Source organism: Microtus pennsylvanicus, chromosome 2 (genome assembly GCF_037038515.1).
Source record: "Microtus pennsylvanicus isolate mMicPen1 chromosome 2, mMicPen1.hap1, whole genome shotgun sequence".
NCBI classification, from domain to species: domain Eukaryota; kingdom Metazoa; phylum Chordata; class Mammalia; order Rodentia; family Cricetidae; genus Microtus; species Microtus pennsylvanicus.
Genome location: NC_134580.1, coordinates 26,525,811 through 26,656,759, shown reverse-complemented (window position 1 = coordinate 26,656,759; position 130,949 = coordinate 26,525,811). Strand labels below are relative to the sequence as shown.

General features: G+C 41.8%; 3 protein-coding genes, 1 long non-coding RNA gene and 1 other non-coding gene across 19 annotated transcripts; 3 read left to right on the top strand and 2 right to left on the bottom strand.

Moving 5' to 3' along the window:
• Nucleotides 1-12,919: 12,919 nt before the first annotated feature.
• On the top strand, nt 12,920-26,362 carry Asb8 (ankyrin repeat and SOCS box containing 8). 6 transcript variants are annotated; one of them, XM_075960540.1, is made up of 4 exons: nt 12,920-12,982; nt 20,868-21,924; nt 22,092-22,844; nt 24,556-26,362. In XM_075960540.1, exons 3-4 carry the CDS (start codon nt 22,794-22,796, stop codon nt 25,186-25,188), a joined length of 684 nt encoding a protein of 227 aa, XP_075816655.1. In that variant the 5' UTR covers nt 12,920-12,982; nt 20,868-21,924; nt 22,092-22,793; the 3' UTR covers nt 25,189-26,362. The 6 variants fall into 6 exon arrangements, with proteins under 6 accessions (XP_075816655.1, XP_075816652.1, XP_075816651.1 ...); XM_075960537.1 differs by having other exon boundaries at nt 12,924-12,982; nt 20,868-21,031; nt 22,740-22,844; XM_075960536.1 differs by lacking the exon at nt 12,920-12,982 and adding an exon at nt 18,940-19,080 and having other exon boundaries at nt 20,868-21,031; nt 22,740-22,844.
• A 2,877-nt stretch (nt 26,363-29,239) lies between these two features.
• On the bottom strand, nt 29,240-54,928 carry Pfkm (phosphofructokinase, muscle). Of its 2 annotated transcripts, none has more exons than XM_075960524.1 (23): nt 54,505-54,928; nt 49,911-50,003; nt 42,858-42,931; nt 41,886-41,963; nt 40,364-40,553; nt 39,981-40,146; nt 39,096-39,140; nt 38,619-38,727; nt 38,401-38,496; nt 38,196-38,288; nt 37,514-37,639; nt 36,497-36,561; nt 35,966-36,029; nt 35,122-35,271; nt 34,698-34,768; nt 34,119-34,206; nt 33,888-34,040; nt 33,292-33,456; nt 32,256-32,317; nt 31,960-32,071; nt 30,164-30,263; nt 29,980-30,085; nt 29,240-29,757 (listed from the first exon to the last, which is right to left on the bottom strand). In XM_075960524.1, the coding sequence occupies exons 1-23, from the start codon at nt 54,767-54,769 to the stop codon at nt 29,613-29,615; spliced, it is 2,616 nt and encodes an 871-aa protein (XP_075816639.1). In that variant the 5' UTR covers nt 54,770-54,928; the 3' UTR covers nt 29,240-29,612. The 2 variants fall into 2 exon arrangements, with proteins under 2 accessions (XP_075816639.1, XP_075816640.1); XM_075960525.1 differs by having other exon boundaries at nt 54,456-54,553.
• Nucleotides 54,929-68,259: 13,331 nt separating this feature from the next.
• Nucleotides 68,260-70,155, bottom strand: LOC142843326 (uncharacterized). The gene is made up of 3 exons (XR_012909618.1): nt 70,043-70,155; nt 68,936-69,026; nt 68,260-68,370 (listed from the first exon to the last, which is right to left on the bottom strand). It is a non-coding gene; the product is annotated as an uncharacterized LOC142843326 (long non-coding RNA).
• Nucleotides 70,008-129,968, top strand: Senp1 (SUMO specific peptidase 1). Of its 9 annotated transcripts, none has more exons than XM_075960526.1 (20): nt 70,358-70,962; nt 75,538-75,585; nt 76,757-76,792; nt 77,833-77,963; nt 79,126-79,210; nt 80,125-80,166; nt 84,773-84,932; nt 89,259-89,430; nt 102,996-103,099; nt 103,180-103,463; nt 105,117-105,171; nt 108,917-108,955; nt 110,120-110,204; nt 110,604-110,759; nt 112,269-112,400; nt 120,440-120,643; nt 121,332-121,411; nt 122,307-122,391; nt 122,860-122,955; nt 125,754-127,482. In XM_075960526.1, exons 1-20 carry the CDS (start codon nt 70,911-70,913, stop codon nt 125,814-125,816), a joined length of 2,109 nt encoding a protein of 702 aa, XP_075816641.1. In that variant the 5' UTR covers nt 70,358-70,910; the 3' UTR covers nt 125,817-127,482. The 9 variants fall into 9 exon arrangements, with proteins under 9 accessions (XP_075816648.1, XP_075816647.1, XP_075816644.1 ...); XM_075960530.1 differs by having other exon boundaries at nt 70,783-70,907; nt 125,754-125,946; XM_075960532.1 differs by lacking the exons at nt 70,358-70,962; nt 80,125-80,166 and adding an exon at nt 70,046-70,326 and having other exon boundaries at nt 125,754-129,968.
• On the top strand, nt 92,423-92,529 carry LOC142845363 (U6 spliceosomal RNA). The gene has a single exon (XR_012909909.1). It is a non-coding gene; the product is annotated as a U6 spliceosomal RNA (small nuclear RNA).
• Nucleotides 129,969-130,949: the final 981 nt, after the last annotated feature.

Below are 130,949 nucleotides of genomic sequence, written 5' to 3'. Positions count from 1 at the left end.
TACATCAAAACACTTAAACACATAAAGTAAAATAAATAAACCTAAATGTTTAAGATAGAATTACAGATTTAATAGAAAAGCACAATAGTCACCACTGACATTTTTTAAGTCTGATACTAACAAAGTCATTTCAGTACTTTTTAATATTTATTGTTTTCATGAAACATCTTTCTCCTTTTTCCATTTGTCATATCTTTCATATTTAAAGTGAGTTTTGAGGTTAATCCCAGCACTTAGAAAGCAGAGGCAGACAAATATCTGTAAATTCAAGGCCATCTAGGGCTACATTTTGAGACACTGTCTCCAAAATAAATAAATAAATAAATAAATAAATAAATAAATAAATAAATAAAAATTTAAAAAGCTAGTTTCCTACATGTAGTTTATATTTGCCTCTTTTATCTACCCTCACCGTCTCTACCCTCTAATTATAATTTATTGATAATGACTTTTATTCAATTACTGATAAGATTAAACTCTATTCTATCATATTGTTACTTGTTTTCTATTTATTCTGTCTGTTCATTGTTGACTTTTACTTATTTTCATCCCTATGCTTAGGTTAAATACATTTTTAAATGATTCCTTTCTACCTCCACTATTGGCTTATTATCTGCAACATGAATAATAAAAACCCAGAATCAGAAATTGGGGTTCAACCCAAAAAACAGAAAAGCAAAGTAGCCAAGCCACTAGAGAAGTCTTATCTCTACCAAGGTCGGGCAGCCACAAACTAAGCAGACTAAGCCTCTCTCTCTTTCCATTTTATATTCCCTCGAGTGCTTGACTCCCTAGGACTGGAATTAAAGGTGTGAGCCACCACCACCTGGATTTGTTTCTGCATTGACCTTGTGTAGCCCAGGGTAGCCTTGAACTTACAGAGATCCATCTGCCTCTGGCTCCCAAATTCTGGGATTAAAGGTGTGTGTCATCATTACCTGACTTCTAGTGACTAGCTTTGCCTCTGGTCTTCAGGCAAGATGTATTTATTAAATACAAATAAAATATCACTATATTTCCCCTTTTTGTCTAAAATAAAAAAGAAGGCTATAAATAATATAATAAAAACTATATACAATAAGTACAGTGACTATATACAATATATACAGGCAATAAATAAATCTAATCTATTTGCATTTGACAAATTTAGAGAAAATACTCAATATCTATCCTATCTTGTTGAGTCCAAATTTTTTTACCTAATTTACTTCCTGCATAAATTGCTTTCTGCATCTGATAAACAAAGAAAACTATAACTTCAACTCTCTCAGAGACCCCAGAAGGAAATAATGCTGTCTGAGTAAGAAGGAAGTGCTGAAGCGGCGTAAACGAACGGCGAACAGAATTAACCAGGCTAGCTTAATAAAATACATTCAGCTTTAATAAGGGGAGAGCCTATAAAACCAGGGTTCCAGCGAAGAGCAGGAAACAAAAGGGGGTGCAGGGAGCACACCTGCCAGATTTATAGGTAAACATTCACCTAAGGGGTACCCACCCTACAAAGAAGGCGATTGGCTGGGGCTTCCCCTACCAAGTGCAAGCAACGACTTCCAAGAAATGTGAGAAATGACAGAAACAGCTGGCTGTCAGTTCTTCTGCAACATTGGGGCATCCACCTTAGGCCTACAGACCCAGCGTATCCAATAGACTTTTCCTTGTTTTTACACTGTTTGGCAGTCACTTTCTTTTGTGTCTTGCTTGTCCAATTAGGACAGCATACTGTCAGCAGTCAGGTTAAGAGCATTTTCTTGCCCAGCTGCTTTTTTTTCCACAAAGAAAGTAAACTCCATGTGGACTTTCTTCAATGCCCATTATCTTCTCTGAATTAGATTGGCACTGCCAGGACCAGACATGTGCATTGTCATAATAAAAGAACCTAGGTTATTAAAACATCTTAAATGCCATATTCTGTAGATCTCTGAAGTGTTTGAAGATGACCTGTCTATCTCTAAACTATATCTTTGCTTGACCTGGAAACATACCTAATGTGACTATAAGTTCAATTATACTAGGTTATTAACTACTAACCTGCATTTCCTTATTAACCTAAAAAGTTGGTAATAATAATTTTCAAGCACTAGATATTTGCATCACATTGTTAGATGAGTTATATAGATACAATACCTTGAACAAGAGTAGAAATGTAAGTACAGTATGTTCTAACAAAATTAATCTCAATATACAAAATTTGTATACAATATATAAAAGTCTAATCCAATGTGAAACATTTAAAACTAGTAGTTGCTTTTTAAAAGTAGATTCAATACATATCACGATAACTAATCCTTTGTTTCTTGTTGGCTTGTCATTGTTATTAACCACAGAATTTCCTATGATTATGAACTTTTTCATCTGTATTTTTCTACTGTGGTGACACTAGCCAGATGTGGCTACTGGGTGACTGAAATGTGACTGCCATGATTAAGGAACTGAATATTTTGTTTTCTTTGCCCTGAATTTGTAGCAGGTCTTTCTTTGGACCACCAGATTCCAAATAATGACACAGAGACTTATTATTAAGTATGAAACCTTGGCCTTAGTTTAGGCTTGTTCCCAACTAGCTCTTATATCTTAAATTGATCCATTTATATGAATCTATGTTTTGCCACCTGGTTTGTTACCCCTCCTCCATACTGTATGTCCAATCTACTCTGTATCTCACTGTTGAATACCCACCTCAGATTCTTCCCAGAGTTCCTATCTCTGCCTGGAAGTTCCACCTATCCTCTCCTGCCTAGTTATTGGCTGTTCAGCTCTTTATTAAACCAATCAAAAGGTGGTTTATGCAGGTGAGGTACAGCAGAGACACATCTTCACAGTGTAATCAAATATCCCACAACATGAATTAGTCTTGCTCTAAATAATAAGCAGCCATGTGTGGGCCCTGAGTACCAAAAATTGTAAGTCCGATGATTGACAGCCACCATTAGGAACTCACACAATGCAACTGAGCTTCAGTAAGACCAGGAGTGGGTGACTCCAGTCTAGCTCCATTTGTTTTAGTCACTAGCACTAAAGTGTTAAATGGGTACGAGTTTGCAAATGTACTTTCAATAAAAGCATCCAGTCCTTAGCTAAGAAGCCATGCCCGTCGAGTAGCTAGCACAGTGGATGAACAGCTACCCAGTTTGTAAGTAAACCTTCAGTGTATTCTGTGCACTTCCTTGTGGTGTAAGAATCTGTGATAGCGTGCCTGCAATGCCTCTCACAGCCTTTGAGGATTTGTCATCATACGCATCTCATTTACATGTCATAACACCCTAAGTGCTTTATTATTTCTATTTCTTCCACGCTGTCTCACTCTGTAGCCCTGACGTTCCTAGGACTCACTACACACACCAGGCTTGCCTCAAACTCCCAGATATCTATCTGCCTCTGCCTCTTGAATGCTGAGTTTATAGGCGTGTACCACTATGTTGTTTATATTTATTTTAAATAGCTGTTATCTTTTCAAGAGGTTAAAAAGCAAGGAAAAATATTTTATAGTTCATCTAAATGTATCACCTTTATCCCTTTATATTGATTCAAATTTCTACCGACTTTAATTTCTCTCTTGCCTGAAGAACTCCAGTGGGTCTCCTTTTTTGACTCCAAGTATCCCACCTTCATTTGAAAAATTATCATTTGCTCTGGGTGGCATCATCCAGCACTAGGGAGGCAGAGGCAGGAGGATCTCTGGATTTGAGGCCAATCAGGTCTACAAAACGAGTTCCAGGACAGCCAGGGCTACACAGAGAAACTCTGTCTTGAAAAAAAAAAGAAGAAAAGAAAAAGGAGGAGGAGTGAGGGAGGGGTAGATGGATTGATAGATATCGTTTCTGGGGAAAGAAAAACAACAAAAAACTCTGGGCTGGCCTTTTCTTTTGCCTTGCATAGACTCTGCAGGAAACAAGTCTGAACTGTTTTCTTCTTCTATATCAAGACTTCAGGCTTTGCAAGCCATGTGGTCTTTGTGGCAACTACTCAGCTTAGTCATTATGTCATAGCTTAGCACATACAGAAATAGCTGTGCGTGTGGCTGCGTCTCAACAAAGCCTCATTGGGAGAATGGGCGACAGCGCAGGTTTGACCCATCTGCCCCAGCTGGTCGGTGCTGCTCTGGTCCTGTAATGTGTACTTACCTGGCTGCTTCTGCGTGTTCTTCTTTACTTTGGTTTTTGTATTTGTTTGATTATAATGTGCTTTGACATAGTTTTCTTTATTCAATCTACATTTAACTGAGCTTCAAATTTGGGGAATTTTTAGTTATTATTTCTTTAAATATTTCTTATCCATAGTTCTTCTGAAACTTTAGTTTCATGTATATTAAATTATTTATTATATGCAAAAATAATTTTTGCTCTAATTCCTTTTTCATCTTTCCATCTTTAGGTTTTCTGATCTTGTTTTTCTGTCTTCTATAACTTGCTCTCATTTCTACCTATAAAATGTTAAATTTTTATTCATTTTAAAATGGCATCTTCGGGACTCTGACAATTTGAAGATTCCCCTTGAACATTAGACCTTTATAGTTATTTGGTTGTACATTTGTATTACAACACATGTTAAAATTATCTGCTTTCTGCAGTAAATTCTAAACAGGTTTCACAATATCAATCTTCAGTATCAGCAACACAGTAACAGAATACAGTTTCTGAGGTTTTGTACTTAAAATACTTTCCACTAAAGAAATGTGGGGGTCTCTGGTGTAAGGGCAAGAAGGAAATCCGGTTCAACATGACTCAGTAGCCAGAGTTGGGTCAAACTTCTAGTCTGACCCCAAGCAGTTTATGAAAAGCATGTTTAAGTACAGTACAATTTGGAAAAACTTTCCTGGTGTAACACAAGCCCTTATGCACAAGAGGCGCAATTGCACCACACACGTCATTTCTTGCATGAAGATCTTCTAGAGATAGGATGCATGAGTTATCTTAAGAGCCTAAGGGAGGATCTGGTGTGGTCTTCGTCATACAGGTAGTGCAGAGGTCATCTGGGATATTAGCCACCTCTGGTCCTGGTTGCGGGAGCGTGGAGGAGCCCTGGGCCAAACGCAAAGGTCATCTAGACTATTTGGTATCTCCCATCCTGCTTATGGGAGCTGGGTATGGCCTGGCCCCACAGATGGACTAGGATAGTCCATTCCCAGGTTTCTGGGTGGAAGGTGATATTTTTCTCTTGTTGAAAAGACAGTTCTGGTCTCCTTGAAGCTTATCTGTGAGGGCAAGGATCTTTGTGCTCCCAACAAAGAAAGGCAAAGTTCTGTGTTCAAACTACACTTGAAATAAATCTAGTTATGTTGCCAATTTCATACACAGTTAGGTTTATTTATCTCATTGATTTTTAGTTTCTGATTATTCTTTGTTCTTTTTGGTTTAGTTTACTTGCTGAATATATAAAATGATTATAGAGTAAAAAATACACTGGGATGTTTGTTCAGAACTATCTCCCTTCCGTTCCTCATTCTTTGTCCGCATCTCTCCCTCCCCTATCCCCAATATCTAACCCGTTTGTTAGTTTTACACAAAAGCAGCTTCCATGTATACCCTCTCATGCACTCAGATTCACACAATCTATTCTGGCAATCTTCCTCTTAGCAGCATAGCTCCACAGTATCCCGATACATGCCAGACTTTGTTTACCTACTCGGCTCCTCCATGGTTGATAGTTATCTGAGCTCTTTAGAAACTTTGCCCTTAAAAAAGGCCACAAGAACTGTCTGCATGTACACTTTTTCAATTTTGTACAGATATGTTTTCAGTATAGACTTTCAGCAGAGATCTCTGGAATATGCGATTGCTGGGTTAAGGGATGAGGCCATTCACTAGTAATTCTGTGGAACAGTACCAGAAGCCCCTGCTTGGGAGCTGTATCATTTGTAATTTTCACCAGTAACCATATATATATATATATAGTTATATAGTTATATATAGCTATAACTATGTTACTGGCAACACTAGTTTTGGCAACACTAAAAGAAACGATATGTCAAAGCAATATAATTCTACTTTCTGTTTTGAATGAATTGAGTATGTTTTAATACTTTAAAATCAAATTGCATGAATTTTTGACTATTTTAAAGGTCAATTACATGACTTTTAAAATTACTTGTGTCTTAGTTAATTTTTCAACTGCATTTGTTTGTTTCCAGGAGCTCCCTGGGCATTAGAGAAATTACTTTTTCCCTGTGGCGTTTGGTGCAAATACTACGCTCAATGGACCATTTACCCTTTGGCCTTGTTAACATTACTCAGGTCATACACATTGCAAAATTATGTCATAGAACTTAGCCGTCTTCTATTGATTTTGGACTTAAAGTTGTGGAATTGCTTTACTCACTACCCCTGTGGATCAATTACAGAGATCTAGTCCCATTTTCTTGTAAGAATGGAGGACTTGCATTCTTGCGACACTGTTTTAACTGGCTGAGGTGGGTTTTAGTTTGCAGCATAATAACAGATTCTACTTTACCTTCCCCCACTCCCCAGGAAAATTGTTGGGAGCACAGAGGTCCACGGGCTCACAGATAGTCCTAGGGAACCCAGGACTGGAGACATGGTTGGTTGCTTTTAAAGAAAAAGATGTATAACCTGTTTTCCCACCCAGATGGCTAGGAATGGAGGTGGCTAAGAGCCTGGTGATCTGTGCCATCTGTAGGGCCAGGCCATATCAAGCCCCCAAAAAACAGGGACCAGGGGTTTCCCCACATGCCCACAGTCAGGACCAGAGATACCCAATAGTCTGAGTGACCTTTTACATTATCTATACGGCCAGGGGCTCCCCCAAGCTTCCACAACCAGGACCAAAGCCCAGGTGATCACTCACTTACCTGTGTGACTTGGGGGACACCAGATCCTCCCCCAGGCTCTTAAGATAACACAGGCCTCCTACTCCATCATCAGGCAAGAAGTGACCTGTACTCTCAGAAGAATTTTAGTGTAATTATCCCCCTGTGCACAGGGGATTGTTGCACCAGGAAAGTTTTTCCAAATTGTACTGTACTTAAACATGCTCACAATAATCTGCTTGGGGTCAGACTCTAGAATTTTTTGAACCAACACTGGCTACTGAGTCATGTTGAACCAGATTTCCTCCTTGCCTCTCACGGATCATGGATCTTTACTCTGATGTCCCCAATGTACTGAGACATCCCCAAAGGATTTAATTTTAAAGTTTTCCATGTTCTATATCTTTATTGAATAGTAAATTTGTACATATTTTTTATTGATATCTGAACCTTTTATTTTACTCTGCCAGTGTATCTGTCTGTATGAACCAATTCTATACTTGTATCCGGAGACTGCTCTTTTGTTTTCTGGCTGCTCAGACCCAGATAATCCCGGAGAAACTACATAACTACAACACTGTTTCACCAATGACTCTAGCGTATTCCTAGCTAGCTCTTACATCTTATATTAACCCATTTATATCAGTCTGTGTATCACCACGAAGCTGTGGCCTATTGGTAAGGTTCTGAGTCCTTTTTTGGCAGCTACACGGCATCTCCTTGACTCTGCCTACTTTCTCTCTATATCTCTGTTCAAATTTCCCACTTGGTTTTGCTCTGCTAAGCCATTGGCTAGAACAACTTTATTTATTAACCAATGGTAATAAAACATATTCATAGTTTACAGAGGGGAATCCCACATCATATACCAGCTTAATTATGATGACTTAGCATATTTTTGGCAAGACAGGCCCCTTCTCATTGCTCCTTTTCCCCCAGTGTTTTTCTGGATATTCTCATTTATTTAATTTCTTATGTGACCTTAAGAGTTAATTTATGTAACTAAAAATCAAGGTGAAAATCAAATACAATTTCCAGAAATCTTATTGGAGTTAGAATTTATTTTTATTAACATCATGTGTGTGCTTTATTTATTTATGTCCACCGTGATATCTGCAGAGAATATTAAAAACATTTATTCATAGATTTTACACATTTTTTTAACATTGTGTCTAGGGATTTTTTTTTAATTGTAGCTTCTTTGGAAAATTGTATTCTGATGCCCACTTCCACATTATCTTCTAACTGGATCTTCCTTGTACAAGAAGCCTGTTGACCTGTTTATGGCTTTCATAATTACTTCTGCTCTGGACCATTTTGTCTTTTGCAGCACTTTTTCACTGTTTTGGGGGGGTTGTTTTGTTTTTGTTCCTTTCTAGATATATCATCTAATCAAATTCTTACAAGTCCAATTGATTTCTTCTGTAAAAACACAGTTTTGAGCAAGTGTGGTGGTATGCACTTGTAATCCTAGTAAAAGCAAGTGGGCTGACCCGAGTTTGAGGTCAGCATGTTCCAGGCCAGCCAGAAGTACACAGCAAGGACCTTGTCTCCAAAAAGCAAACAAATACACAGCAAGCTCCTCCAAAGTGTGTGAAGTGCCACACAGAAGGTTGGCACATTTGTCTTCCTTTAGAGGTTAGAAGAGCCTCCTGCATTTCCGCATGGTTACAGTAAGATACAGCAAGCAAGAAAAATTGTGATGTTATGAGCAAATGCCTTTAATCTTCTTTTGAAGATCATCTTAGTAAAACACATTCTGAAGTTTTCAAATGCCTATTCATCTGTGGAGATAAATAGCAAGGCTTTTTATATATAATAATTATATTAATGAATTTCCTAATATTGACCTATCTTTTCATTCCTGAAACGATTATGGTATTTTGTGCTTTGATTTTATTTCCTAATATTTAGTTTTTTTGCTTTCTCTGTAGTTTTCTCTCTTGAATTATTTTGTATTTTAGTGGCAATGTAATATTTATATTTAATTGAAAATGTTAAAATTTTCCTTTTCTTTGCTTTGAAATGGGTTTGGGATCGAAGGTTCTGCAGCTCCATTTTCAACCACTTTGGTAACTTTTAAGAAAATTTTTTATACCATGTATACTATACAGTGTTTTCAATCACTTCATTAGGGTGACAGAACTCAACTGGACATAGTAGCACCTGCTTTTAGTCCTAGCAATTGAGAAGCAGAGGCAGGCAGATCTGTGTGAGTTACAGACCAGCCTGGTCTACATATTATTTGTTGCAGGGAGGGCTGCTTGTTCATCCTGGCCACCCAGAACTGAAATAATCACACAGAAACTGTATTAATTAAATCACTGCTTGGCCCATTAGCTCTAGCTTTCTATTAGCTAACTCTTACATATTAATTTAACCCATTTCTATTAATCTGTGTATTGCCACGAGGCTGTGGCTTACCAGGTAAAATTCCCAGCATTTGTCTCCAGAGGCTCCATGGCTTCTTTCCCTCCACCTTCCTTCTCCCAGCATTCAGTCCAGTTTTCCCCACCTACCTAAGTTCTGCCCTATCAATAGGCCAAGGCAGTTTCTTTATTCATTAACCAGCAAAAGTAACACAGAGACAGAAGGACCTTCCACACCACATATTGAGTTCCAGGACAGCCACAGATGCATAGTGAGACCCTGTTTTGAAAACACACACACACACACACACACACACACACACCATGACACAACTCTATTTAGCTCTTAAAGGATTTTGATTTTGCTTTTTCCTGGGGGAGGAGAAAAATCTCCCACTTTTCTTAATTGGTTTTTGTAATTTTTCAAAACTTTTCTCATTTATTATCCCCTCAAAAGGTCTTCACTGAACACCCAAGTGGTGCCATGCCCTTCCCTGCGTGTCAAACAGTGTTTGTTCTCACGCAACTCTGTCTCATTAAATAAGACATTAACGGCACAACAGCCTCCAGTGGGCATGTATCTTGATAAGACTCCTAGACCACCTTTGTTTCAGAATTGTTGGTATCTAGTGCCAAGGATTGTGTTTGACATGTAGTAGGAACCTCAATACGTAGTTAATAAGTCTACCTTGAAACAGATTGTTTTGGCCTATCAAGATGGTCTCAACTCATCTTTTTCCTGTCATAGCTTTGTAAGTGGCTCCTTAATTCATGCGTGAGCACCCAGGGGTCTAGGAGTCGGGGGAAGAAAGAGCCATGTTGGGCTCTTACCTGATGTGGGATGTCCTTCTGTATATGTGTTGCTTTTATTGGTTGATGAGTAAAGCTGTTTTGGCCAATAGCTTAGCACATTCCTACCTAGCTCTTATATCTTAAATTAACCCATTTCTTTTTCTTTTCTTTTTTTTTTTTTAAATTAACCCATTTCTATTCATCTATGTATCACCACTAGGCTGTGGCCTACCGGTAAGGTTCCAGTGTCTGTCTCCTTGGCAGCTACATAGCGTCTCTCTGGCTGCCTACTCTATATATTTCTGTTCAGATTTCCTACTTGGCTTTACTCTGCTAAGTCATTGGCCAAAACCGCTTTATTCATAAACCAATAAAACAGCACATATACAGAAGGACATCCCACATCATCATCCACCTTAAGCTTACAACCCCTACTAATTCTGACATTAAATTATATCAAATTTTCCCACATCTCTGTGGCAGCCACCTTCCGCTCCCATCATTTTTGCCTAGATCACTTAGACTCCTGTTTTCAATTCTTTGATCCTTACCCTGCCCCTGTGTAAAATTATTTCTCAGGAAGACAGAGTGACCCTTTAAAAATGCAGGCATAGTGATTTACTTGTGTAAAATGTAGTAGTGGGCTCTGTTGTGGAATATTATTTTAACTGGGCAAAGATTTGTTACATTTGCTTTTGCTGCATAATTATGAAAAGATGTGTTGCTGTTTCACCTTGCCTGATTGATTTATAAAAAGCAGAACAGCCACTAGGCAGACAAAATAAAGTCGGGGCTGGCAGACAGAAAAAAATAAACAGGAGGAGAAAAAGGAGAAGAGAGAATGAGAAGAGAGGGAGATGCCCAGGGCCAGCCAGGCAGTCAGCCAACTAGACACAAGAAGCAGTGAAAGCAAGTTATACAGAAGGAGGAAAGGTAAAAAGCCCCGAAGCTAAGAGTAGATAAAGAGAGACAGGTTAATTTAAGATAAAAGAGCTAGCCAGAAAAGAGCCAAGCTAGGCTGAGCATTCAAAACTATTAAGAAGTCTCCCGTGTCATGATATGGGAGCTGGTTGGTTGCCCAAAAGAAAAAGTGTGGTACAGGGCCCCCGTTTTCTAGAGACACAATTTAGAAACCCTAACATGTCACCCAACACTCCACTTGTTCTGGAGTCCCCCCATTGTTCTTAGCCTCAGTTTGTGTCCTCAGCTTCCTATTCTAACCTCGTTCTCTCCTGCTAGCTTCCTAGGCTCCTTGCCTCTCCAAGGCTTGGCACTCTCTGATGCTTCATTTGCTTCAGCATCTCTCCTTCACCTTTCTCACCTTTAACCTGTTTTTCCTGCCCCTCTTCTAGATCTGCACTAGGGAAACGGGCTTGACCTCCCATTCTTCATTGAATGATCCTATTACTCTTCAATTTTCTGTCTTAATCCACCATGCAGTGTAACAAAATACAATGTGCTGGGTCATTTTGTTGTTGTTTTGATTTTTGAGACAGGGTTTCTCAGTAGCTATGGAGCCTATTTTGTTCTGTAGATCAGGCTGGCCTCGAACTCACAGAGATCCAGTGCTGGGAACTAAAGGCATGTGCCACAACTGCCTGGCAAGTGCTGGGACATTGATAAATAACCAGTTTACTCCTCACACTCATGGACATCTGAAGTTCAAGATCAAGATGCTGATTCATGTGTGGTGAGAGCACCTTTCTCGTACATCATCATTTCTTCACTTTAATCTTACCGAAGGAAGAAGGATCTCTCTGGCTCTCTTTTGTAAGGACATTAGCCACATTCGTGAGCAATCACTTTCCAGAGGTCTCATCCCCTCATATCATCATCCTAGAGGCTAAAATCTCAGTACATGCATCTTGAAAAGATGCATTTAGTTATTGCACCTTTTCTTTATGGAGAATATCACTATCGTGATTATTTAGGTATTCGAATGATTTTGGTAATATTTATTTTTCACATGGAACTGTAATGTCCCTGGAGTCAGGGGTTGTGTTTATCTTGTTCTTGGTGGTATCTTCAGTATCTCTCTAGTTAACAGTCATAGTAATAGCATTTAATACGTATCAGTTGAATGGATGGAAGGACAAACAAATGAATCCATCAAAAAACCAAGTAGTCAGCAAGTCAAGGAATGCACTAATTACTGAACTCTGGGAAAGCAGCCTGAAAGGACAAATGCTCTCTTTGCCCTGCAGGGGGAGACTTATTTCTATCAGAATCAGCATGAACTGCACTGAACAGAAAACTGAGACAGAACCTCATTTACTTCTCAAGCCCCTAGAACCGATTCCAGACAATCTGTTTGCTTCCTTTCTAAGACACCCCGTGCCAGAGGTTCTCAACCTGTGGGCCACGACCCCTTCCCAGGGCTTGCCTAAAGCCATCAGAAAACACAGGTATTTGCATTACAATTCATAATAGCAAAATTAGAGTTATGAACTAGCAAGAAAATAACTTTATGGTGGGGAGGGGTCCATCACAACATGAGCAACCACACTAAAGGGTTGCAGCATCAGGAAGGTTGAGAATCATTGGTCTAGACCGTTCAGTGGTACCAGGCAAGTGGGCATTTCAAGTCTCTGCTGTTTCCCTCCCATAAGCAATTTAAACAAAAAGCAAAACTTCCCTGCAAGAATTCATCCATTTCAGTGTTTGTTTGCAATGCTTATGTACATCTATATGTTATTTCAGTATTATCATTAATGTTAATTGTGCTTTACTGTAATTCTCTTTCAAAATCCTTCAAGCATTCTTTTTCTAGGAGATCTAAACATTTTAAAATTATTTCTGGTAGTGAAAAATAGTGGGATTCTATAGAACAAAAAAATATGAAAATATAGACGTGAGGCAGTTTTCACTTAAAAACCCAAATGATGCATTAATTTCCCTGAGCCCTGGAGAAAATGAAAAGGAAAGCCAAAGGGGTGGAGCAGCATTTGAATGCTGAGAGGGCGCCTGTCTCAGGCTGTTTCTGAAAGACGCCCTTGTTTAATCGCAAGGCGTCCTGGGAACTACTCAAGCCACACACGAACTGCTCTGCTCCTGCCGAGTAAGTTACTCACCCCAAAGCTGCCCTCTGTCTTCTCCGAACTTTCCTTCTCTTTATTCTAGTTCCCAAACCTCCCTCTCGGTTTTTCTCTGAGCTCATCCCTGAGCCTCTTTCTTTCTCAGATCAGAGAAGACTTCCTTCTGTCCCTGCCTTTGTGGGGTCACTTTTCAGGAGTACACTTTACCTTGCGTCTGACGCACACCTATGACCTTAGGGCTACTGTGGCTGTGAAGAAACACCACTGCCAGAAGCAGCCTGCGAAAGGAAAAGGTTTGTTTGACTTACATATCCTGAGTCACAGTCCAGAGAGGGAAGCCAGGGCAGGAACTCAAACCAGGCAGGAACCTGGAGGCAGAACCAGATATAGAGGCCATAAAGGAATGTTGCTTACTGGCTTACTGTACCTCATGGCTTCCAAAGTCTGTGTGTGTGTGTGTGTGTGTGTGTGTGTGTGTGTGTGTGTGTGTGTGCGCGCGCGCGCGCGCGCATGCGCGTGCATGTGCGTGTCTATATGGTAAACACGTGCTTAACTTTTTTCTTGAAAATACATTTTTTTCATACCATATATTCTGATTAAGGTTTTCCCTCCCCCAACTCCTCCCAGATCCTCCCCCATTTACCCAAATCCTCATCCTTTCTCTCTCTTAGAATACAAACTAAGATATATAATAATAAATAATAACAGTAAATAAATAAAGATAAACACCAAAAAGAAACTTGAATAGAACAAAAAAAGGGGAAAAAATGATGCCAAAGAAAAGGTATAAGAAACACATACAGGGAGCTGGAGAGATGGCTCAGTAGTTAAGAGCATTGTCTACTCTTCCAAAGGTCCTGAATTCAATTCCTGGCAACCACATGGTGGCTCACAACCATCTGTAATGAGGTCTGGTGCCCTCTTCTGGCCTGCAGACATATACACAGACAGAATATTGTATACATAATAAATAAATAAATATTAAAAAAAGGAAACACATACAGATGCTAACACACACACACAAAGAAAACTCATAAAAACAAGATTGGAAATCATAATGTAAAGCAAAATATTTATAAGGTTAAAAAATAAATGCCTAGACAAAACATTGTGTGACCAAAAAACCTCCTAAAATAACATTGAGATTTGTTAGTGTTGACCATCTGCCACTGGACATGGGGCCTACCCTAAGCATTATTTACAGACCCAATGAGACCCCAATTTATCATTTGCAAGTGATTTATAAACTTGAGATGTCTGTCTCCCCTGGGAGCCCATCCGGCTTAGAGATGTGTAGGATCTGTGCATGCTGCCAGTCTCTGTGAGTTCGTAGCCGCATCCAACATATTGTGTGCAGATGGCCTTGATTCCTTAGTGTGTTCCATCTCTCTTGGCTCTTACAGCCTTTCTGCCTTCTCTTTCAGAGTTCTCTGAGCCCTGAGGGGAGGGATTTGATGGAGGCATCCCAGTTAGGACTGAGTGTCTCTCCTTGTCCAGTTGTGGGTCTCTGCATTTGTTCCCCTCTACCGCAGGAGGAAGATTCTCTGATAAAGGCAGCAACAGTGATCTGTGGATGGCAGAATGCCCTTAGGAGTCGTTTTATTGCTTTGTTGCTTTAACAGAACAATAGTATTTGTTTTTCCCCCCTAGGTCCATGTTGTATCTAGCCTCAGGTTCTTAGCCATCTGGACACATGGGACATCGGTTCCATCTCATGGAATGGGGCCTTAAATCCAATCAGATAGTCATTGGTCACCCCCACAAACTGTTCTACTCCACAGCATGTCTTGCAGGCAGGTTCACCATTGGAGAGCAAGGGTTTGTAGCTGGGTTGGTGTTTGCCTTTCTCCTTTGGTAGCAGACAGAGCACCATGAATTACTCAGCAGGGGTGAAGGCCCTAGGTAGGCACCAGCTGGCTTCTCCATGTTCACTGAGTTATGTGGGTGTGTTGTCTTCAGCAATATGGAGTTGCCATCAGTTTGTAGAGAACAACCAATAGCCTCGGCTATAGCCTGGGTTATCTGGGGGTTTCCATGGAGCCCCTTAGGCCAACAACTCAATTAGATGTAACCCGTTTCCAGCATTGGAAGTTTTATTTGGGGGTTTGCTTTCTTATAGCACCCAGGACCCCCAGCCCAGGCATGAAACCACACCTCAATGCCCTACAGGCTTGTCTATAGCCTGATCTTGTAGAGGTATTTTCTTAGCTGAGGTTTCTTCCTCTCAGACGAAGCTTATACAAAGTCGATATAAAAACTAGCCAGCATACCTACTGTGTCCTGGGACTCTGCTATGCAAAAGGAATAAACATAGAAAATTTGTCTCATCCTTAGTGCAGCCAAAAGGACAAAGCATTTTGGTAATCTCTCTAAACAAAAGCAAGCTAATATCAAGATGGCACAGATAATAGCTCACAATGCTTCATGTAGCATAGAAAATTGCTCTTCACAAATACGGTCTAGGTTTTGTGAACTGAGGCTGAGATACAGATTGTAGCTTGCTCAGAATTAGAATGTTGGTTCCTACTGTGCTCACACAGTGTTATATTGTTTCTAAATATAAAGAATTACATTAAATCATAACCCTAAACACTATATAAGTTCAGAGAAAGGTAAAATATACTCTTGTGTTAGTGGGGGAAAGTTATTTTTCCCCCAACTAGATAGTGAATTACATGGTGGATTCTAATTTTTCACTGTCTCCTTCTGCTTTTGACCCTTCTCTTCTCTCCTTCAAGTTTAAGAGTATCTCAAATTTCCCTTTGGCTTTTACTCTTCTGGTGATAGAATATTTAGGAAAGTCCCTCCCTGCGTTTGAGACACCTTTATCTAGGAAGAACACTCCATCAGCGTTAGACATGTGGGCCTGAAGAAAGAGGTCTGAGGTAGGAGTCAGAGCCCAGAGAGCTGCCGTGAAAGGTGTCCTGCTACCACTTAGGAGCTAGCAAGGCAGAACTCCTCTTCTCTCCTCCAGCTTCCTGTCACTCCACAGGATTTGCTTAAAGCCAGGAAAATATTTGGAGCCAATAAGAGAAGAGAGACAGTTGACTCCTAACAGGAATTGCTCACATGGCTTAAAGGTAGGACATCAGATCTGAAACCTGGTTCACCCCTGTGGCCTCTACTACTTGGTCTGGACACTAATCCATGTTGATGGCTGCTAGCAGCAGTGGCTGCAACCATAACAGCCTCATCAAATTTCCAGCTCAAGTTTACACTCAGCTCTGAAAATAGAAACACTGGTTAGACTGTCTGCCAATTAACACCACCTACTGGGCCCTTCCTAAGGGCAGAACTGGAAGGAACAGAGGGGGAAATGACCTGTGGTCTTATGGGAAACACAGAACACACACACACACACACCAAAAACCCATGAATTTCTTCTATTCATCTACCAAGAACAGAAATAACTACATGCGATAAGTAGCTAGGATGAAATTCAGATGTGGAATACACAAATCATGGGTATGGTCAAATCACAACTTTGTTCTTCAGGCTCTTACCATCTTTTCAAACGTTTTACCTAGGTGTTAGATTGTTATCTTCCTTGGTTCCTGAGTGGAAATTTTACTTTTTGGTTCATTCTTTACTAATTGATAGTCTTTTGCAAAACAGTCCCTTAAAATTAAAAAACACAGTCTAGATGAGTTTACTCAGCAATTAGAATGTTTCCAGTACAAAATGTTAGATTCTAAAATCTTCATCCTAAGATATTGTCAGTCCAAGACTGCTCTCTCCTTTCCCCCAAGTAGGGCCCATGGCTGGTAGCTGCCAGCTTTCTCCTCACACACCACCAAAGCTCCCCTCCCCATTAGCCCACTGCTATTCTACCAGCTTGTGTAAAAGTGGGAGGAGGCAAGACACCTGAATCCAGGAGCTGCTCTTTGGAAGGCCAGCACTGTATTAAACATTGTAGAAGCTGATTTTTTTTCCCCTATAGGAGGCATTTGACAGTTCTTTGGAGATTCCCATCATCAGAGCCCTCTTAAGCAAAAGCTTTGGCCTAGAGAGACATGGAAGTGGTGGCCTACAACAAACCATGGATTTTAGGATTCCTTTGTTTGTCTCTCACTTCAGACCGTCTTGGTCCTCCATGCCTCTAGAAAACCCTTTAGGCAGTAGGCAACTCTGTGTTGTCTGTCTTCTATGTGGCCCACATTTGGTGTAAGGACATACCAATAAATCCATTCTTTACAGCCACAGCCTTCTTTCACTGTCAGGAGCTGCCTTTGTGTGAGCCGTGCCCACGTTGGGCGCCTATATGACTTATATGGTGCCCAACATGGGACAGCTCGCAATATTTCACTTACAGGCAAAACTGTTGATATAGTTCTTGACATTACATCAACAGGGAACACTTTTCAAACTCCCCAGTGCCAAAAAAGTTCATTTTTATGCTTGCGGAGAAAGAAGTATTTAGGTGTGCAGATAAAGGAGACTCAACAGCACAATTTTTTTCCCTATAAAATTCTTCACAGGTCTCTCTCCTTCCTATAGTCCCTTGGGTTTCCTTTGGAACAGAATGTTTCTTCAACATTGACTCTTGTAGATGTGATGGTTCTTAACTGCAATCAACAATGATCACGTTTGTCTTACACACCTTCATCAAAAGGAACCGTACTTCATCTCTGCCCCCTGAAAAGCTGAGCCTGTAAGAAGTAAGAGCTCAGTAAGCATTCTGGGAACGGGAGAATCTAAAACTTACCTTTGTTGTACTGTCAGTCTCCAAGACACTTCAAAATAACGGATGGGTAGACATTAACACCTAGTGGCAAAATGCTGGCTTTTTTTCCTCGTAATTTATAGTCTTTAGTATTTACCAGTCAATAAATTTAGGGAATGAGTCGGGGGGGGGGGGTACCATCAAGACAAATAATCCAATCTTCTCAGAAAAAAAAAATTCTCCAAAGCAGCAGGAATTACAGACATTTTTAAGTAGTTTGTCTGGAAAAAGAAAAGAAAATCAAAACCAACCTAAATCTTGAAAAATGAACAAGAGAAAAACAAAATTAGATTTTTAAATGTGACATACTATTAATGTTTACAAATGGGTGGTGGCTATAATGATTTCATGTTACTATTCTTTCTAGTTTTTCCTGTGTGTTTGAATAGTTTATAACAAAAGTCATATTAAAATTTGAAAATGAGAATCGTTGATGTCCTTACCTTCCTTTAGAAGGAGGCACCAGCAGAAGCAAAAATGGAACTTAAGGCTGGGTGCTAGCACTCTGGAGCCGGACCGGGTGGAGCCCAGTGGGAATACGCCCACAGAAACCGACACTGTGGACTTGGCAATTTTGTAACAAAATGCTCCCAGGTTCTGTTTTGTAGCCATATAGCTGCTTGAATTTGGGCAACAGAGCAATCATTTTGGAAGCAAGACTTTTTTGCTTTGGAATCACGTAAAAACGAAATTTCTAGAAATAGGATTTTTTTTTAAGTGCCATTACAGCCAACATTGAGAAAGTTAACACTCAGAGAAACAGTGAAATAACAGATCACATTCAGAACCAATGTCTTAGCCTTCAGTCATCCACAACTCTGCTTGGTGCATGGCATTGAACCAGAGCTGTCGGCGCCCAGGACCTCCGAAGGGAGGTGGACACCCCCCTCCAGGTTATAGTACTTTGTCTTGCTAGATCCTTTGACCCTATCCTCTCTGCTGGGTACAGATGGAAACCTGCTTTTGCTGTGGAGTGAGTTCTCAGAGAGAGCAGTGGTTCAAACAACCTGGCTTAATCAAGAGTCGAGAGGCAGTCACCAGCCCCTCACTAGGTCAGTTATGTGAAGCTTGCACGCCAGTTTGGAGTGGATGGTGCTAAGGAAAGAATATTGTGGGGGTGAGGTGTACAGGACGGTTTTCGGCTGGGGACGAGCTAGAAATTGCGCCCACGTCCATTGCTTTTAGACAGCAACAGGAGAAAAGCAACCGGCTCCCTTGGAAAACCTCTGGCTTCGAGAGTCTGCGCAGGCGCGCTCCGCTTTCTCACATTGGCCAGCGCGCAGGCACCTTCGCAACGCGGTGGTCAGCTCTGAAAACCCTGGGCAGCTGCGGGCAGCTTCTGCTTCCGGGTCACGCCTTGACAGCGGCCTCCCGGACCGAGCTCTGCCCCGCGGTTCGGTGAGTGCGGCTGTGGGTGTGGGACGGCGTGAAGCCAGGTCCCCAGCCGGGAGCTCCGCAGCCAGTAACGTCCCTAGCCGCCTACCCGGCCTGCGGGCCTCCGGACTGCACCGCCGTCCCCTGCCTTTTGCGGGTGGTGGGGGCGGGGATAGGTCGGTGTCCGCCCCGCGGGGCTGCAGGCTGTGGCTCTCAGGACTCGCTCCAGGGGGTCCGCGCCGCCAGGGACGCCGCAGTCCTGGCATTTCGTGCCCTTGTTCCGGTCCCTGAGCTCCGCCAGGCCCGGCGTCCGCTAGCCTCCAGCAGCAGGTGGCAGGTGTCGTGGGGTTGGGTGCCCCCGTCCAGACCCACGGTCCCCGCAGCCAGGCCCAGGCCTGACCAGAGCAGGAGCTCTTGGGTCTGTTATCTTTCCAAAAAAAAAAAAAAAAAAGACGAAAGAAAGAAATGGTGTTTACTGTGCATTCTATAGGGAAAAAAAAACAAACAAACAGGGCATGGGGCGCGTGAGCCCCAGCTGAGGAAAGAACCCTCCAGGGATCAAACTGCAGGGTTTGCTGCCTGCAAGGGGCGGCGGCAACATTGATTATCTTGCCCCTTCCTGTCTGCGAATGCTGTCCAAACTCGAAGTCACTGTTTCACCTGGAGCTTCACTGTAGCAGGAGGTGAACACCTGCCATGCTCTAGATTAGAGTTCTTACCCTGGAATCCAGGAACACCCGTAAAAATGAGCGCCGGGTTTCGTGTCATCTGCTTAACCTTGTCCCAGAAATGTAACAGAACCACTTCAGTCCAGGCTTCCGCTTTAGCCTGGGTTTTGTCCCCTCCGTCCACACCAGTTTTGGAACACGGACTCAAGCCCGCCTTTGTGGCAGCTCCCCTCCATGCTTACAAAGTGCAAGATACAGATAGTTGATGGTCTGAAGACGGGAGGGAGGCCCTAGTGTTTGAGTGCTAGGACTTGAAAAAAAGGATTTGCCAAATTCTAAGGAGAAGCCACTTTACTACCAAGCCATACCCACAGCCGTGTACACCCAGAAACAAATATAAGTGGCTACTGATTAGTAGAAAGAAACTAGTAAAGTTTATACTATATTATACAATGTATAAAGGGATATCCTACCACAAAAGAAAATGTGTATTACAAAATTGCCGAAAACATTTTTCATATTCATGCTATCAGTAATTGCATATGTAATTACAAAAATTATTAGGTTCCAAAGTCAAAGCTTTTGCTTCTGGGTCACACCTTGACAGCAACGTTCCTGACCCAGAGGTTTAGTGAGTGGATCCTGAGTGCTAGACCGACCCGATGTGAAGTCAAGTCAAATATTGGTTTAACAAATGTATGTTGAAGACTTTGATGTGCCAGACACTAATTTAAAAGCCTTCCATTACCTTAACTCTTGAGGGGTTAATAGTCAATAAAAACACAGCTAGTCATCAGAGAGTATCCAGGTTTATTTAACATCCTAGCAACTATTATAATCTGCCTTAGTATTGCAGGAGGAGGTATTGATTGGTCACTGAGCTCCTTGACATCTGTTTTTATAGTGGGAAAGCCCTCAGAAAATGCTTAGCCCTGAGGACAGGTATACTCAGCAATATCGCGTATGCCTAAAACGTGTTTGTTTCAGGTAGTCTGGAGCATGTGGGCGCACTCTGAGCCTTGATGAGTTCCAGTATGTGGTATATTATAAACGCGTCTGTTTCAGGCAGTCTGGAGCATGTGGACGCACTCTGAGCCTTCATGAGTTCCAGCGTGTGGTATATTATAAACATGTTTGTTTCAGGCAGTCCGGAGCATGTGGACGCACTCTGAGCCCTGATGAGTTCCAGTATGTGGTATATTATGCAGAGCATTCAGAGCAAATACTCCCTCTCAGAACGCCTGATCCGAACAATCGCTGCCATCCGCTCCTTCCCACATGACAACGTAGAGGACCTCATTAGAGGGGTGAGTGGGCCATTCTTGATAGAGCGGACCTTTGAATGGGGAAGTGTTAGAATTCCTGCTAAATCCTCATAGGTTTTCCAGTTGCAACCTTGATTTGAGCACATACTCCATGTTCATCAGTGTTTAGCATGATCATTAAAATATGTTCTCCCTAACTCTTGCTTCATCCTCCTTTATGTCCCTGATGGCTTTCTTCATAAAATAATTCTAGATAACTCCAACTCACATGTTTTTGGTTTCGTTTTTTAACCTGCCAGGGTGTGGTACACGCACATATGTGAAAGCCGTGAGGTCAGTCTTCTGTCCATGTTTTATGGGGGTGGGCAGTTTCCTTGGAGGTTTGCTTCAAAATTGGCTGATGGTGATTTCAGGAGAGATTTCACTTTCCTGCTTGGTACGACAGCTTTCAGTTTTAGCGCCACAGCAGACACTGCCCCCTGAAGAGGATAGTAATTGCAGATTAAGAAAATGAGAGACCAGAGAGGTGGCCCAGTGATGGAGAGAGTGCACCTGCCAGGCAGCTCACAACCACCTGTAACCATTCTGATGCCCTCTTCTGACCTCTTGGACACATGCACATGTAGAAACTCACACAAGGACACACACACACACACACACACACACACACACACACACACACACACACGGCATAATTAACAGTACGTCTTACTTTTTTAAAAGAAAGGAAGTACTTTCTCTGATCTCTAAGCTCTGCTGTCAGTGATTCTGCTAAAGGACTAGTACCCTAGAGGACTTTGGTACCCTTCCCCCTTTGAAGAGAAGCTACCAAGTAATGTTTTAGAAAATGTAACCATGTTTTAGAAAGTATAACCATGTGGGTTCCAGTCAGTTTTAGAAAGTGGAACCATGTGGGTTCCAGTCAGTTTTAGAAAGTGTAACCATGTGGGATCCAGTCAGTTTTAGAAAGTGTTACCATGTGGGATCCAGTCAGTTTTAGAAAGTGTAACCATGTGGGTTCCAGTCAGTTTTAGAAAGTGTAACCATGTGGGATCCAGTCAGTTTTAGAAAGTGTAACCATGTGGGATCCAGTCAGTTTTAGAAAGTGTAACCATGTGGGTTCCAGTCAGTTTTAGAAAGTGTAACCATGTGGGATCCAGTCAGTTTTAGAAAGTGGAACCATGTGGGTTCGGGTCAAAGGTGCGCACCTGAGGGAGGGAGGAGTGGCACAGCTTGTTCTCAGCACAGTGCGGTGGGAGTCTGTTTTCATTCCAGCTCTGCTGCTGAGTCCCTCCTGCTTCAGTGAGCCTTCTTTAGCAGATCAGGAGTAATGCTGAGGCTCAGGCCACCGTGAAGAGTTTATAAACACAACATTAAGATGGCCTGTAGTTAGTGAGGGGCATTTGTTGAATCGCAAAAAGAGCCTGATAGTTCTGGCCTCAGTCTGAGACTCATTCTCATAACTTGTAGAGCACAGTGACCATAGAATGTGGGTAGCTGGGCCAGCTTTCCCACAGGTTTTACACGTAAAGCCCTGTCCTCAGAAGTGTGCGGAAGCCATTTTGGCAGACTGTGTTATGGAGAAACTTGATCTGGGGAAATGGTTTCCTTTTCTTCCTCTTTAATATTCCCTTGGTTTGAGTACGGAATTCATTACGAGAACTAATAGGTACTTGTAGTTAAAGTGTATTCAGGCTAGGAGTCCCCTCTCCATCAGTCCCTTCTGCGGCTTCTGAATTCCTTCCCATAGGGAGCAGACGTGAACTGCACCCATGGCACACTGAAGCCCCTGCACTGTGCCTGCATGGTGTCGGATGCTGACTGTGTGGAGTTACTCCTGGAAAAGGGAGCAGAGGTGAGTGACATTGTCAATACTTTCAGTTTGATGAGTTTTGAAAAATTGACCTTCATCTTTTTTAGAATTTCCTTTTGCACCTTCCAGCTTACTTTGTAATTCGTGGTGACATTGGCATATCTGTTACTAAGGCAAGGTATGATCATAAGTCACAGAATTATAAGATGGTTCTAAGAGTTTTATCCCTTTGCCTTTCTTTTTTCCTTCCCTTAAACTATCCATGGTTCCAAGGAGTTTTGTTTCTCTTTCCTTCCCTGCCTACCTCCTGGGGTTGTTCATATTTCCATTGACTCTTCTCCTGTGGACTGTCCAGTTACCATAAGTACAGTGGCTTCTCAACTCCACCTAATCCTAAGCCATGTAAGATACTCTTGGACTTGTGAAATTCTGGATATTATTTTCTTTGTAATGTATTTTAATATAAAAATAAAAAATTAATTTTTGAAAGTAGACTCTTGGTATTGGCATTAAGCAATATAATATAAAAAATGACTTAAAAGAATAGACTCTGAGCCAGGCACGATGGTATGTGTTCACCTGTATCCCAGCACTGGGAGGGATGAGTCAGAGGACTGAGTTGGAGGCCAGCTTGAATGTATAACAAGACTCTGAAGCTGACTACCTCTCCTCCCTGAAAGGACTTTGGAACCAATTTCCTGGGTTCCACTTCCAGCACAAGTGCTTCCAGTTGTATGACCTTGAACAGATTCCTTAATCCCTCCCTTTGCTTCAATTTCCCCATCTATAAAAAAGGTATGTTGTAAAATTGCAAAGTGTATGGATTGCTGGCTTGTAGCAGTTGCTGAGTAAGTACATGACAAATTAATCTAGCAGCTTTGTCTGTTGGTGAGCAGTCTTGACGGTGGTGTATGCTGAGTGCTAATTTGAATCAAACAAGCCATCATCAAGTAAGTGTGCCATTCCAAACACGCTGGACAGTAAGCAGAAAAAGCAAGTCCCACCGTAACATCTCCATAGGGCCATGCTATTCTCTGCAGCACTAGTTAGTCTGTAATCTTGTGGTTAAATCTTTTTGTAATGTAAATGACCCTGAGGTGAAAAGCCGGTTATACCCTGAGTAATTAATACCAGTGACCAGAGGGAAAGCGAGGCTTAACAAACAAAACTGTCAGCTCCATTAAATGGTTTGCTTTGGCTATAGTGCACAGTATCGTGTGGAAGAGATCTTAAGTCATCTGTAGATTAGGAATTTGAGGGAATGGTTGACCCAGTGAGGCACCTGCCATTTCAGCACTGGAAGTTTGTGTTCTTCCTCCACACAAGGGTTAAAAGAACAAACAAAGAGGACAGAGTTTTGACTTCATTATTTTTCTTTCTGGTTTCCATTAATCACAGGATAGAGAAAGTATTAGTATTAAATAATCCAGAATTTCTCTCAAATTAAAGACTTGGACTTCATCTTTTCCCTCTTCCTTCCCTAGTATGACAGAGACTAATAAAGAAGTGAACACTGCAGTCCTGCCGGCCAGTTAGTATGATAGTTGGCTGTACTTTGACAGTTCCTATTGTTCCCCATATATGTGTTCTAATCTTGATCACCAAGACTACTGGAGAATTGCATATTCTCTTATTGGTGAGAGCATTGCATGACAAAGGTAGTGGGCAAATCCATGCAGGATTCTTTGCCAGACTCATTTTTTATTCTTCCCAGTAACCAGTCCACTGTAAAATACTTCCTTCCTTTCTGTAGGTCAATGCCTTGGATGGTTACAACCGAACAGCCCTCCACTATGCTGCAGAGAAAGATGAGGCTTGTGTGGAGGTCCTCTTGGAATATGGTGCAAACCCCAATGCACTGGATGGCAACAGAGACACCCCGCTTCACTGGGCAGCCTTTAAGAACAATGCTGACTGTGTGCGGGCTCTCCTAGAGAGTGGGGCCTCTGTCAATGCCTTGGATTACAACAATGACACACCACTCAGCTGGGCTGCCATGAAGGGAAATCTTGAGAGTGTCAGCATCCTTCTTGATTATGGCGCTGAGGTCAGAGTCATCAACTTAAAAGGCCAGACACCCATCTCCCGCTTGGTGGCTCTGCTGGTTAGAGGACTTGGAGCAGAGAAAGAAGACTCCTGCTTCGAGCTCCTTCATAGAGCTGTTGGACACTTCGAGTTAAGGAAAAATGGCACCATGCCAAGAGAAGTGACCAAAGACCAGCAGCTGTGTGAAAAACTGACTCTGTTGTGCTCAGCACCAGGAACTCTTAAGACTCTTGCCCGCTATGCTGTACGCCATAGCCTGGGTTTCCAGTACCTGCCCAATGCGGTGAAGGGTCTTCCACTGCCAGCTTCTTTGAAGGAATACTTGTTACTCTTAGAATAGCCTGGAGGAGACATGTCTGCCATCGTGCAGACAACTCTGGGTGAGGTTTTCTTTACACTACTATCCTTTGTCATGGAACACAGAACAGAACTTGTTCCTGCTGTGTGGTTTATAGATTTTTGAGGCAGCACATCACAGCAGTAATGTGTGCATCATCTCCCCTCCCCAAACCAAACCAAAAATGAGAAACTCCCTGCACTTCTGTTGACTGTTTTATTGCTTACTTGCCTTTTGATAGTGAATCCTGCAAAAGGTCTTCCCCAGTCCCTGTAGAACACTTCGGAGTCAACAGTATAACTACATTTGCCTAGGAAGATATAAAGTACTCAGAGTATATGGATTTCCTTTAGAGCCATGGATAAGCATTGTGAATGAATTTCTCCTAAACATTTTTAGTTGATCTAAAGTTCAAGTAAAATCACAATTCCAGTGAACAAAAATTATGTTCACAGGATGAATACTTGAACTTCAGACAGGGGGTAGAATCAGAATTGGGCATTCAGAGGGGACTGGCTCCTTTCTCCTCACCAAAAGAAATAACCTTTTTCACCTTTTTCTATAGTTCGCCCAAGGGCTAGTCATCCAGCAGTGTAATTTCACAGAAGTATCTTGCTGCTCCCCACAAGAAGACATACAGTCTCAGCAGTCCTAAGCTTGCCAGACCATTGTCTATCGTGGCTCTCCCTGAAACTCCTCTACACTAAGGGGCCGAGCATGAGTTTTCCTGCACCTTAGATGAACATGGTTCTTTAGCAAGGCAAGGTGGGGCACGGCCTTCTCGATGGAGCTTCATTCCCTAAGAGTTTGAAGATGGTTTCTTTCTACCCTCGTGGAACTTTTGCTTTTTATTGAGCTATAGAAAATGGTAGGGAAAGTGGAGCTGGGAACAGAATGTGAAAGGGCTTCTTTGGAGTTGGACTGCCTACCCAAACAGGACCTGTTTCAGTGAACACTATTTTTCCTTTTCATGTTCTTAAGCTAGATGAAGTTGATACTGACCTTAAGTTATCTGTATGCAAGTTTGGAAAGCACCTTTTAAAAAGCTGGCTGTCACTACACCCAAATGAATAGGGCCATCTGGCACAGCTAACTCTAAAAAGTATGCCTGCTTTTGTCCTTCACGGTTGCCGGGGTTTGCCCATTTGAAAAAAGAATAAATAAATCCAAAAGCAAATTTGGCAGCTTCCACTGTTTCTTCTTTTCTCTGCTTCCTCTTCGGCCCATTTATAAGAAATTGTGTCACTCTTCTGTGTACCTTTCCATCTCCCCGCAGCAAGGGATTCTGGGTTTGGGCATGCAGGAAAGCGAGGCAGTTTTAAAGCTCCTGCTTCTGTAATGCATCCCTTTACCCCCAAATTTGATATTTCTGCTTTTATTCTTTTTTTTTTTTTTTTTTGGTTTTTCGAGATAAGAGTTTTTCTGTGTAACAGCCCTAGTTGTCCTGGAACTAGCTCTTGTAGACTAGGCTGGCCTTGAACTCACAGAGAGTTGCCTCTGCCTCTCTAGTGCTGGGATTGAAGGTGTGTGCCACCACCTCCTGGCTGAAATTTCTGCTTTTATTCTTAACCTTAGCTGCAGGGAGTAACTCAGTGATAACACAGGTGATGAGCATGCTCAAGGCCCTAGGTTCAGTGACCAGCACCACTAAAAAGAGATTAGCCAGATGGCTCAGCTGTGGAAGACTGGGCGTCAGCTCCTACATGGTGGCTCACAACCATCTGTAACTCCACTTCTGCGGGATGGGGTGGGGCAGGATCTGATCTCTATAGGATCCTACATGCAAATGGTGCACTTAAGACTCATGTAGGCAAACACATTAATACAAAACATCTTATAAAAAGGAAAATGCTACACATTAAGGTTCCAAAAAAGCTTTAAAAACACTAAGGCCAAGATTTTACTCCGTGCTGCTTAGGATTTCTCGAGGAAGGGCTATGTTCTTAGAGGCTGTAGATGTAACCAGGAATGAGATGATCCACTACTGTACACAGGAGGCCTGGAGGCCTCAAACCTCACAATTATTAAAGGTCGTACAGGGCAATGAAAGGCTAAAGCCCAGACTCCACCCACCAAGACTGGTTAGTTCAGTACGGAACTAGGCATCAGTGTCCTTAAAGGCAGCCAGGCTTATTCTGTTCAGCTAGGCCTGCCATTCCATTTCTCATCGTTGACACCTGTGATATTTGGGAAAGGGAAAGCATTTTGTCAAGTGTGTTACCTGTTTCTCCGTCACTCCATAATCACAGTTGGTGACTAGTGATGCATCCATCCCATTCAACACAGTTTTGCCTGTCTAACTTCGGGAAGATGGAGTGTAGGCTGTTTTTCTTTGTAAGTGGTCTCTGCTTACTACATTTGTTTTCAGATCTTCCTATGATCCTAAAATACTGTTCTCTATGGAGTGCCATTTTTCTTCTGTGATTAATTTCCCACCTGTCTTTTTCTCTTTTCATCGTTTTCTCAAAGAACAAGTCCTAGCATTAACAGTGGTGAAGGGAGCCTCTAAATGAGTGGCGGCTGGCACTTGTGCCCCAGTGTGCCTGCGCTCGCTCTCCATCCACTTCCTTTTCATGGTCTCAACGGTTGTTTGGATTTGATTAGCACAGTGAGGAGCAGACAGGCTTTGAGATCTGTATAACAGGGGCTGGGAAGATGGCTCAGCAGTTGAACAGCACTTGTTGCAGAGGATCGGGTTCAGTTCCCAGCACCCACACAGTTCAGAACCATCTGTAATTCCAGTTCCAGGGGATCTGACACCCTCATCTGACCTCTGTGGATGTCAGGCATGTATGTGGTGCACACACAGACAAAACACTCATACACATTACAAATAAATTAAAAATAAATCTAAACTATTTTATTTTGAAACAGGGTCTAATTATGTAGCTCTGGCTATCCTGGAACTCTCTAAGTAGACTAAGCTGACCTCAAACTCAGATCCACCTGCCTCTGCCCCCTGAGTGCTGGGATTAAAAGCACGTGCCACCACACCCAGCTAAAAAAAAAATTTTAAAGATCAGTTTGACTCCCAGTTTTGTTAGGCTCTGAAACCTAAGAGACATTACTTAATCACTCTGTCCTCATCTCTGGAGAGGGTTGTCAGCACTCCCCCCATAACGTGCTATTTTGGGGATCCCACGGTAACATGTAGAATGCCTAACACAGCACTTGGTGTTTAATGTTATTTCTCTGGCCTTTCAAGAATGTCAAAGAGCATTTGGCTGCTTCAACTTAAGACTCTGGCGATAGCTATTTAGAACTGTTTTAAAGATGTAAAGTAGCAGACAGCCAGACACCTACTGCAATACTGTGAATGTCTTCCCTACTTCCGCAGGTAAGGATGAAAGCTGTATGCACTGGGAGGAATAGGCATATGTGTAACTGAGAGTCCCAGGCTGGTGTATGGAGGCCAATTTCACATTAAAAATAGGTCACTCTCCTGTCAACCTGGGGTACAGTTTATAGTCCCAGTCCTGAGGCCCAACTGCAGGGGACTCTTCAATAATAAGACACAGTATCTGCCGTGGACAGAACAAACGGCATCTGAGTAAGATTTGACATCTGTCTCAGTGTTTGTATCCCAACCAGCTCAACACAGGTCCAGAACCATATGTCTCTCTTGTCCGGACTTTTGAGCATGCACGTGTCTTTCCCACAAAGGACCTGTCAAATAGAGTCTGGCTTTCATCCAAGGAAGGGTTGAAAAGGAAGAACACTGAGTTGAGGAGCAAAGATTGTGGGGTGGCAAGAAAAAAAGTGAGCCTGGGTAATGAATATATGATCGAGAACTAAACCATAACTTCCTGTTTGGAGACGGGCTCATCATCTTGGCTGTAGAGGGACTAGTGGGAGATAGGGCTGAGGGGCAGTACCGTGTGGTCTGGGACACTATCCACCAAGAGATGCTCAAAACAAAACACAAAACCCTCCACCAAGCAGAAGTGCACAGGACAGCACCCGTGCTGCTCTCCGAGGAGTTCCGTCTGGGACGGTCTGGGACATGGGGGACACAGTACACTCCCGTGTGACGGCAGTAACAAGGGCACCAAAGCACAGTGACCAGCTGGCATTTATTAGTGTAGTTATACTTCATCACTGTGGTAAAAGTAAAGGAACCTAAGACTCTTTGTTATCACAAAGAAATAAATAAAGCTTAGTTTTAGGAATCCTCTGGGTGGCTGAAATCTAGCAGGAGCACTAGAGAAATCCAGCCTACATAAGAGATGAAGCTGGGTGGAAGGAAAGACAGCTACCTAGAAGGAGAGTCACTCGCTGCCCCTCCCCCAACTCCTGGCCACAGCTGATCAAGGTTGTAGGTACAAGGAAACCTAATAGGGTAAGGGGATAGGGCTAACACACTGAGAAATCATGGACTTAGATCTACCAGGAAATGAGCTGACCATGATCAGACACTCCAAAGAGGTCTAGACAGCAGCTTCTCCAGACCGCTTCCTAGAAATGTGCTCCAGGTGGGCGTGGTCAGAGGTATCCAAATCAATCTCATACTTGGCTAGGATTTTGAGGATTGGCCTCAGCTTCAGCCACCACTGTTCTTTGGGGATTCGGTGCCTACAGAGAAATGAAATAATGGTGCTGTGATATCATATGCCAATAAGCTTCTACCAAAGGCTTCTGGGAAGAAGCTGGGCACAAAAAGGCTGGATTTCGGGCACAAGTACCTACAGTTGTTACTACAAAAAGCAAAGCATTAGAGACAGTTAACAGGCTGTGAGAAGTTGGGCTTGGTAGCTAGTAGCAGCCAGAAAGCCGTTCTAGAATGTCATGACTTACTCAAAATCTGTCTGGTCCTTCAGCTCGGTCACTGGCTGAAAGACCAGGGCCCTCTTACGCATCCCCAGGACACAACCTGAGTCTGGAGTATTGGCAAAGATCCGTCCTGGAATAAAGGATAGTCAGTTAGTCTCTACTGTGGAATGAGCTTCTGGAGAGGGGCGCACCCTCCCGCCCCACATACCATTACGGTAGCTCTCCTTGATTTTCCCAGACATCCAGTTCATAGCCTTGGCACCCATCTTAGTGGCAAAATTCCTGTCGAAGGGAGTCGGGCTTCCACCCTAAGGGGAAAATCAGAAAACTTGGAGAAAAGGATCCTAATGGCTCCTGGATTAACACGACATTTTGAGGGATCCAAAGTAGCTGGTCCGTTATCAAGCACAGGGCAATTAGAACACGGTAATCACACAGCTCCCTCCACTCCGCGGTAGTCAGGTCCCACTTCAGTGTCACTGTCTACCGTTTAGCCTGGCAGCCTGGCGGCCGCCACAATCACCACTGTGGAGATGTCCTTGTCCTCTGTAGCCCAACCCAGCTGTCCCAGGTAGAACCTCAGAATACTGTATCAGGCCCGGCGGTGGTGGCGCACGCCTTTAATCCCAGCACTCGGGAGGCAGAGGCAGGCGGATCTCTGTGAGTTTGAGGCCAGCCTGGTCTACAAGAGCTAGTTCCAGGACAGGAACCAAAAAGCTACGGAGAAACCCTGTCTCGAAAAACTAAAAAGAATACTGTATCAGTTTTTCTATGAACTAAGAGAAAAGGGGTAGAAAAGGGAAGGGAAAGAAAGGACACAGGGCTTCACACACACACAGAGTAATGCTCCATTCCTGTATAGGCTGCACCTTCCCTGATATTGGGAATTCTTTGTAGGTAGAAAAACATTGGTACTAAGAGGCATCGGCTAGGACCATCTGGAACTAGTTAGTAGTAACCATGAAAGAGGCCTTTCTCCTAAAGCCCAGTTAGTAGACATGGAAGCCTACACTCATTCATCGGGCTCAAGAAAGGCGAAGGTGTCATGGAAAATCAACGAGGCTCATTCAGGTGTGTGACCCTGAAAGCATTTTCTCTCTAAATCCCATTTTCCTCATTAGAATCACTGGTTCTCAACTAGAGATCCCTGGTGGGGACGTCTGGCCATGTTTGGGGGTGTCTTTGTTCGAATTGAGGGTGAAGGGAGGTGTGACTGGCTTATAGTAGGTAGAGGCCAGGGGTGCTGTGAAAGCCCCCACAGTGCACACAACAGCCGCCACAGCAAAGAACGAATCATCTCCCAGTGAACTACATCCTAAGCAAAGAGGATGGATCACATCTCTGGAACCGGGTTTGTGGTTTGAATAAGAATGGGCTCCATAGGCTCAGGGAGTGGCACTATTTGAAATTAGAAGAAATAAAAAGGTGTGGCCTAATCGGAGGAAGTGTGTCACTGGGGGTGAGCTTTGAGGTTTCCAAAGCCCAGGCCAAGCCTAGTCAGTGCGCTCTCTCTCTCTCTCTCTCTCTCTCTCTCTCTCTCTCTCTCTCTCTCTCTCTCCCCCCCCTGCAGCTCTCAGCTATTGCTGCAGCACATGCATACCTGCTACTGTATGTGCAGCCATGCTCCTGCCATGATAACGGACTAACCCTCTGAAACTGCAAGCCAGCCCCCAATTAAAAGCTTTCTTTCTTTCTTTCTTTCTTTCTTTCTTTCTTTCTTTCTTTCTTTCTTTCTTTCTTTCTTTCATAAGAGTTGTCTTGGGCATGGTGTCTCTTCACTACAACAGAACATTGACTAAGACAGGTTGTGTCTACGATTAAAGACGTTTTCATGTGTGACCTGACCTTGTTCCATGGTGACAGGGAGGCCCCAGCAGACACTGATGGGGAGGCCGTTGGGGGCTCTGGGTAACTAGTGAAGGCACTCCTGGGGTGTCTCGCTACCTCTATGGCCATCAGGGGCTCTGAGTAACTAGTGAAGGCATGCCTGGGGTGTCTCGCTACCTGCTGCATGTGGCCAAGCACGTTCTTCCTGCTGTCGAAGATGCCTTTGCCCTCCTCAGAGTACAGGTTGAAAATGAAGTCAGTGGTGTAGTTCTCATTGCACTTCTCATTCCTGCCAGGGAAGCCAGAAGCCTGAGTCTCCTTCATCCCTGCCTTCTGCTTCCCTAGGCTCTTGTACCTCCTCCCAAGGCTCCTCCACCCCCACGCTCTTCTGTATCGATTCCTCAGGAGTCCCAACCATAGATCTACACTCAAGAGTTCCTTCTGCACTTAGGAACAAACTGCTGATGCGGTACCTTAACACGAGGCCTCTCTTCACCGTTGTCTTCATCTTCTGCACCAGATGCTCCACATTCGCCTGCAAGTGAAACAGTGAATCCTAAGCTCAGCTAAGACAGGCACCCTTGTCCTTCCTCTACATCAAGCCCTTCTAAGAGGGGAGAGGACATGGGGGAGAGTTGTTCACAAGCCTGGTTTGGACTAGGTCTATGTCCCTTAAGAAGTTTAGTGCCCGTAGCACTTAGACCCAAACCGAGACATGCAGAACTGAGAGAGGGGGGGCATTAGAGAAGCTTCCATGACTCGCCCTCCCCCACCTCTGTCCTCATAGAAGTGACTTCACACAGCCTGTGTTTTCACACTGTTAACATGTGCTGCTTGCATGTAAAGCAGTGGTTCGGTGTTGGGAATGTGCACCCTCATCTGAGCTCTGAGATGAGCATGCAAACAAGACTTCCACTCTCCGCTCTTGGCAGGGATTAGCTGGGATCCTGAGCTGGGAGTTCCCCCAACCTGCTGCTAAATCTCCACTTGAAGCATTCTTCTCCACCACTGAACTTAAAACTGGGAAAAATAAATATCATTTGAACTCTCTGTGAAATATGAGTACTGTCCAGAGGTAAAGGAAGATTTCCCTCAGAACTGGAATGGCAGCAAGAGAACTCTGGGGGGAAGAGATCATAGATTTCTCAAGCATTCAGACTACCCGCTCTCTTAAGAGGTTTGAGGTTTTGAAACCCTCTACACCTTTCTCACCTATAACATGAAAGCAATAATAATAATTACATGCCTGTTATGAAGATGAAATACAAACAGCACTAAAGGGCATAGCAGCAGGCTACCTGAGAAAATGCAATCCCCAAATAGTAGCTATGGCCATGTATGTGAGACAGTACTGGAGAACACTTTCAAGGAGCCCTTCTAGTCTTTATGGGGCTAGGCCCATCAGCTCCATCCTCCCCCTAAACTCCCATAGCGCTGGTTACTATAGGAACACTCGGGAAGATAGAATGGAACAGGAGAGACACCTAGAAGGCTCTGAGAGCCATCTACCTGGAGATCTCGGATGGTGAAGGGCTCCTCAAAAATGTAGGCAGCATCAGCCCCAGCTGCTAGTCCTGCCATGGTGGCCAGATAGCCACAGTAGCCACCCATAGTCTCGATGATAAATACCCGACGCTTGGTGCCTGCTGCGGACTGCTTGATCCGGTCACAAGTCTATAAATAGACAACAGGCCGCAGAAAGAGAGGGTCATAAGTTGGATCTTTATTCTTACTCAGCTTCTTTTATTAATTCAGCTCCAGAGCTATAGTTTTCTAGGCCAGTGAGACCCCTGGACCTCATCAAGGTCCTGTGTTCAAAGAGGGAACTACATTGTAGAACTTCTCCCCTGGGAAGAAGGCCAAAGCTATCTTTAATGTTGTTCAGAATAGGGATATTATACTGTATAACTTCAGAGGATATAACAAAACAGGCCCTTTGGTAACAATGATGTGTTTTTAGGCGAGGAAAATGAATTCCAGCACAGATGCCTGGCTGCACAGAGGATTTCTCAAACACCGCTATTAATTTCAGAAAAAGAGACTCACTTTCCAAGACCAGAACAATAGTAGGGCTAACTGGGATAGGGGTGGTGGTAGGTGCTCACCGTGCAGATGGTATTTAGTGCTGTGTCAGCCCCGATGCTGAAGTCTGACCCAGGGACGTTATTGGAAACCGTGGCAGGAATGACCACAAATGGGATGCAGAGCTCATCAAACAGCTTCCTGCCCTCCATCAGCTCCAAGCCCCCTGTGTAAGCCTAAAAATAGCAGCAGGAGCAGACATGAGAAAGAAAGGGCAGGCGGAGGGGGAGGAGAGGGGACAATGGGACACTCACCTCAAAGCCCCCAATGATGACAAGGCCCTGAATGTTAAACTTAGTTATGTTGGCACTGATCTGTTCCAAGTTCTTCTTGGGCAGGGTCCTGGTTGACCAGTGTCAAGGAGCAGAGAGTAGGAAATTGGAGATGAGATAGCAAGATAGAAGGGAGAGAAAAGTTAAGACTTAGAAGGTGAGCCGGGTGCTGTGGGCGCATACTTTTAATCTGAGTACTTGGGAGGCAGAGGCAGGCAGATCTCTGAGTTCGAGGCCAGCCTTTTCTACTGAGTGAGTTCCAGGACAGGCAGAGCTATGCAGAGAAACCCTTTCCCAAAAACAAAACAAGCAAACAAACAAGAACTAGAAAGTGCTTTCTTTAGTGTCTGAACCTGCAGCCCATTCTTCCCCACAGTCTCACACCGTTCTAGAGTACACAGTGGATCTCTTGTGGTCAGACCTGCTACATGATGTCCTCACTGAAGACAGGCTGAGTTTTCAGCGCAGTTGATGTAGGCCCTAACATGATTGACTGATGCCGACATTCTAAAGAATCTTAGAAGGGTAACTGGGAGAGGGTGCTCCCAAAATATCATTTACCTTTTAGTACCAAGTTTGGAACCACCTTGACCAGTCCAGCCTCCGACATAGCTCCAGCCAGCTTCTTCAATCTGCAGGGAAGAGCACACCGTTCTACATCGTAGCCAGCGTGCCAGGAAGTCCATGTGTGACCTAGGCCATGGCCTGAGTTCTGACCCTACAGAGTTCCCTCCACTGAAATCCCTCTGCCCTTCTGACTCACCTAGGAATAACAAGCACCTATGATGGTAGACACTGTACTGAGCTCTGGGACAGAGACATAAATAAGACATGATGTTTGGAAAGGGCTGTCCCAGGGTTCCTATCCTTATTTCCCTAAATTAACCCTGGAGAGAGGCAAAGCTGATGGACTGGCCACCCCTACACTGACCCTCCCTGGCCCCATACAGCACGTGTATGTCCTCCCTCCTTTGTGTTTCCGTACCTGACCTTTGGCCAGCCCCTCAAAGCCATCATGTACAACCAGTACTCGGTTGCCCTGGATAAGGCCGATCCTCACAGTGGAGCGGACCGCGGCATTCATGCCTGCAGCTGGGGCCCCCACGTTCATCACAGCCACTGTGTGCAACCCTCCCTGTTCAGAAGGAAGCAGGGGGAAAATGAAGAGAGAAACACCCCAGAGGGGAGATCACAAAGAGAAGCCGAACTCTGAGACCCTAAAACATGTGTGACAATATACATCAGTCCCCCAGGGAATGCCACCGTACGGCCTTCCACCTTATCCTATAGGAGCAAAGTTCTACATGTAAAGCCTTAGTCATCATTACACAACAGACAAAAAGCCTCAGAGGACAATGCGTCCCAAAGTGTGGTCTGTGGGCCCCTTGGATCCTGATCCACCTGAGGAGCATTGCTGTCTGCTGCTCTGCGTCTCTGTGCTGAGGGAAGGGCCCAGGAATCTGCATCCTTCATAAGCAACCCAGACAACTCTGATAGATAGTTACACTGTGAACTGCTCTTTTAAGGGAGCAGGCGCTGAGGTAGATCTGGGTGTGATTACACCCACAGGATCAAAGCCCTCATTCCTGCTTCTTCAGTGTGCTTTTGCCCACCCTGAACTGGGTATGAGTCTTGGGTTCTCTAGCCAGGACAAGGTAAAAACCCAGGATTAGTATCTGGGGCGGCTAACAGAGAGTCATCACATGGGATCGGGGTTCCAGCACTGAAGAACAGTGGGGGCAAGGATATGGCAAGGCTAAGGTTGTGTGGACTGTGGGTAGCACTTCGTGAAGAGAAACTGAGGGGGCGGGGCAGCAAGCTGCCAGTACCTTAGAGACTGGGGGTCTGACGTGAGCTAGAAGCTTGTACACCTCCCAGTTGTTCATGAAGCTCCTAAAACAGTGCAAAGAGAACAGGATGTCTTCAGGCCACTCCTTATGGCAGGCAGCCACAGGAATCCGGGTCAGGAGTTGCTGAGTTTTCCACAGGGTAAACCTCTAAGGAACTAACCAGGCAGAGGAGGGACCAGGAAGAGGATTGCTGTCACTTATCAAACACTCCCTGAGGGGTTTTGTCCCAGGTGCTGTGCTCAGCCTATGACACTTTCCTTGCTTAGAGACATCCAGAGCCTAGCTGAGAGCCATTTCTAGAAATAGCAGACTAGAGTGAAAAGTTCTTTCCAAGGAGAGCACCCCTAGGTGAACTCTTGGGCACCTCACAACTGATTTCCTTGGGGAAGAGACTATTGCAGATATAACTAGAAAAGGCAGCTCATGTTTGGGGCCTAGAGTGATACAGACTTTTGGCTTCATTCTGGTTTCTGGTTGCTAGAGTTAGTGAATTTCTGGCCACTTTCTCACCGGCCTCTCAGCTTCATGGCTTCATCGAATCTCTTCTCATCCATAGCCTTGGTCACGTCTTTGGTCTAAGGGAGGACACAGCAGCAGTCACGACTCTGAGGCATGATTCTGCATGACCAAACCTCCTCTGATGGGATCCTGCTCATCTACACCCCACCTTTTCCGTGTCCCCCAAACTATCATAGAAGCATCTTTATTTTCCCTTAATTTTTCTGAGTAATAAGCAGCAAAAGGGGACTAAGTTCTAATTCTGAGCAGAGTAGAGGAGTGCTCACAGGCGAGAGAGCCTTCCCCTGTGCACGCAGGTCCCCAACAGTCTTGGGACTACTGAACAATGAGGAGAGTCTACCAGGTGGGAAGTTCCCACAATGTGCTGCTCAATGGCTACCTTCTACCCAGAGCCTGGCTGGGCTTCTGGACTCTGGGGATGCAGTCTCAAATATGGCTGCAGGTTATTGGGTTTCTGAAGTCTCAGAGAGAAGCAGGCCCCAGAGTGGGGAAAATTCAGGCATCTTCAACAATCAGGATCAATACTCTAGTTCAGCAACCAGCCACTGTATTCATATCGTGGCATCAAAGGAGTGGCTACCCTAGAGAACCCAACGTTTTCCAGGTACTGTGTCAGGTGCAGCACAGCGTCTCCCAGTCTTTATCACCCTGGAGGTGAGCAGTGGTCACCCTGGGTTGATTAGAGAAACTCATTTAAGGTAGATGTCACATAGAGATAGGAGGTAACCAGCTAGAAGTTACTAATTAGCATTCCCCAAGTCTCAGTACTGTTAGGAGGGACGCAGCATTCGTGTCCCTCCCGCATAACTGCGTGATTGGTGATTATAAAACATGAGAGAGTATGTGGACCTCCATCTTCTGTAGGAGCACAAGAGCCGAGGGAACCGATGGCAGTCCACTCTTACTCTGCCATCCTGCCTTTCCATCTTTTCCTCTAGTGGGACCACAGAAGTTGATCTCATTACCCCCCGAGCTCCCAGGAAGACACAGAAGGGGGTCAGCACTTACCACCTGGACACACTCCATGAGGGGCAGACGCACGGCCTGGTTACCAGAGAGGCTCACCACACAGGCTGGGGTGTCTGGGGTCCCCTCCAAAAGTGCCATCACTGCTTCTACACCCATTCTGCTCCCCTGAAGGAGTCCATGGAACAAAGAGTTTTCTTAGACCTCCCTGTTTGGCTTAGCTAAGAGCCAGGATGTCCAGGGTCCTTTCCAAATCCTAGAACTGAGCTCCAATTGAAAGGCTGCATGCATCTAGGAGCTTGCTGTGCTTTACCTCCCTACCCAGATGTCACCAAAGTGTGATGGCTGTCTGCCCTCTTGTCATCAGAACCCTAAAGACTGTACTTGGTTCCAGAGAAGCATGCCCATGACACATGGTGATCAACAGAATATGGGAGGTTAGCAACACTCTCTTCTTCCTGAGTAGATTGCCTTCCTTCCGAGTGAAACAGGGTAAGAATAATAAACTGAGTATCTGAGGTTAGATCCCAGTAGCTCCAAGAGTGATCCTCACAACTAGGGGTGCTCTTGCCTGTCATCATCTTTGTGTATGGGAACAGATGAGAACCACTGTGGCCTAGAGGCTAGTGGAGGGACAGCATGGCTAAGGATGTAAGCCCCACAGAAGCAAGGCAGCAAGGCTGGGGGTTCTAAGGTACAGGAGCCGCAGAATCCTGTGACTTACCAGAATCCGGTCAAAGGCTGATGGCGTCCCACCCCGCTGCACGTGTCCCAAAACAGTGACCCTAGTGTCATATCCAAGACGCTTTACCACCAGCTAAAAGGACCAAGAAGGGGAAACACAAAGGACCAGGAAGAGATGCAGTGTCAAGACTCGGAAGCCAACAAGGGAATGGCCAAGCATGCTGGGCACAGGGTTTCACACTAACATTCTTGATGTCTTCTGAGGTGATTGGTTTTCCATTCTTGTCAATTGCACCCTCGGCAACAATGATGATGTTGAGCCGAGAACCACGGGTCCTCGTCTGGTCAAGAACACGAGAGACAGCAGTTAATGGAATTAAACTGATGGGTAGAAAATGTATCACCCATGAAATAGGGTGAGGGTTTTTTTTTCCCTCAAGGGTAAAAGAGAAAAGGTCGATACCTCACTGAGTCGACGACAAAGGTGTTCTTCCCAATCATCATCTGGTGGACATTCAGGAATAAACACCCAATCGGCCCCACAGGAGAGAGAGGTGACAAGGGCCAGGTATCTGAGATGAGAGCCAGAAGCAAGGACTAGGAATCTTTATAGTCCACAAACAGTCTCATCACACCATCAAGATCTCTTAGTCCCCTTAGTTGATGGATGATACGGAGTCCCTGCATTTCATTCTTGAGGCAAATGAGCACTAGGCCTGTCAATGAGATGCTGTCCCTGAAGAACAGCGTCACCTTACTGGCTTCCCAGCTCAGAGACTGCCCATCCTTCCGTGTGTGCCTGAGCATGGCCCACATGTACATATAAGAGGGGAGATAGTGCAGAGGCAGGGAAAGACAGTCATGTTGTGTGGACTTTCTGGGAAGAGGGAAGGGCCATCTCTAGATCTATGGAGTGCATGGGTCAGGATAGGGATCTTACCCACAGTGGCGGCCCATCACTTCTAACACAAATGTCCTCTGATGGCTGCAAGAAAAAGACAGGATTTACAGTCTGCATGCACCAGGGGCCAGGACCAAGACACCATCCCCTTGGTCTCTGGGAGATGTTTATGCTGCTAGCTATCCGGTAGGTTTCCTGGAAGACTACGGAGACATGGGAGAAGCAGTTTAGCTTCCTAGGACAGTATGGAGACTCCATTCCAGGAAAGGAGGAGTCTCAAAAGCAGAGAGAAATAGAAAAGATGAGGAAATGGGACTAGGCTAAATTGAAGTTCTGCAAGATTACCCAGGGTAGATTGGCAGCCAACAGTCTTGCAGTTTCCTCCACTGATCCTCTACCTGACCTGTTTACTTCTGAACAGTGGTGCTAATGGCATCCACACAGTTGGAGAGGGCCGGTCAGATTGTGAGCTCCCCAGATCTGCCTTACACTGAACCACAATCCCGTAAGACAGTGATTCTCAACCTGTGGGTCATGACCCCCTTAGGGTCGCGTATAAAATACCCTGCTTATCAGATATTTACATTATGGTTCATAACAGTAGCAAAGTTACAGTTATGAAGTAGCAACAAAGTAATTTTATGGTTGAGGGTCACCACATGAGAACTGCATTACAGGGCCACAGTGTTAGGAATGCTGAGAACCACTGACATAAGAGATTGTAGGTGCTCAAGACCCCAGAGCAACACGCCTGAAAGACAGCACGGAGAGCGGCAGAAAGGCGTTTAGGGGTCAGAGCAACTTCAGATCTCTAGGGGTGAGTCTCAAACCCCCGAAAAGCACTCACAGGGGCTTTTTGTCCTCATTCGTTCTTGCCCGTCCTCTCATCTGCTTCTTTACTGCCTCCCTCCTGGGTGCTCTTACCTCTGAGCAGTGGTGGTGATGGCGTCTACGATCTCCACTATCCGGTGCAGGGCAGAGTCAGTACCAATGGTCATATCAGTGCCACAGAAGTCATTGTCGATTGAGCCAACCAGGCCCACAATGTTCAGGAAGCTAGACTTCTTAGCCTCCTCAGCTGTGATCTTCCCTGTAAGGGGAAGCAAACCAGAGGCCACCAGCTGAGGAATCTTCCACACCCACACAACAGATTACTAGAGAGACTGTAAGCAATGGTAGAAAGGAGGACAAAGATTGTTCGTTTGCATGTGGTTAACATTTTTCTCGAACAGGAGTTAAGAATACATACCTAACACGTGCATGCACACACAGTCACATGAAAAGCAATACTGATGCAAATGTCTTACCGTTTTTCTGGAGGTCATTCAACAAGTCACTCCACTCCGAACGGAAAGTGTCAGCCCCGGTGAGGCTGCCATCACCTCCGATAACACACAGATTGGTGATTCCCCGCTTCACCAAGTTGTGGGCAGCCCGGAGTCGTCCCTCTCGCTCCCGAAAGTCTTTGCATCGGGCACTGCCAATCACTGTGCCTCCCTTTATGGGAGAGGGGTAGAATTCAGGTCTTCAGATGGCATAGCCAATTTTGAGTTCAACCCAGTGAGAGACCGGCATAACCACACCACTCCCTAACGTTTCCTGGCATCCCTAAGTCACTTGTCCCTTACAAAGGGAAAGAAAATGATGCTGGATGTCATAGTGTCATCCCCATATTCTGCCACACTTAGGAGACTACTAAGATAACGCCTTCACTGGAGATTTTATCATCAAAATTACTGTTTTCAAGAATAAGAGAATTTGTATACGCATTAGCTTTTATTCTAGCTTTATCTCTTTACCTTCATCTTTCACTCTGACTTCTGTCTGGATTTTTCTTAGTGTCTGGCATTACTGGATTACATCCAGACTATTTTAAGGAATTCAAACCCAGTATGCTTGTAGTATCTCTCTAACACACTGAAATTCTATCCAAGATCACTCTGACAATTGGTCAATTGGTTCCTTGGGGTCTATGGTGTTAGTAACAGGAGCCACAGTATCCAGGTGTTCACAGGGGAGAAAACTACTCTGTATGTAGCAAGTCTTGATTTCCCGGGAACTTATAGATACTCCCAGAGGTAAGTAGATTCAAGAGTTTTCATAATCAATAGATGCTCCTGGCACCCATGGCTCTGGGGTATTAGTAGAGGATACTTATTTATTCTTAGGCCACTCTGTGGTGGGCACTATTACCTGGATGGAAACTTCACTAGATCACTACATATTAAGTGGCTTCCTGTCGAATTTTTAGAGGATTTAGGTAAAGAATGGGATACAGCTGTGATTTGTAAATTTCTTAGTAGATCAGTTATAGCTCTAAGCTAGCGCCAAGTGGACACATCTTAAAGAACTTGAACAACATTGGATAATCATAGAGGGCTGTAGATAGGGAAAACCAATTTCCCTAGGATTCTTTGAGATGCTGCAAGACGGTCTCAATTCCCTTTCTTCTTTAAATAGTCCAGTTTCAGGCCGTCACATCTCTATCACGAGGACTGGCTGAGTTCAAGTTTGTTGGCCTCGGTCCTCCAAGGTTATTTTCAGGGCCAGACTTTCCCCGTGACCCCAGAGTGCTTATGATGTGCCAGTTGCAAAAGTCTTGCTATGACCTTTCGATAAAGGGCAAGCCATCCTGGAACCACCTTCTCACCCCCTCAATCACTGCAAGAAGCCAGGATGGTGTTTTCAAATGCAAAGGGTAAAGGGTAAATATAAGCCTCTTCTGTCACTGAAACGCTTCACACTGAACCAAGTGGCAGGGAATCTGGGACACCAGAGTGGGATGAGACAAGGGCAGTACAAACAGAACATGAGTTCTCTGGGACATACCAGTTGAAGCATCATGGAAACGCTCTCCCAGGTGGCCTCCCTGATGTGCTCGCCACCATCCACCAGGCCTTGGTAACCCTGAAGGGAGCAATATATCCAGTAAGTCTCCCTTAAGCTCCCTCTAGATAACAGCTCCCCTAGAAAGAGGTCCAAGCTACACCATCCCAATAGTGACCCCTGGATGCTCGTGAGAATGTTATATTTAGTGGATCAGTCCCAGAAGGGACATGTCAACTTTTTTGGATATTCTAGTTTCTCTCATTCTTTTCTTTCCTTTGAGACAGGGTCTTACTGTATGGCTCTAGACAACCTAGAACTCACTACACAGGCTGGCCTCCAGCTCACAGACATCCACCTGCCTCTGACTCCAGAGTACTGGGATCAAAGGCATATGCCACCATGCTTGGCCACCGCCCACTCTTGAAGTATCAAAATACTCTTCCATCTTAATTCCTTTTTACCCCCTCATGCTATTTCCTCCAAGATGTTTCCCGGGAGAACTAGAAGGTAGCTGGTTTTGATAACCTAAAGGGAAAGGAGGATGGAGGAAGGGAGGAAAGAAACAGGACTTATTATAAAACTACCGAAGTTGGCAGTAGGGCACACAGACTATAAGGGAAGGATGGACGAAGCATGAGAGGAACTGAGCACGGGAGCCAAGGAGGAGTCAGAACCTCAGAAAGCTGGGAAATTTCAGAAACACAGCCACATCCTGCCTCTCTGGGACTCTACCCTTAGTTACAGTAAACTTGCTGGGAAAGACATCCCATCTCAGTTCTATCTCGGTGAGTTTCTTCTTTTAAATTCAGTAGGCAATGTGAGGACCCAGTTTGCAAAAATCAGAAGTGGGAAGGAATGACTCAGGGAGACAGAGCCAAGGAAAAGAAAACAGCATTGCAACAAGGGGGTGAGGAAGAGAAAGTGGGAAGAGGGTGGGAGGCAGATTAGGCAGAGAACAAAGTAAGAACCAACCTCATGGACAAAGAAGACACGGGCCCCCGTAAAGATACCAACTCGAACCACAGCCCTGACAGCAGCGTTCATACCTGTGAGGAGGGGAGGAGAGATCAGGGACAGGTCACTCGGAAGAAGCGCAGTCCTGGAACGCATAGCAGTTACATCTGGCGACAGACTGGAGTTAGTCCTGTGAGTCTAGACTTCTCTCACCCAAGTCTTCTCTCCAGCAGTTTCAATGGCTGCATCCAATGCTAATGGAGCTCCAGATACCCCATCCACTTCCCCTCCAGTCACTCAACCTTGACCTTCCCGACCTTGGCCTGCAAGGGTATCCTGAGAATAATGACAGCGCTAAAGCAAGCACTTTCTCAAATGTATTTTGTGGGTTAGATACCACTAGGCTTGGTCGGAGATTGTCTCTCTCTCTCTCTCTCTTTTTTGAGATTGTCTCTTTAATCCCTCCCTCCCATAACCTGGACATTCCTCCATTTCACAGATTTCAAAATGGAAGGTCAAAGGTGTCAAGGTCACAAAGGCAACACCCTACAAAGTTCAGATTTGAACCCAAGTCCTCTGTGTCCAGATTAGCACTCTAGACTGGACTCCGTGCCCATGAGCCTTCGCGGTGTCCCTTACTTTCTGCACTGAATAGACATCCAGCTTTAGGACACTGTTCACAGGGAAACATGACTTTTTTATGGATAAGTGATCTGACAGAATACAGTTTGTTTCTAAATATGTTTATTACTGGATGGCGGATTCTCTCGGGACACACACAGAGCCACCATTTGAGCTGTCTACATCGCTACGTGTGCCCCGCAGTTGTGATTCTCCAGCTTCCTCGGTGCCAGGAACTGTGTGTGCAGAACTGGTGAGGCGTGCACTACCCTCCCCACCATCCTACCACGTAACCTCACCATCCTGCCGCGTAACCTCACCGTCCTACACTGTAACCTCACCGTCCTACCGTGTAACCTCACTGTCCTACCGCGTAACCTCACTGTCCTACCGCGTAACCTCACTGTCCTACCGCGTAACCTCACTGTCCTGCCGCGTAACCGTGTAACCTCACCGTCCTGCCGCGTAACCTCACCGTCCTACCGCGTAACCTCACTGTCCTGCCGCTAACCGTGTAACCTCACGTCCTACCGTGTAACCTCACTGTCCTACCGCGTAACCTCACCGTCCTGCCGCTAACCGTGTAACCTCACCAGGAGTCATGGTGGTGCTTGGACACCTCCGAGACAGAATAACCAGCTTCTAAAACTGCTGTAGCCACCCTCTCTCAGATATTTTAGTTTCAATACAAAATGTATCATATGATTCTTAAATACTGAGCCCGCAAACACTCGGGAAACCATAACTCTTGGAGCCTGTGAAGCATCAAACTGAAAACCATCGCAAACTATTGAACAATCCAGAGCACTTAGAATAAAATAAGAATAAGTTTTTCTTTTCTTTCTTTTCCTCTCTTCCGCTCCACTACTTGCAGGTCGACATAATATCTATTATATAGTTATTAGGTCTAAATCGGATTGCAGGTCCATTCAGCCTTGAACAAAGATTAACAGAACGCACACCATGGTCCTGATATGGTGCCATGTGCTGAGGGTACAGCAATAAACACAGTCTAAGAACCACTGTCTCACGACGTAAAAGCTTACAGTGTGGTAAAATGATCCCTGAGGAAAGGGAATGTAAAAGCACAAATGAACAGGACAGGACCATCTCAGCTTGTCAGGAGTGCTCAAAAATACAGCATTTGTCCTGAAACCGAGAACGTGATTTCCAGTCCTTTCTGTCAGACAGACGATTGAGGAAGACCCTTCTAGGCAGGGAAAATTGCAGAAAGGTGAGGGCCAAGAAATAACTTCAGGTAATTCAGTATTATAAAGAGTGAAAAGCAGAATGGGAAGTGATGAGAGATAGTGCTACAGGTGTGTGGGAGGGTGCCCGTATGCCATCTGAAGAAGTCTGAATTTTATTCCATAGGATTTAACTGGGGACCCATGGATGTGTGATCAGTTTCAGCAAATCCATAAACCCCATAAAACTACATGGGAGTTTTGTGATCTTAACATTCCTTCTAGGAGAAGGTCCATATCATTCATGATCCTTAAAGGGGTTTTTAACTCCTCTTATGCAAAAAATAGTTACAGAGAATCAAGAATCTCTAGGAATTTTGAGAGTTGAGGGACATGATAAGATTTGCATTGCGTATCAGAAGGGCTCTGGCAGCAGGGTGACAAGCAGCTGGTTAGCAGGGTCACTGGGAAAGGGGACCTTCTGGCACCCTAGATAAGACATGAGGAGGCCTCGTTGTAGAGGGGCATGTGGGACAAAAGAGATAGTGGACAGAAGACACTCAGAGAACAAAGAAAGGGACTTGGATCCAATAGGCAAGGTGATTAGATTTCACACCCTGTAGAGAGAGGTGCCCCCTTCAGATGTAGTAAAGGTTTAAACTGAAATGCCATTAACTGCGCATTTAACTGGCATGCTTCATTTGGGAGGGTAGGGTAGAGGACAATGTGTTCACAATAGGATGGGTTGAATTTAAAGTCCTTGTGGGACATGCACACCAACTTGGAAGAGAAAACATATATGATTAGAGAGGGAAAAAGCAAGGAGCTGAACTCCGAGAAGTGACTGTGGTTACTAATAAACTAGGAAGAGAGATACAAGAAGAAACAGGGCTTAGCAATGTCTTAGAAGCCAAAGGAACCATTTCAAAAAGTAGGAGCCGTTTCAAATGCATCTAACAACGTGTCTAAGATAATGATCAAAAGGTTGGGCTTGTCAGCAGAGGCACCTATGAGCACAGCTTACTCATGACATCACTTAGGCACAGTCCCGAGAGGTCTAAAAGTCTACGTTCATATATTTAGCTGGAATGATCTGGAACAACAAACTTCTGCACAGGGAAGGCCTGAGGAGACCCAGTGTGTGTGAAGGGAGGAGCATCAGAGTCAGGGCAAAACCCCAGGACAGATGAATAAAGCCCGCTCAAAACAATCATTGCAGATGGGAAACTTGTTGCTTATTTCCCAGGCCGTTGCACAGCTTACGGGATTCTTTCCTGGATCTGGAGCTCTGGACTATACACTGAGAATCTGAGGAAATGAGGAGCTGTCGTTCTGAAATGTCACAGCAGAGGTTTCTTTCTGACCCCAAGCTGAGAAAGGCATGAGCGGCACAAATAAAGAAAAATAAATGACCCAAAAGGTCTTCCCTGTTAAGCAAGCACTAGTTGGTAGGAATATCCAAATCTTTGGGAAGAAGAAAAACCCCACAGTAAGGAAAGCCAGCTTTCTCCTCTCCCTCCTGCTTTCTGACCTCAGCCCTGCCGATCTGCAGAGACCACCCATCCCACTTCTACATGGACTGAGTGTTTCCTCTTCATTTTTGGATCCCTTTGTCCTCCTGCGCTCTAACCCTAGCTGCCTAAAAACACTGGACTGGGAAACACAGTTTAAACGCAGAGTCCCCAGCCTTCGGTCTCTTCTACCCAGCCTCACTGCCTTAGCCTAGTCTGGCCGTAGGCCAATCCTGGCCCGACTTTTCTTAGCTGTTCCATGTTTCCCTAAATAACCCTCTATGAGCAGCTGCATGACTTATTAGAAGCACGATGAAGGATAAGATTACAGGGAGCATGTAAGAGATATTCGGGGACAAGCAGGAGGGGATCTGAAGAACGTAGGCTTGCAATCTGAAGCAGCCAATGCTGTCTCTGGAGAAGATCCTTAAGGAGGAAGAGCTGGGTCTTGTGTCTCTACAAGACTAGGTAGAAAATAGAAGCTAATAAAAAAAAAACTTGCTATATTGAGGATGACCTTGCATTTCTGATCTTCTTGCCTCCACCTCCCAGCTGGGCTTCCAGATGTACACCACCATGAACAGTAGATGCAGTATCTCATGCACCTAGACAGGCTCTCTACCAACTGAGCTACGTCTTCAACCTGATCACAAGGCTTTGGGAAGGTGGTACTGACAGGTTTCTTCCTGAGCTTTGGAAACGGTAAAAATTATGACAAATGGTGTTATATGTGAATTATACTCTCTAGTGGATGGATACTAAAAAAAATTATAAACCCTATGATAAGTATCCGGAGAGGTAATAGAATCCCAGTCCTGTACTCCTTTAAAAATAGGATATGTACGCATTTGGAGCCACGGCCTGGAGACAGCTGGCTAGAACAGATGGCCGAGGTCCTTTCCAAGACAGGATATGCCAATGTCAGGAGGCTCAATGAAGTATGGATCAGTGGGGCTGTGGCCTTTTGGGGTAAGAAAAGGAGTACGATTTAGTATTTATTCCATTCATCCCAACATTCCAGATTCTTGACTTTTGAGCTTGAGACATCTAATTCACGGTCATAATTTCTACTTCAAGATACTGACTTTGCTGAGCTCAAAGAATGGCAGCTGTGGCCTCCGTGGGTTTTACAGAGTTCAGTCTTGCGACCATGATGCCTGTGGCCCCTTGGGAAAGCAGCATTCCTATTCTTTCCTCCCGGGAGGCCAGCATGCTGTCTCTGGGAAAGCTACCACTGTACTAGGACTTCATCAGCTAGGATCTCTCAGCAGTATTTCAGACTTCTGTTCTGGTTTCTTGTCTCCCTAAAAGGTCATTTTCTATCTCTCTTGATCCCTTCTGACACGCACCTATCAGATTATAGATTCACATTGTAACTACCAGAAAGTCCCAGAGGCTTGGGCTCTTTTTTCCTTCTCCCCATTCCCTTCTCTCAACCCTCTCTTTCCCTCTTCTTTTAAGAGAAGGTCCTTTTCTCTTATTCTTTTCATATGGTCTCGTGGGTTTTTTCAGCTTTTCTAAAAACTTTTCCTAACCTACCCATCTAAGTACATAGGCCACAGGATCACCACTGAAAAGTGTGTCGAAGATCACAGTACTGACATGGAATTCTATCAATAGAGGAGCAACAGAAGTTGGGCTAGCGGCATTTCCAGCCACCACCAGGGTTCTGTATTCCTAGTCTGATCATTCAGGCCTCTGTGCCATGTCCTCCTCCCTCAGGCTCTTCATGATTAATTCTGATTTGTTACATAATTATAGTCAATAAATGTGTTTAAATTTTGAAAGTCTGATCTTCAACATACACTTTTCAGTGCTGATCCTGTATCCTCCGTACTTAGATGGGTGGGTTAGGAAAAGAGACAAGCTGAAAAAAACCCACAAGACCATATGAAATTTTGAAATATGCTAATGAAAAAATACCATGACCCAGGGTTTGGGGAGATAACTCAGCCAGTCAGCTCAGATCCCAGCACCCATGTAAAGCTGGACGCAATAGCAGGCATCTATAAAACCAGTACTGGAAGTGGAAAGACAGGTGGGTCCGCAGAGCTGGCTGGCCAGTGTGCACCAGCACGCGGGGCATGCTTATATAATCAATAAGAAACCCTGTCTCCAAAATCAATCAATCAATAAGTAAGTAAATAAATAAGGTGGAGAGACTGAGGAAGATATCCAGCATTGACCTCTAGCTTCCACACACACAGAAAGAGAGAGAGAAATACCATGAGAGCAAATATCATTGTTTTCATAGATGCATCGTCAGCACCCACCACTCTGTTTGATCATAAAAGGTGCTCAATAATTTGTTTTCTTTATTAGCCATCCACCTCCTGAGTGTGTGCTATGGCCAGCCACTCTTCTAGGCACCATAATTGAATAAAAGGATCCGTTTAGCCGGGCAGTGATGGCACACGCCTTTAATCCCAGCACTCGGGAAGTAGAGGCAGGTGGATCTCTGTGAGTTCGAGACCAGCCTGGTCTACAAGAGCTAGTTCCAGGACAGGCTCCAAAGCCACAGAGAAACCCTGTCTCAAAAAACAAAAACAAAAAAAAAAAGGATCCGTTTATTGTTTTGTTGTTTTTTTTTATTTTATTTTTTTTTAATTTATTTATTTATTAAAGATTTCTGTCTCTTCCCCGCCACCGCCTCCCATTTCCCTCCCCCTCCCCCAATTAAGTCTCCCCCCAGCCCGAAAAGCAATCAGGGTTCCCTGTCCTGTGGGAAGTCCAAGGAACCCCCACCTCCATCCAGGTCTAGTAAGTTGAGCATCCAGACTGCCTAGGCTCCCACAAAGCCAGTGCGTGCAGTAGGATCAGAAACCCATTGCCATTGTTCTTGAGTTCTCAGTAGTCGCATTTTTCTTGTGAAGCATTTCCCAATTACTCTCACCAGGATTTACCATATCCAACATGGCCAGTGCACACTGGCTTTCTTGTGTTCATGTGCCTGAATAAGAACCCAGCGACACAAAGAATCTCTCTCAAGATTCTTTGTTCAGCTTCTGCAACAATAGGGCTCTGCACAAAGTGAGTGCTTAGTCCTTGGTACTAAGTCACCGAGTACCTTAGGGCCAGAAGCACCAGAGGAAACCTGTTAACTCTTCAAAGAGATTATTCTCTACAGCGTACTATCAGCTCAAATATATGAAAAAATGAAAGTGGGAATTGTTTTGTTCTTGAAACATGTTCCATCTCTCCCACCTAATCTTTTCCGCATACTTTATTTGTACGGCCTCTTAGACTCTATTCAGAGAAAGGTTCTCTCTGTTTCCTACCCCTCCAGCCCCACTGGGTCTGTAGTGATTAACTAATGTTCTTCTCACTTGTTAAAGGACCAGAAGGGCGACAGAGCACTGGCTGAAGCTGGTGAGTGCAGACACTCCCCAGGAGAAAAACCTGAGGATCCAGCTGGGTTACCCAATACCAACTCCAAGTCTCTTCCCTTTCCCAGTCTCCCAAGTTCTTGAAATTTATTGCTTTCTCAAAAATCTTATCTCAAATTCTCTCCAATGCTGCTCAAGGACCAACAGTATTAATTTCCAGAGAAGTTGGATAGAAATTCTATGAAAGTTTGGGTCAACAGTAGTAGAGTAAACAATACCTAAATTCACTTAGAGGTCCGTGTTAGAACTTCTAGGAAAACTCAAGATCCAGTGTGAACCTACATGAGAATAGTTCTAGTCTACAGACTGAGGGAGTCAAGAAACTCAAGAATCATAACAACCATGTTTCTGTCCCCTTTCACTTACCTTGGGCATCTCCGCCAGAGGTTAACACGGCGATGGCCTTGCCGATCCCCAGCGTTTTGGCTGCATGATGCTCTTCATGGGTCATGATCCACTCTACAAGTCAAAACAATGGTCAGTTAAGATGCGACGGATCAAGGTGCCGCTTGCTCAAGAAGTGTTTGTCTTAGACTGGCTAGAGCCACCCAGTTAGACTCTCCCACTAAAGCTGGGCTCTGCAGCCACAGAGCTTTGGAAGTCTTCCAGAGCAAAGCTGCACCCTCTCAGAGTGACAAGCTAAAGTGTCAGAGTAATCTAGACCACAGCTACATAAGTCCTGGCCTATCCTTCCCTGCCCCCTCCCACCCCAATTGGAACCTGTCTTCAAAACAGGCTAAGGTCGAGAGGAAAGGACACTTAACCAGAAAGACAGGAGGAAGCAAGAGGAAATCTGAGTGCATCCTTTTAATGAAGGAAGGAGGTGTTGCAGAGGGCATAAATCAGGTGAGGTTTGGGTACTGTCAGAGAACCAGCAATGAGGAAGCAAACAGTCAGGTGCAGGCTGGCTTCTGGCTCAGAGTAGAGTGAGCAAGGCTGGATGACAAGGAACTAGAACTAAAGTTTGAAGTTACAAAGGAAGGCACATGAGAGCCAGACAAACTAATGACGTCAATCTTAGGAATGGTTAGGGTCTTTCTACAGTTCTACCCATTCCTCTCAGGTTTTCTAAGGAGCAGCTGAATCTTTTTGTCTTTGGGCTTTGCCCCTCACATTATATGCTATCAAATGGAAGGGTAACAAAAGTTCTTCTACACACAGATACACATGCACACACACACACACACACACACACACCAATATTGTGAGACCTTTATATAGCCATTTATAGAAGATTGTGTGTGTGTGTGTGTGTGTGTGTGTGTGTGTGTACATCTTTAAATATAAAATACAAAGCATACTTTGTTGGGTTTTTTGAGACAGGGTTTCTATGTAGCTTTGGAGCCTGTCCTGGAACTAGCTCTTGTAGACCAGGCTGGCCTCAAACTCAGAGACCTGCCTGCCTCTGCCTCCCGAGTGCTGGGATTAAAGGTACACACTACCACCACCCGGCAAGGCATACTTTTATATCCATAAAACACCAATAGGTTCATCACTTCCCATTACCCAGGCTAACACTGTTACTTTAAAATGTGTCACCTGCCTCTCAGAGTCAACACTGCCTCTAAACCCTACTATCCTTCCTCTTTCTCTTCCGGCCCATACCCTCTTTTCTATCCTTGTTGCCTCCTTCTACCTGAGTTGTTGTGGCAATAGCTGAGCTTATCTCCCTTAGCACATTAACACATTAGCTTGTACTGCCCTTCTTCACGTTAGAAACACAAAATGAACTTTCATGGGAAGGCTGCAGGCCCCTGAGGCTTTGGTAGAGGGAGGATTCATGAAGAGGAACAAGGACTTTAAGGGTAGTTTGCTTCTGTCTAGCATCTGGGGAAATTGGGATAGTTGCTTATAGAGACTAAGTCACAGAAACATACAATCCCATTGATACCAATAAAATATATGTGGTGAGACAAACATGAAGATAGACATATATGGTTAGAGACAAAGATTAACAAACGCAGTAGAAAATCAGCATTGACCGGTCGAGTCAAAACTTCGTGATTTCCATTCCAAGCTCCCACGACTGAGCCCTGCCTACTCTTCAGCCCTCTTACTACCCACTACCCATGGATCCTCTGGCTCACGGCCAGCTGAGCATTACTTTGCTAGTCCAAACTTTGGTGTCCGAATACACTGCATCCTTTGGCAGGCTAACCTGTCTCTTTCCATCCACCCACCCATCCATCCATCCATCCACCCTCCATCCACCCATCCACCCACCCACCCACCCATCCATCCATCCACCCTCCATCCACCCATCCATCCACCCATCCATCCATCCACCCACCCATCCATCCATCCACCCATTCAACCAACCAACCATACACACATACATACCTCACTCTATCATTTAAAGCCGCACCTCCTTATCCTTATTAACCTACTAAATCTTTACTAGATATCAAAGGTCCAAAAAGCCTTCTTTTCGAATCTTCTACAAGTCACATATTATTTGGAAATAATTATTTATTTAGCATTCAAATACAACTTTATTGACATTTTAATTGCTTTTTATACACTAATAAGAGGGCTAGACTAAGCCGGGTGGTGGTGGTGCACGCCTTTAATCCCAGCACTCGGGAGGCAGAGGCAGGCGGATCTCTGTGAGTTCGAGACCAGCCTGGTCTACAAGAGCTAGTTCCAGGACAGGCTCCAAAACCACAGAGAAACCCTGTCTCGAAACACACACACACACACACACACACACACACACACAAAAGAGGGCTAGACTAGATGAAGGGTTAGCAAACTACAGCCTATAGGACAAATCCAGCCATTTTCACTTATTTCTATGAAGGGTCCTTACATTTTAAGTGGTTACAAAAATATTTTATGACAGGAAAAAGAATTAAAATTCAACTCCCCATACAGCTGGGTACTTGCCTGTAGTTGCAGCTATTCCAATCTGATAGAACTCAAGAGTTCAAGACCAGCCTGGCAACCTATCACAACCCTGTCTCAGAGAGGGAAAAAGCAAAAGCAAAAGTGTGTCCACGCTCTCCGTGCTCATCTTGTGATCTAACACTGTGCAGGGTCTATAGCAGACCTGATGGTGTGCGAAGCCTAAAATACCCTGTGTCCTTCTAGTAAAGCTTCCTGACTGCAAACCACTAGATTGTGTTATTGTTAAATGTACTTTCTCTAACTAGGCTGAAAATTCTTCCAAGGCATAGAGTATGTTTACTTCTAAAATTACTTCCGGTGCTGGAAAGATGACCCAGAAGTTCAGAGCACTGACTGCTCTTCCAAAGCTGGCTCTGGGTTCAATTCCCAGCACCCACATGCAGCTCACAACTGTCTGTAACTCCTCCCCACTGGACACCGTCTTCCAGCCTTCACAAAGCATGAGGCACACATGTGGTGCACAGACATACATTCAGACAAAACGCTTATATAAAAAAAAAAGAACAAAAACCCAGTTCCAATCCTGCCCATTGAAGTGTGTGCACACAGGGAGGATCAGTGACACTTGCTGAGAAGCATCAGTGAACCGATAGACCACAAATACATGAAGAGTGGGCTTGGGAATGGATATACCTCCAAATTCCACTTCTAAAGCCTCAGGGCTGGGAATATAACACAGTGTGCAATATTGGCAAGACCCTGGATTGCAGGCATCACAAGTTAGGAGGAAAGAAAGAAAGAAGGAAACAAAGAAGAAAACAGGAAATGGAATCAATCTAGACGGCCATCAGCAGATGCAAGGGTAATAGAAATGTGGTACATATACATAATGAATTTTACTCAGCTGTAAAAAAAACTAAATTAAATTATTAAATTTTCAGGAAAATAGATGGATCTGCAAAGACTAATATTAAGTGAGGTGACCCAAGCTCAGAAAGACAAAATCTGCATGTTCTCCCTCATATGAAGATCCTGTCTTGTAAGGTGTATATCCAAGAACAGGAGTAGGACTTAGTAAAGCCTAGAACTTAGGAAGGAGACCAAGAGAGTGAGAAAACAGGTAATGAAGGATGGGAGACCATGGAACATGAAACGAGAGATCAGGGTACAGGGTGGTGGGGAGATAAAGGGGAAGAGAATCTACTAAAACACATTTTGTTGTTATAAAATGTCATAGTGATAGCTAATAGCTTGTGTGCTACTATAATTAAAAAAAAAAAAACCCTCAGACACACCTAGGACTTAGAAAGTGACAAACTGGGAAAGCAACATATACCTAGAATGTGACCGTCTCAATTTCTGTTGTTCTTGAGAAAGACTACATGATTGGAGGAAATAGAAACCCAAAAATTTGGGAAAGAAAGAAATAGACATCTGACTATGCTGATCTTTAAAACCTCGAGTTTTCTCTTCTCTTTCCCTCCTGGAGTTCATCACCTGTAGAAGCCCCTGGATGCCTTGATGTCATAGTTTCAGTGGGAGGGGAGAGAGTTCACCCTACCATGGCTGGGGTGCTGACCTGGAAACAGCAGCTCACCTCCTAATCTGTATGTCAAGGGGCATAGGAGATAAAAATGCATGCAATTCGTACACCAGCAACCTTTAAGGGTTCACAGTGACACGCATGTGGACAGAGTCACAGATACTAAATATAAATATACAGAATCGTGTGTGTGTGTGTGTGTGTGTGTGTGTGTGTGTGTGTGTGTGTGTGTGTGTGTAAGCACGCAGGAGACAGGAACGCAGCATCATAGGTGCACCAATTTGAACTGGATGTGTGCCAGGGGAGGGGTCGGGCAGCCAAGTGCAACACAGCCGTGCACCCCCGCCATGCATCTGGGACCTGAGTCTACAAATGCTGGGAGGGTAACCGAGGGGCTCGGCTTCTTCACGCGACCCAGCTCCCATCCCCCTCTCGCCTGCGATTTCGGATGCCTTGTCACGTCTGGCCCTCCGTTCCTTTCTATCCTCCCCACCGACTGTTCCCAGCACGTTCGCTCCCACCTCACTCTTGGCTTCGCCCCTCGCTCTCCACCCAAGGCCTCCCTCTTGCCTGGTAGTTTTAGCTCTCCTCCGCCGCCGCTTTCTTGCAGATTGTCCTTGGGGAAAGGAGGAGGGGAGTTAGGCGAACACTGGGAGGAGCCAGGTGGAGGCAGCCGCGGGAGGAGGGGAGGCTTCCAAACCTCCACTGGCCAAAACTGGCAAGGAGGCTCCGCCTCCCCCTGCTCGCCTCCCCTCCTCTTCCCCCTTCCTTTAAGAACTCTGCTGCTTTTGCAGACTTGCTTCCCAAAGACCGCATCTTTATCTTGGGAGCTCATGAACGTGGTGAGAGATAGAAATTACGTAGTTGCTAATCTTGTTTCCAACTGAGCCAACTTTTCCCTTTCTTGGACTGCATGAGATTCCTGGAATTCAACTATCTCTTGCCACTGTTCAAATCCTCCCCTCCACGCTTGACCACCTCCATCAATCTTAACAAACATTTTATGCAGAGTCTGTGGGACAGATCCCCGCCTTTAAGAAACACCCAACGCTGGCATCTCTTATCCAGTCACCTCAAAACTCCTTCCACATTTGCATCACCTCTCTCAGAGATCATAGGAAGAACCCAGCCTGCGTGGTACCAAGAAGAAAGGGCCCCTTCTCAAGTCCACCACATCAGAATTGCAGGGTTTTTGGAAGTAAGCTAGCACCTCCTTGAGACTTCATAGTAAGCAGCATGCACTCCGGGAACAATGGCTTGGTGCTCATCCCAAGCTCAGATCCCCCCTTGCCTTTGCTTCAGTGCTGCCCACCATCGGCTCCACTTTTGTTTCTCTACTGCCCTTTCTCTTGCTGACTCTCGCCTCTGCCCCGCACATTCTGGCTGCCAACAACAGGAATGCGAGTGAACAAGCAATGAAAACTTGACTGAAAATTTATACACGTTTATGTTTCAAATGACACCATCAAGAAAGTAAAAAAGACAGCCTATAACACGGAAGAAAGTATTTGCAAATTATGTATCTGATAAATGCCCAAAATGTAGAGGCCAAGCCCTGAGACCTGCCTGGTGACTCACCTCCTGCCTGCCTTTCTGTATTACACACACACACACACACACACACACACACACACACACGATCAATGCATCTCTCAATCTGCATCTGAGATGTTTCTCTCTGTAGTAGATGGAGATTAACACAGAGGCCCACAACTGCACAAAGCACAACGAGTAAGAGATCACGCCTCCAGCCCAGAGGCTCAGGAATCCTTTTTGAAGAAGCGTAAGAAAGAAAGAGCCAGAGGTGGTGGGGGACTACAAGGAAAATTATCTTCTGGACGCATCAGGGTACTGCAGATATGAATCCACAGCAACTTCAAAAGCATGCACAAAACCTGTGTGAGCCAAGGCTAGAGATGGGAAAATGGAGCCAATGGCAATCGTTAGCTGCTGGGAGAGAGACAGTATTTTAGGAGTGTGGTCCCTGATAAGCTGACTCCAGCGAAAGACCACTTCCAAGAATGTTTGGGTAGCACAGATTGGTCTTGAAGGGTTAAAAGGGGAGGGGGAGGTGGTGGGGAAGAGACAGAAATCTCTAATAAATAAATAAATAAATAATAAAATCACAAAAAAAAGGAAAAACAAACAAACACAAAGTTGGGTCATTAGGGAAGGTGGGCTAGATCTGGGAAGAGTTGGGGGAGGGGTGAATATCTCATTGAATTTGTACACATTGTAGGAAACAAACCTCTCAGAAAGAACTAATTTTAAAAATATTTATACATGAAAAACTCTCTTATAGGTCGGCAATAAAAAGACAATAACTCAATTAAAAATAGGTAAAGGATCTGAACAGACCTTTCATCAAAGAAGACACAGAGGTGGCAAAAAAAAAAACATGTGGGAGGAAAAAAAACCTTATTTGTTCTATCACCAGGAACTGTGAGAAAAACGGCTTTCAAATGACTCGGATAAGAAAAGATAATACCAAATAATGGCAAGACTGAGATGTTACAGGAGATTTGTTTGTATTGTTGCTCTGAGACCCTCAATAGAGTTAAATCTTGATTCAGAGGACAAAGTTCATGTTCAGCTGGCTGAAATAGACCATAGAGTTTTCTGCTGGACCCAGATGAAGATAGAGAGACACAGGGAGGAATAAAGAGGGGCTTGGAAAGATCAGGCCTTTTCAGTCTGGGAAGGTGAAGAGGACAGTCAGCTGATCATTCCTCCTTCACTTTCTGAATCTATCAGATTTAAAGCCTAATATCTGCCTCCCAAGTTTTATTTGTTAATAGAACAATAAAAATAGCCACAGTATTTGGCACCCAAAGTGGGGCCTAAGATGGCGCCAAGTAGCAGAGCTACTACCAGTGGCTTCAGCTCATACTTCTAACTCTCCCAGAAAGTTGTGGATCTTTCTCTTAAGACCTAATTGCACTTTAAAAGATATGCTTATAATGGGCTGGAGAGATGGCTCAGAGGTTAAGAGCACTGATCCTGAGTTCAATTACCAGCAACCACATGGTGGCTCACAACCACCTGTAATGAGATCTGGTTCCTTCTTCTGGCTCACAGGCAGGCAAACCACTGTATAGTTAATAAATAAATAAATCTTTTTTTTAAAGATATGCTTAATAATAAAGAGATAGATTACACAATGCTCTATTAACTTAAAATGTTTTGAATGCGGCTGGGCAATGATGGCACACACCTTTAATCCCAGCACTCAGGAGGCACAGGCAGGTGGATCTCTGTGAATCTGAGGCCAGTTGGTTTACAGAGTACATTCCAGGACAGGTTCCAAAGCTACACAGAGAAACCCTGTCTCAAAAAATAATTTTTTGAATGCTAATGAAAAAGGAATAACAGCTGTTTTAGAGACATTAGATAGTAGGAAAAAAACTGCTGAATTAAATCAGCCTATATGCTTCACAGATGTGTTAACTTCAGAATGGAAACCAGGAAATGTGTTACATTGAGAAGAGGTTTTGCTTTTGTTTTCACAGGAGAAGAAAAGCTATGGCTGTCATCAAGATTGATAAGGTTAGATTCAAACAGGAGAGAACTCTTGATTAGGAGAGGTTATAGTTCATCAAACAGCATGGCAAATCCATCTAAATTAACTTATAAGACTAACAAATATCTTTCATTTGTCTTTCATCTGATAAGACATAACCTGCCAAAAAGGAAACTCCCCAAAATTAGGGTTTGAGAAGGGTTTTGGTTTTGTCTTTCCAGGAGAATAGATCCATCCAACTAAAGAATATGAAGACCACTGGGCAAAGAAGATATCTGAAGAAGAAGGACAAATCATCCAGAGAAAATTTCCCAAGAAAAAAGTAAATTAGTTTAATGGCATAACACATTTCCAACTGGATAAAATTTCATAAATCTTCCCAAATGTTTTCTTCTGATGTTCTCTATAGATTTATAATGCAAATGACCTTTTGTAGTCATAGATCAATTAAAAATTAAAGCTGGCTTTGGAGTTGGAGCGTGGCTCTTTCCTTCCCTAAACCCAAGCATGCATGTTAAAGGAAAATCCAAAATCTCTGTTTCATGTAAGAACAGCTACCTGATATGGGACAAAAGACAAAATTAAGTGACTATTCTATTGTCATTTTTTTTTTTTTGGTTTTTCGAGACAGGGTTTCTCTGTGGCTTTGGAGCCTGTCCTGGAACTAGCTCTTGTAGACCAGGCTGGTCTCGAACTCACAGAGATCCGCCTGCCTCTGCCTCCCAAGGGCTGGGATTAAAGGCGTGTGCCACCATCGCCCGGCTTTGTCATTGATTTCATATTCCTTTGGTTTTATTTTGACTCTTTAAAAGTCTTTTCTCTTTTTTCATAATTTTTGAAAAGATTTATTTACGATGTATACAGTGTTTTGCCTGTATTTATGCCTACACACCAGAAGAGGGCACCATGTCTCATTATAGATAGTTGTAAGACACCATGTGGTTGCTGAGAATTGAACTCAGGACCTCTGGAAGAGCAGCCAGTGCACTTAACCTCTGAACCATCTCTCCAGCCTAAAACTTTTCTTTTCTTTTTTTGGTTTTTCGAGACAGAGTTTCTCTGTAGTTTTGGAGCCTCTCCTGGAACTAGCTCTTGTTGAACAGGCTGGCCTCGAACTCACAGCAATCTGCCTGCCTCTGCCTCTCAAGTGCTGGGATTAAAGATGTGCACCACTGTCACCCAGCTATAAAGCTTTTCTTAAAATACAAATATTATCTAAAAATTTATAAGGTTAACATACATACATATATATATATATATATATGTATATATATATATATATATATCTGCTGTGATACTAATGGTCATATAAAATACTAACTAATTCTAGAAACAGGCTTCATCTAGCTCCCTCTACATTATTTTGGGCTTGAATCTGAAACGGGTAATTAGGAACTAAGTTTATGTACCCCAGATGTATTTAGTAGATTGTGGTCCTTTAACCTCTCTGAGATCTGTTGCATATGACTTTTAAATGTTCAGGTTTTCTGCAGTGACAATGACCATTCTTAACAACAGCCTTTGAAGTCTCCAAAAGGATGATGGGGCCCACAACGACAATTCCACCTGGATTGTGATAACACCACTAAACTGACAAATGCTACCCAAAGATCAGCTTTTGATTACAGTCTGTTCAAACAATTTCAAGGAAGTTAGCTAAGATGGTCCAGACATAGACTACCCCAGCCAGGACTTCAGATAAGTCTAGAACTTTCCCATCACACCAAAACAGAACAACAGCTAGTTCTCCCAGGACATCATCTTTATCTCAATTTTTCAGGGTCCCCTAAAGATGCCATTACCCTCAGACAGGAGAAAGTAATTTTAAGAACATGATGCCCACATTCTCAAAAGATGGGGTGGGTGTTTTTTGATCATTGTTTTGGGGGGTTGGTTACAAGTTGTTATTGGTCACAGTCAAGGAGGAAACAAAGCAAAGATTAGATTCAGGGATCTTGTTCTGAAAAGAAAAAGGGGGTATAGGAATGATAGGATAAAAGGGTAGATTATTGAGTGTACTTTTAAACTATCAAAGCAACTTCTAGTCTCAAATATTTTACATTGGTATGAATATTTGTATATCAATACAAATTTAAGGTTATTTTTATTATAGTGTATATATGTTTCTATTTTTATTTACAATATTGTACCTATGCAGCTCATTTTAAAATGTAAAGTTTTAGTCTTTGAAAGATATTTAGGATAATAAAGAAAGACAGGTTAGTAGTTAGTTATCTATAATAGTCAAACTTATATTAGGTGTGTTTTCAATGTCAGAGATATTTTAAATAGATATATGATCATCAAACATTTCAGAGACCTACAGAATATGACATTTAAATTTTTAATTTTTATGACAGTGAGACACATCTGCTCCTGGCAGCACCAATTTATTTCAAAAAAGGATGATGGGCATCAAAGAACCTCTATATGGAGTTTGTTTTTATTGTGGCAAAGTTAGCCACTGGTCAAAAACCTGCCCTTGCCTCAACTGCTGATAGTATGCTGTCCAAATTGGACAAGTTGGACACAAAAGAAGAAAACGGCTGAACTTTGCCAAGACAAGGTAGAATAGTCCTTCAAAATTTCCTGCTTCAAAGAAAGGTCTGTCAGATATACTAGACCTGTATGCTGAAGATAGATGCCCCAATATTGCAGAGGAACTCTGGGGTGATTGTCCAGATAGCCAGACGTCCCTATTGTTTCTATAGTGTTGGAAGTTGTTTGCTCTGAACTTCCTATTTACTCAGGTAATAGTATATCATTCTGGGATCTCTGATGGGGTTGAAGACTAGATGGTTATGGTTACAGTTTCCCTTAGTTATGATGGAAAGTAGATTAGGTACAAAACTTTGGACTCACAAAGAGAGGATAAATAATGGAGTATTATCTCTGAATTTGTCAAATACACTTTACTTAGCTATTCTTGATTTACTTAGTGAATCAAAGTTTGAATTCATAAATTGTTGGTGGACTGGTGATGGAGACAATGTTTGGATCTAAGTAGTTCTAGAAATTATGGTGTATGTTCTGGCTCCATCTGACTGGAGCCGAGAAACATCCCTGAGAGCAGAACATTGGTGAATGGAACCCACAGGCTGAAATGTGGAGAAACCCTGCCTTAAAAAACAAAACAAAAAAAACACCCCCTCAAACTCAAGTATCTGAGAAGAGGGTATCACAAGTAAGAAAATATCAGACAGGACTGTAGGCAAGCCTGTGGGGCATTCTCTTACTGAGGTGGGAGGGCCGGGCCCATCCGAGGTGGTGCCGCCCCCTGGTGGTTCACAAAAGCAAGCTGAGGAAACTGAGCAAGCCAGTAAACAGCATTCCTCCGTGGTTTTTGCTTCAGTCCCTGCCTGGGTTCCTTCCCTGACGGACTGGGATTGGGAAGTATAAAATGAAATGAACCCTTTCCTCCCCAAGTTGCTTTAGGTCATGGTGTTTTACCACAGCAATAGTAATCCTGACTAGGTCAAGTCCTAAGAATTTTAGAGCCATGAAATTCAAGTTCTGTGAAACTGATTCTGGAATGTTCTATCTTGACTTGTTGAGATTAAGGCAGTCTTCAGAGAGTCAGAATCCCCACTAAGTTTTCTTTAATAGAGTCTGGGTTTGTGGATTTTGTGTGTGTGTGTGGGGGGGGTATTTCAAGACAGGTTTTCTCTGTTTAGCTCTGAAGCCTGTCCTGGAACTCGTTCTGTATATCAGGCTGGCCTCGAACTCACAGAGATCGGCCTGCCTCTGCCTCCCAAGTGCTAGAATTAAAAGCATGCACCGGCACCGCCCGGCTGGTTTTTGGATTCTTAGAACAGCATATAGATGGAAGCTCTTGTCTCTGATGAAGAAAGCAAGAGTACTTTCTTAAAGAGAAGTAGAGCCACAGGCAATATTAATCCTCTACACATTGACTACACCTACAATGTTTGCATCTTGGTCAATACAAGCTACCTGTATGTGAGTTCACTTGTCAAAAGACCAGGAGGGCAGTAGTGGCATGAATAATGCTGTGTCAGATGATGGGGAGGGCATGAGAGTGAGGGCTTCTCTTCCACAGAGAAGCTGTAACAGGAAGTAGCAGGGAGAGCATCATCCTTTGGACCCTCTTCCGTTTCCCACTCAGCCATGAGTAGTCATAAGAGTCGCTGGTCATCTAGGCAAGGTGCTTACCAGTGAAGTCTTAGGCACAGATGAGGATTTACATGCAGTGGGCAGCGGGGTGGTCTGTCAGACTAGAGCCTGACCCACAAAGCTCTCTTGATTTCTGCTTTTGTGTTTCTTGCAGCTTAAATGAATAATCGCCAGGCAGTGGTGGCACACGCTTTTAATTCCAGCACTCAGAAGGCAGAGGCAGGCAGATCTCTGTGAGTTCAAGGCCAGCCTGGTCTACAGAGCTAGTTCTAGGACAGCTAGGCTGTTACACAGATAAACACTGTCTCGGGGGAAAAAAAGAAAAAATAATCACATTTTCCCTCATGTAACAGGAAGCCTGAAGATAAAAACAAATAATCTAGGACGCAAAAAATAAAGGCCACAGGGGAGTCAACTCAATGGAGATTTCTCGGCACTGCCCTCTGTGGAGCGGAGTTTAATTTTCATGGTCACAAGACGGACCTTTTCACACAAGATTCTGGGCTCTTGCAAGGCAAGAAGTAAGAAGAGGACAAAGAACACAGCACATAGGTAGACACCACTGAGGATACTTCCAGATTCCCTGTTTGTCAAAGGCTGGAGTTTTGGGAAATCTACCATAATTGTAAGACAACTTGTATGAGACTTTTAAAATACAACACACTTTACTAATCTAATAGAACCTGGATGCTTTTGATTTAGGCAAGGGTAAGAGTGGAAGCTGGGGGAGCAACTAGACAGATATAGAAGTCTTGGTGAGACAGCAGGCACAAGCATACCAAAAGATGTCAGGAGCCATTTCCCCCAAAAATCATTATGGGAACCATCATCCTGAGGAGTTTGCAGAGGGCTCCACGCCCTAACAATTGTTTTATTGGCAGAGCCTACCCTACACCCAATTATCTGTTAATAGAGAGCTATCGGTTAGCGGAACCTGCCTCACACTCCAATTACCTAGAGAACTAGGAGTGTCAACTTGTGACTTCCTGACTGAGGAATCGTGACCTGACCGATCGTAACCTCCTGGCCGGCAACCTCGTGACCGGCTTGGACCACAAGATCCCCTCCTGCTCTGGTCATGCCCTGCCCCCCAAATTCCTCATCCTATATAAGCTGCAACCATGACGTAATAAACGGAGGCTCTGACAAACCTAGCATGGCCTCCTTCCTCTCTCCCGCCCATATCTTTCAGATAGCGCCTCTCCGGGACCCTAGAATTACTGACCTGCCAGGCGGGTTACAACCCTAGACTGAGTAACCCGCCAAGGCGGCCCACAAAAAGATAGGTATGATGAACACATACAATGGCTGGGCATGCTAGTGCACGCCTTTAATACCAGCACTCAGGAGACAGAGACAAGCAAATCTCTATGAGTCTAAGATCAGCCTGATCTTCACAGTGAGTTCCCAAACAGCCAGAGCTATCTTGAGAGACCCTATCTCAAAGCAAACAAGCAAACAAAAACAAAAAAAGAAAAAGAAAAAAAGACATCACAGTGCATTTGAACTAGATACCAGATACCATCCAGTACATCACACAATTCTAAATATTCTACTGGGTAAGTTGTCCAGAAAGAAACTGAGATACAATCAGAATTAAGCTATGATAAAAAATACTATGTATACTTTTATGATGAAGAACATTGGTTATTTATAGAAACACCATCGTAAGAATACAGACTAAAAACTAATGAACTGGGATCAGTTTTTATAGTAGAATGCACTTTTGTGTTCTTTGGAGCTTCTCTTCCAGTGAGAAGTCTCACATGCGTGAGTGGGACAACTGTGGTGGGGTCCTGACACACAGAAAGGAGCAGTGGTGTCACTCACACCTCCTGAAAGAACTTCAACAACTTCTAAACATTCAAAAAGAAACTTCTAGTGTGACTTCTCCTAACAATCAGAAAAACTGTAGGAAATAACTGAGAGATGGCCAAGATTATTCAGTCTCAGCACAGGGCACATGGCTCTTCGCTGTGGGGGACTCTTATGCATGTGGGATGTCTAGTGGCATCTTGGGTATTTGGGAATATTACCTGCCATTCTTTACAAAAGCTAAAGAGAGGCCTATGTGACCCATGGGTCATGTTCCTTGAGGTGCCTCAGTGCAGGACCACGTATCTTGTGTTGGTTGGTAGTTGAGTTCTGTATTTCAGAAACATACACACACACACACACCAGCCTCATCACTACACAGGACACAGTATTTATACTGATGGGCAAAGAGCTGGAGAAACAACAGCTATGGCTGCTCCTCTACCAAGTATGAAGCAAGCAGATGCTGTTTTCCTGGAGACTAGAGAGCATCATCTCCCTATGGGGCTGCACTCAGAACAAGGACTAGAGCACTTTGCGAGCAGTGTCTATCACTTTTTCTTTTCATCAGGAAAGCAGAGGCAGCAGTAGGACTGTAGGTCATGGTCTGCACACATCTGTGTGTTCATAGTTCTGGGTTCACTTATGTTATGTCATTTGATGACATAACTCCTTTATCAATACCCTGTATGCAAAGAACAGAGCAAGGGTGTGGCAGCCACCTAAGCAGGATCCTGCTTTTGTTTCCCTTTAAACCATCATCTACCAAGAGATTGAAGATCTGATGGAGGAAGGTCATTGGTTAAATAAAAAGAAACTGCCTGGCCCTCATTGGTTAGAAGATAGGTGGGAGGAGTAAACAGAACAGAACGCTGGGAGGAAGAGGAAGTGAGCTCAGACTCCACAGCTCTCCTATCCGGAGCAGACGCCTCAGAGAGACGCCATGCTCCCAGCTCCCAGGCAGACGCACGCGATGAAGCTCCGACCCAAGATGGACATAGGCTAGAATTTTCCGGGTAAGCGCACCTAGGGGCGCTACACAGATGATTAGAAATGGGCTAAATTAATATGTGAGAATTAGCCTAGAAGAGGCTAGATAGAAATGGGCCAATCAGTGATTAAATGAATACAGTTTGTGTGTTGTTATTTCGGGCATAAGCTAGCCAGGCAGCCGGGGTGCTGGGGACGCAGCCCCGCCGCCCTTATTACTACAAAGATCATTTTAAGAAGCAAATATGAGGGCTGGGGATGTAGCTCAATGGTAGAGTGCTTGCCTAGCACGCATGAGCCTCTGGGTTTACTTATCCAGCACCATAAAACAAAACAGAACAGAGCACCCCACTAACCTGTATCTGTTAACGAAATGAATTTATGGTGAAATGTTTTGTTGTTGTTGTTGTTCGGTTGTTTTCCCATAGTGCAAAAGCGTTAACAGGATCTAGAAGGCACCATGGGATCTTGTTCTTGTTCTCCCCGGCACTCAGGTCTTACTGGACCACACTACCTTTCCACTGAGCCAATCTCCTCCCAGATTCAACTGTGCTTTCTGGAAAATGCTTCTCTGCTTTAGCTGGCTAATGCAGTCATTCCTCTGACCATTCTGAGTTAGTCCCTGCTTTACACGCTGAATTTGTGTATTGCTTTCCTTCCCTGAATCCACACTGCTCTGATTCTGTAACCATGAAGGACATGCACGTTTTGTTTACCAGTGCCTGACATAGTGTGTGTTCAACAAACTTTCTTAGTAGGTAAAGAAATAAAAAAGGTATGTAGGTAGATAGGAAGAAGAGATAATAAAATGGAAGGAAAGATGGAAGAAATCAAGAGAGGATGCAGAGAGGCCCCACTCAGGCTGGAAGATAATCAATTTCCTTTCTCTTGGAAGAAAGCTGAAAAGATTATGAGTGGCTCTTACTTGAGGCTTCAGTGTTCAAATGTAGAAGCTGAACATCATAATTTTGTCCACAAGATAATGGTTAGTGGAAACCGGAGAAGCAAGTCCAAATTAGTCATCAGGGCAAAGGAGATCTGAGGTGAGTATTCGGTACAGAGCAAACGAGAATGGCAAACGTGGGAAAGCTAGGGCGACTAGGAAACAACCTGCACATACTCACTGGTAGAAAGCAGCTGCCGACTGTATGGGCTGAGCAAATCAGATTAAAGGAACACCCACAGTTGCCAAACAGGTATCCCAAGTACTTGAATAAGTAAATATTCTTGAATATAAGGCATTTTTCATGAGTCTTGCTATGCTAGATATACTAAGAAGACAGCATAGGTTTGAGATCATATAAGATAATGGCCCCTGCATCCATGCTAGACCTATCCAGACAGCCTAAGTGCTCACCTGGCACCACTCATATCTACATCTCTATGAGCTCTTTAGAAATTTGCTGGTGGTGCACGCCTTTAATCTCCCTGCACTTGGGAGGCAGAGGCAGGCGTATCTCTGTAAATTCAAGGCCAGCCTGGTCTACAAGAGCTAGTTCCAGGACAGGCTCCAAAGCAACAGAGAAACCCTATTTCAAAAAACAAAAAAGAAGAAGAAATAGAAGAAGAAGAAGAAGAAGAAGAAGAAGAAGAAGAAGAAGAAGAAGAAGAAGAAGAAGAAGAAGAAGAAGAAGAAGAAGAGAGATAGAAATTGAACATTTTGAACCAGCATCACCAACTTTTAATTCTTATGCAATCTCATATATTGCCTTTCCTGGAACATCAGCTCCCGAGGAATAGGGAAAACATCTAGTTAATTTTCTCATCTCCTATTGAGTCAATAAAATGAGCTCACTAGCACATACTCAAAAAGTATGAACAAATATATTGTTATCTATTGCCCAGTCCTGGAATAGTTAATTCAATTGTCAACTTCTATTTTAAATTTTATTTCACTTTTATGTGTTTTGTCTTCATGTATGTGTGCACCATGTGCATGCAGTGTCCATGGAGGCCAGAAGAGAGCATCAGATCTCCAGGGACTGTAGTTACAGATTGCTGTGCGCTACCATGTGGACTCTGGGAATCAAACCAGGATCTTCTGGAAGAGTAGCCCGGCTCTTAACTGATGAACCATCTCTCTAGATCCCAATTTTTAATTTCCTAAGAAAAACTTTTTATCCCTGAATTCCTTCTGGAAATATATGAAAGTTATTTAGCTAAATAATTTTAAAAAACATTTCTGAATTGTAACTATTAGGATAATGATAAGTCATTATGTATCTCTCTCCTTCCACCTACAACTTTACACATATAGATGGGTGGAGTCAGTCTTGATTAGCACAAATGCCACAATGAAATGCATTATTTTATACTCTAACTTTACAAACTAATTTAAAAACTCTTTTTAATTAAAAACTCTGTTAATTAAACAGGTTTAATTAACCTGTTTGGCAGGTTAATTGGATTAGGTACACATACAGGTAATTAGTAAACACACCTCTGGTCATGTCTGTGAGGGGACTTGCAGAGAGTATTAGCTAAGAAGGGAAAGCTGGTCCTGTGTGCGGCTGGCACCATCAAATAGGCTGGAATCCCGGGAATAGTAAGAGAGAGGAGAGACGGAGGGTGCAGAAGCATAGGCTCCACTCTCAATGTCCAGGCACTCTGACGTGAACTCTCCCGACATGCCCCCCACCCAGTAAAATGGACGGAACCTCTGAAACTGTGAGTAGAAGCATCTTTCCTTCCTTAAGCTATTGGGCGAGCGCATTTTGTCACAGCAATGGAACAACAGAGCACATTTTACAAATTATTATTTCTAGTATGTCCCTGGCACACAGTGGAAACTAAAGAAGTATTTTCAGTGAACTGGCTCCAATATAGATATATTAGGAGGAGAGACATATAGATGTGTTTCTAAAATTTAATATGAAGTATTGGTGAGCTGAATCTTTATTAAAATATACAAGAGGAACCTGTTATTCAAGTTTTCCCAGGGTAAAATTTACAAGTCTTTGGAATCATTTTGTAACATAATAATAACTCCTTAATTTAATCCATTAGTTGAAGTTTCACTTTTTTTTTTTGAGACAGTGTTTCCCCGTGTATCCCTGGCTGTCCTGAAACTCACTCTGTAGACCAGGCTGGCCTTGAACTCATAGAGATCCGCTTGCCTTTGCCCTTCACTGCTGGGATTAAAGGCATACACCACCATTGCCTGAAGACATTCCATGTTTTTTATATATCAAGTTTACTCAATAAGGAAGTCAGATTAAATAGTTTATAGTAACGTGGGAGCCAAATGACTTATCTTGGAAATAGTTTGAGTGTATCTCTCAAGGTTTCATGTGTTGAAAATGTGGTATTCCACGCGGTAATGTTAGGAACAGGTGAAACTTTGAGAATGGGGTCTGGTGGTAGGTAATCAGGTTATTGGAGGTGCTGAGCTGGGAAGGAATCGATGAGGTTCTTGTGGAAAGAAGCTGTTATAAAATAGACAAACTGGCCCCTCCCCCACTGTTTGGCTTTCTGTTTCAATGTGTGATCTCTCCTTGCTTATGTTCCTGCTATGATGTGGTTTATCCAAGGGAATCTTAAGACAGAGGCCAAGCAAAAGGGGTTGCCCACTTGTGGGCTTCCAGTTTCCTCTGCCGTGAATAAAATCTTTGTTTTATACATTATTCAGCATTGGGTGTTTTGTTACAGCAACAGCAAACAAACCACATATAAATATTGTGGAAATGAACTAAGGATTGCTCATACAAGTAACTATTCTTCCGACAGCCTTTTTTCTTCATCCCCTCTCTCCAAACACTTTCTCCCTGTGTCTTACATTTAAATGGTGACTCATAATGCTATAAGTAACCTTTTTGCTTTCCAATACTTATTTTCACACCCATTCCCCATTGCTTACACGCATGCCTCACCAGTTTTAAGAATAGGTATATGTCCCACGGTGTTTGGATCATCCATCTTCAAAAGATCTGTCTCTGATTGTGGCTTTGGTATGATCATGTTGGAAGTTGAAGCTTCTCCAGCTGAGAAGCAAAAGCTGTAGGTCACCCTCAGGGTGGGACTCAGAGAGGGGCTGCACCCTACACTTACATTTTGCCTAAAAGACTTAACTATTGAAAACTTCCTTTCCATAAATACAGTGGAAAAGATTAAAAGAAGTGATGGTTGTTCTCAATAACTAGTTTACCTTTCAAAGATTCTATTCCTTTGATAATAACAGAGGCAAAGTGGAACTCATTACTGAAGATTAGAATAGAAAATCACTTTTCTTTGGGCCTTGACTTACATATTTGGGGGTGCCTATAAGAGTAACAATAAGAACTCCCACAAATAAGCCTAGACACATTACAATAATCCATAAATTAAATAGAAATTAATGCCCATCCCATGTTCCATAAATCTTGTTCTCGCTCAACGCCCAAGTCTTCCTCATTTGCCTGGGGCAAGTATAACATCTAAAGATGTAACAGTGACAAATGGTTTTCAAACAAGGACTAGAAATAGAAATAGTTGACCCCTTAGGCCTGTAATTATACAGGAAGCTCAGAGAAAGCCCATCTCTTGCCAATGCAGCATAATTAATGGTACCTGTGCTCTGAGCAGTCGTGACTACTCGGCGAGACTGAATCACGCACATGAAAAATTGCAGTTGAAATTCGTCTTTATGCATGGCTATTTCCTAGAAATAAAGAGTTTAATCCAGATAAACAGATCTCTTGGATAACTAAAGTGTCCAAGATTGACATGGTCTAGGTGGATTTAATACTGCCAAGCTTTAGGACTTGGCCACATAAAAATATCAGTATATAAGGTGATATAAATAATCTACTTTTATATATACACCAAGTCGGGGTCCCTGGACAAGTTCACCTCCTTCCCTTTCCCAGTTGCTCAGAGTATGGAAAAGGCTGGAGCTTCCAGAGGTTTTCCCTACTTTAAAACTCAATTCAGCCGGGCCTTGGAGGCGCATGCCTTTAATCCCAGCACTCGGGAGGCAGAGAAGGGCAGAACTCTGTGAGTTCGAGACCAGCCTAGTCTACAAGAGCTAGTTCCAGGACATGCTCCAAAGCTACAGAGAAATCCTGTCTCGAAAAACCAGAAGAAAAAAAAAAGACTCAATTCAGACAGGCAGTCAACTGGGTCTAGAATACTTATTCTGAAGCACCTCTCCAAGGCTTCTAGATAGGGTCTGAGCCAGAGGCTTACTAAACTAAGGGAGCCTGGTAAACAATTTGAATGAACAAACTTATTTCTTTTCCATTATTCTCGCTTAAAAAGTCTGGCCTGAATTACATGTCTAAGACCTCTGGCGAGCCTCACTAGAAATCAGTGTCTTAAATTCCTCCTGTTATGGAAGGTTCTGCAAGTTGTCAGTCTTAAGCTAAGGTGTTCTCAAAGTTTCTCTTCCCAGTCTCTGGTCCCCGTCCCCTGTCCCCCACGCCCCACTTCCTGTGATCCCTCAAGCATGACAAGAAGCACATTAATTTCCAGAAGATACAGTTTGAAATCGACTTAAGATATCAAATTCTCATTTAACAAGGAAGGCACAACAATGTAAGGCCACAGTGAAAGACGGCCACGGAAACCTGAGCGTAAGCCAAAAAAAAAAAAAAAAAAATCAATGAACGGAACCAGAAGACAGCGGGTAAGGGAGCCGAGGGACAGAGAAAAGCAAAGGACGGCGGGCGCACTAACACTATTCCAAGTGTGAGAAAGAGGAAAAGCCCGGTCTGAGGGCCACCGGAGATTAAGACTACACTCAAACGCTCCTTTGGCTTCTCAGGCTTCGCCACCTCGCGCAGGCGTCCCACGAGCCTGTAACTCTGCTCTTTGACCTCTTGCCCCACCCCCTTTCCTCCTCGGCAGCTGCCCAGCCGTCTTCCGGTGCTGTAAAGACGGTTCCGGTTCACGGAGGTTCCCGGGCTTTGCGTTTCGCGCCCGGCCGGAAACTCCTTTGCCTAGCAGCCGGTTCCGGTTCGGTGAGTGGCGGCGGGAAACTGGGGGAGGGGTGAGGATGGAGGGAGACTGGGCCGGGAGGCTCTGTCGGACCTGGCCCGCCGGCCTCCGCGGGGCTGAGCGGAAGCGAGGACCGCGGTGGGGACAGTGCTTTTTCGTCCGCCCCGCCCCCTGGGACCACCTCCACTCCCCCCTGCTGTCCGGTGGCGGCTGTCTGGCCCGGGGCTGGTAGCCGGGCTTCCCGAGGCCGCCCTTTGAGGCCTCTATCGCCTGACCCGCGGAAGAGGCTGTCTCTCCGCGGTCACAGCAGGCCCATCTCAGCGCCCAGCTCTACTTTTCCACTGAGAAAAGACCGCTTGGGATTCCTGGAGTTTCCCGCCAGAGCAGGGTCCTCTCCAAGGGAGAGCTGTTTTCACCAAGGAAGTTCAGCTTTCAATCCCACCTGCTTCACCTCTCTTCTTCCTGGAGACCTGAATGATACTTCTCGACTCCTTCTGTGTCCCACGTAAACAATTCTCCAACTCTTGTACCCTGTGGTATTTCCCCGAGATGTGATATCGCTAGTGCCATCACCAGAGAGAAACGTCTGGACCCTTCTGCACAGGTTATGAAACCCCCCTTAACTGCCACAGCTTTCTTACCTGGCACATCGCCTCTTGGTAATTGGCTTGAACCTTTTCTTCGTATACCCTAATGTGATCTTTCTGGCTGTGGGCTAGGTTTCCCTGGTCTTGAGCTTGGTGATTTCTGTTTTATCAGTACCTCTACAGTTTTTCTGTTATCTTGTTGGCAATAACTCGCTCCTTTATCACTTTGAACTCACACTTGTTAAAATTACTTAGTTCATGTGGCACACTTACTGTACTGGAGTGGTGGTGATTCTTGTAAAAATTAGGTCGTCTGTTGTAGGCTGCCAACTGTTTGACTTAAGGTTTTCGTTGTAATCGGAAATTCTGGATGAAGTAGATACATGCCTACGTGTTCTTCATAAAGAGCATTTGTATTCAGGACTTTGGCTGATACGTGGATTACACCGCCTTTTAGGTGGCAGTGACACCTTCATGATTGACTTTAACCTTCCTGCTCCCCCTCCCCGTCCCTTTTAGACTGCTTCATTCATTTTACCTGATTTCAGTTCATTACCCCAACTGCAGAAGTGGCGATCCTGTCGCTCGCTGTTGTTGAGTCTAGAGAGGGAGTGGATGAGAATACAAACAGGTTCTGCCACTTGTGGCTAACGTGATGTAATTTTTTTTCTTTCACTGACTTATATTTCTCCTACCAGTTGCACCATCTTTGCTGTGTCTGTGAACACACCTGCCTCTGCCTTCTGAGTGCTGGGATTAAAGGTGTGCACCACCACGCCTGACTTCCTATGAACTTCCAAGTGGCAAAGACCATCTTATTTGTGTTTGTATCCCAGCACCCGACACAGTGTAGTTAGTGTCCGTATGGAAGAAGGTAAAAATTGCTTACAACTGTAGAATATGAAGGTGTTTACGGCACCAGTTTAATTGGGGAGAGATTGCACATAGAAATACTCTAGTGGGGACCGGAGCAGAGGATGATGGGTGTAAACTGTATCATGTGCTTGGCTGTATCCCAGAACTCCAGAGTAGGGTTACTCACACCGTTTTCACAGCCTGGCTCTGGATACAGCTAGTTGTACAGTGCTATATGTTTGCTGGTAACTTCATCATTAAATTTTTTAGTCATCTCTTCCAAACAGTACAGCCTTACAAATGATTTGTCAATTTCTATTCTGTTGCAGTCAAGACCTTTTCTTTTCCCACAGATTTCCCTGTCACTGGTGCCCTGCTACTAATTTAATTCACATTGATAACTAGCTGCTTCTTAATATTCTTAATTAAATGACGGATGCACACTAGCAATGAATTATTAGAATGATTTTCTTTTGTTGTTGTTTTTCTGAGATAGGGTTTCTCTGTGTAGTCTTGGTTATCCTGGAATTCACTCTGTAGACCACGCTGGCCTCATAGACATTGGCCTGCCTCTGCCTATGTTGCACACACCTTTGATCTTAGCTCTCGGGAGGCAGAGGCAGGCGGATCTACAGAGCAAGTACAGGACAGCCAAGGCTATACAGAGAAACCCTGTCTCAAAAAAAAAAAACAAGAAGAAAGGAAGGAAGGAAGAAAAAAAATGTCATCCTTGTTAGAATTTGAAGACATCTAAGGCTTGTTATCTGTTTTTTAAGTCTCTTCTTGCAACACATTACTAATGAAGGTACTAAAAGGACACACAGAAACAAGATATGTCTGTGCTAAGGTGTGGATGTGGGGCTTGCTTTAGTCATCTGAACGTGTAAGTCAGGGTGGATTACCCAAAGCTAGCTGGAGGTTCTGTTTCAATTTTCTAGGCCAATCTGAATGAAGATGTTTGAGAGATGTGAAGCTGTGCTATGCTTGAGACGTGCACTTGCTGAGGGATTCATTGGGTCTTCCTTTTGCCCCATCTATGTGATTTCATGCAAGTCATTTAACTTGTCTGAATTAGTGACTTTCTAGCTTGTTTTCTCCTTCCCTTCCCATTATGAAAAAGAAATTAACTAGGCTTGTTCTACTGGATCCCAGATTCTTTCTTCTTTCCTTTTGAGAGAGCATTTTGCTGTATTATAATCCAGAGTGGCCTCAAACTTGGAATCTTTCTACCTTCCAAGTTCTGGAATTAAGTTAGTTATCATCATCTTCCTCTTCATCATCCCTCCCTCTCCCCTTTTCCCCTCCTCTTCTTCTTTCCCACCTTAATCTGGATCCTAAAAAATTCTACCCTAGGGCAAGAGGAATATCTCAGTGGTTAAGAGCTCTGGCTTCCAGGGGAACCAGGTTCCAAACAGGTTCACAACCATCAGTAACTCCAGTTCCAGGGCTCTGACACCCTCTTCTGATCTCCACAGGCACTAGGCACACACATGGTACACAGACACACATTCAGGCAAAATACTCATACAAATAAAATAAAATAATCTTTAAAAAAAGAAAGAATTCTACCCTCTTAAAAAAAGAAAGGGGAGAATAGCTTGGAGAAATTATGATTAGAAGCTTTATGCTGCATTAAGCATTTAGAGATAGTTGAAAACTAAATCTAAGGTTTAAGCCGTCTGGGGAATCCTGGCAGGCCTAGGTGCTCTGCTCACTGAAGCAGCCTTCCTTGTATGTTCTTTGTTGTGACCATCAAGAAAGCCTGTTGACATCACACAGTCTCTTGACTACTGTGAGGATTCAGGATGACTGTGGACTTGCTAATCTAGTGCTCAGTTTTTTTTGTTTTTGTGGTGGTTTTTTTTTTGTTTTTTTTTTTTTTTTTTGCATTTTTTTCGAGACAGGGTTTCTCTATAGCTTTGGGGCCTATCCTGGAACTAGCTCTGTAGACCAGGCTGGCTTTGAACTCACAGAGATCTGCCTGCCCCTGCCTCCCGAGTGCTGGGATTAAAGGCACATGCCACTACCGCCCAGCTAATGCTCAATCTTTTTAACCACGGTCCTAAAAGTGGGTGTGCATGTGTGGTTATGTTAATTAAGTAGCTCCAAGCTGTTAGACTCTTAACTACCCCAACCCTTTTCTGGGAAAATTCATTATCTGTAACTTCTCTTTCTGCAGTTTCAGTTATAGTCAACTGTATTTAGAAAATAAATGGAAAATTCTATATTTCGAGACAAACGATATTCATAGGAACACATAAAACACAGTGTGTGTTTTACTATGTAACTCTAGCTGGCCTAGAACTCACCATTTAGACCAGGATGGCCTCAAACTCACTGAAATAGATCTACCTGCCTCTGCTTCCCAGATTGTTCTGTTTTTATTACTGTTGTTCTAATTTAAATTAAACTTTCTTAGATAATTATGTAAGGAAGCGTGTGTGTGTGTGTGTGTGTGTGTGTGTGTGTGTGTGTGTGTGTAATTCAGTCCCACTTGTAGTTTTAGACTGTTGTGATCCAAGGCTCTGAATCAACTCAAGCAGACACAAGAAATTACGAGAAGGCAGGGGAGCACAAAAGAAGTGGGAAAGGGGAGGAGACTGATAGATCTGGGCACAGAACAGACCCAGGAACTGAACTACAGCCCTGAATGCCAGTTGAAGCAAGTATTTAAGAATAAAAATCATAAACATTTGTTGCCAAGTTACAGTTTTTCACCAATCAGAATTCAAAGATTAGGGGCTTCTTTGAATGTTCCATCATTATCAACCGATATACAATGTAAGCCTTTCAGTCCAACCAATCAGATTCATTTGTTTTATCTGTTCTTGGGAACAGTCACATGTTTCTAGAGAACTAAAGATGCATAATGACACTGTCTATGGTTTAGGGAGGGGGTAGGTCAACTATTGGAAGGTTCCCAGCTCCCCTAGGGCTTGGGAACCCGAATTGTATTTCACCTTACAGGTAAAATGGTATCTGAAGTCAAATTGGCAACACTTAAGACAAGGTGCTTTTTGCCTGTTCCCAACAAGACATATACTAGATGCTTTGCAACATATCTCCTTCTTGAGGGGAGCTTCTATGCAGATAAAAGAGCTTTGGTTTAAGCATGTTTGATTTGGTTTGGTTGGTTAGTTTGGCACTAAGGATTGAATAAAAGGCCTTGTCCATGCTATGTAAGGATTTACCACTGAACCTGTTCCAACTTTTACCACTGAACCCGTTCCAACTCTGGTTCTTGGGCTTTTTTTTTTTTTTTTAGCAGTTTGGTGGATAATGTTGGAGGGAGAGGTAGAGAAAGTGCTTTGTACAGCTGAAAGTATTCCTTGATTGTACTCAGTAAATTTTTGTCATTTTGTTTGTCTGCTAATAAGATTTATAAAAATCTTAAGAGAAATTTTAGGATCACAAAGACTCACTTGCTTAGAAAAATGTCTTAGTATGAAGTAATAGAAAAAGCAGTGGATTAGGAAGAATTGCTAGTTGTAATTTCATTGCAGTTGCTAGCTGTATGATTTTTATACATGAGATTCAGTCTCCTGGGGGGGGCTGGCTCACTCCATTTCTGCTTTGAAGATCTGTGACTCTCTGGGTTACCTATAATTGCTGTTTAATGCCGTGTAGTTTGCGGCAATGTTTGGAATTTATTTTTCACTTTTCTCTCAACAAATCAATAGCCTTTGCTATTTTTCTCCAGTAATGACATCAATGCCACTTCTGTGTAAGCTCCTGTTACATAATATTTAAACTAGATGCTTTATGGTTTATTTATATTTTTGTCTTTTATAGGTTTTTGTATCTTTGCTAAAGTCAGTGATGTGAAAAGACCTGAAATGGGTAAGACTAACTAAAGCAGTCCTTTCGTTCTCTTAGTTACTGACTAGTTAGGCTGGGGAGAAAGAGCGAGTTTCCCAGTATTTGCTATGTTTGTGTCTTTGTGCATAGTAATAATATTACAAGATCTTAGTCCTAACTAAATGCTGATTGATAGATAGGTAGATACATAGATAGATAGACACACTCAGCATTATTTTCCTTTGGTTAATACATTGCTTACAGAGTCATTTAAGATCATTTTCGTATTCATTGTTTTGAAAAAATAAATGCACACTAGCAGTATTTGTTATGCTTACTATGTATCTACTTTAAGTATTTAATATACGTTAATTCATTTCTATTGTTTCAGTCATCTTAGAAAGATATCTAATAGTGTATACAAAATATACAGGATTGTATCAATAATGTATTTTATCAACAAGGAAAGTGAGATACAGGTTAAGAAACTCCATCTAGCAGAGTTCAATCCCTGTTCTTTAGTACTGTGTTACACTGCCTCCTGTAGGATAAATAATTTGAGGAAGGTAAATATTGTGTTTCCTGTTGCTAGTGATATTGAAACTTTGTACTCAGAACATGTCTCCTATTTTGTTCATTGCATTCTCTCTGTAAAGGAGCTCAGTGTTCAGACAGGAATAGCAGTCAGATTAGGAATAAGTTGGAATGGCTACATCCATGTTTCTTTTAAATTCACCTTAAACCTTTCTTTACTTCCTACATTTTTTAAAATACTTATTTATTTATTATGTGTACAATATTCTGTCTGCATGTATGCCCCCAGGCCAGAAGAGAGCACCAGATCTCATTACAGATGGTTGTGAGCCACCATGTGGTTGCTGGGAATTGAACTCAGGACCTTTGGAAGAGCTGGCAATGCTCTTAACTGCTGAGCCATCTCTCCAGCCCTACTTCCTATATTTTCGTTTCCACCTTCACCACCACCACCACCCTCACCCTGCACTCTTCTTTCTCATAGTTTACTCCCTCCTTATTTGTTTCTATTTTCTCATTGCTGTTATCAGTGTAAGTCAGAGTTCTCATAGCTCTCATTTGTTCCTGTGTCAGCCCTTTTATGGTAAAAATGTCTCTAAAGTAAGATTCTGCCATAGTACTGTAGCCGTTGAGATGATACTTACTAAGAGTCATACAAATAAATTCTACTTTTTTACAGAAAAAATCAAGTGGATTAAGAAGTTTTTAATGGCTGGTATGTTGTGGGAGGGCACATGCACATGTTTGTGTAGGTATGCTTGTCCATGGGAATGCATGTACAGGCCCAAAGAGGATTTTGAGTATCCTGTCTGCCTTATTCCTTTAAGACAGGGACTTTCGCTGAACTGGAAGCTTACTGTTTTTGTTAGGTTAGCTGCTGGTCAGTAAGCTTTTAGAACCTGCCTGTTTCTACCACACATTGCTGGGGTCACAGGTAAACACCGCCTTGCTTGGTTTTTTACATGAGTGCTGGAGATTCAGTGTGAGGTTCTCACACTTGTACAGCAAACATTTCTGCCTGCCTACTGAGCCATCTTCCCAGCTCCTGGCTTCAATTTTAAAGCACCTTTTTGAGTTAAGACAACAAATGAACCGCTGTGAACGGAGGTTTTGAATGGTGATGTACACTCACTTCTTCCCTTTCTAAGTGGTAGGGCTTGCTATGCCATCCATGCTGATCCCAAACTCAGGGTCTGCTGGTCTGTCTTTGCTTTGCAAGTACCTACAACTTGTAGAGCATGGCTCTTTGCCCAGTATCCTATTTTTTTAAATTTTAAATTTATTTATTTGTTTTTTAAGAGTTATTTATTGTGTATACAATGTTCCTACTGCCTGTATACCTCCATGCCAGAGAGGGCACCAGATCTTATTACAGGTGGTTGAGAGCCACCATGTGGTTGCTGGGAATTGAACTCAGGACCTCAGGAAGAGCAGTCAGTGCTCCTAACTTCTGAACCATCTCTCCAGCCCAATATTAAATCTATTATACTTAAAACATTAGAAGTTTTCTTTGGGAGAAATTTCATTATTTTAAGAACTATTAATCAGACTGTTTTTAGTCTTGTGTAGGTTTTGAGCTACTTGTTAGATGGTATCAGTCAATTCTAAACTGGCCAGTGTCTTCACATGTTAAAGAGGGTTTTATTTGACTATATAATTCTTTGAGAATCATTTTTATTAGGTGAAAAGATTGACTCATAGGAAAGTATGTTTGAAGGATTGTTTTACTTGATCTAATCTGAACTCTTTCCCTAGACGACACTGCCGACGGGGTGAAGATGGATGCTGGAGAAGTAACTTTAGTGAACCACAACTCCACCTTCAAAACCCATCTCCTGCCACAGTCACATTTTCCCAAGGACCAGCTTTCACTTTCTGACCAGCAGGTTAGGAATCATTTTTTCCTTTACTAAACTAATAGTTTTGTTCATTATAAGTAGTCATCTGATACAGTGTGAATACCACACTAAAAAAATCCAAGCATGTGAGCTTTTTAGAATAATTTTAGTGTTTGGATTTCTGCTTGGTTTAAGATTAAAAAAAAAGTTAAGACAAAACAGATGACATATGAATTAAGAACAGTATTTTTAGAAAGCTCTTCATTGTTCCTCAGGATATTAAACTATTGACACATAGATCTTTCTTCTTTTAAACTAAGTCTTAAAATTACTAAGCATTAGCTAAGGGGTGATACACAGCCATTCTGAGGAGCTTTGGCTGTGATATAATTCACAGTGTTTCAAGGTCTGGCCCAGAACACAGCATGTGCATTGCCAGGGACCTGGTGAAAATACAGAATCTGAACATCTCCCACTGGAACAGAAGCTGTATTGTAAAAGCATCCCTAGCTGACTTATATGCATACTAAAATAACAGGAACACTGTTGAAACAGTAGTTTTAGGCCAGGGATGGCTCAGCAGATAGAGAAACTTTCTGCCAAGCCCGATTACCCTAGTTTGATTCCTTCAAGTTATCCTCTGACCTTGTCACTTATGCCATGGGATGTGTAATAAATAACTGTAATTTTTTAAATTAAAACAAAGAAAATAGTCTTGCTCAGTAGGAAAGCCTGTGGAAATTTGAATGAGATGATTTGTTGCTGTGTGAATCTGCTTATGTGTAGTAGATTAGGCACTGGTCCCCCATAGTCATGTGAGTGTTGCATATATTCTTACATCTTGTACTTGAAGAGGTGGTCTGTAAAGTGTCCAAAAGAATCAAAACCAAGTTGATACTCTCAGCTTCTGTGACTCGTTATAACTTAGTTTCTGATAGAATACAGTAAATGCAGATATACCATCCAGTGAACATCCTTTAAGCTGTAGAGCAGGTAGTTACGTCCCATCTTCTCCTGAAATCTGAGTAATTTCACCAAATTGTCTTCTTCTTGTTAGTATACAGCTTATTTATAATATAATAAATATATACATAGTATATTGAGTTGCAAAGTATATCATAGTTCTGTTTAATGATGTTTTCCTTAGTATAGACTTTTATTCTCTTTTATTGTCAAAATTATGATTTGAGAAAGCAATCTTGTGTTTTAGATCCTGCCTTCTAGGCAGGGGACTTTGGACCGACCTTCCTCATGTTCTACAAGAAGTGCAGCTTATAATCCAGATTACTATTCAGGTATGGCCCATTGCTTGTATTCAGCTCACTGCACACCCTTCACGTTTCTTCATAGAAATATCTGTGTTTACCATCTCTAAAGGTGAAGGCATGATCAGGTATAATTGGGATGTGACTTGGTGGTAGAGCACTTACCTATTGTGCTCAGAGCCCTGAGTTTCCTTCCCAACACTGTCAAAAATAAGAAGTGAAAGCATTTTCCAAAGCAACATGGCATTTTTCCATTACAGCATCATTTTAGTTATAGTTATTTATGTGTATGGTTTTGGTTGCTATAATAGTTTGAATTTAATGTCAACCAAATACTAATTTTTGAGTGGGAAAGTTTTTTGAATTTTCTCCTCTTTGTCTCTTTCATTATAGAAAGTAAAATGGCTTTGTTTTTTGTTTTGTTTTATTTTATTTTTTACTATGTATATGTGATACAAAGGGTATTTGTTTCATATTGATTTAAGCCACATGGCTAACTTATTTCTATTCTTGAAACAATTAAACCTGAAAATTGATTTCTGTCCAGGTTTGTTCCTCCGTCAGGGCAGGACATGTTAGCTACATGTCTGCCTAGCGCCTGCCACAGCCATGTGCTTGTGTATTCAAGGACTTTCTTTCTGCTCAACCTGGGATTCAGAGTAGAAGCTAGCATCCGCTAAGTGACTCCTATCCCTGGCCGGCGGCCTTGTCTGCCTCTGACCTGATAACTAAGACTGCCCGTCCGTTTCTGGGCACTGTGACTCTGCAACATTACAGTGGTCTTCCCAGGTCTTTTCGCTCTGTCACTTCAAATCCCATTAGACCACAAGTATGGGAATAGTAGGAATACCGTAGAGCCTGCCTACATGAGAGGGTTTTTTTTTTGTAAAGATAAGCTTATAAATTTGCACATAATAATAATTATTATTATTTGGCTTCCTCAGGATTCTTTGTCAGCAAGATGAGATCTCCTCCCCTAAAAAGACGTTAGTATGATGTTCTTTTAGACTTATATTATATTTAAGTGTGTGTTATTTAGGTGGGTGGTACTATACGTTGGGCATTAGCTTTCTTTTTGGGATGGGCAGTGGCCTTTACATAGTATGTGTGAATAATTTCAATTGTAAAAAGACTCTGAAAATAACTCCTTTGCCATTATTAAAAAGGGCTTTTTTTGTGAAGAAAAATGTGGTGTGATAAATAGTTCATTATTGATCCTACAGAAAAAAACATTTGAGTAGTTACTAAAATCAGATCATTAATATTTCCATTTGAATCATGCTGTGTTTGCTTGTAATTTCATATGCCAGTTTTCCTTTAGATAGAAGCTTTCCATTGGGTTGAAAATAATAAATAGTTGTATAGAAAATTAGACTTAAATCCCTTGACTAAAACCAAATTTTATTTAACTCTACTCTCTTTGGCCTCTTTTGATTTATCTCTGCATATATTCGTGGTACACATTATATGATTTGACACATAAAAATCTTTATAACACAAAGTTTGTATTTTTTTGTTCTCTATATGTTCACATATTCTTGCCCATACTTATTGTTTTTATTAATTTTTAATCTGAGCATTGCTATGCACAATCATAATCGCCTATGTGTAGTTTCAAACTCCAAAAACTCTAAAAAACATTTTTTTTAGATTTGACATTAAAACCTACATGAATTAGTATGAATTCTCTGTTTTGACTTCACTGATTCCTATTAAAAAGTACATACCCATTTTTGCTGCCTGTACCAATATTTGTTTATAGAGGGCTGCTCCAACTTGCACTGACAAGTGTTATGTAGAATAACAGGTTATTTTGCCAAAATTCCAAGTCTATAATTCTGAAGTACAATTGTCCCTCAAGGCTTTATGATTTGGGATGAATGCCCAGTGCCTTCATCATTTGTGTCATTATTTTTCCTGCATCTTAAGTCCACTACACCTCTGCTATTGTTAATTATTATTAATAACATCACTTAAAAGCATTCATATAGTGATATATTATTTGTGTTTTTATAAATAAAGCTTGCCTGAAGGTCAGTGCAAAGCAGCCACACTAGTCAGCCATACAGGCCAGGCAGTGGTGGTGATGCACACCTTTAATTCCAGCACTAGAGAGACATAAGGCAGGATGAGACAGGAACTTGTTTTTTCAGTCTGAAAATTTCATAGAGGTAAGAGCTCTCTCTAGTGGTTTGGCTGCTTTGCTTTTCTGAACTTCAGGTAGAACCTTAATATCTGCCTCTGGATTTTTATTATTTGTGCTATATATAGTTTATTTCTTAAATTTTAGATGTACCTTAATACTGACAAAGATATACCAGAGATTACCCCAGATCCTCTTTTTCTTGACTGTGGCAATATTTGACCAGATTCCTGGCTTTCCACTTAGCAGGCACAAATTGTTGAGAATTATTACATTTTTCCTGTGTTTATCATCATTCTACAAGTTGATCCCTATACCAAAAATCTTTCAATAACATTTATTTCTCATTTGAATTTATGACCTTTTTAAGAAAATAAGAGTATTTTTAAAATACTCTTTTGTATTTGTACATGAGAGAAAAATAACTGAATAATTAAGTCGTACTGAGCTTTCTGTTATGCTCATTCTCCATGTGCTATCTACAGCCTGAAACGATCTGTTCGGCTATCAGGTTTCACTTAGTTCACAATCTTCTGGCATGCCACAGACCTTACAATCGGAATTTTACATCTAACACACATAGCCAAGGCCCTAGGTAGCAAACAGAAACAAAGCTCTTTTTTTACCAGGTACTTTAAAACCTTTTTTCTTTGCCATGCCCATTCTGATTCATTACAAACCCTGCACACCTTTTTCTGTTCTATCTGCCTTTGAATCCACCTTGCTGATGGGATGAAGTGTGGGTCCAGGTACCTGCTGTAGCCTTCTCATCTAGTGCTGCTGTGTTGGTCTGTTCTGCCATGCTCTGTCTTCTACCAAGGTGAAAATACAAATGGGAAAGCCCACGTTGTAGAATCTGAAGCTGACTATTTATTGTTCTGTCGGACCTGTCTCTGGATAAAGCCTTTCAGAAAGTCTACTCAGACTATTAACAGGAGTGACTTTCCTGAGTTGTTTAGAAAACATAAATGCACACTTTGACTTTTTTAATAGCCAGTCTTATGAAGAGCACACTGGAAAAATTTTAAAGTATTTTTAATCCAAAAGAGCATCAACAACAACCAAAAAATAGGTTGAGACAAAAAGAATTTCCTATTGTTTTAAATTTATCAGTATCTTCAGAAAATGTTCATTAGGTAACTAAGGTAACATGTAGTAGTAGTTTTGTTTTTTTTTTTTGTATCCCATTACTACAGTAACTAATACACCCCAATGTTAGCAGGAAAAATAAAGGGTTACTTTCACAATGAACGATTATCTGACAGGTTCTTTCTTTGTCTTTTCTTTTTTTGTTTTTCTTTTTTCATTTTTTGAGTTATAGAGAGACGTTTATTATAGATTTCATAAGTAAGAGCTTGAGGAGAGGTCAGCAATGAACCTCTGAGCAGTGGGACACTCTTGTGTTTTTATTTTTTATTTTTTTAGTTTTTCTTAGCTTTGGAGCCTGTCCCGGCACTAGCTCTTGTAGACCAGGCTGGCCTCGAACTCACAGAGATCCGCCTGCCTCTGCCTCCCGAGTGCTGGGATTAAAGGCGTGTTCACCACTGCCCGGCCACTCTTGTGTTTTTAATTCAACTTGTTATGTTCATAAACATAGTGCCCATTTCTGCAGAAAACTTGCAGAGAAAAACACTCAATCGTTTTATTAGAACATAACCACAATTACATTTTCATTGTACTCTGGTTTTGTATGTATATATGAGCACATGATAAATTTTCTTGTCTCTGGCTTTATAGCTCTAATTTCTTAGTGATGACAAAATAAATGCAGGTTAAATGTTTCTTTAAAAAAAAAAAGATTTGCAGTCTGTTTTCAGTCCCTTGTCCTCACCAGTGATTAGAGGATTCTTTAGTGATGCCATTAGCTGGGGCTAGACCCCTGCCTGAGCCCATGCTTTCCCCTTCCAGTGAGTACTCTAGGGAAGGCTATTCTGACTTATCCTAGATCTCAAATTTCATGTCTATCAAGAAGATTTATATTTTTTAACAGATTTCTTCCTCAAGACATCTTTGGTTAGATCATTTAGCAAGAAGTGTGAAAGATGATTATTCTTACTGTTACTGTTTTGCGTTTAGCAAGCATTGTTTCTGGGTTTCTTGCTACAACTCAAATCTGTCCTTAGAGTAACAGTAGTCATATGTTAAGTCCACTTGTTTATTACGGAGGAGGAAAGTTCTGATTCATTTTGAAAATCAATTTACTTACTTTAATTGTAAGCCTAAGTGACTGCATTGACTGGTGAATCATTTGATACTAATAGCACCATGAATTGCTTTTTCTCCTCCTTGCCCTGTTTGCCCCAAATCCTGTTTTCATAGTTTCCTTAAGTAGCCTCTTTTTTAAGGCTGCTTTATTGGGCTAGAGTATTAAAAGCAGACAAACGTGTGTGTGCTTGTGCACATGTGTTGAGGCAGTCTCACTGTAGCTAAAGCTGGCCTTAAATTCGTGATTGTCCTGCCTCAGCTTCTCACATCCTGGGATTACAGGTGTGTATCACCATACTCGCCCTAAATACTTTAAATAATGTAAGTGCGTACTATTGTACAGAGTTCTCTGTTAATGTCCTTTCAGAATGTCATTAGTATAAGACAAGAATTCTGATGAAAGAGAATTATTGTTAGTTTTCTACTGATGCTCCTTAGAATTCCGTAGCATAATGTCTGGAGTTATTTTGTCAGAACTGTTTTAATTTATCTGGTTCTCCTGACAGAGAGAGGAAGGCATAGATGTTATTCTGCTTCTAACTAAAACTTCAAGAGGTTTTTATCATTCTAGTTTATAATCCAAAATTCATAAAGTTAAAATAATAAATTTTTAGTCTGATTGCAGTAGCAAGGATTGGAGTATTGATGATATATATGATAACTGTGGCTTTAGAAAAGCCACTAAAGATTGTACTGGAACCAGAGGTATAAATAGTAGTCATTCCTGCCATAAGCCAACCAGTATAAGCAGCATTTAGATCTGTACTCTGTGAGATCCCCTGAGTCTGGGACATGATAACCATACAGAAGAAGTGACACCGGCTGCTTAGTAAGCGATAACTGTTGTTCATTTGAATTACGATCTCCTCGGCCCTCCACTTGCTTTCTTACTGGTCTGGCCTACCTTCTTTCAGGCCCAGGCCTGGGAGTGCTTGCAAGATATAGTTGGGGTAAAATGTTGACTTTTGGTGGACACCACGGAGTCACATTGATGCAGATAAGGCACATGGCTGTGGCAGGATTCAGCTCCTCATCAATTTTCAGGTTAGTATGGCTGAATCAATTATAGTTTGTAGAAGTTCCCTTACTGCAGATTATTGGCAGTTGAGACTGGGATCTTTGTCCATGAGAGACATGGTGATCTGCTGCGTTAATGTGGAATGCAATGATGGAACATGGTTGCAATCATGAAAGACCTAGATCTAGTTATTTGTTCAACTTATTCAGATTTTATTTTATTTTAGATAACCCCTCCTCAGACAGTTTCCTTGGCTCAGATGACACAGGAACCTTTGGTCAAAGTGCAAACGGACAGTGGAGAAACTCCACTCCGGCATCAGTCTCAACATTACAAAAATCCAGAAACAGCCGGAGTCTTTACCTCGAAACCCGGAAGACCTCAAGGTTAGTTTTTTTTGTTTACCTACTTCTCAAACCTTTCTTCAGATATAAGGGAAAGGCTATAAGATAGATGTGCATTGGAATTCTCAATGAGCAATACCATTTTAGGGCTTTACACCATAATGAGATACACAAATCTATATCTCCTTCGTGTTGCATTTGGACAATAATCAACTATTGTAAATCTTTAAAAGGGACACCATTGAAGGAAGTCCTGGTGGGTGTAAATGTTTCAGACTCTTTAGGATAGTGTTCAAATAGTCTGCTAAATTTTAAAATGGAAATTAAATGAATCTCTGAAATTTGAGTGGCAGAGTCTACAGCATTTCACGTGAGCTGACTTGAATCTGCTCCACGTCTGAACTAGTTAGAGCCAAGTATCTTGTAACTCTTAGGAAGGAGAGGTCATAGAGAACCTTACACCTTTTCCCTTTCCAAGGTTATACTGGTCATTAAAGACAGGTACTTCAGATATTTTATCATTATTATTTGGTTTTGTTTTTCAAGACAAGGTTTCTCTGTGTAGCCCAGGTTGTCCTGGAACTCGCTCTGTAGACCATGCTGGGCTCAAACTCACAGAGATCTGCCTGCCTCTGCCTCCTGAGTGCTGGCTGGGATTAAAAGCATGTGCCGTCACGCCCGGCTTATTTTTAAATTTTGACAGTATTGGGAAATCATACCCAGGGAATTGTGTACACTAGCAAGTTCTCTACCACTGAGCTATATTCCCAGCCCATCAGTATATTTATTTTGTTTGTTGGAGATGAAATCTGATGTAGCCCAATCTGGACTCAAAACTCAGTATGTGGGCAAGCATGACATTGAGTTTCTGATCCTTCTGCCTCTAACACCTAGGTCCAGAGATTACAGATTTTCCAGGCTCCCAGCCCATGCATTAATAAAGTTTTTCTTCTTCTAACTTTTTAACTTCTCTGTATATATCTGAGGAATGTGAAGTCATTTAGCTTCCTGGTTAACCAAGCTTCATGATTGATTGAAACCAACAGAATGGCTTTTATTTTCCTGGAGATTATCAGCACATGGATTCTGGGAATATATGTTATGACTCTTAGGGGTAATTTTCACCAGTTTTTAATTTTTTAATCATATACAATTTAGTACATTTATACTGTAAAAATTAAAGTGTTGACAAAAAAGGGAAAACTTGAGCTCCCCACAAGCTCCTCCTCCCATTGATCTTTCCTCCTAAGCCTCTTCCTGTCTCTGCCTGTCCCGTAGGTACACATAGTGCACTTATGTACACTATGCAATGCATGGTCTTAGTCCTCAATAAAAGTTCATGTATTATTTAACAAGTTGCTTTTTAAAAATTGATAACACTGTATTGTTATTTTTAATGATGTTATAGAAAAAATACATATGCTTTTTAAAAAATTTAAAAATACAAATCAGCAAAAATAAAACATCACATTTCTACCAGAGGACAACACTTGTAAAAATCTTTTCTTTCAGATATCTTTGTTATCTTTAGATCTTTTCTCAAAGATTAGTTCATGTTGTGCATACTCTTTTTTTTAAAGTATTAATTTATTGTTAGTATGTGATATGTATATGAGTTTGGCATCCATGTGGAGATTAGAGGACAATTTGGTGAAGCTGATACTTCCACTTATACTTGGGTTCCAGGGTCCTTAGGTTGTCAGGCTCACACAACAAGTACCTTTACTGTTTAAACCGCTCCATCAGCCCCATGCTGTGCATACTCTTCTGTCCCCGCTTTTTTAGTATCATTTATGTCTCGTTTATCCGAACCAGTGTCCTGTGCAGTATCACACTTACCTGCTGTCTCCCTTAATTCTCTTGTAGTCTAGAATGGCTGGGGTCAGGAGCCAAGGGATTGGTTGTTGGTGTTTTAATAATGGCATGACTTTTTCCTGTGTAGCTGCCCTTGGGTTTTGATAGGTCTTCATGGTATCACAGTTTTATTGTCCATTCCCTGTGCTTTTTGTAAGTTAATTTTTCTGACTCAAAGAAATAATGATACTGCGTTATCCCACACTAGAAAACAGATGCTGTCTTGTGCCAGTTTTTCTGTCGTTAGTGATGGTAAATTGACAATCTGGTCCCTGCTTATACACTTAGAATTTGTATGATTTGAATATAACCTGAATGTGGTTACTTGGCATTATGTAAGCGAACAATTTCATTTTATCTAATCCTTTAGTAATTATTAATATCAATCGGAAATTCTTACCTAATGATATTTAGAATTAATGAAACTTTTTATTGTTGTTTCTTCTTATTAGTTGGCACTGTTTTTTTTCATAAGTTAAGGTTTGATTTCTCTGAAATACATTGTCTATTATGGGAAAGGTAGTATAAATGAATAGTTCTTTTTTAAATTCCAGTTTTCAAAGTAAGTTTAAAAAATGACTACTTCATATAGTTTAAATGAATTTAAATTATTATGTTGAATTAAATATTTTTTAAAATTCCCCTTAAGTGTTCTTTGTTCTTTTTGTTGTCCTGTTTGGTTTGGTGCTGCTAGGCAAAGTCTGTACTGAGCTGCATCCCAGCCCCTTTTATTTCTTGAGTCAGTCTCCTAAGTCACCAGGCTGGCCTTGAACTTGTGATTCTTCTGCTGTTGCTTCCTGAATAGCTAACTGGACATAGAGGCCTGGGACACCAAGCCCATCCTTGTTATTTTGTTAGTGCTTATATTGTGACAGCATTGGTTTTGTGACCCAGAATAGCTGGGAAGTGGGGTACTTGCTTGTTTGCATTTGATGTGGTTTCCCTGCCACATTCCCCTTCGAACTTGCTTCTGACTCTGGTAGACGCAACCTTATTAAATATGGTAGGATACTTGTTTACTGGCACTGCAAGGTATCTTCATACCTTTTTTTGTTTGGTTATTTTAATGTTGAAAAAAACACACTTGAGGAAGCTCAGATACAAAAGACATTGTAGAAAACCATTTTGCCTTTCCCAGACACTTGCACTGCTACTGCTTTCTTGTTAACTGTGTCCTCCCAGCCTAAGAGCATAAGCCTGAGCTGAAATCTGGAGTCCTTCGTTCTTCATCTGTATTAACATAAAAATCCACAGGTTTTGAAGAGTTAGAGAGTATATTTGCTTTTTGGTGTTCTTTAGCTTCAGACCATATAATTAGTTTAGTTTACTGAATCTAGCTTAGTCAGCTATTCAACTGTTTGAGTTCTTAAAGGGGAATGAAATATAAGAAAAATTCATTTTGGTCAGAGTAAGTACACTAGGTAATGGCAGATAGAAAGAATCATTTAAGGAGGGAAAGCTTTAAACTAGTAAGGTTTTGAGTTCACAAAGGTAGTTTTTTATGTCAGTGGGAAAACCACTAGGAAGGGCTCAGATAGTAAGAATCCATAGTATGCTGTATAACTGGTAGGTCACAGAGTGTGCCAAACAGCCTGTAGATCACAGAGTGTGCTGTTTGGCTTGGAAAAAAACATCTTCTGGTTGCTTTTCTTGATGGAGGAGAGGAAGGAGGAAATTAAAATTCACTGTAAAAGTTCAGTTGTGAGGGGGCTGGAGAGATGGCTCAGCGGTTAAGAGCATTGCCTGCTCTTCCAAAGGTCCTGAGTTCAATTCCCAGCAACCACATGGTGGCTCACAACCATCTGTAATTAGGTCTGGTGCCCTCTTCTGGCCTGCAGGCATAGACACAGACAGAACATTGCACACATAATAAATAAAAATATTAAAAAAAATTAAAAAAAAAAAAAAAAAGTTCAGTTGTGAGACCTCAGCTTGATCCATCCTTACATGTTTAAAGTATCTCCAAACTGCTTTAGGGACAAGACTGTGGAATAGAAATGAAGTATGGTAGGAAAAAAAAAATGTGTATGTGGTTAGTGTGCCTCCACTCTAGGTTTTTCAACAAAGACTAATCTGCTTTGTTCTCCCTCATGCTATATTGCTTGCTATTTGGTTCATTCTAGATTGTGGATCCAAGAAAAAGTTTTAATTATTTGATAAATGTATGATTTAGCAATCTCTCTCTCTTTTTTGGTTTTTCGAAACAGGGTTTTGCTGTAGTTTTAGAGCCAGTCCTGGAACTAGCTCTTGTAGACCAGGCTGGCCTCGAACTCACAGAGATCCGCCTGCCTCTGCCTCTCGAGTGCTGGGATTAAAGCTGTGTGCCACCACCCAGCTGATTTAGCAATCTTAAGATCTTTTAAGAGACAGAACCTCTTATTTAACCTCGTGTGTTATATTTTACATATTTCTCACAAATGTGCATCTGTCATTCTAGCTGTTTTTATTATTATTATTTCTTAAAATTGGAAATAATCACTAAGTTTATCTTTTCTTACAAACTTTTTTTTTTAGTGGGTTATCAAACACCTTTACAGGAAAGTCAAATCATCACTGCCATGTATCTGCATATGAAAAGTCATTTCCTATTAAGCCTGTCCCAAGTCCATCCTGGAGTGGTTCATGTCGTCGAAGTATTTTAAGCCCTAAGAAAATTCAGAGGCGACATTTCAGCACAGCTGAAGAGGTAAGGAAAAGCTGCAGCCATAGATGAGAAGAGCAGCTAGGGCCCTTCTTGCAATGAGCCATTTGTTGCTCTCACCCATACACATATGAACCATTGTACTTACCTAATCCTCTTTATGCCTTTTCTCCCATAATTACTGTTGGAAATTTTGCCTTAAGTCCTAAAATATTGAAAGAGCTTTATTTTCCTACAGTCTTCTGTCCCCATTGTTTCATAGCCTTTCAGAACTATTGTTTTCTTCAGTGAATCTGTAAACTTAGCTCAACTGGTTTGATCAGTAGATATTTGATCAGCAGATATCTACTCTTCTTACTAGGAACAGTTTTCTTCAATTTAAAAACAAAATATACAATAAAGAGAAATTAGTTTTTAAAAAGCTAGTTAGGGGTGAGGGAGGTAGCTTACTCATCGAAGTGATTTCCATCAATATCAGGACTTAAGTTCAGTTCCCAGCCCTCACATAAAAAGTTAGACATGGTGGTACATGTGGATGGAGCCAGAGATGGGCAGGTGCCTTCCAGACTAGTGAAAGACATGTCTCAAAAACAAGACACAGCTTCTTGAACAACACCGGAGTTAACTATGGCTTCTGTGTGTATGTTTGCACATGCTCCCGTGTGTATGCATACATATGAACACAGAGACAGAGAGATTACTTTTTAAACTCAGTTAAATTTATTTACCTCTTGTCATTATGAGCAGGGTCTTGGAGGTCATAGACTTTCTCAAAAGAAAGCTTTTCTGTTGACACTTGAGTTGTGCTTTCCACACAGTAACCTAAAGGGTGAGACTGACTGTAATATAACATATAACTGGCATAGCAAAAGGTATGTGTATTACGTATTTATTTTGTATCTTACTGGTTTTAACTGTTTCTATAGAGATACAAATGAATAATCATGACCTTACATTTGTACAGTAGTGTTTTAGTGTGCTTTCCATATATTAGTATATTAAATGATTGAGTTCTTTTAGTCAGTGAACTAGGTAAGGGTGAGTTTGTATTCATATCTTAGGGGTTTGGAAAGAAAAGTCAGCTGGCTGTTAACAGTATAGCAGGTCTCAGTGCAGGTCTTCTGAAGTGTTTTTGCTGTGCTTCCTTTACACACATGGTGATACGGTTCCTGCCTAGCATTGCTAGATAATTATGGAGTTTGTTAATTGAAGATGGATGATTATTTGAAAGTGATAAATGTTCAGTAAGGATGTGCTCTCTGGAGTTTTAAGTTTGTATTGTATCCAAGAAGAATGACAGAATAATATTTAATAGAGCAAAGACTTTGCAAGAAACTGGAACATTTGCCATTGGTAATGGAGCTAAGCAACAAGGATAAAAGGGAGATTAATTTTGAGGGCAGTAGAAGGTTGCTATGGAAACTGAGCCCAGAGCCTTGTTCATGGTTACTACTCAACTGACTTCTCAACACAAATAATTTATATATCACCTTTTGCATTATTGAATTTTGTACCAAGTGTGTTTTGATATACACATAAGTAGTTTTCCTTTTTGTTTTTGTTTTATTGAGAAGGTTTCACTCAGTAGCCCAGGCTGGCCTTCAACTCACTGTATAGTCCAAGCTGGCTTCAAATTCTTGGTTCTCATGCTTCAGCCTCCCAAGTGTTGGGATTACAGGTGTGAGCCACCTTCCCTAGGGTAATTTCTCCTTAATTTCTGGACTTGAAGAGTTTGTGTTTATTCTAGAATGAGCTATAGAAAGGCTGTCTGGGAAAGGAGAAGCAGCAGCATAGCAGCTAAGCAGAGCCTCCTAGAGGAACCCCAGGCTCTGGAAGTTATCTGTGAGCCTGTCACTCACCTCCCATCTCTTCCTAACTTCCTTGCTTCCTGTCACCTCCACTGCCATCCCAAGAACTTGGGCTAACCAAGTACATTTTTTCTTCTAGCCAACCTTCTAGCCACAGACTGGGTGAGTGGAGAGTGGAGCTGGAGATCCCCTTCTGTTTGCAGCACAGTGAGGTGGATGAGGGTTGAACCCCAGCTGTGGAATGAGGTGTAGGAAATTTTGGATCAAAGGATTTTTGGTTTGTTTTCTCTAGTTAAACCACTTGTAGTTGAGAATAACCCATACAAGTATGATGAAATATTAGAACAAACATTATTAGCAAATGTTTAACAAATTGTTTATTTAATTATTACTATTACTGGTAATGTAGACATAATACTTTCTTCTCACTAGAACTAGAGATTTTGTTTTGTGGGGTTTTTTTGTTTTGTTTTGTTTTTTTGAGACAGGGTCTCTCTCCTATATAGCTCTGCTGTCATAGAACTCATTATGTAGACCAGGCTGTCCTCAAAATCACTGAGATCCACCTGCCTTTGCCTCCCAAGTGCCGGGATTAAAGATGCACCACCATGCCTGGCTGGAACTAGAGAACTTTTTATGAGAATTTACAAAATGTAAAAAAAAAAAAAAACATAGAAATGTTGACATCTACAAGAAGAATTTTTACTTTTCTTAGGGTAAAGAAGGAAGATGGTGTATTAATATCTAGTTAAGAATTGAGATTTGTCTTTGAACTTCAGGAATGTACTGCTATGCCCAAAATTGATGGTTAAGTTATCACCACTGCTATGGTCAGTTTTAAAACAGGGCCAAAACGGGGATTTTAAAATGGTTAAAAATGTACAAGTAGTAACTATACAGCTATCGATTCAGAGTGTTGTCTAGCATCATTCAAATGATTTTAACCTCAGCCACATGGTACCACTGTGTTAGCTGCACAGATGTAGAGCACTCTGAGCTATTGTAGGCCTATGCTGTACTATAATAGAGAACGTAAGTGTTTGAAAGGAGAAAATGGTGTGGCAATAAAAAGTTTAAGTAGTAGAAATGTAAGTCAAGGACCATGAGATGGCTCAGCAGATAAAAGTGCCTGCCAGCAAGCCTGACAACCTGAGTGCTGTCCCTTCACACGTGTCCACTCCACACTAAATAAATAAATGCGGAGGGAGAGTTTGAAAACCACAAGTCTTGTGCTCGCTTCGGCAGCACATATACTAAAATTGGAACAATACAGAGAAGATTAGCATGGCCCCTGCGCAAGGATAACACACAAATTCGTGAAGCGTTCCATATAAAAAAAAAAAAAGAAAACCACAAGTCTTTCTTTGTAGTTAGGTACTGAGCTGAGATAGTCCCTGAGCTGCATTCTGTGGCTGGAGCATTGTGTTCTGGAGGGAGGGTGCCCCCACTCTCTTCCTTGCGGGATGCTGTAGTAGTAGTTTCACTAAAAACCAAACAGTTTGGATTTAGCAGAAACATTTTTAACCATTTTGCTTCCGATTCATTTATATGTAAAGCTATTACATTATGCAAAATGGAATGGAGAGACTATGAAGATTCTAAATTATAGTAATTTATAATAGGTTATTAGCTTGCTGAAATTAATTTTGTGTTCTCATGTTTTTACAGTCTTACATCTCAGTTTCATACTGTACTCCTATAGAACTGCCACCAAATGCAGGATTTACTCACTTGTTGTTAATAGACTTCATTCCATGTGAGTGTGGATGAACGTATGTGGACCTGCAGGTGCATGATGACTTTATTCACCAGTGCAATCGTCACCTTCAGAAAATCTCTTAACCACAGTGAACTGTGTTCTTTTTAGAAGCTGCATACCATTAATTGTCCCAAGCAACATTTTCTTATTGGCCAAGCTGCTTGAAACCTAAGTAAACCTTTATAAAGATGTATATCTTTTAGTCTTCTTAAATCCTTCCTATATGAGAGTCTCTGTTCTATGTTAGTATATATTCATTGTATATAATAATGAATTTCATTGTGGCACATGTATGTATGTATTTGATCATATAAGCTCCCAGTTGCCCTCTCTTCCCAGGCCCTTCTCTTTGTCGTATTAGTTCTTTGCCCCACTCCTTTCTTTTTTTTTTTTTTTAATTTTATTTATTTATTTAGAGACAAGGTCCTGGCCTGCCTTACCACTTTGAAGCCTAGAGTGGCCTTTATTTGCAGCAGTCCTCCTGTCTCAGCCTCCAAAGTAGTGGAATTCAAGGTGTATACCTCCATTTCCACCCACCACCCTACATCTAAAGTTTGCATCTGACACAAAACACGAATTTGTCTGAGTCACTCTTATTTAGCATGATGATCTCTAGTTCCATTCATCTTTTTACAAACAACATACTCACATTTTTTAAAGCTGAATAATAGTCCAGTGTGTGTGTCTGTGTCTGTGTCTATGTATCTTACTTCCTTTTTCTATTAATCCTTCATGGATAACTAGGCTGATGCATTAACTTGGCTATTGTGAGTAGTGCAGCTATAAACATATTAATGCAGATTTCTTATTTTTTAAATGTTTAATTTCATGTGTACAGTTATCTTGCCTGCTTGTTTGTGCACCACTTACAAATCTGATGCCTGAGAAAGCAGAATGTGTTTAATCTCCTGGAAGAGGAGTTAAAGGTAGTTGTGAGCCACCATGTGTGTGGTGGGAATTGAACCCAGGTTCTCTGGAAGAGCAGCTAGTGTTCCTAACCACTGAGCCTCCTCCCCAGCCCTAGATTTCTTTATTGTATGTTGATTACTATCTTGATTCCTTTGGATATATAGCCAAGGGTAGAGTAACAGAACCATATAATATTTCTGTTTTTAGGTTTATGAGGAACCTTCATTTTGATTTCCCTGGTGGGAATTCCCTGCAACAGCACATAAGGTTTTTACAGCATCCCCATCCTATTGAGTATTTGTTGTTTCTTGATGACAGTCCTGACTGGAATGAGATAGACTCCCAATGCAGTTTTGATTTGTGTTTCTCTGATGGCTAGAGATGTTGAACATTTTATGTATTTATCATTATTTTTTTAAAGATTTATTTATTTATTATGTATACAGTATTCTCAGTACTCTGCCAGAAGAGGGCACCAGATCTTATTACAGATGGTTGTGAGCCACCATGTAGTTGCTGGGAATTGAACTCGGGACCTTTGGAAGAGCAGGCAATGCTCTTAACCACTGAGCCATCTCTCCAGCCCCTGTATTTATCATTCTTTTGAGAACTGTCTTCCATTATGTACTCATTTCATATTTGGGGGATTGTTTGTTTTTTAAGGATTTTATTGTGTTTGCAGTCCTGGGAGTCAATTCCAGGGCCTTACTATGCAGCTCTGGCTGTCCTAGAACTCTCTGTAGACCAGGCTGGTTTTGAACTCACAGAGATCTGCTTGCCTCTGCCTCCCACTGGAATAAAGGCGTGAGCCACACTACACCTGGCCTATAGCCCAATTTTTAAATTCAGAATTCCTCTGGTACTGCTTTTCAGGTCTTCCGTGAAGGTTTAACTTTGATTCTGAATTGTTTTGTACAGCATGAAAAGTTGGGAATCTAGTTTCATTCTTCTACAAGTGCACATCTAGTTTTTCCAGAAGAATTAGTTAGAACTGACTTTTCTTCAGTGTGTTTTTGAGACCTTGAGAATCAGATAGCTGAGAGCCGTGCGGAGTGACTTCTGGATGCCTTCTTCTGTTTTGTGGTGGCAACATGCTGGTTCCACTCCTGTGCCCTGTCGTGGAATTGATAATAGATTTTCTCCTGCTTTAGCGCTGCTCCTTTTGCCCAGGGTTATTTTGTCTGTTTGGTGTCCTTCACGCTTACATACGAGTTGAGGTTAGTTAGTTAGTTGGTCGGTTTCTCTTTCTGACTTTCTTCCTTTAGTTTTTTGAAACCCAGTCTGTATAGCCAACGATGGCCTTGAACTCTTGATTCCCTTGCCTCCATAACCAGTTGTATTCATGTGCCGCCATACCCATTTAGTATTGATTTCTTTTTATATCTGTGAGGAATGACATTGAAATTTTGATGAGGTTGTCATTGAATCTATAGATCACTTTCAGTAATAGTTATTTTCACAGTATTAGTTCTGATCCACACACATGAGAGTTTTTACAATGTTCAGTGTCTACATTTTCTTTAGTGTTTTATAGTTTTCATTGAAGAAGTCTTTTACCTGTTTGGTTAGATTTATTCCTCCACATTTTTCTGTATTTGTCCTTCCCTGCCACCCATTTGTATCTTTGAAGCTTCTGTGAATAGAATTGTTTTCCTGACGTGGATTTTTTTTTTACTTTTTTGTTTGTGTTTGGTCTTTTGGTTTTTGTTTTTAGCTCTTTTTAGCATGAAGAAGTTACACTAGTTCAAATTAAAAGCAGACCCCAGTGGTTGCATTGTACAAGCTGGGAGGGTTTTAAAATGTGACAAGGGACAGAAGGGAAATTCTACTCATTGCAGGGAAATTCTCAATTAACTTTCAGAGAACAGCAACCACTTATGATCTGTGATCCTTCAGCTGATCATCATTAATCCAGTGTCTGTCAGGAACTGGCATATTCGTGTACTCGTTACCCTATAACTGAATTACTTCTCCATATTCTGATGCACAGTCTATTGCAGGCAAGTTTATCTTTAAATTAGTTTCTTTTTATTTTTTGTTTGTTTAGTTTTGTGTTTTTTTTTTTTTTTTGTGGTTTTTGAAGACAGGGTTTTGCTGTAGCTTTGGAGCCTGTCCTGTAGCTAGATCTTATAAAACAGGCTGGCCTCGAACTCAGAGATACGCCTGCCTCTGCTTCCTGAGTGTTGGGATTAAAGGCGCATTATCTTTTTATCTTCATCATCATCAATCCCTTGGACAGTAATGAGAGTCTTCCTGCTGTTTTTCTGTTGAATTCTTATATGGATAGAATCCTCAGTACCAGCAGGAAGCAGTTCATCACCAAAGTGCACACAAAGAGGCTGAAAGAGTGGAGACTCCAGGTAGCAGACATATATATGATTCTTTCTCCTCAGTAGCTTTGGAGAAGGCTGTAGGGGAAATGGGGTATATTTAGTTTTTATGCTGCTACTTTGTTGTAAGTATTTACCAAGCCTAAAAGTCTTTTAATGGAGTCTTTAGGGTCTTTTAAGTACAGAATTATATCTTCAGCAAATGGGGGTAATGTGATGACCTCTTTCTTTCACATTAGTAATGCTTTTCTCTTGCCTTAGTGCTCTCTCTAGAAGTCAATAACAATGAGCTCCCATGTTTTGTTCCTGACTTTGGAAGAAATGCTTTCAGTATTCCCCCATTCAACATACCCCATAAAGACTGTAAGTTTATTATGTGGTCTTAGACGTGTCTTTCCTTCAGGGCTTTTTGGCATAAAGGACATTGAACTTTGTCAGAGGTTTTTTTTTTTTTTTTTTTTGCATCTATCAAGATGATGTTGTGATACTTAGCTTGACTTCTGTTTATGTTTATGTTTCTGTTGATTTGTGTGTGGTACCAGCTTTCCATCACTGGAATAAAACCAACTTGGTCATGGTGTACGATATTTCTAATGTGTTGAATTTTGTTTGGAAATAACTTATTTAAGATCTTTACATCGATATTCTTCAAAGAATTTCATTTATCATTTTCCTCTCTGTTGTGCTCTTATCCAGTTGTGACCTCAGGCTAGTATTGGCTCTATATTATGAGTTTGGAAGTATTTATTTCTTTTTTTATTTTGTGGAATAGTTTGAAGAACATTGATGTTAGTTCTTAAGTCTGGAAGAATTTAGCAGTGAATGTCTGGTCCTGGGCTTTTCTTTGTTAGGAGACTTGATTAGTGATTCATTATCAGTTTTAATCTGTTTAGGTTATTGTTATACCTCATTGTTCAGTTTTATTAGGTCATATAAATAGCCAGAGGTTTATACATTCCTTCTGAATTTTCCCAGTTTATTGGAATACTATACATATTTTGAAAATACTGTTTTTTTCTTTTTTTGATTTTTGTTGTTGTTGAAACAGGGTTTCTCTGTGTAACCCTGGTTGTCCTGGAACTCACTCTGAACAAGGCTGGCATTGAACTCACAGAGATCCTCCTGCCTCTGCCTCCTGAGTGCTGGGATTAAAGTCATGTGCCACCACCACCCAGCTGAAAAATACTGCTTTTTCTTCTCTCCCTCTCTTTGTTGATATCTAACTGTACCTAGTGTTCTGGTTTGTCATCTTTTTTATTTATTTGTTTGTTTATTTATTTATTACTTTTTGAGGTTGGATATTTATTTTTATTTATTTTATTGATATTTATTGAGCTCTACATTTTTCTATGCTCTCCTCCCTGTCTCTCCCCTCCCCCTTACAATCCTCCCCCAGGTTCCCATGCTCCCAGTTTACTCAGGAGATCTTGTCTTTTCTTACTTTCTACTTCCCATGTAGATTAGATCTATGTAAGTCTCTCTTAGTGTCTGCATTGTTGTCTAAGTTCTCTGGGATTGTGGTTTGTAGGCTGGCTTTCTTTGCTTTATGTTTAAAAACCACCTATGAGTGAGTACATGTGTATTTTTTCCCAACCTTTTACTCTGAGACAATGTCTGTCTCTGAGGTTGAGATATGTTTCTTGTATGCATAAGAGGGATGGATTCTGTTTTCGTATCCAACCTGTTAGCCTGTGCCTTTTTATGGGTGAACTAAGTCCATTTACATTAAGGGATATTAATGACCAGTGGTTGCTATCTCCTGTTAATTTAGTTTTCATCGTTGGTGATATTAGTTTGTGCATTTTTTTCTTCCTCGAGATTTGCTATAATGAGATCATCAATTGTCTGTTTTTATTGGTGTAGCCATCTTCTTTGGGTTGGAGTTTTCCTTCTAGTATTTTGTGTAGGACTGGGTTTGTGGCTAGGTATTGGTGAAATCTAGATTTGTCATGGAATATCTTGTTTTGTCCTTCGATGGTGATCAACAGTTTTACTGGGTATAGTAGTCTTTGCTGACATCCATGGTCTCTTAATGTCTGCATAATGCTTGACCATGACCTTCTGGCTTTCATTGGCTCCACTGAGAAGTCAGGTGTAATTCTGATATGATAGGTCTACCTTTATATGTTACTTGGCCTTTTTCCTTTGCAGCTCTTAATATTCTTTCTTTACTCTGTATGTTTAGTGTTTTGATTATTATGTGGTGAGAGGACTTTTTTTGAATCCAGTTTATTTGGTGTTCTGTAAGCTTCTTGTATCTTCATAGGCATATCTTTCTTTAGGTAGGGAAAGTTTTCTGTGATTTTGTTAAATAAATTTTCTGTGCCTTTGAGTTGAACTTCTTCTATACCTATTATTCTAAGATTTGGCCTTTTTATGGTGTCCCATATTTTATGGATATTTTGGATTAAGCTTTTGTTAGATTTAATGTTTTCTTTAACTGATGAGTTTATTTCCTCTATTGTATCTTCAGTGCTTGAGATTCTCTCTTCCATTTCTTGTATTCTATTGTTCATGCTTGCATTTATGGTTCCTGATCTTTTTCTCATGATTTCTGTTCCTATAGTTCTTTCGGCTTGTGTTTTCTTTATTTTTTCTATCTCAGTTTTTAAGTCCTGAACAGTTTCTTTTATATGTTTGAGTTCTTCTTCTTGGTTTTCTTTAAGTGATTTGCTGATATCTTCCAACTTTTTGTTTGTTTTTTCCTCCATTTCTTTAAGGTAAATTCTCATTTCATCTTTAAGACTTTCAAACATTCTCTTGAGGTTATTTTTTAGATCATTTTCTTCTGGTTCATCCATATTTGGTTGTTCAGGTCTTGCTGTTGTAGGGTCTTTAGGTTTTACTGGTATTGTGTTGCTCTTTGTGGTATAGCATGTGATCTTACCTTTTCTACTTATCTTTTCCTCTAATAGGTGTGGTTGGGGTTGTCTGAGATTCTGGTGATTAATCTTCTAGGTGCCAGTGAATCCAAAGCTCTGATGGTTGGTTGTTCCTCATGATATGGTCATTGTCACAGTTCTACTTATCCTGTTGGTTATTCCTGTCCCTGGAGGCAGCTCAGTGCTCCTGTGCTTTGGTCTGCTCCCTTGGAGTTTGCTGTCTCAGTCCTACTTTGGCCTAGGCTGCTGGCTTTAATCTGTTTCTGTAAATCTTGGTCTGGATCTCCTCCTGCAGAAGACCCTGGCTTGGAGTTGGATCTTTTGTGGTGGAGCTCGCTGGCTCAGTCCTGATCTGCCTGTGTCCCGAGACTGGGTTTGCTCCTGGCTTCTGCTCCTGGTGGAGCTTGTTCTCTCTGTGTCTTAGGTAACTGATTCAGTCCCACTCCGGTTCTGGTGGAGATCGCAGACTCTGAGTCAGGTCGTTGGCTCAATCCTGTCCTGCCAGTGTCCCAGGACTGGGTTGGCTCCCAGGGCTGGATTTGCTCCTGGCTTCTGCTCCTGGTGGAGCTTGTTTCCTCCGGCCCTCTCTGTCCTAGGAGTCCTGCCATCTATTTTAAAACATTTGTTTGTTTTGTGTGTGTGTGTGTGTGTGTGTGTGTGTGTCTGTGTGTGTGTGTGTGTGTGCACAAGCACACTCACACATCATGGCATTCGGTGGCATCTGTGCTTTCCTTCTCCTATTCAGGTCCTAGCGATCAAGCGTGAGTCAGCAGGGTTGTGCCCTATTCACTGAACCATTTCTGTAGCCCTTAGTAAAATGATTTTCTAAGAAGTGAAAAATCTCCAAAGTTTCTTTTCAGATTGTTTTCCTTTGTTTTGCTATGGTGTTGGAAATATCCCTTTGCTGAGTGTCTGAGCCTTTAGCTGACTTCTTCATTCATCTGTTTATTTAAATTGTTGTGGGTCTGTGGTGGGTAAGTTTTGAGTGTGAAGTGTCCCCACAGGCTTATGTATTTGAGCTAGCTGGTGGCTTTTGTAGGGGGTAGAAGAACCTTTTGGACATGGGACATACATTTGTTTGTATGGGTGTGCAGGCATGCATGTAGAGGCCCCAAACTGATGTCAAGGGTCTTTCTCCATAGCAGTCCACCTTGTTGAGGCAGGGTCCCTCTGTTGAACACTGAACTCACCAATAGAACTAGTCTAGCTGCCATTCCCAAAGGCATCTAGTTAGTTCTGGGTATCCAAACTCTTATCCTGATTCTTGCATAGCAAGATCTTTATCCTCAGCCTGTCTTTATGGTTTTATATGGGAGGAGTGGCCTTTGGGGGCTTAAATCTCATATCATTCAGAAGGGAAAAATCAAATTACCATGACAGCAGCAACACAGAAGCGAAATATAAATAAACATTTACAGATGACTACTAGACCATGAACATAGGAAAAAGGGAGGCAAAAATAATATAGAATATACTAATATACTAGGAACTAAAAAGTTAATAAAGGTAAAAGTAATAAACAAAGGATGAAACAAAGGAGCACAGGAAAGAAAAGAAGGAAGAAGCAAAGTTAAAGAAAAAGACTAGTTTACAATAAACAAAGACTTTTAATATTTTCCTACTATCATTCTTAGGGCCAGAAGTAAGACTTAGGTCCTACTCTTCTGGCCAGTAACTAAATCCTGCTGTTTAGTCCCTGGTTTTACCAAGGAAAGGTCTAACCCCAAAGTCCTTCAAGCCTGCCATTTTACTACCTAAAAGTGGCACTGACCATAGCAATCCAGACTGTGGAACTTGGCGTAATGGATTTCTTCTCCAAGGGAAGCCTGCCCTGTAGGAAGACTCCTGAATCTAGAACTGCTCATTGTCAGGAGGGCTGTGTACACTCTCAGCCTTACTCTAGAGTCTCTCCAATTCCTGTTTTCCTTTAGGTCACCTTTCTGTTTCTCCATGCTGTTGAGCTGTCCTGTCCCTTCTTGATTCCTAGTGTTCCCTCTCTTCTTGGGATTGTTCCCCTGACTGTTGTCATTTATGGTGTCCCACAAGAACTTCCAGCTCTTTATTTTGAAGAACTTAACCAATATCTCAAACACTAGACAAGGTCATCAGTATCGTTGCTATAATATGAATGTGCCAGGCATAAAATAGTGTGGACCCCAATGCCCTGCAGAGAACATCACAAACTGTTATTCGCTCCTTGGGATCTGTTCATCCACCAAATGGTTACCTAATTTTTCCTTTTGTTTTAATCACTTAGCTGTTTAAATTTCAGGATAGTTTGGATTTGTCCTGCTTCACAATTTAAATGCATCTAGTAAATAAGTAACATTATAATGACAATACAATTATAATTTACTTTGCGGCAACAGTGAAAGGTTCAGGAAGAGAAATGTTAGTGTCTAGTCACTTTTATAGTTGATTGCTTTAGCTATTTCTTTGTTTGTTTGTTTGTTTGTTTTTGTTTCTGTTTAGTTTTTAGAGAGGAGTTTTTCTATGGAACAGCCTTGACTGTTTTAGAACTCACTCTGTAGACCAGGCTGGCCTTCAACTCACAGAGATATGCCTGCCTGCCTGCCTGCCTCTGCCTCTCAGTTCATTCTGCTTTAAACAAGCATTTATAGGGCTGGAGAGATGACTCAGACGTTAAGAGCACTGGCTGCTCTTCCAGAGGTCCTGAGGTCAATTTCCAGCCATTAATTACATGGTGGCTCACAGGCATCTACAAGGAGATCTGGTGCCCTCTTCTGGCTCTCAGGCACATATGCAAGCAGAACACTATACATAATAAATAAATAAATAAATTTTTAAAGCCCAAACATTTGTAATTACATAAAATGTGAATGCGCTTAATGAAATATCGTAATAGAAACCCTAACAATAAATTTTATGTTGTGAAGACTAGTGGCTGCAAAAAGTCACCAGGTCATTTCTTAGTGAACCTAGCATTGCTTCTTTGTAGAATAGATGCTTTGCAGGGTTAGAGGTGCTTACGGAACGCTCTCTCCTAGTGACCTCATTTGTTCTACTCTTCCTTTTCATGGATCTTAAAACTTAAAGTACATTCCTGCCTTGGGCTTTGCATTTACATATGTATAATATATATTATATATGTGCTTATATACATATATGTATGTATTCATCATTTACATCCCTCCTTAGTTTAGGTTTCTGATGAAAGATCATCTTTTTAGTAAAATTGTACCTTCTTGCTGTTTCCCCTCCATTAGTTTGTATCTTTCTTGCCCTTTAATTTTCTTCGTGCTTTGAACAAGTTTTTGATTGACAGTCCCTTTAATAACTGTAATATAAACTCCACAAAGGCTGGAAATTTATTTTATACAATGCCAAATCTCAAGTGACTAAAGCATAGTAGATGTTCAAGTCAGTGAGTAAATGTTACAGATTATATGGGGATTTTTCTTAAATACTAAATTGAGTCTTAGAGAAAAATAAGTAAATAAATGGTGGAGATGAGCTCTACTTTCAGAAAATACTTAGACCTGCATGGAGTACAAGATCCCTTCATCTGACAGAGCCTGACTGTATGCTTGCCTTATCGGGACCTTTGTAATTGGCTCAGGACTCAAGGGATTATTGGGATTCTAATTAAGAAGTCTTAAATGTTTTTTTTTCCTGGACTGATTATCATTTGAGTGATTAAATAATTGCTTCGTGGCTTTCTGGCTTCATTTTCAGTAGCTTCTCAGCACTATTATATCTGCCATAATTTTCCAAAACAAGCTCTCTCTGAGATTTAGTTCTGCTTAGCTCCTCTTATGCACGCATTGAGAGTGTCATCAGGATAAAGTATTCCTTTAACTTCTGGACTATGAGAGCATTGGCAGATTCTGAGAGTATCTCCATGTTTGTTTGAGAAGTGTTTGCCTCATATTTAAGAACTTTTCTTTTCTCTCCCTTATAGACAGTTCAAGAAGAAGAAAAAGAGATCTACAGGCAGCTGTTGCAGATGGTCACAGGGAAACAGTTCTCTGTAGCCAAGCCCACCACACATTTTCCTTTGCACCTGTGAGTCACAAAGATATCTTATGCAAACTTAACTTTATAGTTGACTATTTGATGTTGAAACTGTATCCTTCTTTTACCAGATCTCGGTGTCTTAGTTCCAGTAAGAATTCTTTGAAAGACTCACTGTTGAGAAATGGAAACTCTTGTGCATCTCATGCAGTCGGCTCTGATTCTTCATCCTCTGGATCAGCCAGCATTCTACCTACACAGGAACGGTTGTCCCATAATGCGCGTTCCCTGTCGTCCTGTACCCCAGATGTTGCATTTGGCTCCAAAGACTCTGATCCGTACCATCAGCCTCACCATCACCTCTCTACTCCACAGCAGCCAGATAACTTGCTGACACCAAACACACAATCTGAAGGTAAATAATACTAACAGCTCCAGTAACTAGTCATTGTATCTCTTGCAGGCAAAATTGTAATACATATAAGATTTTAATTAAATACATATGATTCAATTAGCCATGCCATGATGAAACCAAACCCACAAATAAAATTCATTCCTCTGTTTTCTTGTTTTTCTCTCTCCCCCACCTCCATCCCTTTTTCCCTTCCTTCCTTTTTTAAAAGGGTATTCTTTTTTTCTGTATACAAATGACATGATATAATATTTTTTAAGAGTCTGTACCCCTGGCTACTTGTCACTTGCTATATAGGAGGCTGGCCTTGGACTTGGGCAGTCCTACTGCCTAGGCTTCCAGAGAGCTGAAGTTACAGGAGTGCTCTACCTTGCTAAGCTAAATACTTTAACTTTGTGAGCAAAGAAGAGTCCAAGCTCACTCAACCCGACTGCTTCAGTAACTTCTTTTTGTTGCTCTTACTTTACAATGCAAGTGAGGTTCTTTAAAGTCCTGAGAATTTTCAAACATTAAGCAAGTATTTATTGTATATGCATTAATTTTGATAGAAGCTTTGTGTGTCTCAGAAAGGTTGAAAACCCTTGGTTAGAAAGAAGAATCTCAGCTGGGCGGTAATCTCAGCTGGCGGTGGTGAGCTTTAATCCTAGCAGAGGCAGGCGGATCGCCTTGAGTTCAAGGCCAGCCTGGTCTACAAGAGCTAGCTCCAGGATAGGCTCCAAAACTACAAAGAAACCCTGTCTTGAAAAGCCAAAAAAAAAAGAAAGAAGAATCTCCTATCTAACCCTTAGCTAGCCCAACTATCCTGTCTGAGCATTGGTGGTGGTGACAGTTTTCTTATGTAGTTATCCTCATTTTAGATAGTGTTCAGATAGAGGGTTCTTTTGACACAGCACACATCTCTGAAGGCTCTCCCTCCTTTCTCAGTTCATTTGATTTACTGTTAGTATTCTCATCACTTTCTGAAAATTCTTATTTGGGGATTTAATTTTTAGCGCTATCACTATTTAACTACTCATGGGCACCTCTGTTACATTTTGTGAAATGATTTGCTGAGAACTATCTTTTTATTTTCTAGAAATCTAAAATAAAAAAATTCTCAAGCCTCAGGAATACCTGTCGTGTAGTAGATACTGAGCTGAAGCCAGACTGGAGCAAACATCCACCTGACATTGGTCCTGTCCTTGTTCTGTGTGATGAATATTCTAAGTCAGGGTATAATCGTAGCACTTCAGAAAGACATTTAAATACACAATGATAAAATCTGTGCTTTTAAAATCATTTCTATAAACTCAACCTTTGTCTTTCATCTTCCCTTTTCTCTATCTCCTTCTCTTCACCTTACTTAAAACTCAAGACTTAAAATTGTGGCATGTTCTTATCCCTAGAACCAGGAGGAGGAGGGTCAATGCTGATGGACAGATGTGCCTGTGTTTTTAATGATGTCCTTATTTGGGAGGAGAAGCTCCTCCCAAGACAAGTTTCTAGTCTCAGTAAACTCTTTCCATCTTTATCCTTTCACTATCTGTTATTTGTCCTATGCTTAATGCTACGTTTATGACATAGAGCGTAGCATAGTGTAGAAGCTTAAACTGAAATCAGACATGGTAATGGTGGGATTTTACTAACAGTGAAACACTCTTGTATTTCTTTGTTTAGGATCAGACTCTGTGATTTTACTCAATGTGAAAGAATCTCAAACTCCAGCTTCCAGGTAAACCTAAGGGAAGGGTCGGCCATTTTCCTCCTGTAATCACAGCTCCTTCACTGAAAGTCAATAATATAAAACTGTCTCTTTTCAAATTATCTCAGTGACTTCCTGTTCCATCTTTTTTCCTCCAGCCTTCACTCTTCTTCATTATGTCTTCCATCGTGCTAAGTTTTCTGTGGTCTTCCGTCCATGCTGTAACCACAGTTATCTTTCTAAAATTCATATCTGGTCATTAAAAAGGTTTAATGATCATTAAAATATTCAGTTACCTCAAGGATACTTTATTAAACTTAGGGTTAAGCCAAAATGTGTACATGTGTTATAAAAAGAACTTTTCCACAAGTCTCAAATTCTCTGGCACTTTGTTTCCTTTAGTAAGTATTTATTTGAGAACCTACTCTATGTCAGATATTGGTATAGACATTAAGATAGCAAGAGTTCTCAAGGAGCTGCATTTTATTGTTTGTTTTTATTGTTTGTTTTGTTCATTTGGCGTTTTGTTATTGTTGTTTTTGAGGCAAAGTCTCACTGTAACCTTGGCTGGCCTGGAATTTGCTATGTAGACCAGGTTAGCCTAGAACTCACAGAGATCCACCTGCCTCTGCCTCTGCCTCCTGAGTGCTGGGATTAAAGGTGTGCGCCACCACCGCCTGGCCAGGAGCTTCTTATTATAAAAGGTAAGAAACAAGTAGTGAGCAATACATGGTGATTATCAGAGCTGTGAAGAATAATGAAGTAAGAGAGACTGGGGTGAGGTCTGTTTATCTAAGGTGGCTGGAGCAAGTCTCTGGTCAAATGCCAACCCGTGGAAGTCAGCGAGGAAGCCATGTTTGTAAATAGATTCCTGCGAGTGTCTTGACATACTGGACTATTGTTAGTCTGTAAATATACATGTTTTTGTCTTCTATCACTGTTCTTTCTGTCTTTAATGTACTTTCTCCTTCAGCTTGTCTGACACTGGTCTTAAGGCTCAGTTGAGATGTGCTCTTCCACATAGAGTTTTACTTCTCCTGGGGTTTCAAGTCCTCTGTAGCAATTCCATAGCCTGCTGTGCGCCTCCACACACAGCGTGGCAGTGTGACTGCTTGGGTGATGATTAGTAGCCAGTTGTCAGGGGATGATTACAGGTGACCAAATGCTGTCTCAGCCCATTCCTCTACTTTGCAGCTCCCACATTTATTCTAAGCTTTCAGTGGTTTTTTTTTTTAACATCCTCTCTGTTAAGTCTTTCAAGGAGACTTTATTAGTTGGATTCATTATTTCTTACGTGGTGTTTAGAGTCAAGTCTAACTTCTGCTTTTAGCTTTGTTGGCCTTCATGTGAGTCTGTTACTCTCTTGAACCACATTTGTCAGTGTGAAAGTGGCATAAAGTAGCTGTGGTGGTGCAGACCTGTAATTGCAGCACTCCCAGAGTGGAAGCAGGAGAATCGCGTCATCCTCATGTGCACAATGAGTTTGAAGCCAGCCTGGACTGCATGAGACCTAGTCTCTGAGTGATGGTGACGATGATGATGATGATAGTAAGGTGCCCTGGAGAAGTAAACAGAAGCTAGTATTCTTTCCTGGGAGAAGCTGATATTAGATAGAGTACTTTCCCTTTCCTATTGGTTCTTGACTGTGTGTGCCTTTCCTTTATGGGGGATTTCTCCTAGAAATGGCTAGAAATGTGAGCGGTTTAACAAGGCAGATGGAGTGGTGTCCTTGGCTAGGTTAAAGTCTGCTTTTTCAAGACTTGGCTCGTTGCCTTCTAGTTTAGTTTCAGCCACTGCCTTTCAGTTAGCTTCCTATGGTGAGGGCCTGCCCTGCTTTCCCAGAATTAGCATCCGCACCTCTATACTTCATACACTCTTGATTCTTCTGCCTAGGATTCCCTTTCTTTGCTTGACCACTGATTAATTCATTCTTTCTCTCTCTCTCTCTCTCTCTCTCTTTCTTTCTTTCTTTCTTTCTGCACATTGGTGTTTTTGCCTTCATATATGTCTGTGTGAAGGTGTTGGATCCTGTGGAACTGGAGTGGCAGACAGTGTGAGCTGCCATGTGGGTGCTGGGAATGGAACCCTGGTCCTCTGAAAGAACAGACAGTGCTCTTAACCTCTGGGTCATCTCTCCAGCCCCCCAATTCTGACTTTTCAAAATCTGAATCAGGTGTTATTTTTTTTCAAGGTGGTGTCTGAATCCCCAGATGACATTAAATACTCCACCTTCCCTATCCTATATCTTTACTACTAATGTCTTTGCATGTAACTCCCCAGTACTAATTGTAGTGCCTCAAAGTGGTGGGTGCTTAGTAAGTAAATCTTTCCCAAATAAGTGGTCTTCTTAGAAAGCCCAAAATGCCCCCTTGAATAGCCCAAGTTCTCAGTTTTCCTTGTTATTTAATGTGTTAGCATACTGAAATACATTTCAGCATGAGAGGAAAAAGCATAGTCTTTGGAATTGGATAGCTAATACTTGTTGTTTCAATACAGTTTGTCCTCTGAACCTCAGGGTGGTTTTGTTTGTTTTTTATAAAGTATGAGTAATATAATTTCATGTCACATATTATATTGAAGATGAACTAATATGGAGATTTTCATGAGGCTTAACAATATGTAAAACTACTAGAGCAGTTTTACATACAGAGCACTAAGAACAGCTCTGTGCTTGTAGCTCTTACTACTGTATGCCTCTTTATATAAGAAATACTTTTAAATCTCTGTAGAAATTCAGTTTCCCTTATAATTGTCCTTCCTGAGCCAACAGATACCTGAGTCCATTGAAGAGAAGTACTTGCCCCTGCATTATTCATTTATTCAGCAGTCATGGGTCTGCTCTGTACCAGACAGTTATAGAGGATACAGTAATTTATAAATAGACAAAAAAATCTTTATTCTCAATCAAGGAGTGCAGACAAATTCATGAGGAATCATGGGTAATTCTTTTTGCATCTTTGTATCATGTAATAAACATCTCATGTTGATTCTTTTTATTTGTGTTTTACACTAAAACTACACTGCTACTGGAGATTTTGGGCTTGGTTGTTATATCAGGTGTTCATTGTGCCACAGATACTCAGCTCTCGTTAATCTTAATGACACTGACGAGGCAGAACAGTATTTTTAGTGCCAAGTCGCAGCCTAAGGGTGACTAGGGACCAAAAGAACGCTAACCTCTCTGTATTTTACACACTTGAAGCTGAAGCCCATAGAGGTGAAGTGACTTGCTTAGAATCACAGAACTAAATGGAACTAGGTCTCCTAACTTTCATTTGGATGCTGTATTTACTTGTTTTTATGGACCTCAAAGGATTCCTTTGGAAGAATGTTTGTTCTTCTAACATTTGTGGTAGATCCCTTAATTAGGGGTTTGCAAAGAGATAAAGCAGTTGAGAGGGGGAAAAGCTGTTGGAACAGTTAGCATTCCTGGGACCCTACTCAGTGTTTCTCCTTTGGGTGCCCACAAGTAGGCCTGCCATCTCTGGAGTAGCTGGGTGTGCATGTCTCTGCCTTAGCTCAGTGATTCCCTTCGCCATATGCATGTCTCATACAAGAGTACTGGGCTGCACTTCATTCCCCTCTGAGCACTGGCTCATCCTTTAGTACGTGTGTAGTGTTCATGTTCTTAAGTTTCAGTTAGTTACTTTGTGTCAGTTGGCTATCTTTCATTCCATAATTGCAAAGTAATTTTACAAACTGTTGGGACTATTGCTTTTGTTGGTGAAAATTTTTTAATTTCTAACTCTTGTTTATTTTCTTTCCCCATCTATAGTCCTACTTTCTTCCAGGCAGAGCTGTGGATCAAAGAATTGTAAGTTATTGTTTTTGATACTATTTTTCTTCTCATTTCATTTTCATTTAGAAAGAAATCAAACAACTAGTTATCCTAATTGTTTTTACTCAGTAAGAGTTCCAGGACAGCCAGAGATACAGGGTAACCCTGTCTAGGGAAAAAAAAATGTATTTGTACTTTTCAGGTATTAGGTTTTTAAAATTCTCTTAGAGTTACAATAGTTTGTTTTTTTTCCAGATTTTATGTATTTTTATTTGATGTGTTTTGCCTGTGTGTGTGCATCTTATGCATGCAGTGCCCACAGAGGCCAGAAGGGGGTGCAGGGTCTTCTGGAACTAGAGTTTTGTGAGCCTCCATATGGGTACTGGGAACCGAACCCAAGTGCTCTGAAGTTCTTAACCATTGAGCCATCTCTTCAGCCCCAATTAGGAGATTTCTATTTTTATATTTGTCAACTATGTAACAGTTGCTGAAGCTAAATTGAATTGGAAAATATTCCAAAGTTAGCTATGTATAAAAAGAAAAGTAAATGCCTTTTTTTTTTTTTTTTTTTGGTTTTTTGAGACAGGGTTTCTCTGTAGGTTTGGGCCTGTCCTGGAACTAGCTCTTATAGACCAGGGTGGCCTTGAACTCACAGAGATCTGCTTGCCTCTGCTTCCCAAGCGCTGGGATTAAAGGCATGCGCCACCACCCCCTGGCTAAAGTAAATGCCTTTATTTTGTTATTAGATAAACTGTTGAGTTTTTACAGAGTTTGAGAAATTATTGAAAGCATTTAATTTCAAGCACCAAAGTCTTTTCAGTACTCATCAGCCCTTGGTCTTTGCGAGTCTAAATACATCGTATTTAGCTGTAGCCTTGACAGTTACTGTTTTCTCTAGGACCCAGTTTTGCGTGTGGATTTCTAGTGAAGCTTTACTCTCACCAGCCTTCTTGAGAGGCACACTTTTGAAACAAGGCTTTCTTTACAGAAGTCACACCTATTATACTTAAATTACTCCAGTAAACATGGTAGAATAGTTTAAATAACCATGTCGTTTTACTATGTCTTAACATGTCCATGTGGTGAGGTTTGAGTGGAATCTGTACTGTGAGCTCTATTTAACGCTGCATACCTGCAGTGCATTGCAGAGATGTGGTTGGGCTGAGACGCTGGTCTGACTCTCCTCTCTCTATTCTCTAGAACTAGTGTTTATGATTCTCGAGCCCGGGAAAGATTGCGCCAGATTGAAGAACAGAAAGCACTGGCACTGCAGCTTCAAAACCAGGTAAGAAACAAGAAGTGTTAAGATTAAAGTAAGGACTGCACCGGCGGCCCGGCAACCAAGAGCACCTGCTGCTCTTACAAGGGACTCAGCTTCTGTTCCCAGCACCCTCTTCTGGCCTCTTCAGAAATCAGGCACCCACTTGGTACACTTTGTACAGGCAAAGCACTCATACATAAAAAATAAAAGTAAATGTAATCTTCTTTTTTTCTTTAAGATAATAAGTTAAATAGCATATCCAGGCTGGAGCTGTCAGGGAGGTTAGCTGTGCTTGAGTGATGGCTCTATGCTCGTGCTGTAGCTCAGCAGTTACTGTAAATGGCTGATGTGCAGACTGACTCACCTCACAGAAGTCAAGTGGTAGATTTCTTTGTCCCACTCATTCTAAAGTTCTCTTTCCAGAGATTGCAGGAGCAGGAACATGCAGTACTTGATTCCATAGAACTGCACCTTCGTGTACCTCTTGAAAAGGAGATTCCTGTCACAGTCGCCCAGGGAACGGGGAAAAAAAGTCATGAGCCAACTGATAGTGAAAACGAATTTCCTGAAATTACAGAGGTAAAGTACATACTGGTCCACAAAGCAAGTTCCAGGACAACTAGAGCTGTTACACAGAGAAACCTCTGTCTCAAAAAAAAAAGAAAGAAAGGAAAAGAAAAGAAAAGAAAATTCCTTCAGTAGAGCAGGGTGTTGTGGCACACGCCTTTAATCCCAGCATACCAGAAGCAGAGGCATATGAATTTCTACATTTGAGGCCAGCCTAGTTTACATAGATGTTCCAGGCCAGCCAGAGCTACACAGTTAAATCCTGTGTTGAAAAGAAAATCTACAGCTGCCCTTTGTTTAGAAAGGCTGCGTGGGTCATCCAAACAATTCAGCAGGGTCCCCTACTAGGTTTATTCATAAAGTCATACTTGTATTTGTATTATGAGCCCACCACTTTATATATGCTGGCTGCACCGCCAGGCTCAGATAGGAAATCATTTTATAACACATTGTGTTATAAAAGCTAAGAAATACTATTTCTTTTTGTGTTTTTGTTTTGTCTTGTTTTTTAATTAACATGCAAAGAAATGGGTTTCATTATGATATTTTCATACATTGTTTTTGTAATGTTGCTTTTTTAAAAATATTTATTATTTATTTATTATGTATACAATATTCTGTCTGTATATGACAGAAGAGGGCACCAGACCCCATTACAGATGGTTGTGAGCCACCATGTGGTTGCTGGGAAGTGAACTCAGGACCTTTGGAAGAGCAGGCTCTTAACCTCTGAGCCATCTCTCCAACCCTGTAATGTTGCTTTTTAAGCAATAATTGTTGTGAACATTTTTGAAGATACTTAGAAGTCTTATGTTCCTTAATTCATGCCTTTTTCAGAACACTGGACCTGGGATACAGCTTGGTGGTAGAGTGTTTGCTTCACATGTGCAAGGCCTGGGTCCTCAGTTTGATTTCAGCACCATTAAGATGAAAAGAAGTGCATGTAACCAGTGATCATCGCATACTTATTGAAAAAAAATGAAATTTATGCCCTGGCAATGCTGAAGCATGCATGGGCAGCCCGTATATGGTGGTAGTTCTGTTGAACTTGTCCATATTGGGTCTCATGGTCTTAAGTTGATGAGGACGGCTGACCAGGTCTCTTCCTCACATACTTACAGTTGTATTAAATTCCATATTTTATCTTTAAAAGTTAAACAAAATACTGTTTGTGAAAAGTGCATCTAACTTAACTAAAAGATGCTACCTTTACTCCATGGTGCCTTTTGTGTAAGCTTCTGTCTTGGGAAACCATTTGAACCAGAAATATAAAACATAAAGAAGTTCTTTAAAGAGCTTGGAAAGTTTGAGCAAAGTTTATTTCAGTCTTCAGGAACTGATATGAAACAAGGATCTGAATATTGTGTGAGAAAGAAAGGACTAAGGCTGGTGGGAGGGAGTAATGAGGAAGAAAATGTTAGATGCAGACCAACAACAGTAAACTCAGAAGTATTGGCTGTGGTAAGTACAGTCTGGAGACTTGGGAGAAGCCAAACCATTATGTACCATCTTTTGTTTTAGGAAATGGAGAAAGAAATAAAGAATGTATTTCGTAATGGTAACCAGGATGAAGTCCTCAGTGAAGCGTTCCGCTTGACCATTACACGCAAAGATATGCAAACTCTAAACCATCTGAACTGGCTCAATGATGAGGTAACCTTGCACTTACTTTATATGCAAATAGTAAGTAAATATTAAATGAAAACTGAAAGCATTATCTCACTGTTTCTCTAAATGTGGTTCTTAGATGACCTGCATCTGAACCCCTCTCCCAGGCTCTCAGTATGAACGAATGTGGTACAGAGAAGTGAAGCCTTTTAACAAGCTCCATGCTTCTGTGTGCTTTAAAGACTCAGTGTTCCTGATTCCATCCGCTCTTATAGATGCCGAAGGAAAGGCCATCCACACAGGGATATTCTCACTCTGCTCGAGGCACCTGCTCTGCAGTTCATATTTCTGAGCAAATATTTAATGTCTGACCTTATTGCAGCATGAGGGACTACTTTGGGAATTCTAGGCAGAAACGATGTCCATTTCCTTTTCCTCATCTGGCTTTAGGTTGCTTACATTGTGTATGATAAGCTTTCTGGGGTAGCCTTCATTTGTTCATGACGTTTTTAAAGCTGATAGTGAAAAAAATATTTTTATGCAGTTGATATATACCAAGAGGGGGAGTGACTTCACCTCCCAATTCCAATTAAATATGTTAATTATGGCATGGTCTTTAAATTGATTTGTCTTCATCCTAAACTTTTAAAAACTTGTTTCACTTTAGAAGGATTTATTCCTACTTTTTATTTATTATTGTGTACATATGACAAGTTGAGCATGTAAAAGACAAAGCATGGGGCAATTGAGAAACTCCCAAGGTCATAGATGTTATAGTAAATAGCAGGCACTGGTGTTCATTGTAGATCACTGCCTCAGAGTCTTGAATTGGATCTGTTATGGAATTAGATGTGTAGAACTTCAGGCCATGCATCACGCCCAAGATGTTGATTCCCTTGGGGTCAGCTGAACTGCTCCATTGTCTGTGACAATGATTAGTTTATGAGATAAAAATTTCAGAGGCTTGCCACTCTTTGAGTACATTTTTTTGACTAGCAGTAGTAAGGAACATACGATTTGATGTCTCTATCAGAAATATCTTTTGACTCTTCAGGTATTAGAAAACTGGATTAAATTTATAGTGGAGAAGAGCTCACTGAATTATCAAGGAGAACAAAATTCAATAATAATCAAAAGTGTTCTCTTATAAATTGTTTTTGGTTTGTAATCACCATTTTTCTTTTTCCTGTCACTGCTGGAAAAGAATGTCAATTATTCCTAAAGAATTTTAGCCTGTTTATTATAAATTATGCCAAACCTAGGGGGCAGCAGTGAGTAGGATATAAGCTGAATTCTTGCCCTTCACTGTGGCCGTAAGCTCAGAAATTCCTTACAGAGGCAGCATTCATCAGGATAGTTTCCATTTCCCAGACCTATGAGAAGCTGGACTTGAAGCATGGAAAATTAATGGGAATTGTGTGATTTAGAATCAATTGGGGGAGGAGAGGGTCCTTCCCTACTGTAGCCCTGTCACACATGCCTGGAGTGTTTGCAGCAGTGCTTTTCTTTTGAGTTCAGAGAATTAGCTCTCAAAACAGGTGTAAAGATGAAAACAAGAACTGTTTTAAGAAGCACCAGTTTAAAAGAATCAAATTTCTTATGCTTAAACAGCCAGCATTCTGATGCACTATTAGATACACCTAAATTCTGATGTCTATTTTACAGATACTTTTCTTTTTCAATTATGAATATTCAGTCTTTTGCAAGTAGCTCATAGTTTTTCAATTCTGTTCTTCCCTCAAATATAGATACAAGAGTATCTATATTTGCACACAAAGACCAGAAGAGCGTGCTGAATTCTCTGAGACTGGAGTTAGAGACTCTCGAGAGCCACTCTGTAGTTGCTGAGAATTAAACCCAGATCTTCTGGAAGAGCAGCCAGTGCTCTTAGCTGCTGAACCAGTTCTCCAGCCCCTTGAGCATTGTTTTATAGATCATCATTAAATAAATTTAAAAATACGTGTTTAGGTATTTGTACAGATAAAACTAGTTTTGTTTCTGCTCAGGATATTGTAAAAGGGGAAAGATTTACCCTTTCAACCAGTATTCTAAAAAAAAAAAACAAACCAATAACAACAATTTCTATACATTGCATAAATATATACAGCAGTGGTCCCTGAGAGAAGTGAAATAAAGAGGGTATGCTCTATAGTTTATAAAAACATGGTTGTGGAGATACAGCAATAGATACCCAAGGTGAAACATGGAAAAAGAAAGCTGGCGAGACCATCAGTGAGTTCTGGGATATTATCACACAGCCTGACTTTGCAGTTGGAATCCTAGAATGAGAAATAAAGTCATTAGCAACATCTAAAAATCTGTTTAAGAAACTAGTGATGAAAATGTCCTAAACTTGAAGCCTAGGAACTGATATCTATGAAATCAAACATATCCAAAGTAGAAGAAATGTCATGCTAAAATGTATAATTTTAGCAAAAAAAAAAAAAAGAGGTACATTAAGTGCAGAGGAACAAAGAATAATTTATTAGGAACCACACATGCCAGAAGACATTTGAAATACTGAAGAGGAAAAACAATATTATGATAAATGCTGTAACCAATACATATCCTTTCAAAGTAAGCTTTGCTCTTTTACTTTTATTCCTTGTAATGTGTGTACACCAGAGTGCATGTGAAGTCAGAGCATAACTGGTGGGGATTGGCTCTCTCCTTCCACCTTGTGGGTCCCAGGGATTGAACCCAGGTTGTCAGGTTTGGCAGCGAGCACTTTTACCCAGGGAGTTAGCTGTTTAGCCCGCTGAAAGCTCTGCTTTTGACATAGTGCTGAGAGAATTCACTGCCAGCAGACAGGTGCTGAAGAAATGTTCCATGTTCCTCGGGCATAAGAACATCAAATGAAAATCAGCCTGCAAACGAGTAAAGAGATTAGGCTGTTTTCATCTCTAAAAGAACACTGATTAAAACCAAACTGAACAACATATTGTTTTAGTGGAGCTGATGTTAGAAATAGATGTTTGATAATTATAGCATAAAGGAGAAAACAAAATGGAGTTGATGCTAACTACTGTCAGATCTCCCTTCTAAATGTAGTAGTATAATATGAACATAGACTGATGTCATTGAAAACCTACGAAGATCAAATCCCAGAGCAGTGACAAGAGCAGAGGTGTACTTATAAGTAATATCCCAGCTAACATGCAACTAAAAACCCAAAGGAGGAAAAGATGAAAAGAAGAAACCATACAAACATGGAAGTGGAGTGTGGTAATGGATTTAACTCAGCCATATCAGTGTCAAATCAAAATGATCTAGCCCAGCCCTGTCTGGTAGAAATACAGTGTGAGCCATGTGTCTTACTTTAAATTGAATAGTAGTATCATTTTTAGAAGAGGGGCTGGGATGTAGTTCAGTTGGTAGAATGCTTGCTTTACATGGCTTTGACCTCTAGCACTAGAAGAAAAGAGAAAGAACTAAATAAAATAAATGTTTAATTTAAGCTAGTTATATCCAAAATATGTCATTTTTGGTTTATAGTCCATATTAAAATATTAATGAGTTATTTTACTTGCTCTTTGAAGTAGGCTGTAAATTTTGCATCTTAGTTTGTTATAGTCATAGCTCAAGAAATTAACCTTGGATAGTTGCTATCATATTAAACAAGTGTGAATGAAAAAATTTTTTAAAAAGATTGAGTTTGAAAGTAGAGATTGTTAGACTGGGTAAAAGAAAATTGTCTATAAGAAGCATCCTTTCCTGCATGCCTAAGAATTGAACCCAAGACCTGTGTGTGTTAGCTATGTGCTCTGTAGTAAGCCATACACCAACCATACAAGATCCTGTTCTGAATGTAAGGGTACAGGTGGGTTTACAAATTAAGGGACGGGAAAGTTATACCATGCAAACATTAATTAAAGAAGTCAAGTGGCTGTTAAAGTATACAAAGCTTATTTTAGAGTTGGGAACTGTTAGCGGTGGTAGTGATCTCACAGTAGAGACCACTTCATTAGGGGAGTTTCACAGCCTAAATCCTTACACATTCAGTAACTTTCAGAACATGGGAAGCAAAACTGGTAGAACCAAGAGCAGTAGGAGAAAACGAGGCTGTACTTGCTCCAAAGACTCCAACACTCCTCTCTCCCTAAGTAGCTGATAGAATAAGCAGAGACTGAGTGAAGAAACTGCGTAACTGGTACATTTCCTGCTTTCATTTGTCCTCCAAGAGCCTAGTCTCCAAATCATTGCTAATAACTAATTTACATGGTGAACTGGAAACTAGCAAGAAGATATATGTACCCCTTTGGGGGCAGGAGTCTACTTTGCAAAACTCACACCAATTAACCAGTTGTTTCCAAAGTAAAATAATACTGAAATATTGGAATGTAATATTCGTAACTTCACCAGGGAAGGAAAGGTCTTGGGGAAATCTCACAGCAAATGGGAGAAGAGGGAGGAACTGAGGTAGAGTCTACATAGCAGACTGCAAGTACACAGGCTGCTACCCAGCGGGGCCACCATTTGTAAGCCTCGTCTTTGAAGAAAAAAGCCTTTCAGCTCTTCAGCATTGCAGTAGCCTTCATGTAGAGACAGTATTCCTGTTTGGTTGGTTGTAGGAAAGTAAAACAGTAAGGCTATAAAAGGAAGTTCCATGCTCAGTGGATTTTTCTGGCAGAATTGAGAACTAGAGGTGGAGCTCATGCATTTTAGTCAAGAGTTCTAACTTGTAGAACACAATATTTAGTGGAAGTCCAGGCATAATATTTACTCAGTGATAGAGCTCCTGACTACCTGCACAAGGCCCTGGGTTTTAGCCTCACCCCCACACACATACATAATGGAAAGGGCGGTGATAGTGGTCATAGTTGATAATTTTCTTCGGGAAATTACTAGTAAATTCTAGTAATGCTAGGTAGAGAGGAAATAACCCACAAAACTTAACCCTGACAGTAAATTTGTTTATAGGGAAGGGATAACCTATGTAAAAAGGAAAGAAATTAGGAGATGAAGATAATTAAATAAGTGAATATGATAGACCTGCCACATTGATGCATCCATGAGAATGAAGCCATCAGAGTAAAACTGTTGTTTCTAGGACCACAGTTTACAGACATCAGTAATTCCAGTTCCAGGGGATTCACACACAAGTGATACACAACATATATTCAGGAAAAACACTCATATACATAAAATAAATAGTTTTTTAATTAAAAAAGAAAGAACTAGAATTTTCCTTAAAGAGGAGCCTCTTTGCACTGTTAGGCTGGCAGCGCATCAAATAGAAAAGGAACAAAGCACTGCGAACAGTTTCCCTAACCTCAAAGAAGGCTGCTTAGACACGCAGGCTCCCAGCAAAGGCTCTTCAGACAGTGGGAAAAGGGTGGCCAGTAGACTAACAAGCCTAGCAGTGGCTTTCAGATGTGCTTTAGTGGCAGGACAAACAGTAAGGCACAGGACTGGCCTACTTTAGCCCCTTTTTTAAAGGGGATTTAAGACTTGCTGGGCTAAGAGACTCTTGTGTCAGAGAGAACTCTTCCAGTGGAAAAGGGAGGGACCTTTGTTTTTATAAAACACGGGCAGACGTTGTGACATCTCTGTTTCTCATTCATCTTGAACACTATGATCCCTTTTCTCATTTCTTTCCCCTTTATCCCCGGTCCCCCGCTGTGGAATGACATGTAGGATTCTTTGTGTGTCTTATTTTGAGTATGATTGTGTCTTGGCTGAACTATGGCAGTTTTCCTCACTTGAGGAGAGAGACTTGTATCTAAACTCAGCTTAGATATCTAATTCTCAGCTAATAGGAGGGAATGTTGAGGCCACCAGACTCCCTCTGCTAGGATATAGGGAAAATGGAAGGGAACCCAGATCATTCCATGGAGCTAATTAACTATTGACTAGTAGGAAGAACCATTTCCTTCCCCGTTAAAAAAAGCTTTGGATGGAGTCAATACACAAGCAATGAAGAAAGGATTCTCTGTTCTCATCAATCTAGCTTTATAGTTGGTTCTTTCAGGGAGTGAGAAAAACCCTTTTAGAAACATGTTTAGTTTTTAGAACTTTTTCCCTCTGAAAAGTAGGATACTTATGTGTAACATGTCAACCCCCACCCTTTAAACAAAAACTTCAAGCTAATGATAGCAGAAGTGCTAGCTCTGGTAGGGAACTGGGAGAGAAATACTTGCATGGCTTTGTGTGGTTGGCTCTCCTTATCTCTCTGCCGTGTTCTTTTACCTTTTTCCTTAGTGCTTATTGTCTGATAAAGTATGTAACCTACCAGCCCCTGCAAAAAGGTTTGACTATCAGTGACTGTCTGGTTATCTGCCTGTATATTGTGGCTTTGGGTATAGTAAATATATAACTACAATATATGTTTATAATAGTTGTATGTATAAGTATAACATGGATAACATAGTAGATTAGGTAGATTCTGCCTAATTCTCTGAAAGGAAACTTACCCATTCCTTCTGGTTAATTTCTCTCAATGAAGATTGTAATTTATTCTCTAGAAACCTGTGCTTGCTGGGCAGGTATGCCTGTCTTAGTGTTTGCACAAACAGATACATTATTTAGGACCATTATTTTCTGGCAGTTAAATTGAATACCTAGATTTGAAAGCTTACCATCTGTACCTTGATTGTACCTTGATTCCTTTTCATTATTCAAACAAGTAAGAACCAGTTAGCTTCAGGACACAGAATTAGCCACAACCTAAGTCCTCTGCTTCCTCGGGGTCCTGATGCACAGTGATCAGAGCTACAGGCAGAGCAGTGTCTTCAGAGCTGGCCCCCATCACCTAAGAGCTCTTAATGCAGTTTCCCCGAAGCCACCTCTGCATCTATAGGCCCTTTCTCTGCTCTAGACCATGCTCGGCTGTGTTCCTGGCAGTGTTCCTTGCTGTTGGACAGTGGCTCACTGCTCTGGCATCCTGGTGTGTAAATATTTGTCAAAGGACAGGGGCATTTTCCCATTCCTCAAAAAAAAAAAATTCTGAAAAATGTGCCTGTTTTCATAGTCATATTTCCAAGCTGTGGCTCAGTTAGCCCATTCATTCCTTTTCAGTTGACAGACACTGGCCTGGCCGTAGTTAGCCACATAAAGTAACTATGCTGTAATCTTTGGCCCTTTCAAGATTTAGTACCAGAGAGTCCTGGACCTAAAGGAACTGTAGACAGCATAGTTACTGTAGAGAAGACACTGCGTTGTTGACAGAAAGAATCCACTTCCATCAAGTTGATAAAGTATCTCCTCTTCTGTCAAGCATTTTAATTTACATACTCATACTTGCTATTGAAGTCAGGAGCTGAGAAAGCTAAACATCTGATCTCTTCATGCTTGTGACTTGACTGTTAGGTCTTTAACAGAAAACAGTTTTACACTATATCATGTCTCGCTCCTAAGAGAAATTGCTGTACTATTGCAGGCGTTTTCCTAGTTTACCTCCTGGCTTTTTGTTTGCTTAGATCTGCTTGAAACCGAAGCTGCATGCCACTGCCATGTGGCCAATATGGCTTTGAATATGGAACCGGATTTTATGTCACATTGCAAGTCTTTAATATCAACACTCAAGTCTCAAACAGGAGGTGTTCCACAGGTTCAAGGCTAACTTGCACCGCATAGGGAGTTGAGTCCAGATTGCTAGAGTGAAACTGTCTAAACAGAGGGAGTGAGCAAAGGAAGAAGAGAGAAAAGGAAAGGAAAAGTGGAGGGGAGGGAGAGAGGAAGGAGAAAAGGGTATGGGGGAATAAGAACTGAGATTGGGATCCTCTTACTCAGTACAGAAACGTTAAAGTAACACTGCCAGTGCACGCCTTCATTTCCTTTCCTCTAAAGCCTCACCTTCCTCCTTCCTCTCCGTGTTCTACAAGTCTGACTAAATCTGCCTATTCATTTTGTTTACCAGCAGTGAAACTTAGTGGTTTGATACTTTCAGAAGTTTGATTAATAAACTTTATATTAAGTAAAAACTGGATATTTTAAGACTGTCTATTGGAGAATTCATTGAGTCGGTTGTGATTCAAAACATAATACATAAACATGTGAATGGCATACCGATTATTCAGTGTAACGGCTGCTCTGCCTGTCGTGCCACTGTCTGGACTGTTCTGATGTGTAATGTCTTCCTGCAGATCATCAATTTCTACATGAATATGCTGATGGAGCGCAGTAAAGAGAAGGGATTTCCAAGTGTACATGCGTTTAATACCTTTTTCTTCACTAAGCTAAAAACAGCTGGTTATCAGGCGGTGAAACGTTGGACAAAGAAAGTGGATGTGTTTTCTGTTGACCTTCTTCTGGTGCCCATTCACTTGGGTGTGCACTGGTGTCTAGCTGTGAGTAGCTCCTTTATTTTTGGTGACATGAAAAAGAAATCTACAAAGACAACATAGAGGGTCACTAGTTCTACATCTTTGCTTGATTATAGGGAAAAGTGGGATTTAGTAGTGATAACTTGGCTAAAAATCAGGTAAATGAGTGAATTTCCCATTAGAGTAGGAGATGCTTTGCGTTGGCAGCTGTAGACCAGATACCGACCTCCGTGTAAGACAACAGGAAACGTGTCCATGATGCTGCCAGCTCCAGCTTGGGCTACTACTTCCTGCCTAGCTGTGACTTGATTTGTGTATTTTTATGACTCTGGGAACATGCATACATCAAATTGATGTTATTAAAAGTTATTTTATATTCTCTTTTGAATTATGTTTAAAAGACATCAATCTAAAAAGAAAATATCAAGATTAAAGACAAACCCAGAATTTTGTCTTCATCTTTCTTAAACTGTGAAAATGATCTTAAGATAGTTAACTAGTTTTCTTTGAATCATGTGTTGTTGATCACGGGAAAACTGAGCTGTAGAAAAATATTTTAGGCTAATTTCTAGGCCCACCAATTGATGAGCCCCCGGTATCACTCTACATGATCATAGCACAGAACATTACCCAGCTTCTCACAGTGTCACAGAAAGTCGGGGAGGGAAAGCTGATGCTGCAGCACTGTGCTCACTGCTCTGTTTGTTCCCAGGTCATAGACTTTAGAAAGAAGAGTGTCACCTACTATGATTCTATGGGTGGAATAAACAATGAAGCCTGCAGGATCCTCCTGTAAGTGCGAGTTGAGGACAGACCAAATTGTTTTTGCTTTCTCTGTCTTTCCAGCAGTTAAACTCAGTTTTCTGATACCTTCAGAGACATGACTTGTCATATCTCGTATAAATGCATATTTTAAATTCAAGTAGAGTGTAGTAATTATAATATTACAATATGTGTTAATGAGGGCAATTGTTATCTTGACACATTAAAATACGGAGTAATTCTATACATAGAGATTAAGCTAACAGAACTCATTTAAATCAGCTTTCTGAAATTTTAGACGAAAAAATCAAGTCCCACAGAGGTGACTTTTGGTTTGTTTGGGTCTTAATACTTAGTGAGTGGCTCACCTGGAAATTGGAATGCAAGTCTCTTATATTCTATTTGCTTCTTTTTCTAAAACACCTATTCTTTGCTATGCACCTGGAACTCACTCTGTAAACCAGACTGGCCTCAAACTCGGAGATCCTGCCTCCTAAGGGCTGGGATTAAAGACTTGTGCCATCAACCACTCTGCTTGAATTTGTACTTGTTAAATTGTTGATTTGGATTGAACTTTACAAGGAGATCTGAGCCTACATACCCTGGTACTGCTAAGGACATTTTTAATCATTTAATATAATTTAAATAAATTATCCATTAGATTGATGACTCTAAAAGGACCATACAAACCAAAAAATATATTTAAAAACTGTTCCTTAGGAAGATTAGTAGACTGAAGAACTTTAGGAAGAAGACTGTAACTATCGTGCAGTCAGAAGCAGAGATCTGGCCCTCCTGGGTTGACAAAGTGGGCAGTTGGTGGGAGTTTGATCAGTCGGCTTCTGAGATTGCCAGCCCCATCCTGGGGGTGACAGCTGCCATCAGAGCTCCACATGGCTCATCTCATTCTCTTCCAATGCTTTAGGCAATACCTGAAGCAAGAAAGTGTTGACAAGAAAAGGAAAGAGTTTGACACCAATGGCTGGCAGCTCTTCAGCAAGAAGAGCCAGGTATGTTCTTGTTGATCTCATATAAATTCTTAAAAACTAGGGTATGTGGGGAGGAGAGAGTTTGACTCCCAGGGGCTTTCTAGCTTCATGTCTAGCCTGACTTCAGTTTTATCAGTTCCTCAAGGAAGATAAATTATTTGTGGGAAATCTCATATTTTTTGTGTAAAACTGTTTTCTAAATGCCAAGCTGTTTTGCTGAATTGCTTACTCCTATGAGAAATACTTGGCGATTTCATGCTTAGTGGAAGGACCAGTTTTTACATGCTTAGGTATCGTGGAAATCTGAGATATTTCCCTGTGGGATTAGTATGAAGTAAAACACAACGGTGGGACTAAAATACTACTTATTCCCCCCTTAAACTTTTCTTACATAGTCATGTGTTCCCACAGTCATGTGTTCAAAATGTAGGGAAATGGTGTCAAAGTAATAAAGAATCTTGCAAAAATAGTATGTTGTTTGTCTTTTAGGAAATTCCGCAGCAGATGAATGGAAGTGACTGTGGGATGTTTGCTTGCAAATATGCTGACTGTATTACCAAAGACAGACCAATCAACTTCACACAGGTGAGGTGGGCACCTGATACCCAAGCTACCCATAGCTGCCTTTCTAACTGTTTTGTGGCCTCTGCCATTCCTTTGCATGCTTCAGGTTGTGTCTCATAACACTGTTCATAGTCTATAACACTGCACTAACACAGCACCAAAGAAGACAGTGACAGTTCACATCCTGGCTTATCATGCGTCACATTACGATAGTGAGTCTTGATTAAAAAGAAAGCTTTAATCTCTGTTCTCTTGTCTCCTCACTTACCTCTAATTTTAGAAGAAGCACAAAATGAACCAGAGAAAGCATTCAGACTTTGGAATAGACCCTGTCTTAGTTAAGGTTTTTATTGCTGCAAAGAGATGCCATAACCATGGCCACTCATATAAGGAAAACATTTAATTGAGGTGGCAGAATACAGTTTCAGAGGTTCAGTCCATTATCATCATGCCAGGGAGGATGGCGGCATCCAGGTAGACATGGTACTGGAGGAAAATATGAGAGTCCTACATCTTGCAGGCAATAGAAAGTCAAGTGAAAGTCGCACTGAGGGAAGCTTGGACAAAAGAGACTTCAAAGCCCACCTCTACAGTGACATACTTCCTCCAGCAAGGCCACACCTTATAATAATGCTACTCCCTTTGGAGGCCATTTTCTTCCAAAGCACCACAGACCCCAACTTAATGTCCTCGTGTACTTTGTTACATCTCATCCTTGTCCCCTTTCTCGGTGCAGCTGTTCATTTTTCTGTTTATTGTCCTGAGCCAAAGTTGATTGAAACTACACGTTATTATGGTTTATTCTCATATGTTTCTGACTTAACTTTTTACTTCTATTGGAGTAAATGGCTTTTCTAGATTTTGTTTGAACCAGGACTTCATTTTAAACTTGTTCTTCTTGCTGAGGCTAGATAGATGGCTCAGTGGTTTAAGAGCACTTGCTGCTCTTCCAGAGGGCCTGGGTTCAGGTCTTAGCACCTGCATGGCCAGACACAACCACTACTAACTACAGTTCCAGAAGATCTGCCCTCTTCTGACTTTCACAGGGACCACAGCATACACATGGAACACATACATGCAGGGAGAATATCATACAGATAAATAAATCTTTAAAACCACAGCATACACATGGAACACATACATGCAGGGAGAATATCATACAGATAAATAAATCTTTAAAACCACAGCATACACATGGAACACATACATGCAGGGAGAATATCATACAGATAAATAAATCTTTAAAAAGAAATAAAACTTACACTTTGTTTTCACCCAAGAAGAAGTTTTTGCGTTACCCTGGATATATAAATATATTAAATATTAAATGAAACACACTGATAATAAACCAAAGAATTTATTTTAATACACTTCTGGTTTACATGTAACTTTACAGGTGAATAAAGGCAAAAATGAGTTTGCACACAAATGAAATGGATATCCTTGTTTTTACATAAAGAACTGAATTTTGCTGAATTTTTGCTGTTCTGGGATACAGCTCATCTTCCTTGTTTTCAGAGTTGATTTAATAGTTTGGTTTTATAATCAGCAATGCTGAGAATGCTGTTGCACAGAAGTAGTACAAAAAGGCTGAAGTAAGAGTCAAACAGCAATTTTTTTAAAAATATTTCCTTGTTTTTTAATTTTTGGGAGAAGGAAACAACATGCACATGGCGGTCAGAAGACAATTTGTGGGAGTTGTTTCTCACGCCACGAGTCCCAGGGTCAAACTCCTGTCAGCAAGCTCGGTAGGAGGCACCTTTGCTCACTGAGCCACCCCACTGGCCCAGCAGCAATTTTTAAAATCAAAATTCTAGTACAATCCAATCCAAAAGTAAGCCAATTAGATATCACATCACATGCTAAGAAATTATGATAGAAATGTACTAAATTCTTTTGTTTTTCATAGTTAAACCATTTTGTTTCTGTACGAGCAGAAAATGTTGTATATAGTAAAGACACTGCTGTTCACAGTGTCCAGTGGTCTAGAGTCTGACTGGGGTGTTTCTGACAGCACTAGCTGGCATTCTGTGGTGTCACAGAACACGCAGAGCGAAGTGTGTGTCGTACTCAGAGTCAGAGCTGCAGTGAGGTCACGCGACACAGGGAGTTCTGCCAAAAGCACCTTCAACCCATTGTACATTTGAGCCCGAATTAATGTTTTGACACGGTGTGCTCAGAACCTTTGACTGTTCTCAGATTTTTCACAGCTGCACATATTAAGTTTCATATTCAGATGCTCATGTGAGTCACCACCCAGAGTTTAAAAAATCCTTAGGAAAACTGGGCATGGTGGCACATGACTTTAATCTCAGCACTCGGAGGCAGAAGCAACCCGGTCTCTTATGAGTCAGAGGGCAACCTGGTCAACATAGAATTTCAGGTCAGCCATGGCTACATAGTGAGAGCCTATCTCAAACAAAACTAAAACTGGATCTTGACCAAACTGAGATAGTGGTTGAAGTTCTCTTAGCGCTTCTCTGAGAAAGTACTTTTCATTTTCAGTCCTTAGTCTCATACTCTCTTGAGAGATCAACATAAAATACCTGATAGGTGCCATTCTCAGAATTCTTGTAGTCATTTGGGCTTAGCCCAATGACTCCATATGATGGCACTGTAATTCCTTAAGGCCACAGAGTGGAAATAGTAGAAAACAACAATGAGAAGAAAAGGCTACATGAAACCAAGAATGAGCAGTTTGGAAGACCAGAAATGTCACTGCGTCTGTTGGTTGAAAGCTGTAAGAAGAAAGGGAGTACGGAGAAAGGAGTAGTGTGCCTACAAGAGTGAAAATTAAGAGTGTGTCTGTGTCCCTACAGCAACACATGCCGTATTTCCGGAAGCGAATGGTCTGGGAGATCCTCCACCGGAAGCTCTTGTGAAGATTGTCTCAGAGAGCAGACATGATAGTGTGGGGGACCAGCCCTTTGCCATCTACAGCCAGAGACCTTGGAACAGCTGCTCCTCACCCTGTTCATGTGCAGCCCTTGATCCTGGACCAGCCCAGGCGAGATGCACTCACAAGCACATCTGCCTTTCCTTTTGTATCTCAGATACTATTTTTGCAAAGAAACTTTGGTGCTGTGAAAGGGGTGAGGGACATCCCTTAGCTGGAGAGAGACTGCTTTTCACCTCAGTTCTGCCGTCTTGTTTCCAAAGGGCTCCAGCCTCACTGAGTCCCTAATTAGGAGCCCAAGGAAAACTTGGGAAGAATCTTGGTTTCTTATAAATTCTGGTTGCTAGGCTTTATCAAGAAGTAGGAAAGAGCGTGGACAGCAAGTAGGGATAAAAACCACCAGCACGTAGACATCACATGATTCCCAAGATGCAGAGTTAGGAATGGGAGCATAAACTGGACTTTGAGGCACAAGCCTACGTACCCTCCTCCAGAACCCTTCCTATTTATATTCCCTGATGTGAAGCCCAGCTGCTTGTCCTCAAAGCTGTTTTGTCACTGGTAGTATCATCCCATTCTGAGCATAGCGCACAAGCCCTGGCAGACCCTAAAGGCGCAAGCAGTCCTTTCCTTACAAGCAGGGGTTTGCATGTGCTAAGCGCATGTGCTGTGGGGAGGACCCACCCAGCAGTGCTGAGTGCAGCAACAGGGCCCCCACTTCACTGTTGCCTCCTTCTGACTAAAGAAGGAATACCAGAGTTGGATGAATACAGGTCTAGTTGGTCTGTGGCTAGTTAGTTTAAATATGTTTCTAACCACAGAGAATTTTATATACATATATACCTATCTATATGTGTGTATGTACATGCATATATACACATACACACATGTGAAGTATATATTTCATAGGGATGTGCTTTTAAAAGAAAAAAGACTGAATGTGTTCACCATTTAGTCTGTAGGTTTATTTTCATCTTTCAAATTCCAGCATACAGTGATTCCCACCAACTGCTACGTATCAGGTGTTTATAGACTTCCTAAGAGTATTTTAAGATCTGAATGAATTTTGGCTTGAGAGTCAAGGTTATCAAGGTAGACGGCATTTTCAACTAAAAACGGGTGGAGTTTAGGTTGATAAGCCTGAGATTTTGAAACTGCTATTCCTTTTGTTCTTTCTAGCATCTCTCCCACCCTCTGAGAGCGCCCACGGTTTAGATGATCCTATGCCAGTGTCCTTTTGTACTGACGTTCCAGAACTAGAGCATTTTATACTTTTTCTGTATTGTAATAGGTAGTTTTATATAAAAATCTTTTCTCCTCTTCCCCATCCATGTGCCCCATCCTTCTCAGCATTGTGCTTCTTCCTTGGGCTTATTTGAAGATTTTACTCTGTTTTATACCAAGCTCGTTTATTACATTTTTCTATGTTTACCACAGGTTACAATCTGAAAACAACAACTATTTTTTTTTAATATTCCATTGTTAAACTGAGTGTTACCGTCTCCACTCCAGCCGCCAGTGCCCTCCCTCGTCCTTGGTCTCTGCATGTTGGAGGAAGAGACCCCTTTGTACATTTATGTTTCCTCCTTCCTTCTTTCCTCCCTTTCTTTTTCTTTTATTTTTCCATAGGAAATAAATAGCTTTCTGTATATGAGTCGCTGGGACCTTTCACACTCTCTTTTAGAAAACTATGGTGGTATGCAGTCTCACTGCAGGACTCCTGGAATATTGTCTGATTCTTGATACTTACTGTAGTTAAAGTGGCAGCTGACTCGGTGGCACCTTGGACTAGTCATAATAAGACAAGCTTTTCAGGCTTTTCTATTATCTGAGGCTCATCAAAGATCGTTTTCTGTTTATTATTTGTTCCTTTAGACAATATCTGTTTTATCTCCTCAGAGACTTTTTGTGTGGACCAAAGCAACAAATATTTATTGCCATGTATAGCAGAATATGAGACTTGCAACAAAAGCACTTTGCAAAATATATAAGGAATTCTTGAGCCTGTCTGAAGTCAGCTCCCTTTCTCCAATGCAGTTTAAGTACGTACCAGGTACAAGCTAGAGATGCCAAGGCCACTATCCATCCCAGGACTAATAGGAGTGGCCAGATGTGACGGGTGGCTTAGTGGGAATCCTGTGCAGACGTGGATAGTAAGCCATTCTTGAGAGCCAGCCAGCAGAGCAGGGTGAGTACCTGGGAACTTCCTTAATGCAAGAATGAACTTTGCTGACCAAGACCGAAGATGTTTCTGTATTCTGTGGCTGAGGGTATGCTACCAGTGTCTGTTTAACCTGCTTTAAATGAAATGTGCCTCTTGTTTCCTTTCCCTCCGTCTCTTCCCCTGGGTTCAGTGCTCATAGCCATCTTCCCTCCCCTACAAAAGGAATATTTGTAATAAGCATTGCATGGCAGTTACAGACTTTTCAACAAAAAACTCACAGTCCCAGCAGTCATCCCTGGACTGTGTACAGAAGAAATAAGACTTGTTTCTGCCCCTTTTTTTGAACATGTGATATGATATGGAATATAATTACATCCAGTTGATGACTTGAGATCCACTGTGACTCCCAGGAGTCCTATGTAGTGTTCAGTGTATTTCTCCATCATACAGCCTAGAGACTTGCTGTCAGTTCCCTCTTCTAAACATGAGGTGTACTTCCTTGTGATAGCAGGTTCTATTCTTCAGCCAGTGTGATCATACTAGCCTCCTGTGCTCACTGTCCTCAGCACTGGCAGCTTTTTGTTTTAGTGTTTCAGGGGTAGAGCAGATAACCTGGCAAAACCTTTCCACCCACTCCTTCCCAAGGCTGCCCGTCTTCACCTGGTTTTACACAGCCTATGGTACTATCTCTAGTAGAAGAGAAGAGGGTTTGTTAAAGAGCTCCTTTATTTTTAAACTCGTAACCTCTGATCTCTCTGTGCCATCCTCCAAGCTCTGAACAATGTGAGAGTAAAAAGTGACTAGCACTTGGTTGTCTTGTTTTTCTTTGCTCTGCTTGCATAGTTGATGCTAGATGGAGTACGATGCTTTTGAGCTGGAGTTGAAGATCAATGTCAGTACTGGCTTGGATGTAGAATTAAGGCCTACATCAGAACCTTGCCTAAATAGAACATACCTAGATGCCGATGCCGGCTTTTCTTCTTCTAAGCTGAGGAATGGCCACCAGTTATTTGGTGACTTCTAGAGAGGCAAGTGGAAGAGAGGTGCCCAAGAGCTCAGACTCCACTCTGCTCAGGCACCCTCATTCAGTTGAGTCCTTTCTTAAGCACCTACTAAGTACATGCACCCAATTTGATCTTAAAGCCTCTCTGGTCACACTATCTTAAAATCTTTGTTTGGACTTCTGTAGCCCTAATGAGGGAATGGGATAACTTCCCCGTTTGCCTTCATGGATGGACCAACACTTAGAGCTGTCAAGGCCAGGAAAATGGGTTGATGCTGTTTTTTCTAATCAACAGTGCAGGCTTCTACATTGTGTGCTGAGGATTTGGCAGGGCTCATTCTCTGAAGCATTAGTTTAGAATGATAGTATTGTAGGGGTGTGAGGGGGGATTGCTGATTCATTGTCACCTCCAAAGGATTCCTGCAGATCACAAACAGAGCTCCACATGACATCTAGAGGAGCACAGTCCTCCTCAGTCCAGCAGGCTGTCATTTGGGGGTCTTAGGCCCTTCAAGAGGGTTCCCAAGAGGCTTTTCAGAGCGCTTTGAGTAGGTTTCTCCTCCATCCTTTTATTGACAGTGATATCCCTTGCACACTCAGATGATGGATGCCTCTCTCTCTGCCTCACCCTCTAAAGGCACTGCCTTACCTGAAACACAGGGAATCCCTGTCTAGGTATCTCAAGGGTGAGGCCAGGCACTGGACTTACAAGCCCTGAAATGGAGAGGAAAGATGGTTTGACCAAGGAAATAAAGGCCACCTTGTCCTCGGGGTCTTACAGTCTATAAGTTTATAGTTTGCCTGATGGGAAGCTAAGCAAACACAATACCTTGTCATTAACATAGTGAAGGAAGCTAAAGTGGAAGCAAGGGCAGGGGTGGGGTGTGTCAGGGATATTGCCTTTTTCTGTGTATGTCACTCCCTAGTTTTGTTTTTAATTGATTTATTTAAAATAAATTCTGTGGATTTTGCTTCTGTGCTTTGACTGGGGACTCTGGGCTCAATAATATATTTGTCTCTGAGACTGTTTCTGTCTCCTCTCATATATCTGAGATAATGTGTGTGTATGTACATATATATACATATACATTACATATATATCCCCCAACTGTCTGCTGATCCAAACTGGGCCAGTGATTGGATCCTCACTCTGGTCTGGATTTCTGAATCCACCCCTTAACCTAGAGACTGAATACTGTTCATTCATTCATTTCATTCCACATACCTGGAAATGAAGCCTGGAACACAAATAACATGCAAATCTGTGGCTTTCTGGTGCTTTTAAAAACTAAACCTGTCTGCAGAGGCTGCCAGAGAGCTCTCTTGAGGCCAGGCACAGCAGTCAGGACTCCCAGCTGCTCCGCTAACTGCGCCTTTTGTCTCCTTGCTTTCCTGCATGCCTTTCTCGCCACATCACCTAGTGCTTCCCTAGGCTCACGCTCACAGCAGTGAGACTACAGAGAAACATTTATCTGTTGGTTACAAGCGCCTAGGTTGCCTCAGGACAGATTTTTGAACTTAGGTTTTTTTGTTGTTGTTGTTGTTTGGCGTAAGATTTTTCAAACATCTCACAATGGCTTGAGTGGAGAATGAAATCTTTAAACCATGTACTTCTTGACTCTCATTACATAACTGGCTATTGCCTGAATGTTCCCCACCTGACACCAAACAAGGAGACTGTTCTCCAAGTGGGTTCTACACCCAGTGTTGGTAAGAGATCCCCTCTCCCCAGCTACTCCTGGATGGTTCTCTGGTCATGGCTGTGCAGAAAATCCCAAAGGAAAAGGGATGGGTGCTTGTTCTTTACACGCTGACACTTCCTAAATCTAGGGGAAATGTTAGTTCCTCATCCCGCCTGTGTGCATTTACTGTCTTCCGTCTCTGCAGTGGCCTGGCGACCTGGCTCACTCCTCCTCCGACTGCCACCTTGCTCCTCTCCCCTGCTGTTAATG

Coding starts and splice junctions, on each gene's coding strand:
- Asb8 (XM_075960537.1), top strand. CDS start 20,903: ATGAGTTCCAGTATGTGGTATATTATGCAGAGCATTCAGAGCAAATAC. Junction 21,032..22,739: donor TAGAGGACCTCATTAGAGGG/GTGAGTGGGCCA, acceptor TCCTTCCCATAG/GGAGCAGACGTGAACTGCAC. Junction 22,845..24,555: donor TCCTGGAAAAGGGAGCAGAG/GTGAGTGACATT, acceptor TCCTTTCTGTAG/GTCAATGCCTTGGATGGTTA.
- Pfkm (XM_075960524.1), bottom strand. CDS start 54,769: ATGAGCTCCCAAGATAAAGATGCGGTCTTTGGGAAGCAAGTCTGCAAA. Junction 41,964..42,857: donor GTGTCTTCTTTGTCCATGAG/GTTGGTTCTTAC, acceptor TGCTCCCTTCAG/GGTTACCAAGGCCTGGTGGA. Junction 32,072..32,255: donor AAGAGAGGCCTCGTGTTAAG/GTACCGCATCAG, acceptor CTTCCCTGGCAG/GAATGAGAAGTGCAATGAGA.
- Senp1 (XM_075960526.1), top strand. CDS start 70,911: ATGAAACCCCCCTTAACTGCCACAGCTTTCTTACCTGGCACATCGCCT. Junction 110,760..112,268: donor AATTTCCTGAAATTACAGAG/GTAAAGTACATA, acceptor CTTTTGTTTTAG/GAAATGGAGAAAGAAATAAA. Junction 122,956..125,753: donor GACCAATCAACTTCACACAG/GTGAGGTGGGCA, acceptor GTGTCCCTACAG/CAACACATGCCGTATTTCCG.